Source organism: Falco peregrinus, chromosome 7 (assembly GCF_023634155.1).
Source record: "Falco peregrinus isolate bFalPer1 chromosome 7, bFalPer1.pri, whole genome shotgun sequence".
Classification (NCBI taxonomy): domain Eukaryota; kingdom Metazoa; phylum Chordata; class Aves; order Falconiformes; family Falconidae; genus Falco; species Falco peregrinus.
The window spans coordinates 13,920,376-14,064,554 of record NC_073727.1 but is presented as its reverse complement, the minus strand read 5'-3'; the positions used below and the strand labels follow the sequence as shown (position 1 = coordinate 14,064,554).

The 144,179-nt window shown below is 41.0% G+C and overlaps 2 protein-coding genes across 7 annotated transcripts; both read left to right on the top strand.

Annotated features, from left to right (window-relative positions):
- Positions 1 to 32,999: 32,999 nt before the first annotated feature.
- CD2AP (CD2 associated protein) lies at positions 33,000 to 122,623 on the top strand. The gene is made up of 18 exons (XM_055810753.1): positions 33,000 to 33,235; positions 56,274 to 56,434; positions 74,845 to 74,998; positions 78,624 to 78,724; positions 83,182 to 83,302; positions 89,556 to 89,740; positions 93,362 to 93,470; positions 97,537 to 97,628; positions 99,916 to 100,020; positions 102,462 to 102,498; positions 102,773 to 102,835; positions 106,219 to 106,378; positions 109,824 to 109,966; positions 116,181 to 116,296; positions 117,134 to 117,220; positions 117,813 to 117,997; positions 119,148 to 119,211; positions 120,299 to 122,623. Exons 1-18 carry the CDS (start codon positions 33,232 to 33,234, stop codon positions 120,338 to 120,340), a joined length of 1,929 nt encoding a protein of 642 aa, XP_055666728.1. The 5' UTR covers positions 33,000 to 33,231; the 3' UTR covers positions 120,341 to 122,623.
- A 5,367-nt stretch (positions 122,624 to 127,990) lies between these two features.
- ADGRF4 (adhesion G protein-coupled receptor F4) lies at positions 127,991 to 136,689 on the top strand. Of its 6 annotated transcripts, XM_027789193.2 has the most exons (7): positions 127,991 to 128,214; positions 129,150 to 129,186; positions 129,326 to 129,486; positions 130,123 to 130,413; positions 131,138 to 132,502; positions 133,179 to 133,220; positions 133,314 to 136,689. In XM_027789193.2, the coding sequence occupies exons 1-7, from the start codon at positions 128,137 to 128,139 to the stop codon at positions 133,416 to 133,418; spliced, it is 2,079 nt and encodes a 692-aa protein (XP_027644994.1). In that variant the 5' UTR covers positions 127,991 to 128,136; the 3' UTR covers positions 133,419 to 136,689. The 6 variants fall into 6 exon arrangements, 2 of the variants coding, with proteins under 2 accessions (XP_027644994.1, XP_027644992.1); XR_008748236.1 differs by having other exon boundaries at positions 131,138 to 133,373; positions 135,493 to 136,689; XR_008748235.1 differs by having other exon boundaries at positions 128,144 to 129,186; positions 133,179 to 133,373; positions 135,493 to 136,689.
- The last annotated feature ends 7,490 nt before the right edge of the window (positions 136,690 to 144,179 follow it).

The window sequence follows — 144,179 nt, the reverse complement described above, 5'->3', positions numbered from 1 at the left end:
TTGTGCCACCAAGATAAGCAGACAGATGACTGAGTGCCAGTGCATTCATACAGGTATGGCCTTTGTGTCCCTCTTTGGTACCAGGCACACTGTCATCAAGCATCTTCTCTGGCAGCTCAAGGGCAAGGATTTTCCTTTGTGGAAATTCAAGTGGGAAAGCTTCTTGTTTCACTTCTCCATGGCTTTTATCTTCAAAAAATGCAAGTACTCAGACATAGGGAATATAAATAGAAAAGTGTAAATAGTGGGAGGAAAGGTAACAAAATAATAATAAAAAAGCAAAATATTGATGACAGTCTTGCAGTGTCAGTTTAAAGGGAGATCCCAGCTGTGGAAATGCTCCACACAGGCAGAACAATGTGTGTCCCTTGGGAAGAGGAAGGGCTCTGAAAGTGTCAGTGTGGGAAGAGGGGGTGCTTTTCAGCCTAGATTTGATGACACGACCATGCTCCTCTCTAGAGGAATGAAGCTGGGTTAATTAGCATTGATAATATACAGCTGTGGGCTCGCTTCAGGGGGGTGGGTTGGCTGATGTAGATAAGGTGCAGCTGTGGCTGGTTCTGTTAAGGGGTTGAGAGTCAATGAAGAGAGAGCAGATAAGGGAGAAGTAGAGAGAGGAAAGAGCAAGAGCAGAGAGAGCAGGCCCTGGATGAGGTGAGGAGAAGGCAGCAGAGGGGCTGGTATGAAGAGCATGCTGGTATGAGTTGGTAAAAGACCTTGTTGCAGCTTGATAGTTTGTTTATGCTGTGACACTCATTCAGAGGCAGCCTCCTTCGAGTCAGTTCTGTATGTTTCAACTTCCTAAGAAAAAAAGTTTCTGTGCTTCTTCAGGACGTGGCAGTGTAGAAATGGTGCTACCTGCTACTGGAGCAACTTCAGGGACCTTTTTTAATTATACCCTGTGGTAAAGGAGAGGGCACAAAACACTGTTACAGGTGTAATGCTAGACTCCTGAAAGGCCAAGGGGTCCAGGAAGGCTGGGCATTCTTCGAGAAGGCATTCTTAAAGTGCAGGAGCAGGCTGGCCCCATGTGCTGCAAGGCAAGCCAGCAGGGGAGAGGACTGGCCTGGCTGAGCAGGAAGCTTTGGCTGGAACTCGGGGGTAAAAAGGAGTTTGCCACCTTTGGAAGAAGGGGCAGGCAGCTCTGGAGGACCACAAGGGTGTCATGAGGTTATGCTTGGAGAAAATTAGAAGGGTCAAAGCTCATCTAGAACTTAATCTGGAAACTGCTGTAAAGGGCAACAAAAAATGTTTCTATAAATACATTGGCGAGAATACAAGGGCTACGAAGAATCTCCATCATGTATTGGATGCAGGGGGGAAACATAGTGACAAAGGCTGGGGAGAAGGCTGAGGTGCTTAATGCCGCCTTTGCCTCAGTCTTTAATAGTAAGACCAGTTGTTCTGTGGGTACCCAACACCCTGAGCTGGAAGACAGGGATGGGGAGCAGAATGAAGCCCCCATAATCTGAGGCGAAGTGTTTGGTGACCAGCTATGTCTATGGGGCCAGATGGGATCCACGTGGGGGTACTGAAGGAGCTGGCGGAGGAGCTCACCAAGCCGCTCTCCATCTTCTATCAACTGTCCTGGCAAACTGGAGAGGTCTCAACAGACTGGAGGTTACACAATGTGACGCTCATCTACAAGAAGGGCAGGAGGGAGGATCCAGGGAACTACAGGCCTGTCAGCCTGACCTTGGTGCCAGGGAAGGTTATGGAGCAGCTCATCCTGAGCGCCATCATGTAGCACATACAGGACCATCAGGTGATCAGGCCCAGCAGCATGGGGTTATGACAGGCAGGTCCTGCATGACTGACCTGATCTTCTATGACAAGGTTAACGCACTTAGTGGATGAGGGAAAGGCTGTGGATGCTGTCTGCCTGGACCTTAGTAAAGCCTTTGACACTGTCTCCCACAGCATTGTCCTGGAGAGACTGGCTGCTCCTGGCTTGGACAGGTATACTTTTCTCTGGGTAAAAAACTGGCTGCATGGCTGAGCTCAAAGAGTGTACCAAATGGAGTTAGATCCAGTTGGCAGCCGGTCACAGGCGGTGTTCCCCAGGGCTCAGCACTGGGGCCAGTTCTGTTTAATGTCTTTATCGATGACCTGGATGAGGGGATCGAGTGCACCCTCAGTCAGTTTGCAGATGGCACTGAGTTGGAGGGGAGTGTTGACTCACTGTAGGGCAGGCAGGCTTTGCAGAGGGTCTGGGCAGGCTGGACCAATGGGCCGAGGCCAATGGCATGAGGTTCTACCAGGCTCAGTGCTGGGTCCTGCCCCTGGGTCACAGCAACCCCAGGCAGCGCTACAGGCTGGGGGCAGGGGGCTGGGAAGGTGCCTGGTGGGAAAGGGCCTGGGGGTGCTGGTCAGCAGCCGGCTGGGCATGAGCCAGCTGTGTGCCCAGGTGGCCCAGGTGGCCATCAGCATCCTGGCTGGTATCCGAAAGAGTGTGGCCATCAGGAGCAGGGCAGTGCCCGTCCCCCTGCGCTGGGCACTGGTGAGGCCGCCCCTGGACCCCTGTGTTCAGCTTTGGGCCCCTCACTGCAGGGGGATGTGGAGGGGCTGGAGCGTGTCCAGAGCCGGGCAGGGGCTGGGGCAGGGGCTGGGGCACAGGGCTGATGAGGAGCGGCTGAGGGACCTGGGGGGGTTCAGCCTGGGGAAGAGGAGGCTCAGGGGGGACCTTACCGCTCCCTACAGCTACCTGAGAGGGGGTTGTAGGCTGGTGGGGGGTCGGTCTCTTCTTCAGATATCTTCAGATATCTGAAGATATCAAGGTATATCTTCAGATAACAAGCAATAGGACAAGAGGAAATGTCCTCAAGTTGTGCCAGGGAAGGTTTAAATTGGTAATTAGGAAAAATGTCTTAACAAAAGGGTTGTCAAGCATTGGATCAGGCTGTCCAGTGATGTGGCTGAGTCACCATCCATGGAGGTATTTAGATGTGTAGATGCAGTGCTTAGGGACACGGTTTAGTGGTGGACTTGGCAGTGCTGGATTAACGGTTGGACTCTATGTTAAAGATCTTATCCAGCCTAATGGATTCTATGGTTCTAATTTTAGGGAACAAGCCCATCTTTTTGGAAATCGGGTACAGCTGCAACCCCTTTTGCCCAGCCTGGATGTTACTGTGTAGATAATGATCTGTTCACATGATTGGAACTGCCCAGGCTTTTGCCAGATCTTCCCGGTATCTCCATAGCAATATGCTGCAAAGGGCTCTGGCTGGAAAGGATGCTCCTTTTCCATGACTGTTCCAAGACTGTGCTGTTCAGACTTCTGTAAGAGTGCTTTTAAATTGGCTTGCATCCCCAACCTAAATGTATTATCTCTAAAACGCAATTTTTGACTGTGCACGGTCACAAGAAACGCCAGTAAAACTGAGTTGCCAGATAGGAAAAAAAGATGTCAATCAGATTGAACCTCTAGAGGCTTCCAGCATCGGGCATAGAAAAGGGATGATAAAACACCCTGTTCTGAGTTGCATTTTCTGCAGTATGTTAGACGGCAACTGCTGACTTAACCTGTTCGGTGCCTGACTGCACCACAGCACAGAGCTGTACCTCTGCTGCCGGCAGGGATGTGATGCAGCATGTGTGGGTGTATTGAGGTGGCTGGGAGGCTGCAGCGCTGCCTGCACAGGCCCTGCATGGCTGCAGGAGCTGTCACACTGATGTGTTCACTCAGGTAATGCCATCCGTGTTCAGCTAAAGACATCGGAGTGGAGCTGAGGGGGATGATTGAATGACTGTGCGCTCATCGTAGGCTGGACCGCCAAAGCGAACAGGATGGGACGGATGTCTGTCAGAAAAGAACAAGGTCGGGGTGGGAAAGATGTCAGAAAGAAGAAGGGTTGGACAAACCCCGAGGTCGTCCGCAGATTTTGGGGCACCTCAAATTTCTCCAGGCAGAAAGCAAGAACTGCAGAAGGGCACACAGCCAGGTTCCCAGCCATCTCCAGCCCCAGCCGTCTCCACCACGCAATGGTTAACCAGGCAACAGCATGGCTTGCAGAGCCATCTACTGACAGAGGAAAGCAGGACAAGGAATTATTTTTTTTTTTCCCTCCCAATGTAGGTAAGTTTTCCAACTTTGCTCGTGCAATTAAGAGGTTTCTTGAAATACAGCCCCTGGGCAGTACAGCCGGTATGGTCTGGCTGCTGCACACCACCCAACACGGGAATTGTTTTACTCTGCCAGTCTGATGTCTGCTTTTCTCGGTAAGAAATGCTCAGCTATTGCCTGATAGATATTTTATGTGTGTATATATATATAATATATATATAATAGCCAAGCATAGATATTCATCTATGGATCTGTGGTGCAAGATAAAGAAGGAATAAATGAAAATTATTCTGAAGTATCCTTGGAAATTAGGAGACAAACCCTTTCCTCCTCAAATAGGAGCTCTACTTGAAAATCAGTGCTGTAAAATAATACATAATGCGGACACAGGCCTGTAAATTGGTCAAGGACCCAGCAGTGTAAGAGCGAGAGGGATGAGCTGAACAGAGGTGCTGAGGCCACAGAGCTGTGCATCCTGAGTTCTGGGGAAGGCAGGGGTACGTTTGCTCTAACAAAGTTTCCTTCCATGCAGATGCTCCTTTCTCAGGGCAGTTTTTTGTCTGCTGTAGATGTGTACAAGCCCCAGCACTTTTGTTTTACATCAGAGCTCCTACAGATAGAGGGCTGGACCTCTGCCATTCTGCCTTCTCTCCGATAGCTGCAGAAACAAAACTTTTCTGCCTGACCTGAGTCTGCAAAACAGAATGCGTGTTCATCTCATGACAAAACCAACTTCTTCCATTTGTGTGCAAACAGCAGGCTTTAGAATGGGTACGATTCCTGTTTTCTAAGTGCTTAATGCCTTTGGGGTAGAAATGCACGTTTTCTTTAAAACTATAAACAGATGCAATGATTATTAGGCTTGCAGAGACGATGCTTCATGGAAAGCTGAGCTTACAGCTTTAGAAATACAAATTCTTACCACACTAAAATTCATCACACTTGATTCATTTTTGCATTCAGCAATTTGGTAGGGAAAACTGTATTTTTTCCAAAACTTTTTATTTGGTTTTCCACTTTAATGTAAGACAAAATCAGAATGAACTGCATGGCTTGATACTACATGAAAGCGTTGAAATTTTCTCTCTGCAGAAATACTGGAGATCATGGATAAGATCTAACTTTAAGATGCAAATGCATTCACAAAATGGAGTTTCTGACTGCAGATCAATTTTGTCATCATCTGTCTTGGTGAAGAGCTGCTTTTGTGGCAAAATGCGGATGCTTTCAGCAGCACATTAGCAGGACAGAGTTTGAGAGGATCATAGAATCACAGAATGATTTGGGTTGGAAGAAACCTTTAAAGATCATCTAGACCAACCTCCCTGGCCTGGGCAGAGAATTTTTTTCACTAGATCAGTTTGCTCAAAGTCCCATCCAACCTGACCTTCAACCTTAGAATGACTGTTGCTCTTGTGACTGCTCTAGCTGGCATTCATCAAGTCCCAGATGAGTATCTACAGGTGGTCCATCTCCTCTATGCTTTTGCCCTCGTCCACCCCACTGGTTTCAGTTGTCTTCTGATCCCCTTCTGGCCTACTATGTCTACCTGAATCTGAAAGCCTCCTTCCTAGCAGGATCTGGGCTTGCTTTTGCACTTTGGAGGATCCCTGGGGACTCAGCTTGTGATGCTTTGGTGGAGGTGAAATGAAATCAGAAAGAAAGATGAGAAAATAGTAACCAGATTCAAAAAGTTAATGGCCGTGATAGCCATTCCCCAAAGAAAAACAGAGTGGAAGAAAAAAGCTTTTAAAGGGAAGGTGGCTGAGAGAGCTGGATCTTTGTGCTATTTTTAGTTTGCTCAGAGTGGTGCAGGGTGGAAGAGCGCTGCTTCCTTATTAGAATATGCAGAAAAGGTGAAACAGGGTCATGATGCTCCTGACACAAAGGCTGTCCCCATGGCACAGAGCAGATATCTGACCTCTTTTCCCTGAGCCTGGCTTTCATGCTAGCATACCTACACTTGCATGGACAGAGGCTGACATATATAAAACAAAAAATATTTCAGTTCTGTGTTTGTACAGTGTAAATATGGGACATTTACTTAGTAATAATATGGGATAGGAATGTCCTGGTGCTACATGTTACACAAATAATCAATATGTTAATTCTTTCCAAAAAAGCAACCACATGTGAAATGGCAAGCTACACACTCCAAAAAAGAACCTTAACTCTGCTCATAGTATTGAGATGCACCTCCATTATGTGTACCTACATTTGCATTTCAAGACCAAAGTGTGCAAAATGCCCTTTGTGTAAGGCTTACTTGTAACTTTTTGTTTGGTTTTAGGGGTTTTTATGGTCCCATAGCAAGTCTGGGCTGAAATTCAGTATCTGTGTAGCATTTTAGTTAAGACAGCTGTGGCTGGAGTGCCTTATTTGCCTGACTGATGTGACAAATCTCTCTCTCTCTTGCACCACATTCCCTCTAAGATTTTATTGTCTTTAGTGTTACATTAAAGACGAGTTACAAGTCAGAGACATCCTTTGGTACCAGCTAACAACAGGCCCATTGTGACAGTGCTGTTCTCAGCCTGCTGCCAGTGGGAGACACCTGAAGGGACGTGATACTGCAGGTGAGAAGGTACCATCCTTTGCTGGGTGATTAGTACAGTCCATAATCCTCTTCTGGGAAGGCCTGTATGGCTAAGGAGAAGGTGGAGCTGGCAAAGAATTATGATCAGAAAAATACTGGAGCAAGTCAGACAGCAGATCACAGAATCACAGAATCATAGAATCATTTAGGTTGGAAAGGACCCTTAGATCTAGTCCAACTGTGACCCTAACACTGTGTCCCAGTTTCGGCTGGGATAGAGCTAAATTTGTTTGATTGGTATAAAGCTCTGTTTTGGATTTAGCATGAGAATAATGTTGATAACACGCTCATGCTTTTAGTTGTTGCTAACTAATGTTTAGACTAAGTCAAGGACTTCTCAGTTTCTCAGGCCCTGCCAGTGAGAGGGCTGGAGAGGCACAAGAAGCTGGGAGGGGACACAGCCAGGACAGGTGACCCCAACCAGCCAAAGGGATGTTCCATACCATAATGCATCATCCTCAGTATATAAACTGGGGGACTTGGCCAGGGCCTGCCTATCGCTGCTCGGGGACTGGCTGGGCATCGCTCAGAAGGTGGTGAGCGGCTGTACTGTGTATTACTTGGGTTTTTTTCCTTTAGGATTTTATTCCTCTCTCCTTCTCTCTCCTTTTTATTACAATTGTTGTTATTATTGTATTTAATTTTATTTTAATTATTGAATTGTTCTTGTCTTAAGTCACAAGTTTAACCTTTTTCCAGATTCTCTTCCCCATCTCACCAGGGGATGGGGGGAGTGAGTGAGCAGCTACTTAGTTGCTGGTTGGGGTTAAACCACAACACACTGCCAAATCCACCATGAAACCATGTCCCTAAGTGCTACATCTACACATCTTTTAAATACCTCCAGAGATGGTGACACAACTACTTCACTAGGAAGCATGGGAATCAGTCAGACCTGGGCCTGTCATCTTAACCTGCTTTGCATCAGGTTGATCTGAATTGCATACACAGATTTGTTTTCCATTTTCACTTGACTTCTTTCTCCCAGAACTGCTGCATGTCAAGGACATCAGGCGGCAAACACTTGGTAGGGCCAGTTTCCCTTCAGCCCTGCTGAGACCTTCCTGCATCCACAGGAAAGCAGAGAGCATTGCAAACTGGGTCACCATAGGCTCCTGTGATATTTGCTGTCTATCAGCTTGCAGCCTCCTGTCTCTTTGTCTCTCTGCCGGAATGCAGTGGAGAACACCAAGATTACAAGAATCAAGTGTTAGTCAGTGTGGGAAGCACAGGACATCTTTTCAAGCACCCACCCACGTATTTATTTGCAGCCAGCCCTATACAGCTTTCATCTTAGATCTACACAGACAGCAAGCCCCCAGTTTTCCCGGGGAAGTTCACTCAGCCTCCCCCAGTTAAGCTGTAGCACTTCAAGACAATCATCAGTAACATCAGATTCCTTTTGGCCCCCACCCACCACCCCATGTAAATCATCTGGCTACAGTCTACACGGAGCTGTGCATGCAGACCTTCACCAAACTTGACAGCTGTGTATGGTGGGATGCATCAGGTCTGCCACACCAGCCGTGAGGCAGGTGGGCTTTGATAACATGCCATGCCACACATGGGTACATCCTAAGTACCTTAGGACAGTGCCATGACAGTACTGCAGCTGTGGGATGTACCTGGTGCCTTTGGCCATGCCTCAGCAGAAGCACCGTGGGGCTAGGTACCACCTAGAAAAGATGGGCTCTCCATATCTCTGAGGATGTCTTGCATGGCCGGAGTGTTGGTGTGTAGGCAGCAAGATTTGCTTGTTGTGGTTTAACCCCAGCTGGCAACTAAGTACCGAACTGCTGCTTGCTCACTCCCCCCCTGCCCTGGTGGGATGGGGAGGAGAAAAAACCCATAGGTTGAGATAAGAACAGCTTAATAATTGAAATAATGTAAAATATAATACCAATATTAATAAATGTAATGAAAAGAGAGATAATAAACAGAGAAAGAGAAATAAAACTCAAGGGAAAAAAAAACAACAAACCAAAAACAAAAAAACAAGTGGTGGACAATGTGATTGCTCAAAACCTGCTGACTGATGCCCAGCCAGTCCCTCAGCAGTGATCCCCTCACCAGCCAGCTCCTCCCAGTTTATATACTGAGCGTGATGCATTATGGTATGGAACATCCCTTTGGCTGGTTGGGGTCACCTGTCCTGGCTGTGTCCCCTCCCAGCTTCCTGTGCCCTTCCAGCCCTCTCACTGGCAGGGCCTGAGAAACTGAGAAGTCCTTGTCTTAGTCTAAACATTAGTTAGCAACAACTAAAAGCATGAGCGTGTTATCAACTCATCCTAAGTCCAATACCTAAGTTAGTTATTCTCATACTAAGTCCAAAACACAGCACTGTACCAGTTACTAGAAAGACAATTAACTCTCCCTGACAAAACCAGGACATCACCCAACCCAAAGGGCTTGGCACCTGGCTTTGCACGCTTGGATAGAGGCTGTGGGACAGGTGGTGTGCAGAGCTCAAGGGGAAATCAGCTGTGGGGATGCTCTCCCGCTTGGTTCATCTTACTGACAGGCCTGTGGGGAACATGAAAAATGTGAATGCTTCTTGTGACTACCTACCCTCCATGCTCAACAGCTAGGGTGAACCTTGGTGTAATAAATACAACTCCTTTGATTTTTCAAAGATCTTATTCCAGGCAGCTTCTCCATCTAAAATCCTTTCCGAATGAGTGCCAAGAAACCAGGGAAAAATACAGGGGATTTTTTGCCAAATGCTTCCTTCCTTAGGGAGGAACATCTCTCTCTTGAGATCTTAAGTTTGGCCTGGTTTTGGATGTGTTTTTTGAAATAATGTTATATCACCCTGGACAATGATCAGGCTGGGCTTTGTGGACCAACCCTGCTGGGTCTGATGGATGTGCAAAAATAGCTGTCTTCTTAAAAGAGGTTGTGATCACATGGAAAGAAATTTTGGCAGAAGGCTAACTCTGTGCATCCAGTTTTGCTCAGGAGTTTTCCCAACATTTACACATAGGAAAGGATGCACAGAGAGAAACACATCTTTCTAGAGAGCCATGCTGGAAGGCAAATTATTCATGCATTTCCTTAATATAGGATCTTTTGTATATTATAGTAACTTAAACATTCCTACTAGAATCTTCCTATTCAAAACATCAGGTCCTATAAAAACCCTGTGGCTAATTAAGGGTTGTGCATGTCAGCATTAATTATACTTAGATTATAGTTAAAAAGATTTAATTTCACAAGTGATGTTCTTCATGCAATTTAGTCTTTTGTATAAGATTATTAAATCCCTCTGAATAAGAAAAGTATTTTGATCATTAAAAAAAAATTTGAGATTCACTGTCTCCAAATTTTGCTTGACTGAATTATGTCAGAACATATATATTAGAAAGATTTCAAAATGACATGAACTTGTAAAATTGACTTTCTAGAAGTGCATTTGTACATGCAAATATTTGCACTAAAAGCATGGATGATGCAAACTTTACCATCAGCTGTCAGCATAGCCCAAATCCTTCTGCACCACTAGCATATGTAGATGGTATAAATGATAGATGCCTATTTTTTGTATCATCTATCCCCAAAACAAGGATTTTACTAGTGTTATCCCTTATGACAGTAATATCAACTATATGGCTGGGGGACAATCCACCCAGAATTTTTACAAAATATAACACAGATATTTTGTTAAATATTTCAAATGAAGAATGAGTCTTGTGAAATTTCACTTGGGTGTTCAGTGGGGAAAAACAAGGCCAAGGTTTAATACAACGTATTTTTTTGAAATTAATTTCTCCCCTTTTGCAATTATGCAATAAACTCATGGTTTCAGCCATGCTGCTGAAATGAATCAGAATACACACTTGCCAACATCTCCTGCTGAAACACACAGGGCTGAAGTGAGCACAGTTCAGCAGTGGTTTAATCTGAACATCGACTAGGTTTTTTTTCCTTCTGGACATACAGAGTCGATTCAACCTTTACTAGTTCTGTCCTCTTGCACTTCATTCATTAGTTGTATAATTACCCATGAACTTTGCTCCAGTGCAGAGAGTGGCTTTCCAGGAATGTAGGCTCTAGCATGGCTCTTCATGCCTCCAAACTTTAACTTTCCATACCTGCCTAAATTAGATCAGCTTTATTCTTCTCCTCTAGCAACATTCCCATACAGGCTATTTATTTTCTTTGCTGACAATTCAGTTTACTCTGAAAGAAACATGTTCATTCATGGACTTTCCTGAAGTAAAGGAACGTGTAAGAACATTGATGTAATTATTTCAGAGTAAGATTGTATGAAGACAAATCCCAAGATTTGCTGAAAAGACTGTGCCTCGTGCCCCACAAATGTAATATACAGACATGGGGCATGTAGAAAAAGAGAGCACACCTACCTTGTATAATTTAGAAAATACCTATGTTACAGAAATGGTGATTGAATAGTTAAGAATTTAAAGACTATTCATATTGGACCTGTTGCCAAGGGACTCTACATTAGCCAGCTGAAGCTCAACAATCCTGTGAACTCCAACGGTTGTACACCCTGTTTGAGCATCATGCAGGGATATGGGTTCTGCCAGAAAGGAGAACAGTTCTTACAACACCTGTAGTGCATGTGTGCGCGTGCTTAAGAACTTGTACCTGTAAGACCAATTGCTAGCATGATGAATACAACTACTAACGCCATCAGCTAGCCACGATACAGAAAAGTAGTCACATCACAGAGCATCCCACCCCTCTGCTTAGAGACTGGACTGTGTCTGGCTGGAGATAGTTGCTTTGCGATCCTGATCCACACTGTGTAGCTGTAGTTAGAAAATAAAGCTCAGCTACTCTTATGAGCTGCCCAGGAGCATGAGTGAAGAAGGAGCTAAAGAACGAAGCAGGGGCATGGGGAGCTCAAGATTTTCCTGCTCCTGCTGCATCATTTCTCTGTCTCAGGAGGTTCTTTGTCAGGATAAGGAATTCGAGGATAGGCTGAGTGGTGGCAATGGATGGGGACTCAATGTGGTAAGCTTTGTCTGTGATTAATAGTGCTCAAGGCTTGGAAAGTGCTAAAATTTGAGTGTTCCAGGTTGTGTTTGATTCCAAAAGCACAGGGATTTATTTCCATCAAATTATGGAAATCTGGCAGTTAAAGAGTTAGCAAGGACACCTGTAAGATATTTCCTGCCAGAGCTGCCAGGCAGGTGGGAAGTGATTGCTGGCTACCAGTGAATCCTGCCACCAGAGAGAAGGAATCACTTTTCCCAGCTCAGCCCACACAGAGGTGCTACAGACTCGGGAACAGACCAGCTAACCCAGAGCACAGACAGACCATCTGCAAAGACCCAGCACGGCAAGTTATTACTAGTTACTGTTTAACAGGATTGGTTTTGTAAAATATTAGAATACTTACATTTTATCTTTTCCATATTTATTTTATAATGATGTATCCAAAAAGAAAAGGAAGTATCAGCTGGTGTTCTTTAGCTCAAACAATGTACTTCTTGTAAAACTTTATGAGCAATTCCTATTTGATTAAGGCTGGGCAAAACATCTTTTTCCCTAACTTCAACCCTGCCTTTCTATTATGCTTCCCATAAAGGAAAATGTTTCTTGTGAACAATAAAAGGAAAGTCCCACTTCCCTGTGAATAGCTGTAACATCAAACCTCAGCCTTTAATATAATGGCTTCCTAAGTGAAACTTCCCCAAGAAGAGATGGGGAAAAAAATCCCATAGAAACAATAAAAAAAATTCCCAAACAACCAAACACTCAGCCTGTCCAGTGCCAAAACTCTCTGCTTTGCTTTCTACCTGTCTGTCTGCCAAGAAATTAAGAGATTATCCAAAAGCAAGACACAGGATCCTTTCCTCTGGGCCAGAGCTTTCACAGGGAAAGAAGAGACCAAGCAAATGGAAAGAAAGAAACAGAATTTCTTTTGTAAAAAGCAAAGGGAGAAAGATGTGTAATACAGATGAGAAAACGTGAAAGAGATGGATGAGACATTGAGTGAAAGGGAAGATGGGGCCATTTTTACCATCATGTAAAGATTAATTAAATCATGTTCTGAAGGGGGGCACTGAAGGTGACTCCCTCTGTGGCTCTTCAACTCACTGTATTGCTTTGTCTCAGTTTATTGTCTGCAAAACAGGAAGGAAGAAATATGCCTGCATCGCTGAACTGTGAGAAATCAGTTAATGATTGAAGAGAATTTAAAAGATGGGAAGTACACAGCATTAAAATTGGTCATGGGTAAACACCAGGTGGCTCAAACTTTGCCCTCAGCTCACGTAGGCAGCCAAGATTCTGGGCTTTGTACATTTTTGGTCATTAGTAAACATATTTTAGAACAGGGTCATTTTGCATTTTGAATCATGCTTAGAGAAATGTTAACCGTCAAAACTCTCAATTCTGTTCAAGCAAAAACATTTTAAACAGTAGAAATGAAAAATATCAAGAGAAAAACAATATTAAGGAAACGCTTCATTAAGAACTGTCAAAATACTGTTTCCTGGTTAGTGTGGGAAACAGGCAAACATTCAGAAAATACTTGGGTTTGGGTTTATCCTACCTTAACCAGAACAACTCTTTAATCATACAGTTCAGTTTCAGGTATTCAAATAGACTAAAAATATGCTTTAAATGGTCAAAATGTTCCTCTCTCACACATTCATTAATAATCCTGGAGCAAAGTACTACATTCACCCCTGGTAATTATCCTTGAGTCTTACATTTTCTTTCAACAACTAAGTTGCCATTACACCACAGTAGGTGCGATATTCCTTCTCCTTTTACAGCACACACCTGGCATCTCCCTGCTGACTTTGCACACGTTGGAAATAGTGATTTTACTGTGCGAGAGAGAAATGTTCACATCTTATTTTACTGAGAGTCAGGATAACACCTTCACCTCCCTGGACGTAAGGAGGAGTTTCAGCAGGAGTTCAAGGGAAACAAAACTAGTAATCCCCTTGAAAAAAAAAATAGAAGTGATATCATTGCAAAAAAATCTGTGGTATTTTGCTTAAGTGGTATTTGCTTGCCATTAACAGACAAAAGCTAAGCTACTGCATTATGTGACAGATGTCTTGTATCAAACGGATTTTGGCATAATGTAGATACTGGTTGAATTCTGATAACTAGCATACTCATAGGGACAAAAATAAAGAGCAGAATAAGATACCACAAAGAAATGGAATGAAGAATAACATGAAGACATTCTCCAAAGATATGAAATATGAAAGAGTTAGTCCAACATGTGACAGGAAGGGAGAAATAAAAACAGGTGACAGGTTTAATAACTTTTTTTCCTTCAGTAGTCACTTAAGGAAAAGGAAGTTTATTTCAAATGCTTAAGTAGCTGGTGTAAGCAGGATGAGATGTTAGTGACCATCTTGAGAAGGTGGTGAGGACAGATGAGGTTCCAGGGCACTGGAGAAGAGTAAGTATGGTGAATATCCTCAAAAAAAAAGAAAAGGAGGTACACAGGAATTGTCACTAATCAGTCTGCATTTTCTGAAAAAATATCAGAACGGTGTCTGAAAAATGCAGAAAACATCTAATTAATAACAGTCAAGGCAGACTTGTAAAGAATCCATTTGTTCAAACTGTCTAGGTATGGCATGTAAGATGCTGAAATAAACTTTGCAGTTTAGATTGCATTGCTAAGGCTGCAGATGGAATAAGTATGCTTGGTTTCAGAAAAGGTGTAGACAATCAATTTCTAGAAACTTCTAGAAAAGAGAACTGATAGAGAAGATTGTAACAACCTTTATATACACAAAAACACTTCTGAAAAGAGGAAAAGAACTGCTTTTCCTGTATACTGTGAAGGGACATAAAATGATCAGTTTAAATTACAGAAATTACACTTACACTAACATTTTGAAGTCCCGAGGGACTGAACCGTTCCAGCTTCTACTCAGTGCAATAAATTCTGCCCTATTTCTCACTGCAAACTAGTCAAAGACTGCTCTACGGTAACTGATTTGTTTACACTAAATGCTCTCCTTTGCTGGAAGTTGATCTGGCAAAAATCATTATACCTCATACAGTGAGTCACTGAGCTTCCTCTTCAGGAGGACAAATGAGACAGGGTTCACAAAGAACTACAAATAATCCCCATGGATCATGAGTTCTGATTGCTGGAAATACTTGCAGACAATCATTTTAAAACTTCCTTCCTCTGTACAGAGGCTCCCTCTGAACAACAGTGGTACAGAACCAGGGTAACCATACTGTATTGCTCCTAGTAGGAGAGTATCTTCCTACAAGCACTCTGCCATCTGTGGGAAAGCTCTTTTCTCTGAACCTGCACACAGAAGGGTAGAAGATGGCAGAAACACGGGTAAGGTGGTAGTCTGAGAATCTAAAGATCTTGGCTTGCTTTCCACAGCATGTCCTCAAGACTGATCTGCAAAGGCAGGTGGTAGCAACTGATGCCTCAGAAGCAGAATTCACAATGCCCAAATTCTCCGTGTGTTAAATGAGGAAGTTTCCAGATCAATGTTGAGATGGTAACCACCAGCAGAACGGTCACGACGAGGGTAAGAGCTGCCTGAAGGTCTGTTTTTTTCTCTTTACCAAATAGTGGCTTTACAGCTTCACGTAAAAAGCCAGCAGGGAGTTCCTTAAGGCTCCCCAGTTCCAAATGAAGACTCTGCAGTCAGAAAAAGTGTTTTGGTTGCATGCAGCGTATGTTTATGTGCCCACAAAGGCCTTGCCTTAACAGAGGTGGAGGACGAGTGTCTGCTGAGGTGATCTAGTTAATTAGAGCACAGTAAGGTGGGAACTCAAAGCATTTCAGGAAAAAACTGGCAACTGTCATACGAAGTCTTCTTCCTGGGCATGAGATCTGGGCAGCAGGGTTCTTAAAAAAGGCAGGCACTGCCTTCGGCTGTGTAGGGGGGTACACGACATTGTAGTGCATATTACATAGCCAGAGAGAATCGGCCCTGACAAGGATTTGCCTAATTTCTAAATTCTAGGTAGCCCTTGGCCAAAATCTAGTTCCAGAGAGGTTTAATACAGACAGGTGTTTACTGTAAAATGTGTGAGCAATCCTGGGATTCACGTGTAGCAGATTTCCTCTGAAAATGCTAAAAACTCAGAAGCAGGCTGTGTACTTCAGATGTCATGTTCAGTGCTAGTGAGGCTCTTCACCTTTTAGACATCATAATTTTAACTGAGCTTACTATGTTATGGAGCTCCTGGTGGTTAATTTTAGATTGTGCCTCTGTGAACAGAAATGTGCCATTCCGATGCAGCAGGTGTGCAGTGTAGATATGGGGCAATTTACTGCCGTGGCCTCTTGCCATATCACAATATTATTATCCCTTGAAGGGAAACGATGTAGATTTATTACTTGCTTGAGTTCTTTGTTTTGGTTATTTTTTCCTGCTAGGTTATTTTTAGTGCAAAATTGTTCCAAATTATTGTAAGAACAGGAGAAGCTGAACTAAAACTGTGGTCAGAAATGCTGCTGTGTATGAGGGATGTTTCTGTAGACAACAAGAGCTACTGATATGTTGTATTTCATAGCCCTAAAGAAATCTCTGGAAAGCACTGTGTTACCTCTATTACCTTCAGACATTCCCCAGTCCAACCCACCCTGGTGTGAAGAAGCAGCTCCACTGGCTGTCAGTTTAAGTAGCTGCAGGATCAGATGCTTTGAAGTGAAAGAGCCACTTCCAAGAAAAAACACTGTGTGCAAGGACACAAGCTAGCTGACACAGTCCCTCCTCTTCCACTGCTTTTGAAGAATACACAGTATTCAAATCCTTAAACCACTTGCAGGCTTGTGTCCTCTGTTCGAGACATTTTACATCTCCCTGGGCTACTTGCTTTCAGAGACAGAACTGTGGTTCTGTTAAGAAATTAAGAAATTTATTAACAAATTCATGACTTCTTTTGGGTGGCTTGGGAAACAGCAGCATGGATGGCCGCTCTGCTGATCAGGTTTTAATGTTGGGCTGTCAGAGGTACAGGTACCTGACAGTTCTTGAAGCTTAATTATGGAGCATAACTTTCTCTGTTGCCATCTGCCTGCACCAAAGAGACAACAGTGTTTCCTTCCCTTTAATGAAAGAGTGCTGTAATAATAGCTTGCAAATATTTTATCTCTGGAAGCAATTATTAGTTTGCTTTAAAAGCTGAGCTAACACTGGAGACATGTTTATCCTCCAAGTAGACACTCTGTATTTGAGCTATTAAATTCTCATTACTATTTTTAAACCAGTGTTGTGCTGTTGTGAATGCAAGTTCCTTCATCTGCTACAGAAAACACGCTAATTTGTTAATAAATTAACAAAAGGGGAGTTAAGGGAGAGGTTTCAAGAGTGAAAAATTGTGTTGGGAAATCACCTCCATTTCAAATTTTTAGAAGTGTGTGATGTTGCTAGAAAGTCCCAGAGCCACAGTGAGCTGTGTAATGTTCACAGCCCCTTTGCTGCCCTCCCACTGAGTGCTCCCCACTGCCCGTCCCCATCCCCCCGTGCCTGCAGCCTCCTGCTCACTCCGCAGCCAGGATCTTTGTCTCCTGTGGGAAAATGATGGCAGCAGGCAGGGCTGGGGCTGGGACATGCTGGCCTCCACTGCCGCTTTCTAATCCTTGCTATAGCACTGTAAATCTTAATCAAAACCGACTTGTACAGAGTAGGACCAATCTCACTTAGTCTGCTTTGTGAGTGGCCTCAGCAGGATTTTGTCCTCAGTTGATTGCTACCCCAGGATCTTATGACAGTGACTGCTTATTTGGTGGAGGCTACCATTGCAAGTGGCTGCTGGCAGGAGTCTGAGGCACAGGCAGAGTCAAATTGAAGGGAAGTTTTTCTTTTCCGAACATGAGAGAGCTGAGGAACGTGCAAGCTGGACAAGGTAAGTTATTTCCATTTTTTTTCCAGGCTGCAGTTATTTTTCCTTCCTTCCCTGGGGGAAACATGCTGTCAAGTTCCTTCTCTAGCAATTACGAAACGCAGGTAGCATGTCACACATCTTGTGTTCATGGCTATCTGTATGGGAAGTAATAACACACCTCTGAGAAGAAGCAGGCAGCCCTATATCCACAATGGATGATGTTTGAATTTTGTGAAGTGATATTGCCTTCCCCCTGAAAAATATTGTGCTACAACTGTATGCTGTGACACTGTTAAACCTGTGCACCAGTCTGATTTGGGCCTGCATGGGAACCCTCTGCAGAATGACCTGGTCTCCTGACGGGAATGCAGGACCAGAGCAGGCTGCAGGCTAGCAGAGTGTGAGAAATGTTAAAGCCAACTCCACTCTGTCACCACCCCGTACATCCAAGGTCAACTTGGACAGGACTTTCAGCAACCTGATCTAATTGAAGACGTGCCTGCCCATGGCAGGGGGGTTGGACTAGATGGCCTTTAAAGGTCCCCTCCAACCCAAACCGTTCTTCGATTTTATGGTTCTACCTCAACCCAGTACAGCCCCCTCCCTCCCTCCTTTGTTTCTTCCCTGCTTGGACCCCCACTGGTCTCTTTTTGCACCATTGCTTTTGTCTGCTTTGGCATTTTGGTGAAGAGAGACAAAAGGATGCGCATGAAAAATAGGAGTACAGCTCCTCTCCTGTCCCTGGCCTGCTTGGAGCAGAAAGCCAGTGCAAGTAATACAGTCCTGGATCCATTTTTTTCCTGCACTGGGGGAGCTTAGGATCCAATCACACAGCAAAAGTACAGAACCGCTTCGTTGCTCCAAAAAGCCATGCAAGAATATAAAGTCAGTTTTTGCACAAAGTCAATGAGAGGTCTTCCTGTTAAATTCAAATGCAGCAGGATCAGGTCTGTACGAGTACAATGGGAGCGCCAACATCAAAGGCAGGCAAAGAAAGGGCACAGCACGAGCTCATGGGACTGTTTACTACGTAATGTGCTCTCCCCATTTTGTATACCTTTTGCCTGGATCTCATTTTCCTTTGGACTACAGACAACGTGAACATTTAGGCTCAAACCCATTCCCACTAAAATAAGTGGATGTTTTCTTACTAACTACAATGCAGATTAGGTCAATTCTTTAATCTCATGTTTTCCTCTTGAACACTGTAATCAACCATTTTATGCTTGGCTGGATATAAAATTAACCCAGGCAAGTTAGTTTTGTTTCAGAATGCTGTGTATTCTAAACTATCTAATTTTGCTGGGAATATGCTGGGGTCTTCTCAACCATAAAAGTGAACATAGCCCAGATCTACAGCGGAAAACTGCACAGCTACTTTACTGTGAAAATGTTGGGTGAGGTGGGAGCATACACCATTGCATAGATACAAGAGAGACTGCAGTCACAGGCGCTTCTGCCCTGAGATAAATCAACAGCACAACACAGGGTATGCTGGCGAATCTGATTAAGCTTCTTCAGAAGAAAAATCTGCTCAAGAAAACATTTTGAAGATCTGAAAAAAACCAACAACAAAATCACCCTTGGCAACATGAAGCACTCACAGTCACTGTTCCAGTTACTCTCTGCCTGTTGCTGTCTGCCTCAGTCCTCTCCTATCGGCAGTGTTTTCTTTGAGCACATGTATAGCGTATGCTAACAGTCAGAGCTCTTCTATCTTGTAAAATAAAGGTCTCAAAAGTAATGGGAAGCTTGTGAATAGGTCCTCGTGATACTGGAAGGGAGGCAGACACATTATGTAATTTACAGGAAGTGCTTTTGGCAGCTTTGTGACTACAATTTCTATAAATATCTGTTGTAGAAAAAAACACAGGGACACAAAAGAAGCTTTGTCAGAAAAACAACGATACACTGTCCTAGGGAAATAATGTTACTAGACTTTGCAAGAAGAACTACACTCCGAGGCTGTTGGTTTATATTTTGGACAAGGAACTTACAGCCTCCAGATCCTATTGGGCTAAACTCTGCTCTTCTAAAATCTGCCTGTGGCTGGATTCCTCTTGTTTCATTAAGTCCTTTGGGTTCTCTATACCTGGGCTGAATTAGCACTGGTTGCTTGTACATCTTGGAATAAAGTTTGGTCCTGGGCAGAATTGTGGCCCTGTGTTATCTTCCACAATCTGGAATCAAAGATCTTTGGGGACGGTGTTGTTTTCATAGCGCTTAGCACAGCTGCAGCCTTTTGCCAAAAGCCAAGTAAATCATAGAAGTACTATCAGCTTTTCTGCAGTACTTCTGGAAGGCCCTGGTTGGCAGCTATAGGGGCTGGCTTTGATTATCACTGAAGGTCTGTTGAGGAGACTGGTTTGAGCTGCAGCCCAGACACCCGGGAAAATTTCCTTTCCCATCACAGTAATGAATCACAGTGTTTAAAATGATAGTAGCTTATTGAAGGTGGAGAAGAAAAGGTAAACAGAATAGCATGTAATGACCGGGTGCACTTCTCCCAAAGTCAAACAATAAACAAAGTAAAACAATTTCAAGTCTTCCTCTTTAATTTCATGGCAAGCAACCTGCAGGCTGGTTTGTGTCTCCAGTACCAACACCTCCCTTGGCAGCCTGTGAGACCCGTCTCTCCTCTCAGGATAAAAAAGCTGACGTCTCAAGTCTGAACTGCCTTTCAGCCAGCTTGAGCTCCTTCTCTCTTCTGGCTCCTCTAGCAAGCTGTCCCTTTTTGGCCATTATTCCTTTTCTTCAGTGACTTCTACCTCAAGACACAGTTCTCTCAAAGGATCGTTTTAACTATGGTCCCTCCTCTTTCTTTTTTTAATGTCTGCTTTCATGCCCTAAAGCTACAAGCTATGTGAAAGATCAGAGACCAGTTACTCCAGGTCTGTTTTGGCTTGGTTAACTGGCTCTGGTTTTTCTTGTGTTACAGTAACTGTGCAATTTCCTTCACTTTCACATGCCCGGTTTTGTTTTTGTTAGTTTGGGGTTTTTTTTAACAGAGATGTTCCAAATAGGAAAAAGTTAAATGAAAATCCAACATCTTTCAGATGCCTGCCTCAAACATGACCATTAATTCATTTCCCTAGGTCCCTTTCCTACCACTATATTCTAGCTGTTTGCTCCCTCCTTCCAGGCTGCCATCCATTTAAAGCTATCTGGATGGGGTTCTCCTCCTTTAGGCCTCAGCCACCATCTGACTTAAGTCAGATCTATCTGGTACGAAGACTATGTATGAGGCAAGTTTCCTCCTGAACACTTGTGCTCCTTTCCTGGAAAAGGCACTGGCTTGCCTGGCTTGTGTTTGCTGTGTCACCTACAACTCCTTATAAGCCTTCTCCTCCCTCTGACCTCAGGCTCCTGCCTTTTCATCTCTCAGGTTTACCTCTGTGCCCAGAGCTCCTTTGCCTCCCCAGGCCACGGACTTTCGATTCTTCTGCTCTGGTATTGCCCCTTTGCTGCTTTGATCAGACTGGGCTCCTTTGTCCGGGCTATCTGAAATCAGCTCTGGAAGTCATATGAAAACCAGTCGTTTAGAAAATAACCAATTAGGCAGTCAAAAATAGAGGCAATTGAAATATATTTGTGACTGTTATACCCTCTTTGGTGAAATGACTTGAGTGGGTTTTTAAAACAACAGGTTTATAACTAGTGCTCCAAAGCCAAGTACCATCTTAAAGCCTATTAGAAAGATTAGCAGCATCCCCTACAAACAGGGAAGATACACAGAACAAGCCTGTGGATTAAATACCATCTCTTTTGCAAATGGTTTTACAGAATTAAATAAAATGGATATAGAATTTTAACAAAAATAAATAGTGTATGTAGTGGTGAGGAGCAGAAAAAGTGAGAATAAACTCTGTTTTGAAAAAAACAAACAAAAGGAGACAAAGCAGAGGAATAGGAGACTGAGGACTGCATAGGAGAATGCTGTTGTACTTACAAAAAATAAATAAATGGAAGGAATCAAGGTCTTCTGTTCTAAGACAAAAATCACCATATAAAAATGACATCATGGCTCTTGGTTTTTTTGTGTCTCCGTCCCCACAAAACAGCCTGGGAGCACAGAAGAATGAGATTACTACATCTCATGCATCATAATTTCTAATGGAAGTTACAACACTGTTGTCATATACATATTACAGTTATCCTACTACAGCTTTCCTCAAGGGCCTTGCAGAACAGAACTCCAGAGCTTCCTGCAATTAGACACATTTGGTGTCTGCTGTCTTTGGCAGAGGTGAAATTCAACCCTGTGCATATTTTATGTGCCTTATAATACCCACTCATTCATTGCAGCAGAGGCATTCTATGGCCCTCCTATGACACTTCTTTGGGATTGCAGCTGGAAGATGTGTCACTGGGACTTCCCTTTGTTTCCTCACTATGAACTAGATGCTTGTGACAGATGCTGGATTAGCGGCCTCACAGAAACAGATATTCTAGGCCACCAGCTTGCACAAGCGGCGATAGTTCAATTGTCTGGCTTCTCTATGGCACCTATCACTTTGCTGGTAGACCACACAGGTTAATCAGCAGCTGTCAAATAGCACTGTTCAAGCACTTCTCCTGGGCTTGGGTGGTAACTCACCTGGCTAACGTCATGGGAGCACAGCCAAAGCGGATACAGGATTTCAGTGCTTTATTTCAGTCTTTGGTAGTTTGGTTGGGTTTTTTTTTTCCTTTTAGAGTAGGAAAGACAGTTGCACTCCTTATTACTGCAGGTCTGCACCTCTGCCTGCCCCTTTAGGAATGCCCTTCTGACAGTCTGAAGACTACCCTTCCTGAAAAAGAGAGAAACACAGTGAAAGCAGGACCATGATAACCCATCAGAGACAGCAGAGCTACCTAGCTCGTTGTGATCTATACACTGACTACTGTCACCAGTACCCAGATTTGGTAATGCTAAGCTTGCTTTGGCATCTGTGTGCCACATTGCACCTGAATATCTAGATGTCAAAGGGAAAATGGTTAACAGTGAAGTCCATGCCATATGAAGCGTTGTATCAGCCTATAAATGTACATAGGTGCCCGTGCCCTCTGCTTCTCATGGAATGGTAAGAACTTGGCCCTTGTGCACAGAACTTCTAAAAATTTAATATATGTATATACATACAGCACATGCATGCATACACACAAACATACATTATATATATGTGTGTATATATACATGAAATAATGTAATCAAGTCCTTTTTCCCGGTAGTAAAGCAAATCAAATTAATCCATTAATAAATAATCCATTACATAAAATGAGCAAGCTTCATCCTGAGAATCGTTGATGTCCCTTCTCTCCAAACTCCTGTGTGAATGTTGTTCCGGAATACCATGGCTGTACTCTGCAGTAGTATTTCCTTTCTAATGTCCAGTCTAAGCACATCCACCGCCATACTGTGTCCATTGATTCTGACCAGTGCTGCTTGTAAGCTTTAGTAATGTCTTCTGCCTCAGATCTCCCCACGGATGTATTTACAGAGGGTGAATCCCTCTCATCTCAGTCTTCATTTTGTAAGACTGAACAACCTCTTTTAGATTGCTCACGCTCCAACATGGTTCAAATGGACCTTTTCCGTACCTATTCCAAGCTGAGTTTACTTTTCTTGAACAACTTTGCATTAATTTTTCAAAAGCAGGTCTTACTAGTTAAATGATGGCATCTACATTCACCTATATAATGGAAACACCTCTCCTGATAAGCTGAAGAACCGTATTTGTCATTTTTGTGGCTGCATCGTGTTAGTGGGTACAGCTTATTTTTCTTCTCAACATATATCCTTTCAAACAAGTAACTTCTCACCATTGGCTTCAATGCAGGACCAGTGCAGGACCTTGCACTTTGAACCACTGTCTTTCACACCAAGAGGCTTAAAAATAGTAAGAGCATAGTGGGATTAGGCCAGTATTGTATTATTTTCTTTCCACTTCCAGACTTCCTCTTTAGGCAGTTGTGTCTAGGTCTGGTCTTACTTTTGGGTATAGGAAGCAGTGTTCAGAAACATGAACCAAATTAACTCTAGATTGTCCAAAATGCACTGTTGATTTTGTTTGCAAAAAAACATTTTAACAGCCGGGTATAAAGGCAAAAATAATACAGAGATCCATGCATCTACTCTAAATGGCATTTGCTTTATCAATCTTTAGTCATCAAAGTCTAAGCTAGTTGTGTGGTTTCCTTCTACAGCCACCAGAAAGATACTGGCACCTCTCCAGGGTTTTTATCACTCATACCTTAGGCACTTATTTTAGGATCTGATGAACTGTTTCCTATCAGTGCCTGCTTCTTCCTTCCCACAGATTGTCAAACGAAGCCGCATCAGCAGAGTACTTGAACCATGCAGCTCAAATCAGGTGACCTGAGCCTCTCTTCACTGTTTATCTTAAAATTCAAAAGAATATTCCAGTCCGTGACTGAAGTGGCTGGGTACATGAAGTACACCGTGCTACACTTTTCTAAAAACTACAGGTCGACATTAGCACTTTTCTGAACATTACAAGGGTGGATTTCATGCATGTGTGTTCCTGTGTCCCGTTTGGGCAGTAGCTCTAGAATAACAAAATGTTCCATTATTACACAGGAGTAGAGCTAGTCAGCAAGAATGAAAAGTGCTGAAGCTTTGGTACTTGGATTTTTCAGGCACTGAGAAGAAATTGGATCACAGAGCCATCACCTAGAATGTCACAGAACTGTTTAAAAGAACTAAACTCCCTAAATCAGGTCATTACTGACATGACATGAGACAAATATGAACACTGAAAGAAAAACATAGGATATTTAAACCACTTTTTTCCAGAAGTGTTTTAAATGTGCACTGCAAGAACTGCTGTAATTTCAAATTGGAACAAGAATAAGTTGGAATTCTGATTTCCTATGAGAGATTTATTGAGATTCCTATGATTAATTATTGAGAAAATGACTGAGAGAGGAAATAGCCTCTGAGCAATCCTGTGTTACCATCTGTCTTTACATCAGAATGATCTTGTTTAATAAGAGCTCACTTTGGAAAAAGTATGTTCTTTTAGCAGACCTGTGTGTCTAAACAAAACTGTAGCTTCCACTCTCGTTTGTGACAAAAGGTCATGAAGACATAAAATGTCTATTGGGAGTGCCTGGGTACAGCAGGAGCTCTGGAACAATTATAAACTAGAATTTCTAAAAAGGAAAGAATTTGATGTGATGGGTCAAGTCATAAGGATTAATTAGATTCAGGAAGGGGTGCTGCCTTTCAAGCAGTCTGGGCTGGAAATAACACAGATAGAGAAGTGAAAAAGAAAATACTGTGTCTGCAAACTTTTCTGTGAGTGGATGTTTTTGGGAGGGTGCCAGCTAAAGGATTCAACTTTTGGTAGGAAAAGTATGAATTACCCAGGCCTGTATCTATAGTTAATCAAGTCACAGATCAGCTAATTTGTTAGTTAAATGTTGTTTCCTTAGAGAAACATTCAGGTTTGTGAGTATATTTGGTGATGCACTTTTGGCAACTCAGCTACTGTGGCTGGAGCACATTCCCATGTTCTGTCACACATCCCCCTCTGCACTTTCCGGTGGGCAAATGCAAGTCCAACCAATGCAACAAACTATTCCATATAATTAATATCTTTGTGGTGTTTTTCTCTGATTGCACACAAAAATCCTACAAAACTTTACACCTTAATTGGGGAAAGTGGGAATAGTCTCAGTTCACTGTCCCACCTACAATGGGAACTGAAAAACGCTTTACTTGTCAAGACAGAAACCCAACCTGTTTGCCATTGCAACCTCATTGTTTCTGAAAGCAGAATAGGAGCTGCTTTTCCTCCTTCAGGTTGAGATGTTGATAACTATTCATGCGGGAATACAGAGTCAAAATTTTGACTTGCAGCCAGTGAGCCAAACATAAAACTCATCTTCTGCTGTTTTTGTGGGAATATGCTCTGGTAAAATGAATAATGCCCAATATTCTTATAAAGTGATCAGGTGCTTCTGAAGTGCTCAGTGTGTTGTCAGGCTGAGCTTGCTGTCTCTGTAGAAAACCTGACATGCATTGTTGGCAGCAGGCATCAATGCCCGGAGGGAGAGGATATACAAGCCTGCAGGAATGTAGATAAATATCTAAGTTCTTACTCTGCATGACAACAACAACAAAAAATAATCAGTGAAAGCCTCCAAGGCTCTGCCAAGAGGCCCTTTTTCAGCCACAAGTGTCTTATGAAGATAAAAGCTAACGCTTCTAATTGAAAATATTTCATATTTATTAGATCCAATCACAGTTCTGAGGGTTTTAACAAACAAAATTGATAAGAGTTTGGTTTGCCTGGGGATGGGGAGGGAGAAAAGTGTGTCCTTCCTTGATCTGGGCAATGTTTTCTCTGTAATAATGCTAATAGTTTTGCTAATTCTAATTTGCTTCATAACTTTCAGAATGGAAAATGCAAAAAAACAACTTTTTTACCAAATTTAGTGGCTTGCTGGCAATATATACCTTACAGACGCATCTGGTGATTATAGCAACACATTCTAGAGTCCTGGAGTTCAGTTAGTGTAACTGAAGGTGAGGGTGTGTAATTGAATTGTCAGGGAAAGTAATATTTAATTACAGAATTTTCTCAAGAGTGGGTGGGTATTTTGTCAACTCTGGCAATTCCACAGATGGCCCTTGGGAATGCTATTTATAAACTCAAAAGCAGCTGAACAGCACTCACAAAAAGGCTGCCAGTTTCAAGAAAATGAATCACAATCTTACATTGTTTGAGAATGAAGAGAGAGGAGGCACTGTATTAAGCTTCAAGCATGAAGCGATAGACAAGTATGTTTGCACTCCTTCGCCTTGACCTCTCTGTTGAAAACTGTGATACTGATGAAAATGCACTATTCACTGCATTGTCAGTTTAGAAAAATCAATACAGGAAAATGTAAACATACAGGTAACTCCACATCCCTTTCCCCAAAAGGCTCCCAAGAGCCCCCTATAGCAGACCACTCGAGTGAATATTGTGTCTTCATGTCCTAGAGCTTGCAGGGTGTGGCTTTGCTGTACTTCTATTAAACAAAAAAACCCAAAAAACCAAAAACCAAAGCCACAACAAAAAATGTAACAAAACCCCAAGACAATCGTACCCAAAGCAGTTTCTTGAGCGCAAGTAATACATGCAGTTTCTGCACCTGATCAGTTTTTTTGGTGATAGACTAGTTTTATTTGGAATTTTAAAACTTCCATTTGAACACAGTTCAATTGCAAGTCAAAACTGCTCTGAAGACTTAACAGTTCCCCGTTTTAAACGTTTCATGCTGGATTTGGAAGCCGAACTGACTAAGCAAAACCATCAGATGAGTGCTAGAACTAGCACAAGAGCAAGAAAGCCAGAAAGAGATGTTCAGTGCCACGAGCGAAACTTTGCAGTTGTGGTGGCAAGCTGCTTTTGGCACCACAGCTACAGCATAAAGGGGCTGTACAGGTATCAGTGGCTGCCACTGGAACGTAAGAGCACTTTCAGTTGACACCATCATCTCACCTGTGGCACAGAAATGCACCCTGATAAATAATGGGTGTGTATTTACAGTAGTCCAAGTATTCATGATGTTGTATCACATGCTTTAATAAAACTACCTTTTAAGCAAACTTTAGATCATTGCAATTAGGGCTACATTGCTGTTACTGATGCGGCAAGGGAAAAATTACCTTGTTCATAGTGTATGTTTTGTGTGAAGATGTCTCTGCAGAGAAAAGTCTTCTTATTCCCCTCTCGGCGCACGTGTGAGAACTGTTACAACAACAAGCACTTTTCCTGCCACTTTTATTTTGGTAAGACAAAATGGCTGAAGGCCACAGCTGTTGATTTATTCAGATGCTGAAGGAAATCATTAGCCCATTGGACCCCGAAGATGAGATTTCTTTGTGCTAGATGTTAATATGAGGAAATCCCAAACAGTGGCTGCCAAAGGGACTTAATACAAATGCAAAATGCCAAATGTGCCTAAAAGGGAAGGAGGAAGGTCGTTGCTTATTAGAGAAAAAAATAAATATGCAAGTGAAAAGCACAGTTTGCTTTTTTTCTTCTGCTTCTTCTTAAGTACAGTGTGATGTACTACAACCAAACTGTGGAGGAAAAAAATTCACTTGTATTTAAATCAAACAGAATATCTTTGAAACTACATGTATAGTTACACTTATGGTTATGCCATTAATGACTACATGTGCACATGAAATGTTTTTTTATCAGCATGACACAGACCTCCCTGCTGTTTGCAGCTTTCTATTAATTTAGTATTAGCTCAGTACAAACAACTGAATCCTCAGAAGAGATGTCAAAGAAAAAATGTAATAGCTGCCATCAGGGTTGGTAACTATTCTTTCAGACTACTGTTACAATGGCCTCATGGCAGAAACACGATCAACTGTTGCCTATACTTAGCCTGAATTTCAGATACTTCTTCCTCTCCCCCAGTTCTTTTCTTTCAAGATTCAACAGTTAAAAGTACTTTATTTCACACCTGTGCAACCAAAGTGACTAATATTTCATTTCTAATACTTCCTTCAGGACTTTAGAAGTATTTAGAACTGGACAAGCTATCATCTACAATAACGTTTTAATCAACATTGGGTCCTACTTGAAGGACATATTTTTATAGAACAAAATGAGGCCACAGAACAGAAACCTGTCCTGGCTTCCTGTCTTGTGCTCAGCCCAGCAAAATGGAGCAAAGCATAGGAGTTTTTGGCATGAGGCAAAGGAATAAGACAAGGGGGAAAAAAAAAGTACTTGCTAGTCAAGGCTAGAGCTGATTACGGAGACAAGAACGGGGTTGACTAAAGAGGCTGATAATAATGGAGGAAACAGATCAGAAGTGGTTAAACTTGAAACAAAGGACAGAGGAATTTGTTTCTGCTGGCTGATATTTGTCAACCTTTTCAACCAGGAACTTAACCAATAAACAAAAAACTGTTTTTGTGGTGTTGCCACAACAATTTCCCATTAAAGACAAATAAAATTAGGATAAACTTCCAGTGTCCATAGTATTTTGCTCATTTTGGTTGCTTGCTTGTTCGATGTATGAGTATGAAAGTGTAGGTGGTTTACAAAGACATTTTCAATTATTTTGCAGACCAGCTCCTGAGTTCTCATAGATCATCATTGATCCACACTCCACGGTTTGAAAAATATGGCACTAGTGCATGACTCTTTGGATATCCCGAAAACTGGCATCCCAAATTCCTTAGTATCACCAGCTGTCTGTAGTGACAGAGTATTTCACCCTCCTTTAGCAATCAATAATCTGCAAGAAAGACTATGACCAGTTGCTTGCTCTTTAAGTGGATGAAGGAAGCTGTGGTGTGGTTGCAAAGGGTTCAGACTAAGAGTCCTGCATAGCTGTCAAGATGCCACATAATGGATTGTCTGTAGGGGGGTAGAAAGAAAGGAAAAAGTTGGGTTTCCTTCGTAAAATAATGCACACACACCCCCGCCCCATGTCAACAGTTAATAACATGATTAAATGTTAGCGTGCAAGCTTAATTTGCCCTCTTCTTGAAAATCTACATTTTGATACAGGTTTTAGTTACAAAACAACTGCTCTGTGTTTCTGTATTTTCTCACTTTTTTTTGTCTTAATGAGTCTGGCCTCACTCTGTGGAATAAGCAGATTCACTCTCCACTGAGTATGCAGTGAAGGGAAAAATACTGTGTGTGCTGAATGAGTATTTTCCCACAGTTTGTATTTTTGAAGTGAAATACATCTGCTGCTTCTTCAAACCAGCAGAGGGAGTTTTTCATCTAAACAGCTTTTAAATTTCTGAAACAAACCTCTCTTTTTCTTAGTAATACTGTGTTACCTAGTAGGAACTACTACTGAGAACGAAAGGTGAAATTTTACAATCAGTACTGTTTAGCTCCTTAGTGTTATAGGCTGTATGCTTCCAGTCAACTTTTAAAGGTATTATTGTGCAAGAAGTTGCTGTCATGAAAAATGAAATGGAGTATTAGAAGCATGAAAAATTGACTCAGTTGGAATTTTGGGAGCAAACTGTTTGGTTAAAGGGGAATGTACAATTATTGCAGTACATGTGCCACTCAAATGTGCGTGAAACCATAACTTGGTAACAGCTGACATGTGATTTTCATTTTGAAAAAAAATGTCAGTTCCTTAATTTTTTTGTGCTCTAGGGGGAAGTTTTGAAAGTTCTGGGTTTAGGTTTCTTTATTTGGAACCAATGGAGTAATTTTAAGATTACCACAGTGGCAAAAAAGTTCAAGTGAAATTTTCACTGTAGCACTACCAGAAAAAGGGTCTATCATTCTTCCTAGGTTTTTTTTTGTGAGAGAAAAAAAAAAGTCTCTCCAGTGGTGACAAATTGTATTATTCTTATTTTATACTAGAAACCTATATAGCAGGCTTTATAAAATGCTCTCTTGTAAAATAAAATGACAGCAGTTACTGATGTTATCAGTGAATGCTTTCTTGATCTGTGAACATGTCACAACTCTTCCTCTCTCAAAAGCAGGCAAGAAACTCAGATATTCCATTAAGTTCAGTCATGAAGTATTTAAAATGTTAATCCTCATTTTTAAGTTTTATTGTTATACAAATTCCACCTCAGGAGAAAATAATCACAGCTATTTTGGGGAACCTAAATAGATTTGAAAATACTTTGAAACAAATATGCACTGTTGTAATTCCATTGTCAGAATATCGATGCTTTACATTTGCCTTGAACTGAAAGAAAAGACTGAATTAAAAGGAAGATCCAGCATTCCCTGTGTATCTATCAGTACAACAGCAATACTGTATTTTCAAAGTATTGCGTAAATACCAATCATTGCATAATATCCAAGTGAAAATGACTAAGTGAGGAAGGAACTCATTGTAGGTGATTTAGAAGGTAATTATTGGTAAATAAGCATTTAGCACATATAGAAAAGAAACAAAGTAGTGATGTGGCTTAACGGTTGGGCCATAATAATTAATAGCCTAGCACAGATGTATTTTCCTTATATGAATTATAATCGCCAACTCATATACAGAATGCTAAATACAGGTCCCCAAGCTGCTTCGAGTTCCACATGAGCAGCCTCTTGCACTTTTGCAGAACTTACTGCAGCAAAGTCTTGTCAAACTCAACAATGCATGAGGCAGACACGTCTGTTCAGCACCACAGAACTCACAGACCAAAGCCCCAGAGAAGGATCAATTTAAGACATGGGCAAAACAGAAAATTGTACAGAGCTGCAGATGATGGATTCAGCAGCATCACTGCCAGTTGCAAGAAGACTTTTGGGCTTAGCAGCCACAGGGGCTCCCTCAGGAACCATCCCATTTCTGTCTCACTGGTATTGAAAAGGAGATGGAGGCTAAAGCACAGGACCGGCTGGATGGTGGTGCACTATCATGAGACCAAATGGGCTCTAAATAAAATTCAGCTTTTGTACTTGGACTGTGAAGAAGCTTTGAGCCAGCCCTGGCCACAGTTATCAAGACACATAAAAATAAAACAGAATTTCAGAAAGCCAGTGTCTTAGTCCAGAGCATAACAACTGAGAACCAGTGCTCTGCTCTCCAGCATGTTCTAGACTGAAGAGGAGGGCAAAGGTAGCTTTATGTCAGCATAAATATTCATTTAGGGCTGACCCAAAGCTAGTAATGATGCTTAAACAAACTGGAATGAGCTTTTGCCCTAGTTCAGACCAGCTTCCTGAAAGAAGGCTACATGAAGCCCTTTCAACTCTCTGTGAAGGCATACACTATGAATATTTCATTCCATACCTCTCGTTTATGCATACTTTAGCCTTATGGCAGGGTTTAAAAAGGTAAGAATTGCTACATCAGGTCCAATTTATAATTCTTCTCATCCTTTATCCTCTTTTTAGCACATAGCTCTTCAGAGGAAGTAGAAAAATACTCAAGAGAAGACAGATGAGGATAATTCATCCTCAGGGAAGTTATTTTCTGAATTTTTGTTTGGAGTGACTTCAAACTCTAAGGATGATGTTTCCTTTCTGTCCCATATCTCTCCTTGCTACTAGCTACTGTAAAACTGGTGTGTAGGTTGTATTTTTACAAAAAAAATAGATTCTCCTTTTAAGGGAATTGCCATGGGGCCATTTATCAGCATTAAATGCTATACTTGCTTCAAGGTAATTCTATCACTCGTACATGTCCAGTTCTGCTGTCAGAAGAAACAGAAGCATAATCTCCTCAAAGTAGAGTGAAGGAGATAAAATCACACAACCACTGTATGATCAGGTTGGAGGGGACCTCTGGCGATCATCTAGCCCAACCCCCTGATAAAGTAGGTTCTCCTAGAGCAGTTTGCAAATGTCATACTACAATAAGGTATAGCTTGTTTACATCCTCAGACTTCATATTTTGTCTTCAAGTACTCATTATCTGACTCATTTTCTGTTTATATTCCACGAGAAAGATGCTAAGCAAAAGCTGACTCCTGGAAATACTTGACATTCTTTTTAGGCTAATTTTGTCCTGAGCATGGCTGAAATGGCTGATTTTGAACCACTCATAAAATGATGTCTGCAGCAAGGAAGACAGAGTATTTTCATTTCAGAGAACCCTGCTGCGTTATATTCCCTTATTTTCATCAAAACCAGACCATGTTTACTTGTCCTTTTGGCCTTGTGGTCAGTGTTTTTTATTTAAATCGGTTTAGTTCTAAGTAGTCGTTTTCACTCATTCCCGAGTTTCCCACAAAAACCTAAACAGTGGCAGCCTGATATAGCTTTGAACACTTTCCTCCTTTATTAAATAAAAAAACACCCCACAACCAAACAAAAAACCCCAACAAAAAGCACCCCTACCCTGTAAACTCTTCAAAAGCAATGTGCAAGTCCACAAACATGCTCATGAAGTTAGTAGCCTTGAAGACCAAGGTGACGGCCGGTTCCCTCCCCAGGCCTCCCTGCATGCACCCCTGCCACCTTCCTCAAGCCAGAAGCAATGGCCCGGCGCCTAGAGCCAGAACCCACCCCATAGCTCAAGACTCGTCTGCCCAAAAGTGGCTCCCTGAAACCATCCCAGGGTGGGTGTTTCTGGCCAAGGGCCAGAGCCAAGAGCCTTCTGGGGAATGAAGTGGGGTACCCCCTAGATGCATGGGGCAGCCCGAGGGCCTCAGCGGGCCGAGGTTTTTACTGAGGGGCCGTGAGGCAGCTCCATCCCGCGGGGGAGCTGTGGGAGCACGGACTGACGGCAGGGTCCTCAGCCTCTGTGGGAAGGGGCGCATCGCCCCTCAGGAGGCTAGCGGCCTTCCCTCAGGAGGGCCTGAGGACAAATGACTGCGGGGCGGCCGGGAGACAGGGCAGAAAACCGAACCGGGGAGGCAGGCAGAAGGGAGGCGGCAGCGGGGCAACTCGGCACTCCCGCCGGGCGCTGAGGGGGCACGGCGGGCGCCGGGGGAGGGGCGGGTCCACGGGGCGGGGACGCGGCCGTGACGTCACCCCTCCTGGCAACGGCGCCACGGCGTGGGGGCGGTGGCGCTCGGCTCTCGCGGGATTTGGCGACCCCCGCGGCGAGCGGGGCGGGGCGGGGCGGGGCGGGGGCGGGGCCGGGGCCGCCGGTGCCGGAGCTCGCCCGAGGCGAGGCGTGGCGGGAGGGGACTGCGGCTGCTTCTGCCCCTGCCCCTGCCTCTGCCTTTGCCCCGGGCCGCCGGCGGCTCGGAGCAGCCTCTTTAACGCCGGTGCCCGTAGGGACACGGATGGAGCCGCCGTGCCCGGCTTGAGCACGTCGGCGGGATCGGGAGTCGCTCCGTCGAGCCCGGGCGGGCGGGCGCAGCATGGGTGAGCACGGCGGGGAAGCGCTGCCGCGGCGGGAGGCGGCGAGGCTGGCCCCCTCTTCCCGCTCCCCAGGGGCCGCCTCCGTCGCCCTTTGTCTGAGGGGGGGGGGGGGCGCGGACCTGCGGTGCCCGGGGAAGCGCCGCTTCAGGGCAGCCGCCGGCGTGCCCTGGGGAAGCAGCGTCGCTGGTACCCGCTGCCCTGGCGGAAGGTGGCGGCTGGCGGAGGGGCTGGAGGAGCTGCCGCGGGTGCCCGGGCCCGGCAGGCCGGAGCCGGCGGCGGCAGGTGCCCGCAGGTGCTTGGCTGAACGCCGCCTCCCCGGCGGGACGAGGGGCGGCGAGAGGCCGGGGCCGCTCCCTCCTGCCCGACCTGGCCCGGGGGGCTGCGGCGGGGGCCCGGGGCGGCCGGAGGCGGATGGCGGTGCCGGGGTGACAGGGTTTTCGGTGGGGAGAGCGAGGTTTGCAGCCGTATAGCGAGCATTGAGCCAGTGCTGGAGGGAGGGAGCTTGGTCTTGGTCGGAGGGGCTTGGTGAAAAGTTTTTCGGGTTAAATCCAGCCCTTCTGGCTTCTTTTTTGTACCCAGCTTCAGTTTGAGCTGTGCCTACTCCCATTTCTCCACCAAGGTGTTGGCTTCAAAAAAGCAAGTGTACGACGACTCGAAGTATTTCTGTTTTCATAATGTGCCAGCTCAGGTTTACACTTGAAACAATCAGTTGTGCTGGGTCTGATTTTTAATGGAAGAGCCTCTGCACAGGCAAGTGTGAAAGACCGACTTCAACATCACTCTTCAGAGCCTTCTTTCCTTATACAGGATGCCCCCACTGGGGTCCAAAGAGCTCCGTTGACCATTTTATCTGCCTCTGTTACCTCCACTCGCGTTGCATCCCTTGCTGTGCTGTCCTGTGTAACATCAGCTGCTTAATGCCCTTCTGGAGGGGTGTGTGCAGGAGTGCGTGTGGTGGGGGCTTGCCTGCCCTGTTTGAAGAGGGCTGCGTGTGTGTGCTTATGCTGCTGTGTGCAAACATGCTATGTTTAAGCGGAATTTAAGCCTTTTAGGTGGAAGGATACTTAGGTTTTGAATAGCTTTGCTTCCTCCCCCTTATGCATTAAAAAAAAAAGGGGGGGGGAGAAATGCGGTGTGTGTAGATCAAACGTGCAGTTAGTGGACCGATAAATGTTCCTCCTGACTTGTGTTCCTCCTGATAATAAAGACGTGCTCTCAGTTTTTTCATCTCGGTGAAAGTTGTATTACATGATCAAAGCACACTTAAAATGAAGTCTGAAAATATAAAGTGAAATTGGCGTTCTAGGTTCTGATACAAGCCAAACTCTAAAAAACTTTTTGATGCTTCTTTTGGTTATTCAGAATAGGCAGGAATTATTGTTTCTTTCTTTCTGGGTTGCGTTGTCTTACTTGCAAGTGAGAAGCATCTGTCCAGGTCATTGCAGTGGCCTGTGATGGTAGTTTGTAAAGCATAAAGTTGTAGTGTGCTAGTTAAACTTTTTAAACTCAGACTGTGTAATGCTGAAATGTGAAATACCTGAGGATTTATTTATGGTAGGTCTGGGTTATTAGTGTACAGTTAGGAATACTGTAAACACTGTTAATAAAGGACTGAGTCCAGCTTATGACTAAAGGTTACTGTAGTTTTATGGGTTTTTTTCCTTTCCTTTTTTTAAGTGTGGCTTGGTTCTCTGTCTCTTCTGATTACAGTAGTGAGCATGTTATTACTGCTGCAGAGGTGACTGAATTGACAATACTGTGTTAAGTATTGTTATTGCATGGGTGGTTACAGCAATTTGTGTGCAGTATAGAACTGTTTCTGCCAGAACATTGGCAAACCTCTATAAATGATTGCAGAATGATCCTAGAACCTTTTAGATAGATTTTCTATGAAGGTGTCATCCTTTATTTAGATTTTCAAGCGTTATTCTCTTGTCACCAAAAGTAGGGAGAAATGTACTGTAAAACACCTCTAAAAATAAGAGTGGAAAAAGAACTAACTGTAGTCTGCACTGCACTCACTATATTTAGTGATGGCCTCACATTTAACTTTAGAGGTCATTATTTCATTATTTTATTACTGACGTCATAGTAGACCTGGCTCTTGATAAGAGATTGTTTGTCTTTTATGTCAGCTTATGGAAGAGATTTTACATGTAAGAGGTGGCATGGAGGGGGCTGTTGGGATATCTGTTTGACAAACTCAAGGGTTTCCGAGATTTATGGAGAAGTAAGAACGGGGCGTGTGGAGGAATGACTGTGGAGGAACCAAAAGGAGAAGGGCAGAAATACAAAATGCCTTGGAATAGGTTCTTTGCATTCTTGTAGTGATTGGACATTAATGTTGCAAGAGCATGTGTCATTCAGGCACTTGAAAGATGGGGAGGAGGATGTTGTCAGAGGTGACAAACACGACACTATTAACTGGTAACTAAAGTACTAGTAATGCGGTAATGCCCTGTTAAGGGCTTAGGCTTTGTCATTGTAATTACTTGCCTTCTGTACTAGGTAAGTCAAATGGATTCAATATATGGTTCTACAAATAGAGAAATAGATTAATTAAAGGGGAAAAAGCGTTCAGATGTTCTGTGGAAAAACTTTGAATTACCTTTTTGCTGTCTTGGGTTGATAGCCACTTGGAGGTAGAATTCTGTGTATTGTAGGATCTGTCTGGTTTACTTTTATGGCCCAAAATTAGATTATTTTACTAATTGTAGTTGAGAAAGTGTTTGACTGTATAACTTACATGTTAACAAGAAGGTTGCGCTAAATTTGCAGTGTCCAACTAATTTTTATATGGCTTTACAGCTAAAGAGTGAAGTATTCCAGCAACAGTTAATAAATTGCCACAGTGGTTCACTGAAACTTACTGGACTTCTGTCAGTATCTACTTCGCTATACGCATTTCTCCCCCCTTCCCCCCCCATCCCATCCCCTTTTTATTTCCAAAAATTTGTGCAAGTTTTGATTTGTGGTGCTGAGAAGTTAGTACATTTGAATTTCCTGGATTTTAGCTTTAGAAAGTTTTATAACTTTGGAATACTTTAAGAAGCCAGACATACTTTTTCATTGCTAACAGAATGAGTATAAATATACATAAATATATTTGTTTTACAGAAACTATTTAGTAAGTTTATTGGGCATTAAACTTGCATGACACCTTTTGCTTTCTTTACCTTCATGTTGGCAACAGAAAAAAATCTAGAAGGGTTTTGTAAGCAGGCTGAGTGCTTGTAACATAGTCACATGGACAGTGACAGATTGTTGCAGTATTGACTAGTAGTATTAGAATAACCAATCAAAACATTACTTCAAGGTTTGCTCTCTCCTTTGAGGAAAAAAACCCAACAAACCAGCCAAAACTAAACACACAACCCCACCCCCCCCACCCCCCCAAAAAAAAGAAATCACTCCAAACACCCCCCAAACATATGGGATAGGATAAATGAAGAGTCCTTCCACTACTATTATTCATAGTAAAATACTGAAGAATGAGTTATTGGAAGTAAAATTTTTTGCAACCCTTTTCTACTGGGGCACTTGATGATTGTAACGTTGACAGACCCATTGTATTTGTACTGGCAATGTTGAGCAAAGTGCTGTCTTATAGTTTTCTTTATTCTAGGCAAAACTATAAGGGAAGATGATGGAAAGTTGACCTCTGGAAGAGAGGTGCCTAAGCTACTGGGAAAACAAGTTACAGTAACTGAGAAGGGGTGGTGTGTACTGGGTTTGGGTTGAGGTGGAGGAGAAATCCCATCAAAAAGTGCTAGAGATTATGTCAGCTCAGCTTTTGCCTTTTCTGTTTTTCCAAGCATGTAAGAGCTGCTATGCTAAGTCTTGTCTTTGGGGCAGGTAGGAAGGAAGAGGATATGGAAAGCAGACAGGTCCATCGTGGAATGTTGTTTGTTTTTAAGTAAGACACATGGTCTGGCAATTAGTAATTGCTCAAAAGTGTTTGTAGTTTCACTGGACTTTTTTTATAGATGGGCATAGGCTATCAGGGACTTGTACAAAGGGGGGCAAAGAGGCTCTTGCTCTCCACAGCTACCTGTGGCAGTGAGAGTCCCTGTTTAGCATGAATGGGTGTGTGTGTAGGAAAGATGTCGTTTTCGCATGAGGCTTTTTCCCTAAAGCTGCTGCTCATTCTGCCTAATTCCTTTGTATTTTTGAGAAATGGTGGGTGATTGGTGGCTTCAGACTGAGAAGTCTCCCCACGTCTGCTTTCCTTGTGTGCCAGCCATTCTGGGTGCTGGTCACCTTTACTGGATGGTTATTTTAATTTTGATAGCACTTTCATCTTGTGGAGAGTTCTTGAGACTGTGTATATGTTATTCAAGACTTAACTCCATGCAGGAGTGTAATTATTTGCTGTCCTGGCTTCTTTTATTCTCCTATCGGTTCTTAGAGGTTCTGTTTCAGCTAGGTAGGGTCTTCCCTTTGGAGTCTCTTCACTTTCACTGGCTGCCTTCGCCCCGTTGTCTGCCTGTATTAGGCTTTTTTGTCCCTTAGTGATTTTTTTGTTGCATAAACACAGGAAGTGTGTGGTCAGGCATGCTGCACTGTCTGGGACTAAGCGAGGCGGCTGCCTGGGCTGTCCCGCTCTGGCTGTCATCGCTTTGCTCTTCCCCATCCATTTTGCTTCCTTAGGGGTGCTGTCACATGTGACTGCTGCTCTAGTATTTCCCTGACCCAGCTTCATAAAAGTGCTTTGCTAGGAAAGAGCAGCAATGAAAGTGCCTAAAGTGACTTAGGTCGTCTTGACAGATGTGGGTAAGTTGATCAGGTGAAATTTGTTACTAGTAGTTCTGGAATGTAGCAATTTCTAGCAGGTAGTCCAACCTGTGATTGCCCCCTGGGCACTTAAAACTTGTCTCTGGTCCACTACAAGGGGTTAGTCCTTTTCTTCTGTTCCTTTAAAGTCTGGTGATTTGATTATTTTTTATTTTTTTTTAAGCTGGCTTCCTAGATTTTGTGATGTAGTTAAATCAAACTTTTCCTTCTGACACTCTTCCTTTCCATGAATGTTGCTTTTCTCTTCTACTCTGAATTGTGAATTTGCTAACAATGTAAAATGTGCCCTCCTCACTGTGAAGGGGATGCTTGTGTCTTTGCTGTCCCGTATCTTCTTGGACGTGCAGTGATGAGAAATAGTTTTACATAACTTTGTCACTGTGATGGTGCGAGCGTAACCCTGCTTGCACATAGCCCTTGGCTGTCCTGTCAGAGTCCTAAATCAGACTGAAGGACAAGTCACAGTATGTGTCTGTCTGCCAGATGAGTTAAATCTTTCCACTTTTGGGGGTGATGTACACTGGAGAGAATATAATATGAGGTCATTTAGAATATGGAATTAACTTTTCTTAAAGGAATATGTATTGCCTATAGCACACTTAAAGTATTATTAGGCAGGGTTGCTTTCAGTGGAATAAATTAGAATCTAATATTTTGAATTATTAAAAAAACCCACCCTTTTCCTTTAATTTCAGCAATTTGGACAGTGCTGACTTGCGATGTTACAGGAGAGGGTTGCAGCTGGAGCTCTCTGCTGAAATCTGGAGAAAGAAGCAAGGATCTGTCTGCTTGTGTGGCTTAGTGCTGTAAAGTTTTGTAATTGTAAATTTGAGTTTAAATTTGACATTGTTAAACAAACTAAAAATTAATTTTATGACCTTTATTGCTTAAACCGGATAAAGTATTATTTTAAATTATTGAAATGGCTTAAGCTTATGCTGTTTCCTTAGCAGTATCTAAATTGTCACGAACATGATACTTTTTGGCAGTACAGGAATATGTAAATGTTTTTTCTTTTTCTTTTTTTTTTTTGCTTCCTTTGAATAGATTTTTGTGGATTTGAGTTACTAATGATTTTTATTTTAGTTTTAAGGAAGGCGGTTTTGCCCAAGATCCTGGAAACTTGCCTGATTTACCATTTAAAGAAGACTCTTAAGTCATTAGTTACTACTTCTTGGATAAAATTACGAAGTGGTCAGTCTTAGTCAAATGCTTTCGACTGTATAAGTAGCATGATCTTTGTAAGCTGGTGCTGAAACAAAATCTCATCCTTCACTTGCTTCTGGCTAGTGAGTATTGTCCTCTTCCCTTCCTTGTACAAGCTGAATCTTTTGAAACTTCCCTGTTTTTCTGGATTAGTTTTCAGCCAGGTTGGCTCTCTAGAAGCTGAGACTAAGCTCATGGTTGCAAAAAGTGAATGAAAGCAGGATGAGGATGCTATTTAAGAGTGGTGTCAGCTGCAGCACATTTAGAGCAGTTGTCAGAGTTGTGCCTGGTAGAAATTACTGTCTTCCAGTTTTAGCTCTTTGGTTCAATTGTGGATTTATTTGATTTATTTACCTGTTTGCCTTAATTCTGCTTAATATTTTTTATTTTCCAAGCTACATTGTTTCTTAATTTTTCAGGAAAGATACGAAAGAAGAACAATAGCAAATTTCTTGGGATGGTTCAAGTTACTTCCACTCAATGAATCTTTGGGACTGGGGAGAGAAAAGCCTCCCACTTTCACTGCTTGAAGAAATGAAACTGCTTAATTTCATAAAGGTTTCACGCTCTAGTAAAGGAGAATCATATCACTTGACTCTGGACTTGTAGCTTTAGTTATGAAAGGATTAGTTTTAAGGTTGCTTTGTGTGTAATTTCTGTTGTCCTGGAGTCATTCTGTGTGTGCAGTTTAACTCTGTGCTTCAGCGGAGATCTCTTTAAGCTGCTGCTGAACAAGGTAGAGCTTTGTGATGCTTCCTCCTGGCTTGCTATGGCCCTGGTGGTTGTGAGTCCGCAGTGTGAGCTGACAAGCTGGCTGGTGTGGAAGAAACTCATGTGCCAGGTTTGCCATTGTGTCAGCAAGCTGAGTGGCCTTATTCTGACTGCACAGTCATTAGTGCCTGTGCAAGAAAGTGGATGGGACTGTATTTCAGGAGCCAGGGAATGGAGAGTGTAGCCTGCAGTTACTTTGCACTTGATCCAAGCTGAAATTTCGTGAGTTTCTACTGAGTGTCTGTATTAATTGCTCTCCCTAAGTGTTCATGATCCAGCAAACCGATTATTTTATAGCTTTCTTGTTCCTGATCTTTAAAATGCTTTTTAAGGCCTTGTCATCCTCCCCATCCATTTTAAGCCAGCCAAGTGTCCTTTTTAAACTGTGTCTCTAACTTGCTTTCTTTTTGAAATGGGCTTAATAATGCCTTTAAAGAGAAAATAGTTCCTAAACAGCTAGAACTTATTATTTTGGTGGCTTTTTCTATTTCTGTGGATTTTGGTTTTGGTTGTACTCGGTGGTATGTATGTTTTGAGAAGACAGCTTACCGTAGGATGTAAAAAATAATATACCTCCGTCCTTCTATATTCTGATTTTCTGCAGTTGGGCTGGATGGTAATGTTCCCATCACTTATGCTTTTATGGAGTTTGGCTTATTTAGTACTGTCATAAATCAGTAAATGCAAGATCAACTAGAATAAGTCTGCCTAAAACTTAAGGGAAATTATATTGCTGTTTGCACTCATTTTAACATCTGAATGTTTCTGTCTGGGAAGTTACTGACTACTAGAACAAATTGCCAAGGGAAGTGCTAGATCCATCATTTCTCGATACGGTCAATCCCCTGGATGATGCCCCTATCAGTGCATTCTTTAGTCTTCCCTTTTGGCAGATTTAGTGATCATGTGTCCTTGGGATGATCTAGTTCAAGACACTGGCCAGGGTTGAATCCAGCTGGAAAAGAACCAGCTGGCTGATTTGGCAGCAAACTAAAACCGGCACACCCTGGAGCAGCAGAACTGTGGAAGCACAAGGGAAGAGGCAGCAGTATGGAAATGAACAGGGAGAGAGCGTGCAGGGTCACTACTTCATCCTCAGATTGTTGAAATCACTCTAAGAAACTCTATATTCTCTGTAAATGACTAAAGCAACTGTTCCTGAAAAGCAGAACCCATCTGTTTGGTTTCCTAACTGGTTAAGTCAAGAATATTCTTTTCTCCAGAGTTTTTTAGTACAAGACTTCAAATTTAGCTAGATTTGCAAGCTGCCTGGGAGTGTTGGCAGAGTTTCAGATGTTTGAAACCTCAGTGTCCCAGATAACACTTGTTTTTGTGTTCATCTGAGTTAGTGCTATTCTGAAGCCAGGTAAGATGAGATGCGGTTCTGAAATTGGGGCAGTGGAAGTGCTGAAGGGAGTAAGTCTTTTGTAGGCATGAGAACAAAACCATATACATTAATCCCATACTATCATGGGTATGGTAGATAAGGATCTTTCAGAAAAGTTATTGTAAACTGTGCTGTTTTGCTCATGAAAGTGCTTCATTTTTGTGACTCAAGTTGTGTGTGGTACAGAAAATATACCTTGCCCTTCAGCACTGGGAATGAGAGTTTGTGGAGTGGAAGACGATAGTTAAAACATTACATTAATATTTGCACATTATGAGAAGCCTAAGTATAATAGGATCTGCTTTTCCAGCATACCAGTTTCTGTGTAAGGATGGTGGTGAAGGGAAATTGGAAACTGTCTGGGGTTAAACCCTTTGCAGTTTGAGGAGAACTTGAAGACATTTCTTGTAACTGTGTGTGCTATAGGGTTGTATGTGAATTAACAGTGTGGTGGTTCTCAAGTGAAAGCACAGTTGAGAGTGCATAAAATTGCCTCCTAATTTTCGTGTGTTCATCATCTTACTAGATGCTTATTTTGTGGAAAGAGGGTTTCCTCTTTCAGTCTTAGTACTGTGTCCTTTCTGAGAGAGAATCATAAAATATATATATGGATTGCAAGGTAAATGGCATCTAATGAATAGGTAGCAGAAGAAAACCTGCCCTGGTAGATAACTAGGACCAGGAATCCTCAGGCTTGGTGAGTAGGAGATGAAATAAAGCTGTTTATGAAATATGAGATGTGCTGTCAATAGAATAAAACACAGCCTGCTATCTCCATGCAGCAAGAAAGCTGTTTCCTATCAAGACGAGAGTTTCTGGGTCTTGCTGTACACTGCTGCATCATGCTTTTGCAGTTCTGAGCAGTGGTTGAAGTGGTAAATCCTGAACTGTGTTTTTTAACAAGCTGAGGTTATATTGTTGATTTTTCTCTCCTCCTGATTTTTTTTTTTTTTAATGTGTGTGTAGTTGGGTCACCAGGGTTGTGGTTGGTAGTGGTGAAATATGTGGGGACAGTCAAAACTATTTCCTTAGTGTTTCTGAAATCCAAACTACTACTTCAGCTGAATGTGGTGAGAGCAGTGGAGGTGAGGGTTAGCTTTCTATGAACTTGCGTTTGGGTGCTTTGTCTCCTGACTGAAGTGACTGCTATCCCTTGCCCCAGACAGCTTTTCATAACCTCCCATAAGGCATCAGATCCCTCCTCAAATTCTTCAAATACCAATCATTCTGTGTTACTATCAATTAGCTCTGCAAGACACAGCACATGCTGTAGCTGCTTCCAAGCTGCATATTTGATGATTAGCCAGCCATCAGGTTATAAGAGCAAGAGTGTTTGGGCAGTGGTTTGGGTGCCTCAGTGCTGACTCGGGGGGTGGGGGGGGGGTGGGGGGAAAGTGCAGCTCTTATTTTTGGAATGCTACTCTTTTGGCATGTTTCAACCAAATAGCTGCACAGGGAAAGAATTATCAGGAGTGAAGCAGGATAGGCTGATAGTGGCTTGTGTGAGCCTGGTTTCTTCAAGTGCTCAAGGTGATGTTCCTATACCTAAAAAAACCTCCACAGTGAATGCAGTGGGGGATAGTTGATGTGCTGCAGCAGTACTGGGGGAATGGACTGACAGGAACCTCCTGCAGTTCCAAAAGGACAAATGCATAATCCACCATCTGAGAAAGAACCACCTCACTGTCTATCAGGTGGCATTAGCAGTATAGTAGCTACTAGGTCATGGGGAGTAGTTGTTCCCCACCATCTGGCACTCACAAGGGTGTCTCTAAAATATTGTTTCCAGTTTTGCTCATCCCTCCCCGCAGATGCAAGGAGGATGCTGACAGATGGGAGAGTTGAGCATGGTTAGGAGGCCAGTGCGTACAGTGTGCAGGAAGTTGGTCTAGCCTGGAGAAGATGAAGACATATTCTCCTTGGAGGCACAGTGAAAAAATGTGTGTCAGTGGCTGCAAGTTAGGACTAATGGTAATTCCTGTTGAATATAATGGAGGAAAAATTACTGTGGAATTGAATACCAGAAAAGGTGCCCAGGGTGCCTGTTTTATCTCCATCCTTTTTGAAAACTTCCAGAATTTAGTTGGACAATGCTTTGGTGACCTGATTTGACTTTGCGGTTAGCCTTGCTCTGACCAGTTTGCCGTAAGTGGTCCAGAGGTCCTTTGAAAACTTGTTTTTCTATGATCAGAAGTATTGCAAGCTACATCTGTTTAAATCGTGGTGTTAATAAGATATACTCTAAATCTGTCTAAATTCAGGTTACAAATGGATGTTTAAAGGACTCTATCTCCTAACTTTTAGAATATAATTGAGCTGTTGAAGCAGTTTTATCTCCTTTAAAAGTATCTGATTCAGATTGTAGAGTGCCCTTGAGCATTTGCCATTTTGACTGGCTTTTGTAAAAAAACTATTGCATAAGGATTTCTCTCTGTGCTTTTCAATCAACAGTTCAGTTTTTTATATTGACTAAAATGTCCGCAGTAAAAAGTAAATTAATTTTATTAATGCCATAATTAGAATGGACTGTCCTGACAGCATGAAGTCAGATAGGAACACTTGTTCCTCTTTTAATGCTAAGCATATTTTGTGGTTTTTGCAAGATCCCAATCTGGGACCATTCAGACTATTGCATCATGTCTGTTTTTAAAGATGAAGGGAACACTTTGTGCATGCTCCGAATGATGCTTTTAAGTTTCCATAAATTTATTTCAAAGCCAGATTCTTGCCATGTTTGCAGAAATACTAATTGTCATTCTGAATTAAATATGTGCCAAATTGTAGGCCATCTATCAAAGCATTTTTTCTTTTTCTTTTTTTTTTTTTTTTTTTTTTTAGGAGTGTGAAAAGAGTTTTCTTTTGGTTTAAACCCAGAAGGCTTTCAGACAGTTTCTTGTTTCTGTAAATCATGAATTCATAACCTGGAGCTATGATCATGCTGACCTTTTTTGCTAGAAGAGTCCTGAAAAAAATCTGCAGGAGGAGCTGAAGCTTTTGTAGTAATGTGGGGTCCTGATAGTGAAGGAGGAAAACTTCTATAAAATTTAAATACATTTTTTAAAAAATTTTTTTTTGGGGGGTACAGGGATAACTTTATAAAAAGAATTCTAAGATAAGCAACAGAGTCTTCCCCTTCAAATGTATTTTTGTGAGCTAATTATCAAGTGAAAGTTTTAAGGGAAAAACCTATACCCTGTGGTACTTTTACTGCTTATTTGGTGCTTTGAATTTGAACTAAATCTGAATGAGGTACGATTTTTTTTTTTTTTTTTTTTTTGTTCTTCAGAGCTTTTTGGCATGGCTTTATTTTAGCAGCTTTTGTAATTTGGTGTTTTGTGACTTACCTTGAATGTTGTGCCAAATAAATGTTACAAAATTAACTTAAGGGAAGGAACGGAGGAAGAGGTGTAAATCTATGTATGGAACAGTGTCTGAGTCATGACTTTAAAAAAAGCACACATTTTCTGAAGTACATTCCCTTGTACCCTCTCAGGTCCCTGGTTTTCTCTGCATATTAAATTAGTAGCAGCTTTTCACCTTTGCTTATGAAGACATGTGCTACCTTTTCTGCAGGTGTCACCTCTCATTTCCAGGCTGGTTTCTTGCAATGAGCTCTGCTCAGACTGAAGGAAACAGCAAAACATCACTTTGTGCTTAATGTAACTTGCCAGGTAAAACATTTTGACCTCTCCTGTCCTTACAAGGTGGTGTCAAATACTAGTGGTTTTACTCTAATACTTCCTATTTCAGTCTTGCTGTGAAGGGAGGAGTCTGTCAAGTCCTGCTCATAGAATTGAGGGGAGTAAATTAAATCCACAATTCTATCAGTTCTTAAGTTTGTGTATATCTTAAGGTAAGTATTTCTGATAATATTGGAGAAGACATGATTGGATTCTTCTTCTAGTGTAGGTTTAATATACCTGCAGTGAGAAATATATCACTAAGATGCTTTTTTTTCCCATCTGGTTGGTAATGATGACTTACCATCTACAGGATGCAGTTGGAATTGAGGGGATGTGTGCAGTGATTTGCTTTAGGGAAGTAAAAACTGACAAATGTTTAATTTAAAGTGTGTTCTATTGTACACAGTGGTAAGCACTAGAATGCACTCTAGAAAATTAGGGGAGCCTGGAGCAGGAAAATGAGCCATGTATGGTTTGCATCTTTAATGCTTCAGGGCAGGCTGCTGGGCAGGATTTCTGCTGTGCTGTTTAATTTCCTTCACAAAGTATCTTGCTAATTGTACTGGAGCCAGCTGGAGAAGCTGGTGTTTGAGATGGTTACTGTTGGAATGCAATGAGTTTCTCATTGCTTTAAACAGTTTGGGAGTAAAAGCATACATTTTTTTAGAGTTTTCAATTGTCCATTTCCTAATTATTTTAGCCATTCTTACTGGGCTGTAAAATTAGACATAATCTTTTATTAAAAATGTGTGGTGAGTCGTTTCTTGGAGAATGCATGATGGACTTGCCCAATCTAAAAATGCTGGGCAAATCCATGGCAGCTTCCAGATAGACCAGTTCTGTGCTGACAGGACCAAGACTTCTGGCTTTAGACCCTCTCATGGGTATACTGCTATTCTTGTTTTTATTTTTCTTTTTTTTTTTTTAGGATTGTTGCTCTAAGCAGAAAATGCTTGTGCTGGAATGGAGTGATGCAGCATAGAGCAACTTAGAAAAGAAGTAAGGAAAAACAGCAGATGCTGCAGGGTGGAAAGAAAAAGAAAAAAAGAAAAAAAATGAAACTTTACTCAAATCATGTTATCACTGACTTTGAAAGTGACTGGAGCTGGCTTCGGACCGTACTGTCTGAGAGTTCATGACTTTGATGTCAGAGGCATAGCAGCGAGAAGTATTTTTGGGAGAAGTGTTCAGTGGCTGAAATGAATTTGTTTGGTCAACTTTGGCACAGAGTTGCCTGTCAGCTGTAGATATGTAAAATTGGAAGTTTGAGAAACTTAATGAGGTATCCAACAGATCGCAAGGATTCTGTGAAAGTGAGATGTCTCTGAAAGAGAACATGCTAAAACCAGTTACTGATAAATTCTTTTATTTGTATGATGTATCTAACACCTAGGTAAAATCTCATTAAAGATTTTTGTGTCTGAATTACAGAATGGTTTGGGTTGGAAGGGACCTCCAAAGATCATCTAGTCCCAACCTCTACTGCCATGGGCAGGGATACCTTCTGCTACAGCAGGTTGCTCAAAGCCCTGTCCAGCCTGGCCTTGAACACTTCTAACGATGGGACATCCACAGCTTCTCTGGGCAACCTGTCCCAGTGTCTCACCTCCCTTACCATAAAGAATTTCTTCCTTATGTCCAGTCTAAACCTACCCTTTTTCAGTTTAAAACTGTTGCCTCTTGTCCTGTCACTACAGGCCCTAGTAAAAAGTCTGTCCCCACCTCTTTTATAAGCCCCCTTTATATACTGAAATAAGTAAGGTCTCCATTATCATTAGAAAGCATAAAATGTGGTGGGACCCCATATTTCAGGAAAATAACACTGCTTTTTATTCCAGCTTGTTCATTCCCCTCTTCCAGCGGAAACCTTTTTTTTTTCCTTGAAGCTCATAGTATTTGATCAAAATAGGAAGCTGACAGTGTCTGAGCTGCTGGTGCTGAAGTCTGGGCAAGCAGATGCCCAAATGAGATACTGGATATTGTGAGACTGAAATGATATGTTTGAAAGCTGTTTTGTTTCTGCCCCACCCCATGTGTGTGTGTGTTCTGATTTGATTATTTTTTTCCTAAAACTGTCTTTTATAACAGTTGAAAATACCTTTACTGTAAGCACAGGAGAGTACTTGCTAAGTTTCTAACTGATGTTCTAAACCGTAACATATATCTAGGACCTTTTTGGTGGTAACTTGTGGTAGAAAAGATACACTCTATTCCAGAGGAATGATATGTTTTCTTGATAACCAGCACTATGGTCTTTGATTGGAAAGACTTTGATTTTTAAATTCCCTTCTAAAAATATTTTTTTAAAAATTTGTTAGAGGAAGAGGGGCTAGGGCTGGAAGACTGAGCTGCTGCAGCACAGCACTGCCTGAATGCGAACTCAGGTGGGTATGGTGCTCCATCTGATCAGCTCTTCCGCTGGGGAAGCAGAAAGGCAGCTTGTTGGAAATTTGGCCTGACTCTGTGGCATAGTGGCTGATTGACATCGCTCATCTAATGCTTCATCAAATCTGATGAGCCTTCTGAGATGTCGGGTGTGTTGGCATGAGTATGAAGGTTGTTGCTTCAAATGGAGCAAATCCTGTTGAGCTCCAAATTGAGTCCCTGCTGTGTGGCAGCAGGGTGTGTTTGGTGCTCCCAGAGTCTGGGTAGACACAGCTGAGCTGGTTTTGTGTAGAATCAGCTTGGGTCCAACAATGTGTGTTTTGTTTATATTGAAGGCGTCTTTAGTGCTTGAAAGCAGTGTGTGTTTGCCCAGCACCTGAGCTAATACATTCTACAGACTTAGGTTCTCTGTCTTTGGAATAATGAGCATATAGCAAAGTGGGAGTTAACTGCATATGCTTAAAAGAGAAAGTACATAAAATGGCGTGAAAATCTTTCAGTTTCATTGGCATTATGTTGTTTTATTCTAAACTAATGAAAGAATCTTGATGGCGCAGGGCACTTTGCTGAAAACAAGTCTTTAAGTCAATATTTGAATATATGAGATCAGCAGTATCTTAAACTGCCGAGTAAACTCCTCAGCCACATCCCTTCCTTGTGGCAACAGAAGTTCGCTTGGCTGGCATATAGGAAATAAAAGCTGCAGGAGCAGGAAGCAGTGTGGCTGCTGTGGTACAGGGGTGTTTATTAGGATTGGAGCTGGCATGACTGGTATGGCTCACATGGGAGCAGGCACAGGTAGAAAGGGCTCTGCCGTGTGTCACTGTTGTTTCTGAGGCCATGCAGGAGGTGTCTGACCTCCTTTTGAGCTACTGTGAAGGCAGAACATCTTGTGATGCTTGATGCTTTCAGAAGCCCTCGTTATGCAACTGTTTTGCAAGTCCTCCACATGGAGCATGAGTGTGATGGCTCTGCGTGGCTCAGCTTGGTTAAGTGTCTGCTGTTCTGTATAGTGTCACTTTGAAACCGTTGACTTATTGAAGGCTGTGGTGAACTCTGCTGTAAAATACTACACGTGTAGACTACATGGTCTCCATTAGTTAAATACTCTTTCCTTGTCCAGCTTCTTAATAGCTTGGAACTGCATCCCTACCAACAGTGTTGACATGAATCCAGCGGCCTCATGTTGTTTATGCGTTGTGTTAGGATGTGGTTTTGTGGCAGGTTTTGTCTATGTGCAAAGCAGCATGTAGTGAGGGGCAATGTGATTGGATCCGTAGTGGGAAACTGCTGGTGTTAGGCATCTGACATTCATACTGCATGTTTTGGATGTTTTTATATCATCATGGTCCTAGTCTCATCCCATGGATTTAATGCCTGTTAAAGATTAGCATGCATTAAGGGTGTTGTTTGGCTGTATATCTTTGATTTAGTTTCAGTGAAAAGAAATCCAGATTACTTGCTGTGAGACTGCTGGTCCACACTGAACTGAAGCACGTTAAATGAGGATGGTTTGGGGAGCTTCACCAAGAAGCATGCTCCTGATCTGGACTGTAACAATCGTGTAGATGTTGGATTTGACTCAGTCCTGCGCGTCTGGCCCTGCTGTGAGCCATCTTAGGGAGATAAACTTGAAGGTAGTTGGCACTTCATAGTTTTTTCTCAGGCTGTTTTCCTTGCCTGATTCACCAGCAGTATAAATAAACACTAGTTCCAGGTGCAGAGCAGGGAGGAGGGACCATGTGAATGCAAACAGAAGAGAAGATGGGTTCACAGCACCCTTGGGTTAAGATGTCTTGGAAGTACAGCTTTGCAGGTTTCCCAGTTTCCATTGATGATATAGCTGTGTTTGGCACCATGAGAAGGAAAGTAGGAAATCCTGTATGTTTCCATCTGTTCCCGATTCAGTCCCTAGGCTGCTTCTCATGCTGATGACTATTGGAACGTGAAAGGAAGGGAAGTATCTTTTTGCACAAGACCGGTGGTCGGATTGGTTTCCCCAGTAGTGGGAAATGTGAGATACTTCCTTACTCAGTGTGAGGAAGACCAAACCCACATCTGTACCCCAAAAGAATACTTAGATCTTTGGGGAACTGATTATTATGGTCATGGTGGTTCATTGTGTAAACAGGAGAGCGAGTCATGAGAGCAGATGCAGAGCGCAGAAGGAGTCTGGCTGCAAAGAAGTGGAGGCTCTTGACTAGGAGGGATTTGTCTTTGGTTGCCAAACCCTGATGCTCACCTTGTGTGTATGTCTTACCAGGAAAGCTTCGTAGGACAAACCTCATACAGTTTTTGAAGCAGGGGCTAGAATTTTAAGGGCAATGGGCAGTCCACCGGGTCTCTTTAGCTGAGCATATGAGTTGTCATCAGTGACTCAAGTCAGGGTAACAGGGAATTTTGTGGTGTTGAAGCAGAAAAAAGATAATTCTTATAACCACTACTTACATTTAGAACTTAGGGACGTGTTTTCATTGTTCAGCATTTAAACATCTGAACTACTTTTTCAGTGTTAAGGTCTATTTTCAGTGGCCAAAGATAAACTGTGGTATTGCTATTAAAACAGCTGGAACTCTTGTATCTAACATTGTAGGAATGTTTCTGTGGGAGAGCAATTGGGAGAAGCTTTCTACTTCAGTCTAACACCCGGTTTTGAGATAATTGTGAAGAAAAGTATCATAGCTAAAAGGATAAGATTGTGTCTTCTGTCGTCTTTTGTCTCTAGTGTAAGCTTGCTGTCTGCTATAAAAATAAATGCCTTTGTTACTCTGTGTATGTGTATTCATAAATAATAACATAAATGTTAACTTGGTTTTATAGGTGACTAAATTTTGGTGGTTTTTTTTGTGATGTACAAGTGGAAATAACTACTAGTAAAGTTTGGTTTAGGCATCTAGCAACTGTCTGTTGTTATAAATTGGAAAAGCAAAATCTCAGTTTCTAGTGTAACTGCAGTTCTGCTGGCACGATAAATCTGGAGACTACACAACTTTCCAGGGTTCCTGTTCCAATAAATGACTGAATCTGAACTGACCTAAAACCTGCCTGAAGAGACCTTTACAGGGCATGACATGCAACCCAAATTCTTCGTGCTGCTCGATGTTGGACTCTGTCCCTCCAGGTCTGCAGCAAGTTTCAGCAAGGCTTCCTGAATAGCTTGGAAGTTATATGCAAGGATTTCAGTTATCCACAAATGTGTTTGGTGGTTTTGTTTGTTTGTTTGGTGGGTTTTTTTTCATTTTATAAGCTATTACATGTGTTTTTAATGGGATTTATTTTATATCTGCTTTGTGTCTTTTCCTGGCTACTACAGAAAGGACACTGGATTCTGACAATACTGTAATGTCTTAAAGTACTAAGAATGTGGAATTTTGCTCTTTGCTGGACAAATGTCTGACACTTGGTTATTTCTGTTGAAGACAGTCATGCTAGGATTTCAGTGCGTTTTCCATTATTTTCCTTCATTTATTTTTGGATTTTGTTTGTTTTGGACGCTTTTTTTTTTATAGGGCTCCCAGAGGGCCCTAGTTACCTATAATAGCGAACCTCAGAGAGAATCTGGGTAGTTGAAGACTTCCTTTGTTTAAAATCAGTGAAGATGGATGTTATGCAGCCATGCTTATCGGGAGGCTTGCCTTCTGCTTTGGCACTGGGATGCATAAGTTTTGGAGAAGTGGAGAGTCCACCTGTGCCAGCAGTGACTGAATGCCTTGTGCAGGCAGCATTGCTATGTTGGCTAACAGCATGAGCAATTCTGTCAAAGAGGCAGTGTTAGAGAGGACACTTTCGTCTTTGATACAGGGAGCAACGTAGTCTGTAGTTGATGACGCTGACTAGCTTTGACATGTTTGGCCCGTTTCATTGTTTCATTAGTCAGATTGTCATCTTACTTGAAACCAAGAGCTGAATAGACCACTCTCATAAAGTCTGCTATAATCACCTTTCCCCCAAGGATGTCCTGTCAATATTTTTTTACTAAGCGCTTTGATTTAATTGATCCCCTGCCCCTGAAAATTGGTCATAACCTTCAAAAAGCACTGTCTAGGAAGTTGGCTATGTTGGAAGGCTGTCATGGCTGGATGACAGAAAGTGGCCACCTAAGGTATATCTTTTTGGCTCAAGTCAGTCACAGGATGGCTGAGGCTGGAAGGCACCTTTGGAGATCATCTAGTCCAGCCCGCATGCTGAGAGCAGGGTCAGCTACAGCAGGTTGCTCAGCACCGTAGAATCGTTTAGGTTGGGAAGGGTCTTCAAGATCATCTAGTCCAACTGTTAACTGAAGACAGCTCTTTGTATCTCATTACTGATGCAGAACAGAGGTATTCTTGGATTATCACTAACAAATTTCAAAAATTCAATTACGACTAAAATGGAATGGCAGTGTCCAGTTGTTTTTTGGGCATCTTTAAGGAGACTGCACAGCCACTCAGAACAAACTGTTCCATTGTTTGATCCGTCTTGCAGTGTGTGTGTATATGTACATGCATATATATATATATGTTGAAGAAGAATTTGTTCTGTTTCAGTTTGTGCCTGCTGCCTCGTGCTTTCGTTGGGCACTGCTTGATCTTCTGCATGCACGCATCAATAAGGTCTCCTCCAGCCTTCTCCCAGCTCTTTCAGCCTTTGCTCATATGAAGGTACATATGAACATACCAGTTATCTTTGTGGCCCTTGGCTGGGCTCTCCAGTATGTTCGTGTCTGTCTTGTACCGGGGAGCCCAGAACAGGGCCCAGCACTCCAGATGGGTCTCACCAGTGCTCAGCAGAGGGGGAGGATCACCTCCCTTGACCTGATGGCAGTACTCCTAATGCAGCCCAGGATGCTGTTAGCCGCCTTTTGCTGCAAGGGTACTTTGCTGGCTCTTGTGAATTTAGTGTCCACCACGTCCTACTCTGCCAAGCTGCTTTCCAACCAAGCAGGCTACAGCCTGTACTGGTACAGGGGTTTGTTCCTCCCCAGGGGCAGGGCTTGGCATTTGCCTTTGAACTTCATGAGGTTCCTGTTGGTCCATTCCCTCAGCCTGTTGAGGTCGCTCTGAATAGCAGCACATCAGTGTGGTCTGTAAGCCACTCCTCGTAGTTTTGCATCATCTGCAGATTGCTAAGGGTGCATTCAGTTCCAGGTCATTAATAAAGATATTGGAACAACTGAGCATTGATTCCTGGGGCACACCACTGGTGATTCTCCTCCAGCAGTTGTCATTGATACAACCTTTCGAGCCTGGCATTTTGGACGGTTTTCAGTCCACTTCACTTTATACTCATCTGGCCTGTACTCCATCCGTTTGTGTATGAGGATGTTATGGGAGACGGTGTACCTTAGTACTTCACGGCATGATGGGAGAGCAATTTCATTGTGAAAGGCTGTCAGGTTGGTCAGGCATAATTTCCTCTTCATACATCTTTGCTGATTCCCACTATTGTCACCCCAGTGCTCTTGGCACCGACTCATCTGCCTCTGACACTTCATTGAACAGTTTCCAGCCCCTTGACTGCTACCAGGGCAGTAAACATAGTCCTATGTTTTTAGATCTATTCTGTCAATTCTCAGTCTGTTAAAATTTATTTTCTGTAATACCCTAATCAACCTGACTGATTTGGCTTGTCATTTTTTTGTTTGTTTCCCTCTTTCCTTGGTTGGAAGCATGTGCCAGGTGCTGTCTTGTTTTGGCAAGAATTCAAATAAAACCCCTAGTTTGCTACTTATTGGTTAGAGATCTAGGATAAAGACAGCTTCTTTGCACACAGTGTAGGAGGTGGTTTGTGATGGCCCATGCTGCCTGTGAAAACTCAGAAAAAATGTTGTTTCCCTCTTGGGTGAACTTTGGTCCTGCTGGATGTGCAAGAAAAGCATAGTTAACCTCACAGTGTTTGTGCTGAAGCTCAAGAAGACTTTTTCTTCCAACACTCGGTCATTACGGATTTTTAAGCTAAAATTGATTTGAGTTGGGTTTGAAATTGAGAAAGCTGTGTAAAAAGCAGAGGGGAGGCAAGATAGATGGTTTTGATAGTTTGTGTTTTTGTGATGTTCTGATGCACCTTCTACCAGTTGGGACTAGTTTCTGACTCTTTTGACCAGCTCGTATTACTGCAGTCCAACTTAACTGCTGACTGATTTTAGTATCATATCTGTTCTTCAGTAAAGCTTTTAAGTGAGAACTTGAGAATCTTCCAGAAGCATTCAGAACTACTTCAGGCATTAAGTATAATCCATGGACTGACATGAGTCTTAATTACTGTTATTATAAGGAGTTGTGATTCCTTAAAAACATCTTCTGTCATCACTGGACACTAGTTTTGCTTGGGTAAATATACTTGAAAACCTTTCAGAGGCTTATTTAGTCTGGACTGTTCTGGTAGTAGAATAGTTTCTTGCCCATCACACTGCCATCCAGATTACCCGATTGGTTCATCTAGGCTACTTGCTAATGTTGAAAAGGAAAAGTGGTAAGTGTTCCTGTTGAGGACCACATAGTAATGAGGTGTGTAGCGTCCTCCTGTTTCTGTGTCATCACGTGACTCCTCTAGCTTTACAGGTGAGACAGCACAGTTTGGATCTGTTCTGTGTATGTATCCTTGGGAGTGAGGGTGAAATTGAATATTGCTGACAAATACAGAAGGAAATTCAGCACCTAAATGTCAAACATAAAAAGCTGATGTTCGTACATTGCTATTTGTCTTTGGAACAGAGACACATGGATGACGACTAGGAGGTTCTTGAGATCCTCCTTTTGGTTGTTGCCATGACAGAGTCCATGTTTTACAGTCTGGAAAGGTTACCAAAATGAATGTGCTGTGCTGTGCATTTCAAGCACAAATATGGAAATGTTCCCCCAAGGAAATAAAGAAGCTTTCAAAATAATTGTTATGTTGACATAATGTGAGTATGATTGCCTACTACTTCTGTGGAAAAAGGACCAGGTGTTTGGCAGTTGCAGTCATATTCTGCAATGCTGGAAGCATTTACTATGACTGATACAGTGTTCTGATCCATTTTCCATGTTTAACTTCATAAAACTGTCCTATAGTGCGTATATTGAAATATAATATCTGCTAATGTGCTTAAAAACAGAGTTTATCATGAGAGAAATATGTAACATCGATATTTCTTACATTTTTATGCATTTGTAGGTTTCCAGCATGGTTGAGTTGGGTGGAAGATGACATTTTCATTTCCAGGCTGTAGGTGATGAATGGCTGTTGTTTTTATGTTCTGTGGCTGCCAGAATTTCCTATCTGTTGGGCAATATTTCATGTCATCCACTCAAAAGACAATTCAGTGCTGAAGCAAGACAAAATTGCTATGGTGGCTGCAGGCAGTAGTCTGGAAATAGGATACTTTAAAGCAAGCTTAGAGAATACGTTTGACAAAAAATAAATGTATACAGTATGAAAAGTGTGTTAAGAGTTGTAGTGTGTGTATCATGAGCAGACAACTCTATTGATGACTTCTGTTCATAATGAAGAAAACAAATTTTCTTTCTTAAAGTAAAAAAAGCAAAACTAAATCTTCATATTTATATTCGACTGGTTCCTTTGTTAATGGGTATATTCTGAAAATCATGTAGTTCTGTTTTTTACCAAAGGTTTTCTGATTTAATCTCTAGGCAGCAGAGGGATAAAGATGCGTTACAACATGCGTGCAGCAGCACTTCTGATCAAAACTGTCCACAGATCAGAATTCTATATTGATTTAATAAGTTCATTACCAGGAAATACTTTCTTCCATTTGATTCCTTAATTTGTGAATTAATTGTTCAATATTATTACGTACTGATAGAATAAAGAATGACCTGGGGGAAAAAACCACTTTCACAGCCATTCAGGATTTCTGTCTTTTAACCCTGTTGTACTCTCGCCTTTGCATGTGTCTGTTGTGATCCGCAGAAGAGAAGGTGTGAGAGCAGTGTTACATTTGGTAGTGCCTGAGTATCCTGACTGGATTTGAGTGAGAGGGAAGATTATTTGATTGCTGCAGGTTTGTGGAAATTTCTGGCATAAACAGAATTTCCTGATGAACAAATCGGCCTTTATTGCCAAACAGGCCTTAAGCTCTCAGTAAGCAACTCTAGTGGATCTTGTGCAACAGATGGACAAGTATGTAAATACATTGCTATACTCCTCTGGGTAAACTTATTTATATCAAAATTAAAACTTGCTTGCTGCTGCTTCTTCAAGTAAACCCAGATGAATCTGAAGGATTGTGTCTTTTTCATGTCTGGGAATTTTATTTGTATGATATTGTTAATTGTACACCTTCTGGCTATATTACATTTCTTGCATGAAACCTATGAAAATATTTGTGTGCCGCAATCAATTTTTTGCAGGTAAAATAGCAGATGCAAGTATGTGAATTAGCAAAGCATTGCATGTGCATGCTGCACATGCACAATTCGAGCCTTTCTCCCTCCTTGGCCCTAAATATGTATTGAGTAAGAAACTCTTGCCCTGTGAGCACTGATTCATGGTTGGTAAATCTTCAGTTGGGACTTTGCGGGGCCAGGGGGACCCACTGCCTGCAATCCTTTCCACCACACATACACAAAAACCTACCTACCACCACCAAAATATGACCTGGTGTCATATTCCTAAATTTACTTTAATAGGTGACTGTCCAGTTTTTTCCCTCTCCCCAAGATGGTTGGGAGCACTACAGCTCACAAATGAGCATTGCTGTAAGGGAAATGCTTGTTCTTAGCATTTGTCGTTGGGTCTGCCTTTTTTGTGTGTGCATGGCTTTCAAGTTGTGTTTCCACATCTGATTTGCATTCACTGTGGTGTGTTTCTCTTTTTTTTTTTTTTTTTTTTTTAGTGGACTATATTGTGGAATATGATTATGATGCAGTACATGATGATGAGTTAACGATTCGAGTTGGGGAGATCATCAGGAATGTGAAAAAACTGGAAGAAGAAGGATGGTTAGAAGGGGAGCTAAATGGCAGAAGGGGCATGTTCCCTGACAATTTTGTGAAGGTGAGTTTTCTGCGCTGACTTTGTTTTACTGTGATTATACAGCAGGCTAGTTATTAGTGAAATGGTTATAATACGTATCAGTTGTATTTGTAACAAGATGGGTTTTTTTGAACTGGAAGACCTTTTAGATGATTACATCTTTTTTATGGTGTTCTTGAAGGCCTTTTTTGTTTAAGTTCTGCTGCCTGTTCTTACTCACTTAAGCATTTCTTTTGGTCTGTACCCTTGTGCTGTATGTGCTGTCTCCCTCCTACTGCTGGAGTGCACTAACAGTTGTCTGTAGCCATGGTTACCTGCTTTAGTTTTTTAATCAATTCACCTCACTAAAACCATAAAAAAACCCCAAACCTGCCCCTACAGAAGACATCAAGTCATGAGGGAATTGGGAAAGTGGGGCTGCAGCTCAGCTATAATGAAAAACTACATCCTTAAGCTGTGGTTGTGTGGGTGCTTCAGCCTGGATTTAAGCTGCTTTGTTTGAAGGAGCTATTCTGCTCTACCCTGGAGTTTCCACTGCTGGCTCTGCCTTTTTTTGTGACCATGCAAAGGGACAGGGCAGGGAACATGTCCAGCTGAAAGGTAACTGTGCACTCAGGTTGACTATCAGCTTGTTTGGTTTCCTGACCAGGATCTGCATTAGTCAGCAGCAAGTAACTGAAACCTTCCAGGTGTATGGTAAGTGTTCCACTGGGTGCAGTGCTGTCATGTCTTTGGGTTAGTCATCATCTTTCTATAAAATGATCCTCTTCTCTGGGATCTCTGTCTCGCTCAGTGCTGAATGACTGACTTGTGGTGGTTGTCTGTTGTTGTGAGATGCTGCTTCTCAAACCTTTTATTTAACCTTCCATGTTTATTTTGTTTGTGTCCTAATTTAAATTGAAGTTCTTGTTTGCACCTTCCACATTTTTCCTATTTTCTGACTAATATCAAGTATGAACCTATTTATTAGTTAAAATGAAGAAATCTGCAAAGCAGCTAGGTGTGCTATTCCATGTGTAACTTCTGAAATTCAGAGTCTGAGTCATCTGAGCTGCAGATACTTTATCATGTAAACTACGCAGATTTTATGGAGATGTTATGCTTTGCTGCTTTATGCTTTCTAGCCTTTTTAGTAACTTCCAGGGATTGCTTAGTGTGACTTCCGTAAATTATAATCAAAGAGAATTTATATATTCCTGTCTCTTTTCAAGCGAAATTAATCATTTGCGAAACAGAATTATCTAATGTATCTTACTGTGATATTTTCACATTGCTAAACCTACGGGGAAATTTGTCCAGTGCTATAAACACTTCTTTACACTAGCTTAATTACATTTGATAATTTTTTTGTTCGTCTTACTGAAAAAGCAAGATTACTTATTTTTGATTTACTGCGGAGGGATTTAAGTATCTACCTTTTAAAACTTATGCGAATAATCCATTTGTTCTTAGAGTATTTTACCAAGGAAAAGTTTGTACGAATGCCTCTCGCTTGTCTAATATTTTTAAGTTGTTTGTATTTTAGTTCAGAATCTGGTTTGGGTCCTGTATAAACAGCAGTTTAAGTGTTTTTTTGATGATGACTGTGTTGATGGTGGTGATGATAATTGGTGCTCAAGTGCCATATAGAAAGAAAGGTTCAGACACGGCTCATCTCTGGTTCTTGCGTCATCAAAACTGCCTTTCCTGCCTTTCTGCTGAACAGCGGAGAGGGGCCAGATGTGGCTAGTTTCTATGTTAAGTACTAAACTTGGTCAGATGTTTTCTTGCCCTTCTGCAGCTGTGGCTTTTATAAACTTTGGTTTAAATTGTTTTCATTCTGAAAAATCTTTATGCATCTCAGCTCCAGGTATTTTTAACTATACAGCTTTTCAGTATGTGTGTGGCATGGTTGGATTCCTGAATTACAGGGGACAGTCAGTTTTCTAGAAGGTGTGGGGCTTTTGAGAAGTGGAAAGGGAGTTGTGTGAAAGAAGACTACGTCTTTGGTTTCATGACAACAGGATAGCTTGCTGCCTTGGTGCTGGAGTTGAGTGTGGTTAGGAGGCTGATCTTGGGAACTTTTGCTCTTGAAGATGGCGTGCATAGACTGGAAGACTGTCATGCAGTGATGAGATGATGGGAAAACATTGTTAGGGAAGTGAAAGTCATGGTTTTCTTCATGACCGATTTGATTGTCATTTCTTAAAAGTTAGTTTACAGGTAGTGATAATTTGAGAAGCTATGTCTGGGAAAGCTGTTGCAGAGAAGTGGGGGTTTTCAGCCTCCCTCTCCAAACTGTTCTCATTTGCTGCTGCAGTAGGTTGTTAGTGCTACTATGACCGGACTGCTGCAAATACTAAGCCTCAGCAACTAAACTTACATGCTCCAGCTTGGCCTGGTGCAATGTTAACACTTGCAAGGTGTGGGTGAACTGCAGGAGGGAGGTGGGCAGAAGCTGAAGCAGGGTTATACTTTGGCCCTGTGAACAGGGCAAGTCCCTTGAGAAATGGATTTACTCATTTGCTGCCTTGTGCAGTAGCTCACCACTACCAGGTGGTGGTGGCCTCCATGTCCTCTAAGCTTTTTATAGTAATGGGCTCCTGTAAGGTGGCGTAGGGTTGAGAGTAGAGAAGTGTAGCAAGTTGATTAGGTGGGGTAATGACAAGGAGGATGCTGAAGAGGGACAAATACTGCTACTTCTCGTGACCCACACAAAAGGGAAAGGAGGCTGAAGGTCTGAAAGATGCAGTGGGGAAAAACAGTTGGAAGGATGCTAAGCTGGGAGGACTGGGTGGACCTTGGGTGTATGAGGTGGATCTCCCAGGTCAGGACAGTCGGCATGTGACCAGAGAGAGCATGTAACTGTGGGCAGGACCAAGGGTTGCACCAAGTTTTACGCATTTGGATGCAAAATTCTGGGACCAGACTTGAATATTTATTTCTTCATGAGAGGATCTTCTTATTCTTCTGTTATGAGTGTAATTCCATGCATTACATGGGGATCTGGCCTGAACTCATGTGGATAAGTTTGGTTGTTTTTCTTTCCTGATACATATGCTGGTTTGCTAAGAATTGAACTGAAGTCAGGGTATAACCTTTCCATGCAGAATTTGGATGGTAAATTATAGTCTGTGCCAAACTGAAAAAGATTAGCATTTGAAGCTGAAGGTGCATGTGTTATTCACTAAAATTGCCTAGACTCTTCGTATATGAAGTACTTAAAAGGATAATAAATGTATGACAGATTACGTGAAGACAGACGTTTTCTTTTTCAAATGTTAGATGCTTTTAGAGAAGATAATTGAGTTTTTAAAAGAAGCCTTTCATTTTCACAGGCAACTGTAGGAGAATTTTTTTGGAGGGGAGGTGAGGAGTGGAATAATGCCAGCTGCTTTGGGTTTTGCTCATTTTATTGGTTTGTCTCTTCTTCATCCTGTCTGAGGGCAGGAAAAGAGCTTGTTGCCTTGGTGGCAGCTGCAAACTGTCCTTGGCTGTCAGGCAACATGCGGCTGCTTCTTGCCTGTGTGAGGGATAACCAAAATACCAACAGGAGGATTATTACTGCATGCCGCCTGGATGTGTTGGATGCCACATATTCAGACTGTATCATCCCTGCTAAAGCAGATCAGTCCCCTTATGTGCCCTCCTCCTCCTGGGCTCCACTAATACACAGGATTTACTGACATTTTACACCACTCCTCATACTTTGACTTTTGCATGCTTTGACACATGTGTCTTTTCCGTTTGAAGTATGACCAAGTGCTATCAACTTAATTTTGAGTAGTTAAAGTTGTGCAGGAAATATAACCAAAAAGATATCTTCTTTTATTTGCCTCAAGTCTTCTAAACATTGCAAAATAGTGTTATGTAGTGGTAGTGGGTTTGTTTTGTGTAGTAGTAGCGATTGGGCCTTTGCTGTCAGAAGTGCAGCAACAGAAGCTGGCATTATGTTTTCGAATGTGTTAATTAGTTGTACAGATAATTAGGTGAGCTAAGCACTATATGACTTCGAAATACTTGCATACAGAAGGGAATGTATGGAAGCTTCCTGTGGAGTAGGGTTAGTTATAAATTAATCATATCAGTATGATGTGATGCTGATGCTTGGTACCTTATAAGATCTGCTGGTAGTTTTTTGATTGTTTTTTTTTTTGGCTTCTACCTAAACTTTTTGCTTGTTGACAGTGTGAGACTGAAGAAAGATCAGAGCTTGGTGGTACTTAGTGCCAGCTGGGACCTGGGCATTTTCTGCAAGCTCATCACTTAATGAGTTAAGTAGCAGTTTGAGATGGTCTGTCCCAAAAGGTACATTTCTTGGTGCTGACTTCTGCTTGCTTTGTTTTGCATTGAAAGAAGGAGAACAGGTGGACCTCTAAAGGGAACGCCATAGAGCCTCCCAAAATATCCTGAGATACTAGTGTGACAGTGTGACAGTGTTGGATGGAGAGCAGGAGGTGTTGTAAATGCTGGGAGGGAAGTCATGGGGTAGGATGTCCAAAGCGGTCCTGAAACCAGAGCTCAAGGGTAATGAAGCTTGCAGTGACTGTATAGTTGAAAACAAGTAAGTAAAAACACACACACACAAAAGTACAAGCAATTACAGTACCCACTTTTGAAGGTACTTTCTATTAATTCACTTTTTAATACTAGCCCTCTTTTAAGATTTTATGCCTGTATTGCAGTGCTGGATTTTGGAGTGTGTGAATTTCTAATTTTTTTAACAAAAACTGGTTTGAAATTGCTGTTTGAAACTGTGTGTGTATACACTTTTAGTGGGGGTGAAATATTTGAATTAGGAGTTCTTGTCCCTTACATAGTTGTAGCCATTTTTCTCCCTCTTCCTGTATGGGCGATTCAAAATAAACAACTTTATACATTCCTGAAAAGAATTAGCAGTGGAAATCTAGCAGACATTTGTTGTTTTCTTTGAGAGTGGCTTTTCCTTCCTAGAGTTCATCACAGTTTAAAATACGCATACAGATGTTCGTCTCCAGTATGGGTTAGAGCAGTGCAGTAACACTGTTAGACTGAACGTGTGAGGTTTGTGGAGATGTTAAGGTATGTGGGATGTGGAAGGCTTTTTGGTTTTAGGTTCAGATTTTTTTTGTTTGTTTGTATTTTGTTGTTTGTTTATTTTGAGTAGCTCTGTTCACTCTCCAACCAGTTGTGTTGATAAGCCGGAAGTGATGATTTGCTGTTCTTCCTTCTGCTCATTTTGAAGTTTGTGTATTTTTTTTGTCTGTGTGTAGCTGAGAAGGTTTTTAAGAAGTGAAGTTCCTTGTTTTATGTGATTTATTGCTATCTTAGTTTTGTGACTAGCTATACTGTGAGTAATACGGCTTTTCGTGGTAGTAAAACCAGTTCGATCATAAGCTCAAGGCAGTAACTTGAATGAGGGAGGAGCAGCAGATAGATTAATTAGTAGCTTTCATCAGTTAAGGTAGAAAGGTTTGCTGGTAGGTTTTGGGGGTATTGTGGTGAGCAAGCTGGTCACTTTTACAAGCACGTTTGGGATATGCACCACTTCAACTGTCCGCTCAGCAAAGGATGTGTCTGTGATAGAGCTGGTTTAGAGACTTTTTGCCTGCTCAGGTGTGTGCGCCTGCTCCTGCTTTGCTTTAGCGCTGAGCCTGGATCCTTTTCAGGTTAACATGAACTTTGCTCGCTGTGACATTTTTCTTCCTCCCCCTAAATAAAAAAGCCTGCAACACTGGGTGTGTTCAAACAAGTATGTCCTTGGAAGCGGTAAGCTTGCTTTGTTTTCCATATGTTCTTAACATCAGATATTGTAAACAGACTTTGTGTTTTGGAGTAATGAACATGAACAGCAGCACAAATTAAAAGTTGTGATTGTAATATAATTTTTAGTTTTGATTTAATATATAAGTGTAAATTCTTGGCCTTAGAGGTGTTTGTGTAATAAAATTACTTTGGTATGATTTAGCTTATCTGCCTTAGCTTATCTTCTGCAGTGTACAGCGAAGCTTAGGAACTGCAGACACCTATGGTGCTTGCATGAAGAATTTCTTTTTAAAAGGGTGATTTGTTTTTAGGGGTTATGTCCTTGTTCAGCTTCCTGGTCTATGTGTTTGTCCATTTAAAAAGAACAAACCCCAACCCCCTTTGCTTCACGCTTAAGCCTCCCTGAATGAAAACGTCATAGTATTGGCATAGCTGACCTGCCTTCTTAAGGCTGGGTCTTTGCTGCCTTCTTCCTGCATTCTTGCTGGTGGGATGCTATTAAGGACCGAGTGTGCTGTGAACTGGTGGGAGAAGTTTTAGCTGAAAACTCCTTCAAGCATAGCCTCTGCCACAGTTCCTTTTCAAAAACAGAGAATTGACCTCTCCCAGAACTTTAAACAGGAATCATGGAGTTGGGAAGGTTCATGAGCAAGACAGTGTTACTCTTTCCTGAGTTGTTCTTAATTCTAACCTGGGCAAGGCACAATTAAATAGTGTAGTAACATTAATTAAAAAAAAGCAGATTAACTGTAAGCTTTTAAACAATGTGTATAGGATAAGTATTGTGCATCTAAGTTGAAGTAATCGGGGTGTCTTTATGGAATGGAATAAAACACGTATCTGTTTCCCGAATTTTGAGGTTTGCTCTTCTTCAAGGTGTTCTGTCCAAATTGTTTGCATGCAAATAAGGCTTGGGGAAATTAGCTATGCAGTACTTCATCGGTCCTATCAGTCAAATGGTATTTCGATTTATATGGCTTTTTCATTTGCTTTTTTTCTTTTGAGGAAACTGTCGTCGTAGTGAGTAGTGTAGGGAGGTGAGACCGAGGGGCTTGGAGGTGGTGTTGACTTCCCAGGGAGAGGTATGCAGCCCTGTCAGTAAGGAGGAGATGCTTGTGTTGAAGCTGACAGTTCTTGTTTTTCAGAAACAAAGTTAACGTGCAAGATTGAAAGCTGTATTAAGTAATTTTGCTTTCAGTGCTGAGTATAAGACAGAAACCATGGGTGTAAGGTGGCTTTTTGCCTCCTGGCGGGGAGTGAAGCTGATCATTCAAGCTGGGGCTCTTAAGACGTGTTGATGATGTGATGGCACCATCCATTGTTTCTGCTGATTTTTTTCTTCTGGCTCATGAAGAAGGTAGTGCCACTGAACAGTGTGTTGTCAGGGGGTGCCGTGTGGGTTTGCCTGAGCTGCTCCCACCAATCCCATCCATCGGCATGTGTCTGGGGTTTGCGGAAATGGCGATAATGATTCCTGTGCTTGTGGGGTGAGAGACAGGTCTCTACTAGCCGACTGTTTTGGCTTGAATGAACAAAGAAACAGGTTTCTTCCAACTGGAATGTCAGGATAAATGGCTTGCCTGAGCCTTGCTTATGATGGGGGAACCATTGTTTCTAAAAATGATACTAAATAAACCAGTGGAAGACATAAGCAGATAAAGTCAGTGGCACTGATGTATAGATATATATTCATATAAGAGTTTTTGCTGGGATTCAGTTCTCAACATGGGTTATTCTTATTTCTGTGACTTTTGCAGTTGAATCAGTGGATTGACTACTTGGGTTTGTATCAGTTGGGCCTTGACCCCTCTGTACTCTGACTATCTGACATGAAGAGGGGAAAAGCTGAGCCTTGAGGTTGGTTTGAGTTTGAAGATGATCTTGGACTTTGCACCGTAGAGACCCTGTTGCTGACAGCAATGAGCACAGCCACTTGTGGGCATCTGTGTGCCAGCTTGTCTTTTCTTATTGTCACTATGTCCACACTGAGATTTCGTTGCCTTATCGGTGTTGCCTGGGGCTGTGTGAATTATTTCCTATTCCAAGGCAGTATAGGTATGCTGATTAGAAAGATACGGCATGAGAAAGTTATATAGCTATAGAGTTACTTATCTTGGTGGACTATTAGATCCAAAAATACCACCTGTAAAGAAGGTTTCAGTTTACATTTGAAAACTGTTGTTTCACTGTAAGAATGACAATCTGTAGCGTTGTGAATTCTTTTGTGGCCAGATGTGAACACAGAATGAAGAAAACAGTGGTGCTTCTTTTAATATTTAGCATTTGAAACATATTTTCTGTATCTTAAAATACTGTGTTGCCAAGTGCATGGGAGAAATGGAAAGAGCTCATAATTTTTGCCACAGTGGCAGTACTGGTATGGAAGGGGATTGGAGTTACTGTTCTTGAGGACAGCAGGATAAAACATGATTAATGACTTGGGTGAAACCTGCTTAACATGCTGATTATTCTCTCTGATTCAAATTATCCAAGTTTCTTGATTGTACATGTGTCTTTTGCTTTTTTAAATGGCGTGTCAGCTTGTGATGTTTCTGTGTTGGAACAGCACACTCCTGGATACTCACACTGCTGCTCAGTTTGGGTGTTTGCTGCACAAGCTATCCTGGAAGGGGCAACAGGTATATACAAGTAGTTATTCCTTTAACCACATGAAACAGTCTGCTCTTTAGTCCTTCCTTATTTAGTTTTTACACTTGATTTGTGCATAGTTTTATAACTTCCTTTCTGAGCACTGGAGAAAGGTAACCATTGTCTGGCTGGAAGCTTGTAAACGGGGTGTGTTCCATCAGATGGGTGAACTCCACAAAGTATTGCCAGTGTCTTGGGCAGCAATACCTGACTGCAGAGGTGCAGAAAACCTACTTTTAAGTTTAGACCTTCACTGTATATACAAGTCTAAAATACAGCCATAAATATGTACTCTGTAATTAGCATATGTAATAATACCCCAAAGGTCAGTTATCTGGATACTGTAATATGTAGTATTTATTGCATACTAGGAGGCTCTGGACGTGTGTTCCAGTGCTACATTTTTAGTAGTTTGCCATATGTCTAATAAATCAACATGCGTGTACACCCAACACAGTTACTACTAAATCTGTTCTTTTGCCTTATTTTTATGAGGTTGAATGAAGTAATCTACTTGTGAACTTGAAAATTAAACTAGTGTGGGGCTTACTCATCTGGCCTGTGATCTTGTAACATTTGTGCCACTTGAGAATTTTTCTTTTTGGATGGGTCATCATTTTGGAGGGGGGAAATTAGCTGTCCTGTACTGTAGTGTTTTCAGTATTAAATTTATTTTTAAATGTATGTTTTCCTTCCTTGAACTTTGGGTTCTATCTAATACGGTGAGCTGGTCTCAAAGTTAGATGTGTTAAGTGGTTTCTAGGCTTATTGAGCTTTCTGGATACTTTTCACTTCCTAAAAATATAATTTTTGTGTATGCATGTGAGCTCATTAGCTTTGGACTTGGTATAATAAGATTTCAAACTGTTAGAAACTGATGAAGATGGTCAGTTGCCCTGTCACCTACCTGCTTACAGAACAGGAGCAGAAAGCAAGATGCATTTTCAGTTAACGATAACTTGTGAATCTTTGGTAAAACTGAATCTTAAAATCTTAGTGAAGATCAAAAGAGGTTTAGAGACTTAGATTTTTAGCCCTTATTTGGCACATTTCTTAGTCATTTGATTTAGCGTCTTAGGCAAGTGTTGTGATGGGATGTAGATGTGGCAATGTTTTAACTCACTGTAACCTTTGTGCAGAGGTGGCCATGAGTGAGGCACTGGAGGTTTTAAAGGGAATAGAGATGGGTGCCCTGGAAAAGGCATGTAGGGAAGAAGGAAGCAGAGTATGACAGCAAACATGAGAAGCCAGAATGATGGGAAGAAGGAATAAGGGATGTTCTGAGTTAAACATCAGAGTGGAACTGTAGTGGTTAACAGGTCATGGATTTCTCTGGACCAGTAGTAGAGGCATTTAACTGGGAGAAATGTGTCTTTCTGACTTCTGTGTGGGGAAAACCTGATAAAACACAGTGCTGCAGGAGCTGGATCTGTCTTGTGCTCTGCTACTTGTGATTCTTGGTTTCATTGATCTAAAGCACTATTTTGTACTGGTGGTTGATAGGACATTAACTGCTAGTCTGTAAAACAATTACAAGAAAGATAATTAAATTTTCATATGTATAAGCAAGTAGAATAGAAAAGAAATGCAATTAACATTTTAAGATGTTCTTATCTGCCTGTGAATGTAGCAGCATGATAAAATATTATTTAGATATTATTTTTAGAAGTATTTTAAGACTAACCTCTTTTCTTAATTAAATGGTTGGGAAACATTGATGTAAACATCTGTGCTTCCTTTAGCTACCCCTGTTGACATAGAATGCTTTGCTCCACTCTTGGTAGGCCTGGTGATTTGACTGCTGTCCTTTTCTGCATCTGGGCTTTGGTGCTTCTTGAAAACAGATGGAAGGAGTCTTTTTAACATCAGCAAAAGCTTCTTAGGATGCCAAGACATTCAGTGTTTTTAGGTCCCTTGTATTTTTGAAATATTAACAAGACCTCAGATCAGAATCTGTTTTGACACTTGTTTGGCATAAGCTTTACAGGTATCCGGTTCTCCACAATAAAAAGCAATTATAGATATGTATGTATAATTTTGTTTACATATATTAAAATCTGTATAAAAATCTGGAATTCCAAGCCTGCTTCTACATTCCCTCTTTAGAGGTGAGTTTTCCTTATTTAGGAAAGTCTGATTGTTTGCCTGTTCTTCACCTTCAAATATTACATTTATTCAGTGGCTCAAGTTTTAGTCTGTAAGTCTGAAGTGACTCAGTATTTTTTTTTTTTTTTTTTTTTACGCTTCCCAGGGATCCTGCTTATTCCATGTGTTATGTATTGTGATAAAGTGATACCTTGCCTGACTGATTATGCCTTTCTTCCTTACAGGGAGGCAGTATGATAGTATGATTATATGATCTACATTTAGCATAATTATAACACATGGAAAAATATTGGTAACTTGTTAAACTTCATGCTGGGTAATGTGATGTGGGTGTGATTTAATAGAAGGAAACACTGGGGTTCTGTCTGCAAACGGGAGAAGTGTGAGCCTGGCTTGAGTCACTTCTGCAGCTAATTATATTTTAATCTTGAGGGGAAAAGGTTAGAAATTGTGATCTGAATCTGAAGCAGGCACAAATATTAATAATTCAATCATATGAAAATACTTACCCAACCATTTATGAAACTCTGCTATGCACAGGGAGTCTGCAGATATTTTCTGGCATCGCTTGATGGCTAAGAAGTTTATCTACCAGGGGCTCTGCATCCTTGCTTTCTGTACTCTCATGTTTGAAGCATGCAAAGACTTTAGATGTAAAATGGATAGCTCTGTGTAAAACTTATAAGAAACATTTAGGCAAATTTCCAAAGCCATGCTCAGTTGATAATGGCCTTTGAGTGAGTGTTGTGCTGTGTTGAGGAACTACAGCAGTAGTTGCTCCCATAGCAGTATGTGCCTGTAGTTTATGTGAAAATTGCTGGGGACTCATGTCAGCTGGAAACTTTTTTTAAATTTAGTCTTGAACAGAAATGCCCCTGAATGGGGTGTACAGAAGTCAGAATATGAAGCAACTTCAGTTTTGGAAGAGGAAAAGATGAGGAGTGATGCTACCCTACTGTTGGTTCAGCCTGATTGTGGATCAGCACTTAAAAAATAAACCCAGTGATTTACTGTTAAATAGTACCTACACTGGCCATAAATTAGGCCAAACCCCCCACAACTGGTGACATATGTTAAACTGCCCAGGAGGTAATTTGTCTTGCAAAACAAAGGTTATCAAGTTTGTCCATTTGTCAGATGGCAACTACTTTCATCTTTAAAGTGATTTGTTTCTGGTTTTAAGAATAACTTTCAATCCTCTTGGGTGTCAGGGGCATCTCGTGACCTCTCCCAGCTCAGATTTTTTGTCGGGAGGTGGAACCTGCTCTGACCTCCTGAATGTTCCAGAGAAAGAGCTCAGGAGCTTCTCAGCTATTTTGGTACATAAAATAGCTTTGATCTGTCTCTTTAGCTCATGGCAAAGGAATGGGGCAGATAGCAAATTATTCATTTTTATATTTCTCTCTTTGCCTTTATTAAATATTTTGCCTCTATGGGTGCCTGCATTCAGGGTGAGGAAACGTTTCCTATTCAAGGAGGAGACACTGGCAAAATGAAAGGACGTGGGAAATCTCAGATTTAAGAGGCTGGAGCTGTTAAAGCTGCCCTGTACCTGCCTGTGTTGCTGTAACTTAAGACTGTAAATGTGAGAGGTAATGGCTGCTTAAATAGTTGGCTATGTGAAGATTTTTGTTTTCCAGGAGCCGTGATGTTTCAACGCACTTAATCAACCATAATCTGTCAATCTCATTTGTATGTAGCTGTACAGATTTTTATGCGTTTATATACAGTCACACACATATGTATGTGTTATTTTTCAGTGATGGGGTTTTGCAGGCTGTGAGGGGAAAAGATAAACTTGTATAAACAAAACTATTGCCCGTAGATGTATCACAAGCTTCCAGTTCCTCCCTCTCCCCTGAAATAAATGACAAGTTCAATTCTGACTTATTTTCTGCCCAGTAAAACATGAATAATAAACTTCATTTACCAGTCCATGGGTATGTTATTGCTGCTCTGATGGGGAAGAAAAGAGATGAGATAATTCTATATGAAGGCTCAGACATTTACCTTTGTGTATTCATCTCAGCCTCTTCAGAGATCAAGACCATTTTCTGCTGCTTGAGATCTTGGTTTAAAATGTACTCAGCCAATAACAGAAACACAGATTGCTTTGGTATAAGCTGATGTTTCATAGTTTACAGTGGAAATAATGTTAAAAGTCTAATGATAATTGTTTTGGGTATGACTTAAATAGAAGGAGGTGGGCAGCTAAAGTCTTAATATTTTTATGTTTGAAGAATCTAGCTAAGGATTTAGGTTTACTGGATAATGAACTTCTCTGTGCCCTGTAATTCAGGAATAGACTTCATGTATACAATCATCTATTCCTAGTGTCCTTTTAGATGATCTGACCTGCTTTATCTCCAGCGCCTTGCTGATTTTAATGCTCTTTGCTTCTGGCAAGGGAAGCGGGGAGGATCCTGCTGTCCCCACTGGAGTGATGTGTAGGCAAGCAGCTGGTGGTGGGAAGGCTGCTTGCTTGCTTAAAAAGTAGGTCAGAACTGCCTGCTTATGTGTTTAATAGGCATCATGAGGCTATAGATTAATTTAATGTGTTAGATTTTTTTTGTCTGTGTATAGAGAAGAAGTCTTGTTTCACATGTTGCTGTACCTAAATGGTTTTGAGATGTTACATATAAATTTCCCGGAGGAATCGTTAAATTGTGACAGGTGCAATTAAAACAGTAGCCCCTTAAGATCACCCCAGTCTTTTTTTACCTGTTGAGTTAGATTTGTATGCATTTTTGCATATTAACCTGTAATGATTTTGGCAAATTTTGTGTTGTGAAATATGTGTTTAGTTGAGATTATGAAAACTTCAAACGTATATGACTAGTGCTGTTGTCTGCAACAGAAAGAGTGGGTGGTTACTTCCCAGTTGAGAGTGTTTTATGCCAAGAGACAGTCTGTATTGACCTTCTACTGCCAAGTCATAAATGCATAGAATCTGTGTTGCTAATGGGAACACTGACAAGCCTTGAACTGCAGTAGACTGGCATAATAAAAATATTAAAACAGCTGTGGTTAATGTCAGGTTTTCATTTAGTTTTTGCTGGCTGACAGCTGGTGGTGGCCTCATCTCAGAACAAGCTGAAGTGTCCTGGATGTTTGTTGTTGGTATTGTCACAGCACAGACTCTCTGACAGTTTGGATATGTGAGGCTGACTTAAAAAACAATACCTAAGAAAAACGCCTTACTTGCTGTCAAGCCAGTAAATAGGAGTCTTGGGCATGTTCATGTTGGTTATAGCGGTACCTGGGAGATGAGACCTGGGGGCAGTGTCATTTTCCATCTGCTGAAATTCAAGCTAGCTGTTTGGGCAGAGATGTAAGAATTGCAGATTCTTATTAACATTTAACATTAATTGCGGACTCTTATTAATGTTATTAACGGGGCATGCATTAATGTTTGCATTGATTAGTGGAAATTTTCAGAGATTCAAACCGATCTGTATTTTGCTTGGAAATTTGTAAAATCTTAACGCATCCAAAAGTTCAGAGAGTTGTAATGATGATGCTGAAGGTGGAATTGCCGGTGGTGGTGATGGATGCATATGTCAGAGTATCCTGATGCGTGCTTTTGAAAATGAATCTTAGAGCAGCTTCCTACTGTTAGCAGGCTGATGTGAAATACAGGTTTACAATGTAGTGGAACATATGTGGTTGTGGAGACCAGAGATTCCTGAATTTGCTTTAACTTGGTTTGGTTTTAATGTGTTTTTTAATGCCCTGAAGAAGGATAATTAATGCTGCAGTTCCTCTTTTAACAAGAAGGAAAAAATCCCCACCCACCCAATAGTGCTTGCTTTACAAGGATGTTCTAAAGGGTAGTAGGTTAAATATGGGAAAAGCAGTTGCTGGCTTATCCATGCCTCCTCCTGTAGTTTTCTGTCAAAATTTGTCAAGATTTATCTAACCCCTTCTTCTGTATTTTTTTGTCAAAATTAGATTTATCACTAGTTGCTGTAGCAGTAGACTCTTCTGTGGTTATTTTTCCTCTGCTTGTTGCAGAACAGCTTCACGTCATGCTATGGTCACAGCGTGCTTTCTGATACATGAAGTAAAATGTTGCTGTTGACTGATTTAAACACGGCTGGTATCAGTCCGTTACTCATGTCTGTTCACTGTAAATCTGATTGATTTGCACTCTCTGCTCCTGGTTTTATCCCGTAGTCACCTTGATCTTTTCTTTGCATCCTCTTTCCTTTTGTATGCCTTAGGTTAGGAAAATTTCTCTTAACTGTGAAGTGTTCAGCTTTAATATCTTAGCTGTATTAGGAAGGTCTGGTGGTACCAGTCTGTCCTAGTGTCCAGTTACTCTTCCTGGTTTCTGCTGATGAAATTCTTCATCAATAAATCTTCAGCCTTTGAATATGACTGCAAGATTTTCTTCACATAATGTTTGCTCATGGAATTATTTCAGATCTTATTTTTATAAGTCTAATTCCACTGTACTTTCTGTTAAAATTTGCTATTGCTAGTCTTGAGTTAGACTTTTTGAGTATTTCCTTACTATCACCACTTCAAGTACTGACTGAAGCCTGGCAAAGAAGTCGCTCAAGCATTCCTTGTTTCCTTTTTGGGTATTTGCTCTTTTGTGGTGGTCACTGCTTTTGTCTCGGATAATTTCCTGTTTGTAAGCTATCAATTATTTGCTGCCTTTTACATTACTGCTGGACTGAAAAGTGTATTGTCTGTTTACTTCAAATTATTGATACAGGTGATGCTTACCTTACAATGTGTTCTAGCATTTGGAAGTGGTGTGTGTGGGTTTTTTTTTTTTGTTGTTTTGTTTTTCTTCTAATAAATTAAAAAAAAAAAAACCAAAAAACAAAACACACACACCCCCCCCCCAGAAGAGGGAGGTGTTACGTTTTTGACCCAACTGCCTGTGTATGTCTTCCCCATTTCCCTTTTGCATCTCTGTGGTTTTCCCAATGTTATTGAAGCAGCTGCTTCTGAAGCCTTGTGTGAAATACAGACCTGGGGGAGGAGCCTGGAGCTGACTCCGCACCAGAAAGCATTATGATTGAGAAATAAATTAAATGGGGAAGCAATAATTCCTGGGGCAGCTGGAAGCTTTTGGAGGCTGTATAAATTGCATAGTGAAAGATAAAGAGTTTTAAAAACCCAGGGATATAACTGCTCTAGGCAAGTTTTCAAGCACCGTTGTTTTTCAACTGAGCAGAATGGCCTTATCAGTAATGCAGTCAGAAAGGTGTTTTGGAGGTGGCAAATTTTTCAACCGTAGTCAAATTTAATTCCTTATGGTTTATCAGACTTGGAAGTAATTAGCCAAAAAAACCAACCATAAGACTGACAGAGTCTTTGAAATACCTACTGAAATGGGAGATAGACATGATGCCCTGTTATTGTGGAGGTTTGGGGTTTTTGGTTGGTGTTTGGGGGTTTTTTTTGTTTTGTTTTGGTTTGGTTTTTTTTTTACTTGGAAGATGGGATCTCAGCAGCGCTAAGATCTGCAGGGCAGAAGTCCCTGAGGATGAAGACTAGTTAACAGCAGGAACTACTCACCTGTTTTCTGAAAAGCCTCTTTGCTTAATGTAGATAAGTGGGAGGAAAATTTGTGCTGTCTGTAGTCTTGTTTGTTCTACTTGCTCTGCTCCTTTTGGGAAATAGGAAGGTACTTTGGACTGTTTGACTTGAGGTTTGTAGTGTGTTTGAAAGCATCAGTAGATTACCAAACCTGCTGAATTTTCCAGCTGGACAGCTGCACTAAGGAACCTGGGGTTTAATGTTCCAGAAAGCGCTAGATAGGTCCTGGTGAAATGTTTCTTGTATTTTTGGTGTTTCATCAATGCATGGGTTTTGTTGCCTTAAAGCTCATGTTTAAGAGTTCACATGATGTTAGTAAGCGTACATGTATTCATTGCCAATCTTGTTTTCAAATATTACATACTTATTGCAGCTACAGCTGCAGTAACTAGTGGACTTGTGAACCAGTGGCTGCTGCTGGTGGATGCAAGAATTGTTCTGAAGTTGATCACAAAAAGTACTTATGCCAGGTACTTATGGGTGTTTGCATTGCTCAAGACATTGTAATGCTGCAGTGGTAGGAAAGCAGACAGCTTTGAGGGTCTTGCTAAGCTCATGCAGGTGCATGAGATTCAATGAATGTAACACACTTGGGTTTTCAGAAAGTTTTTGATGAAGTTCTCCATCAAGTTACTGCAAGAATGAAGTTGCTATGAGACTAAACGGAAAAATATTTTATGGTTTCGAAGATGCTTAAAGAATAAGAAGCTAAGGACTTAGCAGTGACTTGTCAGGGTAGAGGAGAGCTGGTGATGGGATGCCCCAGGAGCTGGTTGTGACCCTGGCTTTGTTCAGCATCTCCAGTCATCTGGAGAGGGGATTTAACAGCAGATGCTCCCATTTTGTGAGTGCTCTTAAATTCTTAGATAGTTCAATGTCATGCTGATGGCAGTGAGCTAAGCAAGGTAAGTAAATGCCAAGTAGTGTGTGTAAGAAAACTTAATCCTTATGCCTACATGGAACTGCCTGTTGCGAGCTGAGCATCAGCACATGAATATCTGGTATTGTCTCTTTCAGTTCTCCAAACTCCTCAGCTCCAGGTGCAGTAGCACCCCCAAACACTGGCAGGATGGCAGGTGTCCTCAGATCCACTGAGACCAGGATGGGGACAGGTGGCTAGAGATGGTCAGGGGGTAGAACAGCTGCCTGGTGAGATGGGGTGCTGACAAGGCTGGGACTCCTCATTTGAGAGGATAAAGCCAAGGGGAGACACAATCACAGTTTACACAGCTGTGGAGGTAGTGATAAAATAAATGCAGTGGTGGGGAGCACACACTGGGATTAATAAGGTGTCATCTGCTTTAGATGATAGAGGGGAGCTTCTTCACAGAGCAGAGAGCGATTATCTTGTGTCTATCCGCAAGGAGACTGTGGAGGCAGAGGGGACCGTGGATGCAGAAAGGGATTAGACAGCTTCATCCGCAGACCTGAAGGGAAGAGTGGAGGGGGTGTATCTCCCTGATAGGAAACCCTTACGGGTGCTCTGGGAATCTGGAGAATCTGGGTTGCAGGGTAGCTCTCTAGAGAGTGTCTGGGATTGCAGCTGCTCAGAGCTGTGTTCTGCACTAGATGGACCATTGATCTGACTTAATGGGTTTCTTCTTGTGCAAAGTGACTATTTCCTTCTTTCAGAGTGTCTGTTCTCCGGTGGAATCTCTATTAAGGAGCTGATGCAGTAGAGTGACTGCTGCACACATGGTCTCTTCTGTCAAAAGCTGATGCTTTCTTGTTTATAGGCTTTTTAGTCTTGATTGGTACATTCAATTCCAATGTTAACACCTTATTTTAGAAAGACTGGAAGGTGGGAGACAATGATCAGAAAAATGTCTTTGTTACTTTTCCTCCTACACCTTTGCCCTCACTTTTCCCACTCTTGTTTCTTGTATCTCACTTTCTTTTCCACTGGTCTTTCAGCAGTACTTTTGCGTCTTTTGCTAAACAACCTTTGGAGCTTTCAGAGGCAGAGATGATCACCTAATACAGTTTTACGTATGAAAATATTTAGTGCCCTACCCTATAGGTCTGTCATTGAAGTAATGTTTTTGGATTTAAAAATATTTTCAAATGTGAGCTGTTAATTACAAGTTGTAATATGGGACTTCTGGGCTCTAAAGCGATTTTTCTTAGGGTTGGAGTAGATGGCTAAAATACTGCTCCTGTTTCTGAATTTTCTCAGCGCATCAGCTTACCTGTTTACTAACACAATTGTATGGAAGGGTCAAGTTTATTAAGGCCTTTAGTATGTTTGGTTGTAGGATGCCATGATTTTTGAGTATAGTACGTCATTATACACCAAATGGTACGTACCTGAAATCCATTAGTCTGCATAAATCTGCCTGTGTAAAAGCACTGACCTCTTGAGTAATTCACTTGGTCTTCTAAATCTCTTGTTTCAGGAAGTTAAGAAGGATGTAGAGCCAAAGGATGATGCCGTACCAGTCAGGAGGGAGAAATCTGGCAATGTAGCCAGCCTTGTGCAGCGTATGAGCAACTATGGGCTTCCAGCAGGAGGATTTCAGCCTCACCCCCCATCCAAAAGCTTCAAGAAGAGTATGTAGTCTTTCCAATTCCTTCAATTGCATAAGCTGCTGACGTGCATTGTTTTAATGAACATGAATTATTTAATGTCTGACTTAGTTTTCAGGTTGGACCGAAAACTAGAGACATAGGAGGAAGAACTTTGATTCTCAGCCAAATTCTGTTCCTGTATGCATGGACAGAAAGCTTAAATGCAGTTCTTAACAGCAGCAATAGGGATCGATTTTCCTGGGAACAGGATTTAGCCCCCTTCCAGATTATAGAGAGTTGCTCTGTAACTTCACGTGAGCTCTGCTTGTATTGTCACATACCTGAATGTGAACCGCAGGCCTGTTCATGATGATAAAAAATCTTCCTGTGGTCACTTCTTTTAAATGTGTTTGCTACAAATTCAGGACTTTGACAAGGAAACACTCCATAGTTCAAGTTCCTCTTGTTTGGTAGGCTTGCTTCTAGTGTGAAATAAGGTAGAGCTGGTGGTGCCTAAGACAAAGTAGTGGTCTTTGGTTGTAACTGCAGCCCCCAGGATGGTCGGGAGCACAGACTTGGTGCCTCCATATCTGTGGTTTTTATGTTTTAATGCCAGCGTTTAAATCAAGCTGACTAAAACTAAAGCAGAAAACTGAGCATTGCCTGCATCTAGAAAACTGACTTGTGATTGGTATTTCGACACCTCAGTCTTGTAAGAGATGTTGCTCTAATCTGGCTGCTTCTCTCTTATAAGGGATTGCAGGCACTTATATTTATGATTTAAGCTTGCTTTTTTAAAAAGAAAGAAGTCAGAACTTACTGTTTCTAGTATGTTTATGCTTTGTGGTTTTGCCCATAAAAGAAGAGCCGCTAGTCATCTTCTAAAGCCCTGAAATGGGACCACCAGACTTAGGAATTTGTTGGAACCTTCCTCTAGGCAACTAAGGATGTTACCTTCAAAATAATTTTTTAGTGAATCTAATCTGTATTTTATATGCATATTGGCAACAGCATGTAGGTGCCTGTTGGATGTTTGCATCAGCAGGCTTTTGAAAATGTATCATTAAAAATTAATGCTGTTCCTAGATTAGAGCAGCCAGACTCTGAAAGAGAATCAGCATGATCCTTGTGGGTCCTTCCAACTTGAGATATTCTAGGATTCTGTGATTCTGTGCATATGATCTGATATCAGTTCAGGTGTTGGCTACTTACTGTGGTCTCCCTAACCCTGGAACATTCCCATATTCAGCATGCATTGTCCTCATACTGGTGGCTGTGACCAGGGTAGTAGGTACAGCTTGGTCTCTGGCTAGTCTTATCCTCCTAGTAGAAAATGGTGTTCGGGCACCTTCCTTTAAGCACACACCTGTTCATTTGGCATTTCTGCATTTCCATTTTACTTTCTGTTCCCTCTTTCCTGGAAGACTCTTTAAACATCTCCTGCAGATCCTGTTTGCTCTGTGCCTGGGCAATCGCTTACTGTCTTCAAAAGGTTTTCAGGGCTTAGTTGTCTTTCCTTTTCTAGTTCCTAACCTGGTAAAATGAGGTTTACAATGTTGAAAACAAAGTTAAGCTGCTTTAAGAGTAAGTTTCCAATGTGCAGTGAGGTAGGTTGTATCTGCCTGGGGAAGTCCCTTGTGTTATTCTCATGAGTAGCTTTCACTGTATTCAGGTATTTTATATCAGATGGGTAATAAGCTGCAGGCAGTATTCCTATCCGTTAGATGGCTGCCTTTATTCAGGAAAAGGAAAATACAGAAGGTGAGCTAAATCAAGGCAACAACGGATACATTTGTTTTACCCTGTACAAAACAAATAAAACCTGAAGCTGGACAAGCTGTTTGGAATTGCCTGGGGGCTGCAGTGAGGCTGGAGTGTTTTCTGAGTGGATTCATTAGTTTCTAGCTTAATCTAGGGATTTTCAAAACTGGCAGGCAGTACTTTCTAAATCGGGCACCACTGAAAACAGACTTCAGATGAGAGTGAGTTCTGGATGTGAAATGCATCTGCAGGTTTTTCTTCTCCCCCTCTTCCCCATTTAGATGGAATTACAATACAAAAAGGAATGCTGAGATCAGATTTATACCAAATGACCATGACTTTTAATTTGTCTTTTTTTGATATCAGTTAATCTCATACAAAGGAAGAGTGTTGAAAGTGCTGTAGGAGGTAGTAAAGGCCAGTGAACTGTTTATTCCAATTACTGTTAAGTTAACAATCCCTCTTGGCTGGTGTAGGAGTTTCAGTGGAGTTAAAAGAAGGGTATATTATGTGGGCAATTGCATGTTGTTAAAAATAACCCATAGAGCTTCATACTTTTGGCTGATATATTTCATGCCTCTTATTAAGCACAGGCCATATACCAGCAAGTAGAAAATTCTTGATTTGGTGAGCCCTCTCAGAAATTGTAGATGCTGACTATTACTCAGATGCCTGGCGTGTTTTGTACTGAGGACGCTGGGTGTGGCAGCCTTCTAAACATCTGACTTTGGACTTTCAACGTTGCTATAATACAACAAGAATCAATCTTGGAGGCAGTATCTGTGTTTCGAAATGTTTTCACCCAGTTAATCTTAATTGCTGCAGCTTGAGTGAGGAAGCATTGCACAGTACAAGAGAGTGTGGAAATTATATATACAGTTCCTACTATCTTGAGCTTTACCACTTCAAGCTTTTGATTCACATTTTCACTTAAACTGTGGCAGATTGTTTTTGAGGAGGATGGGGAACATCTGTGGGTCATAGCTCAGGATGGCAGTTGCCTTCAAAAGTGTGCTGGTGCTCTGTTGTGGAAAAAGACTGAAGACATGGCCTCTTCTTTGAAGGAGAAGTGTCTGAAGTCTCTGGGTAGAGCAGAAACATCCCTCCAGGATACGTGCAGAGTAATTGGGCAACCATAAGTTCATACCTCACTGCCTGGAGGGGCTCCCCTCTCGAGTTTGTCTTTTTAATGCCTGCAAAGCTTTAATGGTATGTGGCAAACATCTAAAGACTGCACTTTAATTTTACCTGTGTCAGACACTGAATTGAAGCTTAGGTTGAATTTCTCTACTTCATACCGGCATGGAGAAAAGGGAGTTTTCTTGAATTCACAGATAAAAAATGAGTTTGGATTTTGAAATACGAGCTGAGAAAATGTTAGCATTACCTCAGACCTGTAGTTAGTAAGGTCTTTGTTAGAGGACAGAAAGGCTATCGGCGCTTCAGTGTTGTGCAGAACAGAACATGTTACTTCTTTCAGGATTACTTAAAGACTGGAGGCTCAAACTTGCATGTTTTCTTCCAAGCAGGTGCTAACACTGCAGTTGGCAGCTGTTGTCATTCCTGCAGACTTTGGTCAGGAAATAGCCTGAAAAATCATTGTAAGGGGATTTATCTGACTTGCTTGTGTCAACGTGTTTGTTTTTTTTTAATAGGATGTTGGTAATTGGCAGTGTATGTTTGTTTGTAATTGCAGTCTGTGAAGCTTGATGGTTTTCAAGCTCTAAGATACGGCTCGTTAGCCTAAAGTGACATAAGCAAACTGAAAAACCAGCAGCAAAAGCTACATAGCTTTTTGGAATGGTTTGTGGATCTTCTAATCAGGTTTGATCATCAGGAGCTGAATTTAGGAAAAAATAGTTTTCCTTTGCAAGTGTTCTTACTTTCACCATTTCCCTTGAATCAGGGTCCAAGAAGCGGCAGTGTAAAGTGCTCTTTGAATACACCCCGCAGAATGCGGATGAGCTGGAACTCAAGCTGGGGGATGTGATCGACATCCATGAAGAGGTGAGCTGATTGTCACGCTATGTGGCCAAAAGTCAAATGTTTGGGGGGGGGGGGGGGGGGGGGGGGGTTGACTGATTACTGAGTTGCAAGGATGTTTGAAAAATAGCATGGGGAAGTAGTGTTTTTGAAGCTAAAGCAAGTAGTTTAGGAGTTCTTCTCTTAGGATCCAATCCTAAACCAATGAATGCTAGATGTTTAGGGGAAGTATTTGATCATCGCAGCTGTAAATTGTGATTTGTTACACAGATTCCTTTTTTGAAATACTTCTACAGTTCTTTGGCCCAGTCTGTGATCTGTGTTTTTAGATGCTTATACTAAAACTGTTTGACTGGTTGCCTTTAAGCACACATACTCCTAACTTGTTTAGGTGAAAAATGTTATTTGACCTGATTTTCCAGTTTCATGCTTTTTTGAAATTCATTGAAGCTTGAGCTAATAGTAACAGTATTCAGCACAGAGGCCTGTACCTGTAGTACAATACACTTCAACCCACTTGCGCAAAAATATGGAGCATAGAGATGAACTCAATGTGTTATTGCCTTCATTTCCCACTGGGTAAGAAATAGTTAAAGATATGTCTTGATGTTCAGACTTTGATGGCAATGGCCCTGTGTATTTGAGTGGGAGTTTCTTATCTTTTCCTGCCTATGTGCTTCCTTAGTGTCTGTTCCATTCAATGGCAACTTCTGTTGTGAGAGGCTTGAATATGTGGGAAGAGCTTCTCTTACAAGAGCAAAAACTGTCAGGGAGCCTGCAGAAAAGATCAGAGCCATAGTAGGAGGAACCTCGTCAGAACTAGGTGGAAAACTTCTGCATGGCATGCTCTGACCTTCACTGGTGCCATCTCTTCTTACTGTCTCCCTGAGGGTCTGAGGAAGGAAAAGACTGAACCTTTCTTTGTAGCCATGTGTCTGGTGGTGCTTTTAAGTAGTTTTACGAGATTGTGTTTTTCACATGTATGCTCTCTTCTGAAGAGAGTCCTAACTCTCCAGGATCCTGCCAGTTGCCAGGGAGGACTTGTCCAGTCTTCTAGCAAGGAAGAAGTTACTCCTTTAAATGCATTTAAACCAATGACTTCTAGAATTTGTTATCTCCTTATAAACAAGAGAAAGTGAGTTGTAAAACCTGCTCACTAAAATCATAGTTTCATAAATACCATTGTGTGTGGGTGTTTTGTAAAGGAGTGTTCCTGGAGAACCTCACCAGTTTAATTTGTGGATGGTGCCTGTACACAGCAGTCATGACTTTGAATGGTCCAAGTGAGCATTTACAAGAGATAGCAGTGCAGTAAACTGTTGCGGAAGCTGCTGTTTCAGGTTGCACGTGTCAACATCTGGAATTATTTTGGGAGGGATGTTCAGTGTGATGTATCAGAGATGACCAAGTACCCAAACAGAATAAAAAGATCAAAGCATTTCCTCATCTGGTTTCTTAAGGAAACATGGATTATTTTTTTTTTTTTCTTTCAATTTTTATTTGGTCAGTCCCCATACTTCTTCCCTTCCTAATGATTTGAAAATACGTGTTTGTAGTACACAGCCTTTGCTACTTCTGAGAAAAACTATTAATGAAATTTTTAGGCAAATGCTACCAGTAGAAAAATATTGCAGCTAACTATGCTCATAGAGCTGTTTGCACACTGTTTTTATGGTGGCATAGAGTAGACCTGACAGGTGTAGGCTTTGCTTCACTAAACTGTACTGATGGACCAGAAATGCGTGTGAAGAATGGTAGAAAATGCCATCCATTGGTTGTGCAGTATGCTGGGATAACTTTTCTTAGGTAACTTGTTACCATTATTGTGAGATGGTTCGCTTCCATTTATGTATAAAAGATGCTATTTATATATATGCAGATAGTGCATTACTGTTACGTCAACGAAATATCATTTGGTTACTTTTTTTGTGGGGAAAATAAGGTAAAATCAGCCTCACAAGGGGACTTACCTGAGAACAATTAAGTAATTTAGCCTTTGTAACTGTTTTTATTAATTGACTAGTTACAACTGACACTACTGATTGTGAAATCAAAGGTGGAGGCAGATGGTTCAGGAATTAAATGGATAATACTGAAAAGAGCAGGCTACAAGGATCAGAAGTAGCTTTTAGGGAAGAAGGCCCTTGTGCTATGTGCTGGCTGAATCTGCAAGGTTTTTTGTTTACAGAACATGTGGGTTTTGCATGCAAAATACATGCACAGAATGTATGTGATAATTGTATCACTGCTGTATAACTTCTGTTTCTTCTTTATCTTCCTTCCACTCCTGTCAGCTGCAGCACTAAATAGCAGATTTATTTTTGTAGTATTATATTTGTAGTATTTGCATGCTGTGTTATCAAGCATAATTGAAATTCATATGACTCAATTTAGTGGATTTTTTATTAAAAAAAAATCAAAAAATCGGAGTGCTTGTTTCGGACCTCCCCCCCTTTGTTTTGAAGTCTGTTTTCATCGTCTTATAGAAATAAGTTGATGGAATTCACACTCGGAAAAAGCACTGATGTGTGTAAAAGCTGTAACTCCCTCTTGTGGAAATTGTATCATGGTGTAAGATTTTGGAAATGGAAGATAAGGCTTGTGAAATTGTCCTCTGTGTTGCTAGTGCCCAGACATGCACAGACGCTATCCAACAAAGTGCGTAGAACTTTTTAAACCTTTTTTTTTTTAATGTTGATTAATGATACCATTTCTGGTAATATAGTTTGTATATAGTAATTTTTTTTTCTAAAGACCGCGTAGTGAGGAGGTTGAAGTAAGTGTGCTCAAGAATTTTGTTTAATTCCTGTCTGTCTCTGACGTGACGTGGCATCGCATTGCCTTGCAAGTCTCTAAAGCGCTTTGCTGACCTTATTTCTTGGCAGAAGAATAAATTGGATTCTCGAGTCACTTTCTGTGTCATAAACATTAAAAGTCCCTTTCTCATGGCTCTTGGGTGTTGTATGGGTGAGTCAAGTAATTTTAATTTTAGTTTTTTGTAATGCGTTGTGTAAAGCATGAGGCTGTGGAGCCTGGAGAGGACTTGTCAGTAATCTGTGCTTAAATTCAGAGGACCAGACTCTGAATTTGAACCATCCACAGCAAAGCTATATTTGAGCACCAGGATGTCTTTAAAAATAACAGTGCTCTTTTCGTTGCCTGTCTGTCTCTCTAGCTGCCAGGTTCTGCTTGCCTGAAGGTATGCTAGTGTTTAAGAACTATCCCTGTGTGTCAGGCATAGTGACCTAGAAAACAAGGCTAAAAAAAGAAAATGTAAACAACTGCTTCCCCACCCCCCTGTTGCTTTGCTTTTCATATCTAAAAACAGCTTTCCAGCCACAAAACAGAACAATTAAATTTTCAAAATATCTCATCTTAATTATATTTTTAAAATAGTGCTCATTAGGCAAATACATTTGACTTAAGACATTTTGAAAATTGTTGATAAATTTGAAGAGCACAATTCTTACTGAGTCTTCTGGTATTGTTTTACACTGTCACCTATGCATGCCCACCTTTGGCTTGTTCTGCTTTGGACCATGGGGTACCCCTGGTAAATGTTCCATTAAATTTTGGAGTATTGCAGTGTAAATAACACACCAGGGATCCAAGAACATAACATTAGAGTCATCATTGTTCCCTAATTACTGAACAGGTTTATTTCCAGTGCAAAAATGAGTTGTTTTGTGAATAGCAAAGCCAACAAAATTTGGCATCCAACAGACTTCTGTCCTTAGGACTGCTGTGTGCCACCACAAAATCCTCGTGTGTCTCGTCTACCTTTGTTGGCAGGACAGCCCTGATGGGAAAGTATCTGTACTTCTGACACATCTAGAGCTAGGCAGATGCTGTTTAGCCAGTTGTCTCCTGCCAGAAGGAATGGACAGCTTAGTTTTCTGTTACTCTGTGATATTCTTAAGGACTTTTCTGTGTTCTACCCAACATTATCTCTAAAAATTGTCTGTAGAAACTTGAGTCTTTTGACCAAAATTGTTAGAGATTGTTCAATAGATAGGAGGGCAGGGAGTAGGACTGGTGGAAAGTGGACAAGACAGAGGGAAAGACAGATGATCAGCAAGAATACATAAAAATTTCCTTCGAAAGCCAGGCTAAAAGTTGATCATTATTTCATGAACAGTGTAATTTATTTTTTTTTTTCTTCTGTAAGATATGTAACAACTGTTATACTGTCTTACCTTGAGGAAGTTGATGAACATTTTGCTGCTGTTCTGGATTAATTGGCCTGGGGCTAGTCACATGTTTCAGGATCACTACTGTAGTGACAGAAGTGGCAGTATATTATTTTTTTGCTCTTCTTTTTGCCTACTGTTTGTACATCTTTGGTAGGTTTCTTTATAGAGAAATCATGGTCTTTTGAACTTTCCCAATGTTGTTCGTAGAGTTTTATAAGTGAAGTATGGATGGAATTAATAGGAATTTCCTTTTGCTTTATTGGTAATGTGCAAAATATTTCTGTACAGGTAGAAGAAGGCTGGTGGAGTGGAATACTAAATGGCAAAGCAGGGTTGTTTCCTTCAAACTTTGTGAAAGAATTGGAATTGACGGATGATGGAGAAACACAGGACACTCTGGATGACACAGGTGGTATTCTGTTTGTTGTAAACCCTTAGCAAAGTCATTTTAGATCTTGCATGCATCTTGGAGTATTATGGTTTTAGTACAACAAAAGCTCTAAAGAATGTGAGCTATGAGCTTCCTTAGGATGGTATTTAATTTCATTTTAGAAAATACTGAGTATAGAAATACCTGTCTTGCTCCCAATACCCTTTTAGTAAGATTACAATCAAGGTCTTGATCTTACAAATGTGTGTTCTGCATTGTAGCACTAGAAATTTTATCATATACAGAGCTGAGGTTTTTAAAGTATTGGATGTAAAATTATTCTTCTGTTTTAATAGCTTTTTCATCTTATTCTCGCAGACATGCATTCCCTAATGTGGAAAACTGAAGTGTTTAACCATGTAAACTGATAAATAAAACTTTTGAATTTAACCAAAACAGTACAGAGAGCCTCAACTTAAAATGAATTCTGGGAAGGGGACCCCGGTTCTTTATTATGTTTTAATCTAGCAATAAAATTAAGGCAGTATTTACATTTAGCCATCCTTTGTGGCTATGAGTGTACAGCTTGGGCAGAAGCAGTAGCCGAGTGCCGAGTGGTGCCAGGCATGTGTGTACGTTACAGGAAATTACTTAGTTCCTTTGAAACTTTAGAATTCCTTTGCACTTTAGAGGCATTCTCTCTGTGAACGCCTGTTTGAAGGCTGAGGACTTGGATTGTGCAGGCAGAGGATTTAAGCTTAGGCAAGTGCAGGGTCCTGCCCCTGGGGAGGGACAGCCCCACACACCAGCACAGGCTGGGACTGACCTGCTGGGGGGCAGCTCCAGCTCTGCCAAGGACCTGGGAGTGCTGGTGGGCAGCAAGTTGCCCATGGGCCAGCAGTGTGCCCTGGTGGCCAGCAAGCCCATGGGATCCTGCGGGGCATGAGGAGGAGCATGGCCAGCAGGTCGAGTGAAGATGTCCCCCCATTCTACTCTGCCCTGGTGAGGCTGGGTCTGGAGTACTGTGTCCAGTGCTGGGCTCCCTGGTTCAAGAGAGAGAGGGAACTACTGGAGAGGGTCCAGTGGAGGTCTGCAGAGATGATGAGGGGACTGGAGCATCTCCCTGATGAGGAAAGGCTTACAGAGCTGGGTATGTTTAGCCTGGAGAGGAGAAGACTGGGAAGGGACTTTCTCAATGTCTACAAATACCTTAAGGGCGAGTGCCAAGAGGATGTCTCCAGGCTCTTTTCAGTGGTGCCCAGTGACAGGACAAGGGGCAACGGGCACAGACTGAAGCACAGGCAGCTCCACCTGAATGTGAGGAAGAACTTCTTTCCTCTGAGGGTGACAGAGCTCTGGGACAGGTTGCCCAGAGGGGCTGTGGAGTCCCCTCTGGAGACATTCAAAACCTGCCTGGATGCCACTCTGTGCAACCTGATCTTTGTGATCCTGCTGTAGCAGGGGGTTGGACTAGATGATCTTCAGAGGTGCCTTCCAACCCTGACCATCCTGTGTTTCTGTGATATGACAGTGTGGAATGTGAGTGTTCTTTGGGAACATCATCTTAATGCTAGTTAATTGATGGTTAAACACAGCTATGTAATGTTAAAGGGAAAAAGTGATTTTAAAATTTATTTTTCTCTTTGTAGTGATGTGCACCCTCACTTGTAAGATGTTTAGTATTGTTTCTAACAAGAGTTTGTTCAGAGGCAGGAAGTGTCTGGTTTGGATATTTTTTTTTTAATTGCAGAAATAATTACAGTAGCATAAAATGAGTTCTTTGACTTGATCAGTCGCAGATAGCACAGTGGCTGTCCTTGGAGGTAAAGTTCCCTGACTTTGGAGTCTGGTGAGATGGATTTACAGGTGTGTATGTTTGGGTGTTAACTCCTGAATACTGAGATCAGTCGGACTGAACAGTAATTTGAAGTAATTGTGTCTTCTGTCGCTAACTAACAAGTTAGGATTTTCAGCCCCTCATACCCCCAGGGGTTATATTTAATGCTCAGACCTTTCACAGTCAGTATCTCAAGTATCTGCTCACTCTCTCCTCGCTCCTGGGAGATGGTAAATGCCCCATTCGCTGAGCTGTGCTCTTTTAAACATGCAACGTGGACTTTGCTCATCAGCTAGCCCTTGTTCGTGTGGGGGACTTCAACCTACCGGATGGCCACTGGAAATACACCACGGCGAAGAGGGAACGTTCCAGGAGGTTCCCGGAGCAGGCGGAGGATAACTGCCTGACCCAGCTGGTCAGCGAGCCAGCCAGGGGAGATGCCCCACGGAGCCTGCCACGGGCAAACAGGGACGGACTGGTGGGTGATGTGGGGGTTGGAGGGCGTCTGTGGCACAGCGATCGCCGGATGACAGGAGTTTTCATTTCTCAGAGCAGTGAGGAGGGGGCTCAGCAGAACGGCTGCCTTGTGCTGCCAGGGGGCCGGCGCTGGCCTGTGCAGGGGCCGGGTGACAGAGCCCCTGGGGAGGCAGCCCTGCAGGGCCCGGGCTCCAGGCAGGCCGGGCGTTCCTCAGGGAGGAATTCTGAACGGCGAAAGGCAAAGATGAGCGGTGGGGGAGGAGGAGGCCTGGCTGAGCAGGGAGCTTGGGCTGGAACTCGGGGAAAGGGAGAGTTTCCACCGCTGGCAGAGGGGGCAGGCAGCTCTGGGGGGCCGCAGGGGTGTTGTGAGGCTGTGCAGGGTGCGGATCGGAGAGGTGAAAGCGCAGCAGAACTCGGGCTGGCCACTGCTGTAAAGGATGTAAAAAAGATGTTTTTACAAATCATTAGAAACAAAAGGAAGGCCAAGGATAACCTGTATCCTTTATTGGGTGTGGCGGGGAATGTTTCTACAAAGGCTGAGGTGCTTAATGCTTTCTTTGCCCCTATCTTTAATAATTAAAGTAAGACCAGCTTCCTTGAGGGTACTCGGCTCCCTGAGCTGGAAGACAGGGATAAGAGGAGCAGAAGCAAGTCCCCACAGTCTGGGAGGAGGTAGGTAGTGACCTGCTGCTCCACTGAGACATGCACTCAAGACAACACAATGGGGCTGGATGGGATCCACATGAGGGTGCTGAGGGAGCTGGCAGAGAAAGCTCACCAAGCCGCTCTCCATCTTCTATCAACTGTCCTGGCAAACCAGAGAGGTCCCAGCAGACTGGAGGTTACACAATGTGACGCTCATCTACAAGAAGGGCAGGAGGGGAGGATCCAGGGAACTACAGGCCTGTCAGCCTGACCTTGGTGCCAGGGAAGGTTATGGAGCAGCTCATCCTGAGCGCCATCCCGTAGGATATGCAGGACAATCGAGGGATCAGGCCCAGCCAGCATGGGGTTATGAAATGCAGGTCCTGTGTGACTGACCTGATCTCATTCTGTGGCAAGGGTTTGACATAGAACCTTTAACACCACTTACCACAGCATTGTCCTGGAGAGACTGGCTGTTCATGGCTTGGGTGGGTGCACCCTATGCTGGGTTAAAAGCTGGATGGATGGCCAAGCCCCAAAAGTGGTACCAAATGAAATTACATCCAGGTGGTGGCTGGTCACAAGTGGTGTTTTCCAGGGCTCAGTATTGGGGCCAGTGCTGTTTAATATCTTAATCAACAATCTGGACAAGGGGTTGAATGTACCCTCAGTCAGTTTGCAGATGACACCAAGCTGGGGTGGTGGAGTTGATCTGCTTGCATGTAGGAAGGCTCTGCAGAGGGATCTGGGCAGGCTGGACCAATGGGCCGAGGCCAATGGCACGAGGTTCTACCAGGCTCAGTGCCGGGTCCTGCCCCTGGGTCACAGCAACCCCAGGCAGCGCTACAGGCTGGGGGCAGGGGGCTGGGAAGGTGCCTGGTGGGAAAGGGCCTGGGGGTGCTGGTCAGCAGCCGGCTGGGCATGAGCCAGCTGTGTGCCCAGGTGGCCATCAGCATCCTGGCTGGTATCCGAAAGAGTGTGGCCATCAGGAGCAGGGCAGTGCCCGTCCCCCTGCGCTGGGCACTGGTGAGGCCGCCCCTGGACCCCTGTGTTCAGCTTTGGGCCCCTCACTGCAGGGGGACGTGGAGGGGCTGGAGCGTGTCCAGAGCCGGGCAGGGGGCTGGGGCAGGGGCTGGGGCACAGGGCTGATGAGGAGCGGCTGAGGGACCTGGGGGGGTTCAGCCTGGGGAAGAGGAGGCTCAGGGGGGACCTTGCCGCTCTCTACAGCTGCCTGACAGGAGGCTGTAGGCAGGTGGGGGTCGGTCGCGTAAGGTAGCAAGTGATAGAATGAGAGGAAATGTCCTCAAGTTGTGTCAGGGGAGGTTTAGTTTGGATATTAGTAAAAATGTCTTCACTGCAAGGGTTGTCAAGCACTGGACCAGGCTGCCCTGGGAGATGGTGGAATCACCATCCTTGAGGTATTAAAAGACATGTAGCTGTGCCGTTTAGGGACATGGTTTAGTGGTGGACTTGGCAGTGCTGGGTTAATGGTTGGACTCTATCATCTCAAAGGTGTTTTCCAACCTGAATAGTTCTATGTTTCTAAAATGTCTAGCTATCCTATTAGATATCCAAGAGGGGTGTAGCTACGTTAAGAGTAACTTGGTTGAGAAATTACAAGAAACTGAGTTTAAGAGCCATGTAACTTCACGGTATTATCAAAAATCCTTGCATTTATGGTAGAGGGAAGAGGCTTTAGATTTTATTGCAATTCCTAGGCATGCATACACTTAAAATAACTTATGTGAAAGGGTAAAAGGTGTGGAGGCTATTTTGAATTTGGTTTATAAAAGCTGTCTATTTTCATGTGACTGTCTCCTGGAATTCTGCACATGGAGATCACTTGTCTGTGAATACTACTGTGTAGCCTTTAACAGATTGACTAACTTGTAAATTGAAAAAGAAAAAAAAAAAAAAACAGAAACAAAAAAAATATCTTAATTTAGATGGTAGGAGCTTTAAAGATCTGCTCTGAACTACGTATTTTAGGGGTGTATAAATGTTGTCCCTTAAGACAAAAAGTTTAAAAGAATCTTAAATACTTGTGTGCTGGTTTTGACTGGGTAGTTACTTTTCTTCACAGTAGCTAGTATGTGGGGGTATGTTTTGGATTTATGCTGAAAACAGTGTTGATAGCACATGGATGTTTTCATTATTGCTGAGGAGTGCTGGCACAGAGTCAGGGCCTTTTCTGCTCCTCACCCCACCAGCGCAGCGAGAAGGCTGGGGGGGGGGGGGGGGCAGAAGAAGTTGGGAGGGGACATAGACAGGACAGGTGACCCCAACTGACCCAAGGGATATTCCAGACCATATGACGTTATGCTCAGCATATAAAGCTGGGGGAAGGAGAAGGAAGGGGGGGGACATTCAGAGTGATGGCGTTTGTCTTCCCAAGTCACCATTACACGGGATGGAGCCCTGCTGTCCTGGGGATGGCTGAGCACCTGCCTGCCCATGGGAAGTGGTGAATGAATTCCTTGGTTTGCTTTGCTTGTGTGCGCGGCTTTTCCTTTCCCTATTAAACTGTTTTTATCTCAATCCATGAGTTTTCTCACTTACCCTTCAGATTCTCTCTGCCATCCCACTGCGGGGGAGTGAGTAAGTGGCTGCGTGGGGCTTAGTTGCTGGCTGGGGTTAAGCCATGACAGCTTGTGTTAACTACCGGTGATTAATCTCAGAAGGCTACATACAGTTTTAGTGTGTAACTCATTTAAATTGGGTTTTAAGCGTTGTTAGGTTAAAAAGCTATTTAAATAAATTTGCAAACTCTTTTCAGGTACTTTTGATAGTGCATTTTGAGCAATAGAAAAATTTCACTTTGCTTTGAAAGACATGAGTCTACCACTGAAACATGCAGTTTTTTCCTGTGGCTGTTGAAACATAGTAGGATTCATTATGGACCTTTATTGATTATCGCTTTCAGCAGCTATAGCTGTGGAAATGACAAGCTTTTAAATGTTGGACTGAAACCACATCTTCGGAGAATGTGTAAGCAATGTTTTATAAAACTAATGGAAAACATTGATGTTAACAGACTGTGGAGCCTGAGTGGTAATGGAAATAGCCAGAAATACTAGTGGTCTAATGACTTAGTTGCTAGAGCATTCAGTACAATACTGGTATAATTTCAAATGGTCTTGTGTTAAATATACAACTAGAACAAATGTGAGGCATTACAGCTACAATAATATTCCTGGAAAAGATGTTTAGCAAGAGCAGTGCACATAACAGGTTTGCTTCCACTTTTTTCCCCAGAAGAGCAAATAACTTCAGAGATGAAAACAACTTTTTCTTTTTTTTTGTCTTACCCACCCTCCCCACCCCCACTTTCAGAGTCTGTTTTCAGTGGTTCTACCTCACCTGTGGCCTCTCCAGGAAATGGGAGTGAACCTGGATCTGGACCAGCACAGCCAAAGAAAATCCGAGGTATTGGGTTTGGAGATATCTTTAAAGAAGGCTCAGTGAAACTTAAGACAAGATTGTCCAGTAATGAATCAGAAGATAAAAAGCAAGATAAGGTTTGTAGTGGTTCATATTGTTGGTTTTGGGTTTCCTGTAAAAATAATTTAGAAGACATGGAATCTGAAGACGTAGTACCTTACAGATGCTGAATACACTGACCATTTTAAAATTTGTCAGTATTGTTCCATAATGAGATCATAATAATCTCATAAGGTTCTTGCCTATAAAACAAGACAACCCCCCTCAGAATTCTTTCATAGTACGTTATATCTGCCATTGATTCCAAAAGGTCTATTCAAATGTCTTGGTATTTAAAACATGAGCGAAAACCAAGCTGATATAAAAATTGTTTCAAAGCTGTGTGGTGTAAGACATAACTTCTCGAACACATCTGTAATATGAGGCCTTTTGTAGTTCTCTTTGTAACAGACTTTGTATATAGTCTGGACAAGACTGTTAAGTGTTCCTGTACAAGTTAAACCTGGCCTTTAAAACATGGAATATTTGGGGGTTTCTTTAGGTTTTGGCTTGGTTTTTTTCCCCCAACTTTTGGTAGATGTTGAGATTGCTCTTTTAGGTGTCAGCTGTCACTACCAATGTAAACATCCTTCAGTGTATGCTATCAAGCTTTTGGTTTTGTTGATATCTTCGGTTAAAGAGCTACATAAAATGCTGATTGTGTAAGCCTGAAAAATACTTTTCTACAATTTTGCATCCTCTTTCATGTTGGTGGTGTCCCCCCTACTTTTTTTTTTTTTTTTTTGAGTGGGAAAGGAGCACTTTTATTCTCTGTATCAGACTTAAAGCTTTAGGAGAGAGCAGGCAATGTAATGGTAGTGGAACTGCTTTAGAATTGCACCTAAGAGCACTTTTACCTCTTCGAAGCACAGCAGTGATGCTCCGTTCTTTATCTTGACTTTATACATTGTTTACACCAAAAGCTTATATATGGATTTTCAGCTTTTGATAAATTTAAAACGGCTAAGATAGCCAGTGTTTCAGTTTTTACTCTGGTGACAATTCAAGAAAGCTTTTAAAACCTTTGTCCAATTTCAATTTTTTGTCTTGTCAGTTATGGTCATTAATGCTGTTTTGCTGACAGATTTGCCTTTCTCTTCTGCCATGGGAATAATTGTAATGGTGTAGGGCAAAAGGTGGGGTGAGTCCCTGAGAAAGAGGGTAGGGACAGAGACTTCCTTGAATGTGTTTCTTCTCAGTAGCAGTGCTAAGAGCAGTGATCATCCACCTGTAGACATGGTACGTGTCCTCTTTGTTTCTGGTCCAGTCAAAACATTGGATGATTCAGAAGACAAAAGCTGTAAGTTTGTTGCCTTCTGTTTAAGGCTTGGGGAATGTTATCTGCTGAGGAGGATGTTGTTCAGCTTGGGAAAGAGAAGGCTCTGGGGACACCTAAATGTGTCATTTTGGTGTATAGATGGAGACAGACTTTTTACTGAGGTCTGTAGTGACAGGACAAAGGGCAGCAGTTTTAAACTGAAAAGGGCAGAATTAGATTGGACATAAGGTGATGTCCAATCTAATGGTGGTGTTGGAGGTGAGACACTGGAGTGGGTTGCCCAGAGAAGTTGTGGATGTCCCATTGTTGGAAATGTTCAAGGTCAGGTTGGATGGTGGCTTTGTGCAACCTGGTTTTAGTGAAAGATGTCACTGCCCATGGCAAAGGTGTCAGACTGAGTGGTCTTTGAAGGTCCCTTCTGACCCAAGCCATTCTGTGATTCTGTGAAGGCACATTGATTTTCCTTGGTTGTCACCAGGCTTTGTCCCTTGACGTAGGAGTTTGTGGGATCATTGCATCTTCATGTGAATGCTGATAGACTAGAGTTTCAGGCCTTAGCTTTTAATTTGCTGTCTTGTCATGAGATTGATTGTTCAAAAGCATGTTTCCCTACTTTCTACGTTGTAACTTGGGAGTATAAAGAGCCTATCTAAAATATGTTCAATCAAGTCTACTCAGATGTTTTTGAATTGTGTTGTTTGCCTGTCTATAAACACTAAAATATGTTGGTGCTCTGTTTTGTTGGTTGGGTTGTCTGGAAAATTGTTGTTGGCTGTTTCTCAGGAAGAAGGGAAATGAAGTGAGAAAATAGTTCTGCATAGCTTAAAGGCAATGAAATAAACAGTTGAGTTCAGCACTTAACGTTCCACTTGTGCTTGTTGCCAGTCATCCCAAAGGTGGACAGATTTGCAGAACAACGTGGAGAGCCCTAGGGAGATAATTTTCTTGAAGGTCTTGTGAAAATGGGTGGCTTCGTTGGATTTGTGCTCAACTCACTTTGGAGTTAGATGGAGGGATGCTGGAAGGCCATTCTCAGTCTTTAAGCCAGTAAGGAAAGAAGTTGTCATCAGGAAACTCTAGAATAGAGGGGACTTTTTTTCTGTTGGGGAATTCCGAGACTGTGCAGCACAGGAAGGCTGAGCACTGATGTCTCTGAAGTGCTTAAGACTATATATGTTCCTTCAGGAGATAGTTTCAGCTGGTCCTAGTATCCTGTCTGGGCTCAGGCTATTTATAGCCCTCCTGCCTAAACTTCCTTTCATACTTCTAATTGCATCTTCTTTTGGAAGGGGGAAATGTAGAGAACTATTTCCATGTTGGACTTGTTTAATCTCATAGGTGGGTTATTTTAGTGCATCCTTCATATATTATTCTGGAGTGAGTTAAATTGCATATGTACTTCAGGAACATCCCAAGTGTGGCTTTATGGTATGTCAGAGGTACCAAACACCAGCCCACAGGCATCATCTGCTTTTAGGGAGAGTAAATCTAGTTTCTTTGACGTAAGAAGCCTGCAAAGTTTAACTGTAAATGAAAATGAACAGAGTAACTAAAGGCAATGGGATTTTTCATGTCAGTAACTCTGTTAGGGCTGTTCAGGTAAGTACTGACTGTAAGTTCATGTTTTATAGCTCACCTCTGAAGAAGTGAATGCAGCTGAAGCTGTCTGAATCTTCCTGACAGCTCAGTAAATCTCCTCTGTGTGTGTGGGGGGGCTAATAATACTGGAACAATTATTTTGGTTAGATGTTAATTCTGAAATTTGTTACTAGTTGCAATGCCTCTGTGGTTGGTTTGTTTTTTGGTTTTTTTTGGTTCAGGATATATCTCTAGTGACACTTACCTGTTCTGTTCTTTACAAATTTTTAAGAGTGGAGGGAAGCTTTGACAAGTTTCCATGTGCTCTTACGTTTGTCTGAACAGTTAAAACCTGAATGCCTCTTCAGCTGAGGTGGTGTACGGCTACTGCATATTCCTGCTTTATTCCAGTGCTAAGTGTGGTCAGAGAGTTACTTTCAGCAGAGCTGTTCGGTAACTGCTGCAGTTCTGCACTGGAGGAGGCAGTTTTCAGGATAATGGAAGAGAACGCTTGAAACTGCTGAAACAAGATTATAAAAGTATGTCTGGTGATGTCCTGAGATTTGCTTCCAGTTTGAGAGCTGTGCTCTGTCTTTAATCAGTAGACAAAATTCTAATTGCAGTGGCTGTAATATAAATAGCTACAGGATTTGAAGTATTTAATGGAAAAGCTCATTGAATCTCTTGGTTATGGTCATTTGCATCATCTCAGCTAATAAAAACCTGAGTATGTTTCGTAGCGTAATAAAAAATAAAACTTATAAAGAATTTTTGTCAACAAAATTCTTTTTTGTTCATATAGCCATTACCTAACTGTCCCCCTGGAACAAAGCTAATTCATTTTCCCAGTACAACAAAACCTGAAAACTCATCAGAAGTAATAAAATCAGAAGGAGAAAATAAACCAAAAGGTAAGGATGATGAAATTTACATCTATTACTTGGTAGGCCTCCCTAGATAAGTACTTGGTTGTCTAATTTTTTTTGTGTGAAAATCTTAAACTTCTGTGTATACTGGCTTTTTCTGTAGTGTTGTGTACCTTTGAGGAGTTAGGCAAATGCGAAAGAGTCTAAAGGAGTTTTTGCTTGCGTTTCTGTGGCAAATGAGTCAAAAACGTTTGTAGCATTTTCTCCCAGAACAAAATAAGGCTGGGGTATGAAGTTTTATTGCAGCAGTCCCTTTACATTAATTTCCTACGTGCTCAAACTGACTGACGTTCTGCCTAGCTTTTGGTGTTCAGATGGGATAGTGGATATCTATTGCAATCGAACAGTTCCCGTACTTCATTTCTGAGTGGCTAGTATGTTGTCATAACTGTGTGCAAAGTTTCTTGCCTCGAAGTTGGTGCTTATGTTTTGTTGAAGTCTGTTCCCTAGATAATCCAGTTACATTGTGATTCTGTTTATAACAGCTTTTTTGTTTTTCTTTTTTTATTATCTCTTCAGAATTTCTGACTTCATTTAACTACCAAATTGCATAGTTTTATCTAGAGAGATATTTTTAACCAACCCAAGACATCTTGTGAGAGTGCCAACTCCATATAAAAAATTAACTTCAATTACGTGATATGTGGACAGCTCACTCTACCTGGTTCCAGAGCAGATGTTTTTTCTACTTCTCTATTGTAATTTCAAGTATATTTTTGTTTTATGTGGAAAAACCTTCTTTTGGTGTAAGTGGGTTTTATATGGAATGCATAATTTGCAGAAATAAGAATACTGCAGCAAACAACTGACTTCTTGTGTGTGTTCAGGAACTGTGTAATCTAGCACAACAGGGCACTTGAAGTGGCAGGTTTGTTAGTCAGAGCCCTAATTATATATATATATATGGCTTTCATGCCATTTGAGTAGTATTTTGGCTTTGTTGAATTCAGTAGCTGTAAATAGCGTGAACGTGTACAGACAGCGGATTACTGTCATGAGGTATTTGATGTTATGGCTTGAGAGCAGTTAATACTTGAGTTTTGTTATTGCAAAGCATGTATCAAAAGTTTGTGTACAATGCTTTCAGTGGAAGCTGATGCTTACTTTCAACTTTAAAATCTTTACGGAACATCAAAATTGGGATCACCTTTCGATCTTGTTAAACCATTCCAGTGCTATTTCTGTAAGAGCCAGCAAGATAATGTGCAGCTCTGAGTATTGTGAAATTTCACTTGCCTGGAACTTTGCATAAAAATTAACTCGACTCTGCCTAAAAAAATCTGAACATTTGGTACTGAATAATGAATTAAATATTTAGCTCTTTTTATAATTTCAGGTGCATCTCATGCTAAAAGCATAGAAATTGGACTAATCTAGTAGCTATGCTGAGACTCAGCTCCCCGGAGAAATGAATACATCAGAAAGGAACTGAAATATGCTAGTAATAGATGCTGTGGGAGGACATCAGTGCATAATACCTATAGAGACAAATTAAACATCTTATAACTTTTGGAAGAAAACTTGGGTTTGTTCCTTAGTGGTTTTATTTTAATATAGACAGTATTATAGTTTATGTATATCCTCCTCAATTTTGAGAGAGGAAGTTTAAAATAAACTGTGTTCAATACCTTAGCAAATAAACAGAGATCCCTAAAATGTTTAGACTAGTGTGGCTTAGTTTTTGGTGTGGCTCTGCTATTTCTGGGAAGTTTGTTTTGGACTCTGGTGCAAGTATGTAAAAATATTTTGTTTAAAAAATAAAATAAATACAGTTTGACCCCTCTTTCCCCCCTCATTATGTTAGAATACAACATCCATGTTTCCTGCTACTGTATTGTTGATCGCAAGTTTTTCAAAAAGATTAAATTTTAAACTACGAAGGATAGGTTGGATGGGGCTTTCAGCAGCCTGGTCTAGTGGAAGGTGTCCCTGCCCATGGCAGGGCGTTGGACCTACATGAAATTTAAGGTCCCTTCCAGCCCAAACCATTCTGTGATTCTATACCTTTTTATTAAAAATATTTGCTGAAGTTCAGATCGACTGTTTTACAAACACCATCTTAGATATAGAAATTCTGGAAAGTTAAACTGGGCATTTTTTTCATCTTAACTACTGGCAGAATATCAGGCTTACAAAAAAAAATGCCAGAATGGCAAATAGTACATACGCTTAATGTACGTGGCTGTGTTTCTCGGGTGGTGCTGATTGCTGGGGTTCACAGCCTGGCATATATGGGGACATTGGCAGTCTGCAGTGCTCCCTGTTTCCAGCTTTCCTGGCAGCTGGAGCAGAGCGAAAGGGCCACTTTCTGGCTCATGGTTTTCTTGCTGTTATGGAACTTGGTGTACGTGACGAGGGGAGAGGTGCTTAGAGGAGGAGAGGAGAGAAGATTAGGATTGTGTAGTGCCTGTGTGCTGGCTGAATCCCCAGGCAGTGAGAGGCAGTAAGGAAATGCATGTATTTTTGCAGAATCAGGATGTATAGAAATACATTACACTTCTGTTATACTTATTCATTACTAATGAATAAAATCCCTGAATCTGATAGATATTTGTAAGGTACCTGTAAATTTTTTTTAGTCTTTGTGGGGTTTTTTTTTTGTTTTCTTTCTTTTTTTTAACCTTGATTTAAACATTCATCTCTCTGACATGGTAGTTCTTATGTTTCTGTAATTCTTCACAAACACAATGTAGTCCATTTGTAGTTGAGCATTTTTGATCACTAGATAAGGCGGTAAAATAATGCAAGTTCTTGTACCTAGGATTACTCATGTGGTTACATAGATAAATGTATCTGTATAGAAATCCATATATATCCAACTCTTAAGCTTGGTGTACCTCTGCATTTTAACACAGTGGTTGTCACTGACCAAGGTAGATTTTTTTTTTTTTTTTTTTAGTCTAAGAATGCAATTTGTGCATTTTTTAACTTAAGATTTGTATCTCGATTAAACAAAATACAAGAACAAAAAGATTTAACTGCAAATCATTTGTTTTCTTACCATCCAGCAAAACCTGCAGAAGGTCCTGATGGTGGCTTAATGTTGTGCTGCTGCCTAACAGGGTTGATGCAGCTGCTTACCTTTGTGTGTTGTCAGTGCCAAATACCTGATGGGTTGTGGCAGCACATCAGAGTCCTTTTGTTTGCTTCCTTAATTTGTCAGATAAAGAAATCCAGTCTCTCTATTTGCCAAGTTGTTTTACATGTGCTGGGGTTAAAAAAGGTGCAAAAACTGCTTTGCAATCAAGACTTCTATAATAATGTGTTTTGGCCTTTCTCCTGTTGTTTTTGTTCTAGTGTGGGAAAGGAAAACAAATCCCCTCCTGCTTTTTCACCTGGAATTATCACAAATTTAAATGGATTAGTTATTGAACTGTACCAAATGGAAAGAAAGAAATTATTCTTTCTACTTTTGCAGAAGAGGCTGTGACTGAGTTGATCGCTCAGATGAGGTCTGGTTTCAGGTGCTTAGCCAAGAATTCCTTTGCTTCAGTGACTTGGCAAATGTGCTGCTTGAGTATTTGAAGTTTCTGTAATTGTATGTGTTGATAAAGGATGGCACCTTGAAATGATTGCATGAATTTAATTAGGATTAAAAATTTGAAATTTAGGTTATTTTTAAGAAAATACCTTATAAACTCAGTAAAAAGCTTGAAACCTTTTTTGCCTGAAGTAGCTCAAACCTGAATACATAATGCTATGGGGAGGGTTAGGCTGTTACAATTTTGAGTAGGTTCCTCATGTGCCTCTGAAGTCAGAGTACTTGAATTAAGTTGCGGTTGTGGAAAAAATATTTTGGAACTTAAACTACTGACGTAACAAAGACTTACCTCCATAGTTATGTAAATACATAATCATATTTTTCTTGTGATCAGAATGACATATTGAACATCTGTAGACCAGCCATATGAGACTGCTTTAGAAGGGAAGTATGATTGTCATGGTAATTTCCAAGATCTCCTTTCACATGGTGTTAAGTGACCTGGTACTACGTGAGTGAGTTACTACCAATGGTTTGGAAGTTTAATTTAATTGCACTGCTTTGTTTCAGCCAAGGAATATTGCAGGACAATATTTTCCTATGAAGGCTCAAATGATGAACTCAGCTTTAAAGAAGGCGAGATCATTCAAATAATCAGTAAGGTAAGATATTTCATCTGCTTTAACCATTTGTCTAGCTTTTGTGGATTTTTTTACAGGTAGGTAATGGTATAAAATGTGAAAGCAGGAGAGTCTGTTGCAGTAGGTGTTCTTGTAGGCTAATTTGTGTCATGTGAGAGTCAACTTTCTGTCTGCACTGGGTGGAGATACAGATGTCCTTAAAGATCATTCCAAGGTGGGAAGTTATCTTGGATTCCTCAAAGTCTAGTTAAATCAGTATACTCTAGTACCAGCTCCTTTTTCAGTGAGGAAATTGGAAAAGCTTTGCAAATAGCCCTTTTATCTTCAGAACTTGTACTTTTTCCTCTGGTGGTATATCAGGCTGACCTAGAGGTGGTGGTTGGAAGGTGTTATTGTGTCAAAAGGTAATAAATTAATATCTGTACTTACTGATTTTGGTCTAGGTATTATGAAAAAAACCAACCCTGAGCAACTGTTTTCAGTAGGAAAATGAAGTCCAGGTGTTAGAAGTACTTGGTATTTCAAAGTAACCGTACAGAAGCTAATGATACTGTCTGGCTATTTAGAGAGACATGATGATTTAGTTGAATGTTCTTACTTGTGTTAAATATTGAAAACACCTGTTTGAAACGTTATCTTGTTGCAGAGATGGTTGTAAACAAGAAATGAACCTACTCATATTTAACTTCCCTGCAGTACTGGCCTGTTAGGTTATATACTACTCTATTAAGGAATAACAACTTGCCTAAAAAGGTGGAATGTTTCTTTTTTTGTTTGTTTTCAGCTTTTGCACAGTTGCAGAAGAAAAGTAACACTATTTCTTTAGGAGGATTTTAAGTTTATGGAAAAGATGGCCATTTTTCTTAACAAGAGAATTGATATTGTCAGTAGTATTGACTGTAATTACAATGGAAAAGAGTAGCTATGGAAGCCACTTTTAAAAATGTGACAGCCCTTGCCCTGTCTTCACTGAATGTCTTGTCTCTCTGTCCTTTTTAAACCTATTTACTGAAAGCATAAGCTGCTCCAGACTGGAGCCAGAAGGGTTATCCGGAGCAGAGCTCTCCCTCAAAACCATCCTCTGAAGTCTGGGTATATTGATGTAACTTCCAGGTGGCTGCCTCAGTCCGGGTTTTTGATCTTGCCAAGAGTTAAGCTATTTTTCTTTACCATGCACACTTTGTGTAAAGCCTGTCCCCCGTGGCTGTTTCTTTTCTGTTTATGTACATATGATCATTGTCCATGGAGTTGTCTCTGACTTTCTAATATACCTCAGCACTGGTTAAGTGAAGTTTAGCAATAGATGCCTTATCTCTTCCACCTTCGCACACTGTTCAGATCTTGGACTCTGTAGTACTTATCTAAAAGGGTAGTGGAGGGAGAAATGAAAGAAAACTTCAGCAAACTTTTACTTTCAGCACTAATCACCTATTCAGGTCTTTTTCTTGCTGATTCCTCCTTTAGTTAAGGGGAGGGGGGGATTTCTTTTTAATATTATTTCATTTTACATTTTATTTTTACCCTACTCCTTTATCTGTTCAGTGTCTCAGCTATAGTAAGTGCTGAATTGTCCTTGTGTCTTGAACTTTGGGGTGAACTACTTGGTGCTTCTGACAGTGGCACATATCAGCAGTAATCCTCTTGGTTTTGTATGCAGGAGTGACATCTGCAGTACTTTGGATCAGAGGCACATAAGAAAGCTGTTATTTATGCTGCTAAAATATTCAAATAATGTCATACTTCTGTTATGGGCAAACTAAGGCCTCGATCCAGTAAGATCATGTAATGGATTTCTGTGCCACTGAATTAATTCTCCTTTTTTTTTTTTTATTTTTTTATGTCTTAATGTGGTTATTTTTTCCCTCAGTAGGTTATATCCTCTTGCTTCTTCACCCTTTTCAGACCAATGGACCTGATCAATCACATCAGAATCACTTTTATTCAGTAGAATTGTGTGTTACTCCAGTGACACTTTAAATGTTTACTGAAGAAGTTGCCAGTCAAGGCAGTTGAGAACATTGAATATTGTACATTGGGTCATAAGGTGATCTTATCCTTATACCCTTATCTTATATATGATGTAGTATCATTTCATCCTCCTTTTTAAAAAATAGAGTGACCAAACCTGATCTGATCTGTAGCTGTTTCCTCTTGCTAATGTGGCCAAAAGTATTCCTCTCGTAAATGTGATATTTCAGACAAACAATTATTTTATATTGTGGGTAAAAGCAAAAATGTTGTTCCTGTAACTGTATCTGTTTTGGGGAAGAAGTAAATATTGATTGAAATGTCCTGTTGTTTGTTTTAGGACACTAGAGAACCAGGCTGGTGGAAAGGAGAACTAAATGGTAAAGAAGGAGTCTTCCCAGATAATTTTGCTGTTCAAATACAAGAGTCTGATAAAGACTTCCCTGTAAGTTCTTACATGTATCATTTATTATCCCAGAAATTATTGATGGAAATGCAAAGAATAAAAGACTTCAGAGCACGTTATGCTGCTTAAAATATTATTACAATTTTGGCAATATTTATCTTGAATTAGCTATATCAAAGAAGAAAGATTTAAAGGTTAATGTTTGTTTTAAAATTTCTCAAATATTTATCTGAGGCATACTTTTTGAGATAACTGTAATTAATGAGGATGGTTAGGCCATATAGAAATGGTTCTGATAATATAGTGTGATGCGTTACTGATTACTGAGTTAAGCTCTTACTATTTTGAAAGCAGATAAGCAGTCGGTCTCTTCCATCTGTAGTAGCAAAATGCTGAATGACCCCTGTGGAACCCACTGGGAATTTTCCACGTTGAGACTTGCCAGTAGGTTGCGGTGTGTGAAGGATAATCTTTGGATGGGATCTAGAAATATTTTTTTCACCATCTTACGTGCTAACTTGTAAAAATTTGTGTTTTCATGCGGTACTCTTTGGTCCTGTAGTTTTTGTTCTTATTCTATATATTTTTATTGACATTTGTATGGTGTTTTGGTTCGGACAAGTTTGTGCGGCAAAGATGGTTGTGTTAATTGACAGATGTATGTCATCCCCAGATGGGATGGATTCAGCTCCAGATCGGGACATCTAAATGCTGAAGCCTATATCTCAGCAGAACAGCATTTGAGTTTCATAGTAATTTAGTGCTGTTTGGTCTGGAATTGGAGACATTCACAGAGGAACAGAGGATTGCTAGATAAAACCTGATAGATAGTTACTGCCTTAGCATTTAACCTGAGTTACTTAATATACACAGGAAGTGTAGTTACTCCAAGTCAGTGCTTTCTTTTCAAATTGATTCTCAGCTTTGGAAGGGTGGCATAAACGCTATAAATACAGCTCACTTGATTTCAGGGGTGGGTGGGTAGTATCACAGTTTCACAATACAGAATTGCTCCCTTGAGAGAGGGAAGGAAGAAAATTATTCTTTTACCATAGACAATGTTTCCTGTAGACAGACCTTGCTTTGATCCTTTATTCTGCTCTGTGTAGTATGTCTTGATACGGGGATTCATCTTCCACTGAGCAGCTTTGTAGTTCAAGGCATTGAATAGCTGATTGTTGTGATCAGCTATTTGATATCAACTTAATAAAAAACATAGACTGGAACTACATAACAGCAAGTTGATGCTGAACTCTGTGATATTTTTATATATACATAGGTAGCAGTGCTGCACAGCTGGATGATGTGTTTTCTTTTTTGGGAAAGAAGGAAAATCCAGTGTTGTTACTTCAGTTCACTAACTTTTGTATTCTCTGAAACTAGAGAAAGAAATTTGATATGGATTTTCATGTTTGCTTAATTGCATTTCACTTGTTGGAATAGAATCTTTGTGCCTTAAGAGCTTATTCAATAGCAGTAGAGGCACAGAAGGGAAATCCATCCATAGCAACTCTTTCAAAAATACCCACTGCAATGTACTTTTGGAGGGTCTATATTACACTGATCCCATATGGTTTCAGCAGTGTTTGTATAAAGAACAGGTGTTTTTATAGGTTTTTGTGATTGTTTTATCAGTGAGTCTTGTTCTTACTGCAACCAGAGACACCAGTATTTTTAGGATTTGGAGTCCGAGGCTTGAGATGTCTGGCTTGAGAGGTGCCATAGCTCCTTCAACAGGAGAGAGTTTCAAATTCAGTTTTACCAGTTTAAGGAAAGTGATGAGTGACTATGTTTTAAAATAGAGTTATTTTCAGTGTACAGACTTTGGCACTGTAATACTTGGTGATTTTTTTAATGACTAGAGTAGTTTGTCTACCTTTCCCACTTAAATATGCATGATAAGGGAGCTCAAAACAATGTTTTTCATGTAACTGCAGTGTTTGTTGCAAACACTGCTTATTTTTTCTTACATTATTGTAATTTAAAAGTCCATTAATTTAAATAGTTCCTCTGATACTTAATCTAGAATCTTTTTATTTTTTAATGAAAGCGATGATTTTTGGTTCAAAAATTTACCTGATCGCTCTTTTAAACTTGAATGGAAGTAAAATTAAGGTTTACATAGCGAAATTCAAATGGGTGCGATCAGAGCAATTCTTTAGACTGGAAAATATATAATTCTTAGTTTTTAGTTCTTTGTACCTCTGCTACTTATGCATGTTGCTGAATCATTGATCTGATTTAAAGAAACCAGCATTTTGTTCTTGTTTTTGCAGCTGGTTGTCTGGGAGATATCAGAGGAATTACTCCAGTTCTGTGTTTTCTGTCTGTGAATTGATTGCCTCTGTGTGAAATGCTTTAAATCGGCTAGTAAACAAGCTAGATGTTACAGTATGCAAAACAAAACACAAACAAGTCTGTCTTCAGTAGAGAAATTCTGTTTCTTTATTGTAACTTTTTTTTTTGGGTGCATTTTGCAGAAGCCAAAGAAACCTCCACCTCCAGTTAAAAGTACAGGTACGTAGTATGTGTCTGAGGAAATACAAAATGTTGGAAGCTGTGCATGACTTTTTTTTTTTTTTTACTATTTTATTTTGCCACTGCTGCATATTTCCTGAAAATATTCAAAAACTTTGGAAACATTTTAGGGCTCAGGTGACTGTTTATAAATAGTATTACACTCCTTGCAAAGGAGAAAATACACACCAGTTTGTGTTTGTCATATTTTTAGATAGTGACTAAGATAATTAAAGCTCTTTGAGAAATATCTATGGTTTGTTTTCACATTCAGCTCCAAAGCCTGAGTTGCCAGCTGGAGAGAAGAAATTCCCTTCTTTGAGGCCTGAAGAAAAAGGTCAGACCAGTTTGCTTCATAATGAATTTCAGACCATGATCTTGTAAATCAGTTACAGTTTTTAGCTTGGCTGCTCTCTGTAGTGGGTACCTGCTTGGAAGGCATCATACAGATTCTCTTAATGCCATCTACTCAATTTGTCATCTCTGTGATCTTGTGGAAATGTCTTTAGAGCAATTAGAACAGCAACTATTCTTTTAAGAAATGTTTATTTCTTGTTACTTCATTACATTCTGGAAAATGTTTATTGCACTACAATAATAACATAGTTATTGAATTCATTTAAGGATATTAAATGATAGTGTCTGCAGTTTTGAATAGTAAGTTACTAGAAATGAAAATGGTTGCTGCTACTTCTGAATGTTTTGGCTGAAATTGGTCTCTGATTGGAAGTATTTTTGAAAGAAATAACGGAACAGTTACAGCACTCCTTAGACAGATGTTATGGTCACAATGCTCAGAAACAGAGATTTCTTGTCTTGTTAATTCTTGCTATGTTTCGTATTTTCCAGTTTCACAGAGTTTGGAGATGTTTAGCACTTTATTCTTAAAATTTAAAGGACACCTTTTTTCAGAAAAAAAATAGCTACTATTATCATCCAAACATGTTTCTAAAAGGCTTCTTCTCATATTTGAAAAGTTTGCCAAGTCAAACTGTTTGATTGTGTTTAAAAGTCAGAAGCTTAAACAAACATGCTGGTTGGGTCTTAAAGAAGTAGTTCTGGTGTTACTGCAGTTTATCCGTATTAGAAAAACATGCTGTGTGCTGTGAATAGTGAACTGGCTGACTATAGCTAGACAGCATTTTGACAAGTAAACCTGCTTGATGGTTTTCTTGGCTTCCTTGGGTAGATTTTATAACCCACATCTTAAACAAAGCATGTTCTCAGGTGTTTCATATGAAGGATAGTTGTTAAATTCAGCTGTTTCCTCTGCATGTGAACAAAAAAGTTATTTTTATCTGTTGGAACAGTATCTTCAGGTGTGAATTGAGATCAGCTGTATGATTCTAGAAATTCTGGTCACTTGGCTCTTTGTAAGTTTAAGTTTGTTTAAACTGAAGTAAGTTCAATTTTACACTGCTTCTGTTTGTACGGGGTGCTAACCTTTGTGTCATTGAGTTTAGCTTTCATGGAGGAATATAGGAAAAAAGATAGTTACTGAGTGACATCGTCCCAAATGCTTAGAACATGAGAGCTTCTGAAAAATTAAGGTAGAGAACAGCCCCTTACTGTTGTACAGGAAATGGAGTAAGTGTCTCGTATTCAGTTGAAGGTCGTGTCTTAAAAGTTAGTTATTTAGATAGCAGTGGTGTTTTACTAGAAGAAATGCCTGCTTATCAGTGCCGTTTTACTTATGGAAAAATAACCATGTTGGTACTAGTGATTAATTAAGTATGAAATTGTACTCTAATTAGTTTAAAAAAAATAATTGAACAGCGCTAATCACAAGCTATCAAACCATGTAATTTTTTTATGCCTATTGGAAGAGTAATAAATCTGACTTTAATTGCAATAAAAAAAATTAAAACAATACTCCTGTAAGTATTTCTGTATTTATAGTGAAGGACACTTAGTGGTATCATGTAGAAATTTTTGTCCAGTGTAAATGCCTTCAGATTAGTATTTTTATTTCCATTACTAAAGTGCTCATTTTTAGCCAACGCTTATCTTTTCCATTGCAGAGCAAAATCCAAAAAAGAGGCATGCCATTTTGTCCAGCAGAATTGTTCAGTTTCTGTGCTCGTGGTGAATTTTGACCTTTGGTATTAACTTTTTCCACTTAGCTGTGGATGGTTTTTATATTCAGATTTTGAGTGGGAGTAATTGAAGAGAAAACTGACAGATGATAATTCAGGAATACGATTTGATGACAGGATCTTTTCTGCCCTGTTTATGAACTCACTTTTTTCTTAAAATAAAAGGCGTAATTCTCAACTTGTGTTCAGCATAGCTAAAATAAAGCTAATTGATCATCAGTTAATGCTAACTGCTATTGGGCGTTTAAAATTTAAATCTTGCATAGAGATCAGTAGGCAGAAGTGGCTAGCGCTGGTAATGGGCTGTTTTGCACAGGACAGTCAGCACCACCGTGTGGCAAAATCTTTCCAGTATTTCAGTACTCTTAACTTGTTAAACTCGGTACTGAGACTGGACGGGGATGCTAACCAGTTTAGGGTTTTGGTTCGTATCTCCTTCTAATGTTTAAACGTACCAAAAGAGGAAGAAAATTCCACCCTGGATAATGCGTTTTTGCAGAAGTATCTCTCTGCTCTGTTTACTTACTTGTATTCCAATGACAGTAAGTCAGTGTGTTCCCATTTTACAGTTGGAGGGCTGACACTCACGGGCTTCAGCACTTGTCCAAAGTCAGTCAGTCATAGACCTCACAGTTCAGGCTGTGATGAAGCTGAAGCAAATTTCCAACCTGACACCCAAATCCATAGTATATGTAAACGTTTTACATTAGACCAATACTTGGTTAAAAGCAAAGTCGTGCGAGGGGAAGATGGGGAGAATCAAAGCTGAAGGTCAGTCTCTCCATCCCAGTTTACTGATTTACTGCCTGGTAAGGGCAGTAATTGTAAAGGACCGTAACTTCTTACTATAACATAGCGATATTGTAAGTCCTCAGTACTTTATGCATGCCTGACTGAGCTGTAGCATAATTTTAAAAGGGAAAGTAGAAGGTATGCCCTGGATATCCTACAGGGTGTGATTAGGGAACATGCGTTGAGGACTATTCAACTAACATTTGTGAAGCAGCTTGAATTTGTCAGGGTCCCGTTATGTTATATGTCAGCTCCTCTGGATGGTATTCAATTGGGACATGCAGCCATTGTACAATAAATTTAACTTTGTTTGATTTTCCCATACTTAATTTGTATCTCAAATATGCAGGAAGGTTGACTTTATCTAAAATAAATTCAGTTATTCAGATAGATATTAATTTTCCCCTTTTTTCCATAGCTAAATTATGTTGCTTTTGTGTATGGAAGAAGTCTAGTTACAAAGAATAAAACCTCCAAACCCTACCTTTTAAAGAGGAGATAGGTGAATCATGGAAAAGAAAAAAGCAGTAGCAATACAGGGAGATTCTTGGTTCTTAGCTGTCACTTGCCGTATAATAATATGAATCCATAATTTCTTGCTACTCTTTTGTGTCAGTAAAAAGACGTTTTGCTTACTTCAACATGTTTTTTGAGTTAAGGTAAGTAGTTTCTGTGTTTTGATAAGGTATCGCTTAAGACACTTGCATATCTGTTTTTCACTTTGATCTTCAAAGAAAGTATTTCTGACAGAAGTTGCTTTCTAATTGATTAGTGTTGTAAGAATTCTATACAACATGGGTTTTTAAAATGTTGTGGTGACTTATTTTGTCAGATGAAAAAGGAGCTTTGGATCAGAAGCCTTTGAAGCCACAAGCTCCTCAAGTACCACCCAAGAAGCCTATTCCTCCAAGCAAGACTAACAGCTTACTGAGAGCAGGACTTTTGCACCCAAAACGTCCCGATAAACCTATTTTGCCATCATCTGTGTCCAAGTCAGTATAACCTAAATAATATACACAACTGTATTTTCTTTGGTTTGTTGATTGATCTTCCTTTATGGATGAGGTGGGAAGAAACGTATGTTTTTAGGGTTAAAAGGATGCAAGGATAAGTTTCGTCCTACATCTACCAGTGTCTTAGTTCTCAGAGTCTTTATCAATGTGAACACTAGAACTTTCTAGTCGTTTGAGATATTGAATCCTTCTCAGAGTAAGTATTAACAGCAGAACTAACCATGGAGCAGATGAAGTTACAAATCTGTGGGATGCTGTGCTTTAAGCCTGCCTGCCCCATAATGAAGAAGTTGTAGCTACAGTAGCAGTATGGTGTAAAAGAATCTATGGACATGGTACTTGAGAATTATTATGGTGTTGGAAAAAACCTGAAGATTTGGGCTGCATCAACGTTTGATGTTTCAGCATTTCTGTAGAGTAAGGTAGATGGAAAGGAAGGGTTTAGCACAGTTAGTACGTGTAGTAAAAGTACGCAGTGTTGCTCTCCTGGGGAAGAAAGCACTTGTTACAGAACTACATCCAGTCTCTGTATGCTGTCTGGAGTATTCTCAGTTGAGTTACTGGACAAATAGGGAGGGTAATAGCAAGTAATTCTCACTATTTCTTTTAGATCCACTTGAAAAAAAAATTTCTCATGAGTTTAAAAGAATTATTTATGGTGTTTCACTGAGACTAATTTTGCATCAATACAGTCACCCACACAGTTTCCCTTTCTGTCTTATCAAAGTATTTGCTAGATCCTTACCCAAAACTGTATATAAACTCCTGACGGGTAACTGTCCCTTTGGGATTTTTAGTTCACTTGAAAGAACCATGAGAAAGTAAGGTTTTGATGCACTTGGCCTTGTACCAATAAAGGAGCAGACAGCTGCTACATTAAAGAGCTTGCACCTTAAATACATGCAAAGATACAGGGTGGCAGCAAGCATTTGTTAAGGTTTATCATCTTTAGAGCAGGTCCTGTATAGCTGAACCAAAAGGAAGAATATCTAAAGGGAGAAAGCAGTGAGGAGGGGAGGGCAGTGGGGAAAGGGAGTGTGGATAAAGCACACACTTTGGATGGTTGACTCCAACAGGGATCGGCTGCCTCTGATCCCACCCTGCAGAGCCCTGGGAACATTGGACGCCTGAATGAAGAGTTAGACCATTGCCAGATTCTTCTGGTTAGGTTCTCAGTGTGCAGTTATGTTATAGAACTTCATATTTTGGAGACTTTCCCAAGTAAAGATTTTTTTTTAAAAAAAAAACACAAGTCATGTTCTCCTCAATTTTAACAAATAATTACAGCTATGGAGGGATACATATGTGTAGTTAAATAGATGTCTGTAGTAAACAGTGGTCCTTTAATAACTGAAGACTTTAATTCTTAGGGGTATTTAAATATATTTAAGTGTCTGAAAGTTTAACATTGCTTTAGGAAGATAAGGCTGCTATCTCTTTTCCTGCTACAGTAAAACGTCTAAATAAAGCATTTGGGAGGTGAGTTAATGACAGGGACACACTGAAACTGACAACTGCTCTGTTTTGTAGTATTTATATATGGCATATGCAGGATAACCAGGTGATCAGGCCCAGGCAGCATGGGGTTATGACAGGCAGGTCCTGCGTGACTGACCTTACCTCCTTCTGTAACAAGGTGACCCTCTTAGTGGATGAGGGAAAGGCTGTGGATGCTGTCTGCCTGGACCTTAGTAAAGCCTTTGACACTGTCTCCCACAGCATTGTCCTGGAGAAACTGGCTGCTCATGGCTTAGGCGTACGCTTTGCTGGGTAAAAAACTGGCTGGATGGCCAAGCCCAAGGAGTGGTGGTGGATGGAGTTCAATTCAGTTGGCAGCTGGTCACAGGCGGTGTTCCCCAGGGCTCAGCGCTGGGGCCAGTTCTGTTTAATATCTTTATCGATGACTTGGATGAGGGGATCGAGTGCACCCTCAGTCAGTTTGCAGATGACACTGAGTTGTTGGGGAGTGTTGACTCACTGTAGGGCAGGAGGCTCTGCAGAGGGTCTGGGCAGGCTGGACCGATGGGCCGAGGCCAATGGCATGAGGTTCTACCAGGCTCAGTGCCGGGTCCTGCCCCTGGGTCACAGCAACCCCAGGCAGCGCTACAGGCTGGGGGCAGGGGGCTGGGAAGGTGCCTGGTGGGAAAGGGCCTGGGGGTGCTGGTCAGCAGCCGGCTGGGCATGAGCCAGCTGTGTGCCCAGGTGGCCCAGGTGGCCATCAGCATCCTGGCTGGTATCCGAAAGAGTGTGGCCATCAGGAGCAGGGCAGTGCCCGTCCCCCTGCGCTGGGCACTGGTGAGGCCACCCCTGGACCCCTGTGTTCAGCTTTGGGCCCCTCACTGCAGGGGGACGTGGAGGGGCTGGAGCGTGTCCAGAGCCAGGCAGGGGGCTGGGGCAGGGGCTGGGGCACAGGGCTGATGAGGAGCGGCTGAGGGACCTGGGGGGGTTCAGCCTGGGGAAGAGGAGGCTCAGGGGGGACCTGATCGCTCTCTACAGCTGCCTGAGAGGGGGTTGTAGGCAGGTGGGGGGTTGATCTTTTCTCGTAAGGTAGCAAGTAATAGAATGAGAGGAAATGTCCTCAAATTGCACCAGGGGAGGTTTAGTTTGAATGTTAGTAAAAATGTTTTCACCGACACTGTTTTGAAGCACTGGACCAGGCTGCCCAGGAAGGTGGTTGAGTCACCATCGCTGGAGGTAGTAGATGTGGGACTTGAGGACATGGTTTACTGGAATTGGCAGTGTTAGGTTAATGGTTGGGCTGAATGACCTTAAAGTTCTCTTAGATGATTCTATGATTCTAGTTTTATGTTACGGCATTAAAGAAGGCAAGATTTGTAAAGGAAAATGCCATCTTTTGGGGTTTTTTTTGCTGTGTGTGTTTTGGTGGTGGTTTCTTTTTTTTTTGTCCCTGGGTGATGTGTCCAGACATGCAAAAATGCATGGTAGAATAAAAGCCGTATATACAAAGTACATTATCCTATACCCAGAACAAAATAACTTGTTCTTGGCAGCTTTTTTTTCTTTACAGGAAGATCTTGATGTCAAGGAGTCTGAGTATGTTTCTGAATTATTTCATGAGAGATTGCTGAGGGTGCTGTTCAGGTTTCTTGATTTCTGTTGCCCTGAAGTATAATATTTTAGCTTTAAATGCCAAAATGTGCCTTGTAGAGAAAGTTTTGTGTTATTTTTACAAGGAGATTGTACATGTTTGACAACTCTGCAAGAGCTGGAAAAGAAGAATTCGTTTATAGGACTAGAGTTAGTCTCCAACAGACTTGATTTTAAGGCTTTGGAAAATATTTCAGTATTTTTTTCAGGTTACTTCTAATTCTTGTTATGTTTCAGTTGTAAACTATTTATCTGCTTGACTAGATATGTGGTTCTCTCTCTTTTTTTTTTTTTTTTTTTTTTTTCCTTTCTACAGGTCTAATGGAGAACTTGTTTGTCTTCGACCGAAATCTGAAGTTGAGCCAGTAGCAAAACCAAAGTTAGACTCTGAATCATTACCACTTAGACCAAAATCAGTAGAGGTAGATTCACTTGTGGTAAAGAGCTCTAAAGAATCAGGTAAGAAAAGAATAAAACATTTTTTTGGGTCTTTCTGTTTGGATTGTAGTATTTTACAAAGTTAGAATAAGCTTTCAAAGTTATTTATTCAATGCCACAGAGTGCCATTACAGCTGTTCAGGGGAAAGTAACATTTTTTTAGAACTGCTGTAGGTAGCTGAAGGTAAGAGTCAGCAAGTGATGAGCAAATACGAGTAGGCTATTTGGTGGTAGATGATGAGCTATGTGTTTTAATAGATGACAGGAAGGGAAAAACATAAGTAATGATTTGTTCTTCTAATTTGAAAGCATGTTTTTTTGCTGGCAATTACCTTGCGTTTTTATGAAATTTTTTTCCTTACTGACTGGTTCTGTTTGTTCTGCTTTTGCATTTTGGATAACTGGCTTTTCTAGCTAACTTGCATATTTTTAGTAATGCCATTGCCTTCAGCATTCTGTGATTAAATTCATAGCTGTTCTAGATTATGACTTCATCATACCTTAAATTTGGGCCAGCATGGAGTGTTGTACATTTGAGTTTCATCCTTACGGCTTTGCTTGATGCAGCTTGAGCCAAACCTGGTATCTCTAAAAATCTAAATTTATCCAGTAAAAGCCTTGATACTGGTTAAAGTACCCACATGGATGATTAGGCTCTCTGAACTATTATATAGTTACCTGTAGTCCTTTACTGACAGCTCAACTGATATCAGTCCTCTGTGCCTCAGGCAGAAATCATCTGCTGTGGGCATATTTTTTAAACTCTAAATTATTTTTACTGTATGACTAACCACTACAGAAAAAACTGTAGCAAAATTGTACCTGCAGTGTTTGGCTTGCATATCTCAAAGGCAACCTTTCATCTCAGAAAAGGTTTCAGTAATAACACATTTTGAATTAGTATAACTTGTTGGGGTTTTTTTTAAGACCAGTTACGATATTCAGGTTATAGAATAATTGGTACTAAAGTGTAATAAATTCATCTAGAAGATAAAAATAATGCATTAAAAAACTGAAGCAGTTTATGAATAGGAAAGAGTACTTCTGATTTTTTCCATTAAGCGTTTTAAAATGGGCTTCTAAGCTTAAATGCTTTGTGTGAGGAAACATTAGTTCATGTATGTTTTTAACCCAGAAACTGCATTTTTCTGAGCCACAAAAAGCTGGATTCCAGCACGTATTAAAATATCCTGAAGTTATTACAAGTGTTATCAGTGTTGCCCTAAAGTATTTATAAGCTCTTTTTTATTATTCCCCAGTAAAATCTATGCATATGCTGTGATATGCCTTGTTTTAAAGGTGTTTAATTGGCCATTTAAGCCATTGCCTTTTTTTGAAGACTAATTTGAGTGAGGGTACGGAAGAAAAATAACTAGGCCAAAGTAAGCTGAGATATGAAATAGCGATGCACAACCTAGCCTTAAAAATATAAGCCTTGCCCTACGAATCACATGTTTATCTAGGATTGTGCTTAGATGTGTTACTGTACAGCATAATATCATTTATCCCCAGGAAGAAACTCCCCATGAAAACATATGGAATGTCTTTCCCCCACCCCCCCCTTTAGGTGCAATTATCTTGACATCTTTAATAACCACAGTGGCACCATAGTAGTTGTGATATTAGATAATCATGTATATAACCCCCCTGATTTTATATGATTTAGAAAAAAAATTAAAAATATATGAATTCTGTTTTGCTAGCATTAACTTTTACAGGCTCATGGAGCAATACAAGATTTTAGCACCTTGATAGGGCAGGAGACAGGCTGCGTAACAAGTGGGTGAGGTTTGTTCAGTGGTCCTTGCTGGGTGCAGAGCAAGCAAAGGAGGCTCAGGCAGTCTGTGTGGGGATGCAATGCTGACAGTGTCAAGGAAAGTTTCAAAAATCCTGTTATGTGAAACTGCCCTTGTTTAAAACGATCTGTGTAAGTCACTTGTAGTTTTACTTCACTTGTGAAAAGAGACTAGTTCACACTCCTGCTAGTAAAATGTAATGAATCTCATGCTTTATGCCTTTGTATGCATTCTGATGCTAAAGATACAATACTGCATGCAGCAGAAAAGGCTATATAAAACTCCAAAGATGTTTGGTCCTAATACAGAGTTAAAAAATGTTTAATCTAACAAGAACTAGAGTAGGTACTAAAACATGGGGGGAAATGTATGGCTGGGGTTGGCAACGGTTACCAGAATCTTCCCCCTGTCCCCCCCTTCTACTTTTTTCTTGGCTTTTTCCCCTCTGCTTTAGATTCAGAACCTGAATTGAATGAATTTTTAGAAATCCAATAAAGTATGGGTCTTGTTTTTCTTCTTGCAACTTAGTTTGTCCATGAAGTGTGGCGTATGTTGAGCTACTTTCAATTTAGCCTAAGGAAAAGCTGTAAGTTCTGTATCTATAGGAAAAAACAACCCACCCCATACCAAAATTAGGCCCCCAGCCATCAGATAAGGACAAATACTCAAAAAAGTTCAGAAACACTGATCATATTGAAATACCTCCTCTTGAAGCTTTATTTGAAAAATGGCATAAATGTTTCTCTGTTAGTTTAGAATTTAAGTACTGTAAAAGAATAAAGCTGTAATACTAGCATGCTGAACATGTAAAGCAATTCTGTTTCTTCTACAAATGTTTCTTTTTCCTGCTTTGTAAAATAATTTTTTTGTTCAGAATCTTTTTCTAGACATTCCTCTCCTTGACTTTTCTTTCCAGATTTTGTTTCCTATCCTGTTTGCCATGTTTCCCTTCTTACGTGTCAGGAAATTACCCTACCCTTCTCCATTTTGGTAAGATAACAATCTATAAGGAAATCCAAATGCTTTATGCCATACGCATAGCCTCTTAACGTCGTAAGCATGATTTTCAGTTGCAGCTATTGATACTAAAATTTTGGGGGTTCAATTTAAAATGTTTTTTTTTTTTTGTTGTTTGTTTGAATGCAATGCCTGTTTGCCTTAGCTGTTAAGAAGTTACTTTAAGTATACTTTTCAGTTAGGAACTTGTGGGGATTAAAAAAAAACAACAAATAAGAAAAACTTTACAGGCCAACTATTGACAAGCCAAACCTAGTGTTTGTAGTGAAATGTGTTCAATAATTTCTAACACTTCTGGTGTATGTAGATTGAATGGCTTTCTCTTTCTGTACACACAAGTTATGCAGTTATGAAGCTTTTAGGTACTGAATCCACTAGTGTTGGCTATTTAGCATCATGAGTCTTGTAAAATAGTATTCTTGAAAGTTGTGTTAGACACACCTTTAATTGTAGCAAATACCTTACTATTCCTGACTGCAAATTTAAATATTCTAAAGCTTGTATCTGTGCCCTAAATTTTTGGGGTGCAATCTCAGCAACATGAGTAATAGGAAAAAAGGCTGCCATCTTCTCTTACTCCCCTGAATAATGTGAGTCCTTATCTAAAACATGGGCTGCCTGGCAGTGCTTCACCCAGTGCGGGTCCAGTTGGATATTTTTACTTTTTCATCGTTTTTTTAAACCCTAGCCAGGTGAGATGTTGAAACTATAATTTCTTTAGACACTCCTTCATTTTTGCTTGTTTTTGTGAAGGCTTTTTAAGATAAACTGCTGTAAATACACTTGAAGCATTCACAAGTTTAACAAAACCTCTCACCTAATTATATCTGTTAAAGCTCCTAACAGTTCTGTTGTGGCTCCATTAAGCTTGCAGTAGAGACATTTCTAATAAGTCTGTCCTAAGTAACTATTTAAGCTTAGCTCATTAAACTTAGCTCATCTTTCTTTCTAGAAAGGTGCTGTTGCTCAGCCTTAAAATAATTTTCTGACTTCAATTATCCCCAGAGGTACAGTATTGCTCTTTTGGCACTATGATGGGATTTCCTTTTAACAATTACTCACAGGCTGTCTGTAAGAAAGTGAAATCACTTAATTGATTGAAATGGGTGTAAATTGTGAACTTTCTGTGTGTTTCCATTAGTATCTGTATTGGTTTCAGTGGGGCCAGGATTTCTCCTAAATTAACTAAGAATGCTGTTCAAAAAGAAAACCAAGCAAAACCACAAACCCTAATCCCCACCACCCTGTGTCTTAATTTCTTCCCTATACCAAAGCAATAAAATGGAATGGTAAACAGGAACATGCAAGTGCAGCCAGTATTCCCTCTGACTGTAATGTCCTGGTAATATTTTAATGCTGAGCAATTGTTTCAAGTGTAGCAGTTTCCTTTAGAAGCTCTTTACAAATAGGAAAAAAAGAGCCACCTGGCTTTAGTGTCATCCCACCATCTATATTTAAATCGTATACAATTCAATACATCATTCTTAATATGCCTGATGTTTACTTTGTTCATGGAGATGGGGTGGAATTACAGTAAGAGCAGCAACTCAATTTTCAATTCTTATTTAAATTTACTGCCAAATGATTTGTCAGTTCTGCAGAATGACAAAAGGAGGATCATTTAAAGGCAAAAATTACTGAAATGGGTGAGAAGGCATGTATATTTTTTTTCCTGCCTTCATGTTATCTTTTTAGTAATACCTAACTATAATGTAAATCCTGATTTACATTTTGGCATGGGTTCATGCTCTGGGATTACTGACAGTTAAGAACGTAAAGATATACACCTGGATCGCTATTGCTTGACTTCTAATAAGTTACACATTTTATTGGTACAGACTACAACAGAAATACCTTCATAGTTATTTATTTCTCCCTCATCCTGTTTTCCGTCAGCCGCTTACCATTCATCACTCTTCTGTTTCTTCCTTCTTTTTCTTCCCTGCTTTTTTTGATTACAAATATGATAACATATTTACAAAAGACTGCCTTTATATTCTCTTTACAAAAATGAAAAAAAAGTAAAACTGATTGGTAACAGGTAGTGTTATAAGTGCTTGCATTTCAACAAGGCAATAGATGATGAAGTAGATGTGTTCAGGAATGTCTGAAAGCTGTGAATGTTTTAGGGACTTCAAGGATAGTAATGTAGAGTAGAAAAATCAGTTAATACATTCAGTGGAAAACTTAGTTCCTGCAAGTGTAAATTAGCTTTGACAATGGTGTGAGTAGAAGTGGAATTAATCAGGATTTTAAGTTATCCGAACACTGAAGCTGTATGAATGGTCTTGCTCAGTGTTCTTAGTACTTTTTTTCTTATCTGACTTCTTGCTATACTGTCAATATGAATGAAAAAGTAAGGAAAGAAGTATCATAGCTTCTGTTTGATAAATCATAATGTCATGTAAAAATTGGAGGTCACCATAAACAAAACCCAGAGCCTTGAATGTTACTCTTAGTGCCCATAGTAAATTGTGTCACGTTTTAGTTAAGTTTAGTCTCTAGAAGAAATAATGGATTTGTGTGGTAAAATGATATACAACATCTATAACCTTATGTTGATGCTTAAATAAGACTATCTCATTACAAATATGTTGGCAGGTAAGTATTAATATTTTTGTGGAGAAATGGTTAAGAAGTCCAGTTGTTAACCAGGTGAAGTACTTGTGTTATTAGGTTAGATATGTTCTGTTCCTCCTATTAATAGATTTTTTTTCCTAAGATTGCCTTTTCCCATAGGATGTAAATTTCTCTTATTCTAAGAGAGAGTTTACCTAGAGCTATGAGCGTAAAGAGACTAATGGGCAGACATCTACATGATTTCATAAAATACGAGAATGGAGTTTTGAAAACTTTTATTACAGACTTCATGAAGTTCTGTATTCTCTTTGGACAAAGTACTGCATATGAAAAAACTACCCTGCAAGGAAATACTTGCAGTTAACATCTTGTTAACTTATTTTAACCAATGTGTGTGAACATGGATGTTAACATGTTGCTTTTATTTTTGTCCTAGTCACTAAACTTGGATTTTCATGCAAGTTTAATGATAACAAAATATGCTCTCCTACATAATTGAGTATGGCAATACTCAAAAATGTCTAATCTCAAAAAATATATTTTTCTGCACATACTAGTTAGGTCTGTTTTATGCTGCCATGTGACTACAGCACTAGTTCTGTTGAGAACTTGAATTTAAATGCTAATTGAATTAACTTTTTTTTTTTTAGGGGAAAATGTGGTTTCCCAGATATGCCAGTCATGTGGTTGCTTCATATAGCTAGTGTTGTATATGCTGAAATTCTTTGAAACAATAAGAGTTCTGATAATTTGTGTGTGTCTGTCTTAAGGAAGAAAGTGACAAAAGAAGAACGCAGCAAAACCTTCTGGTCATGGTGGTCTCTGTTTTCATCTCTTTCTAGATCTGTTAAGCTTTGATGATGTAATAGCTACCTCAGATAATCTATCACACCCCACTGCAAACCGACCCAAGATGCCTGGTAGGAGGCTGCCTTCACGTTTCAATAGCACTAGTCCTGTGAGTATATCGGGGGTGTTTCCTAGTAGTGAACTAAGAACTAACTTCCCAGGAAACAGGATTGCACTAGGAAAGTGTCTCATGAATCATTTTTACCTGAGAGGTAAATGCCACAGAGGTTCAGTTCCTGTAGACAAAGTCTACAGGAATTTCCATTCCCAGGAGAGAAGTGTATGTAAGAGAAACAACGTGGCTGTGTCGCAGCTGGAGGAGTCTTTCTGTTCTGTGGGTTATGGCTCCAGTGAGTACTTGGCTTTTCTAAGATCACTGATGATGAAACCATACACACAACTCACAAAGTGTCCTTAGTGTCTTACAAGCCTAACAATATATAGTCTTTGGCCACAACAAATTCGTAATTTAATGTTGCTGTAATGTGGGTTTTGTGACCTCATGTGCTGAGATGTAAGATTGTCAGAACATGAGAACCAGGTGGTGCAGAGTCCTTGAAATCAATTTGTATCATCGGATATCATATAGTTCAGTCATGCTAGTTACCATCTACAGTTACTGCCCATTAATGTTTGTTTTGTTGAAGCACTTATATGCTCCCAAAAACATCAAGGACTTGTTAAGTACTGCAGAGATGCTTGAAAATCCTGCCCAAGTTTCCTATGTTCAGTTTAAATTCATCTGAATGAGTAGTGCAGGGAAAGAAAGTTCGGAGTGGCGGGGAATGAAAACTCTGGTAATCTAGCGATTGAAGCTTGGGGGTTTTTGTTCTGTATTTTTTCTTTTTGTAGTATTACATCCTTAGAAACATCAGGCAGTTTTTATTTACTTTTTATTTTTTTTAAATTCTGAAAACCTTCTCATTTTTTATAAATCGTTTACCAGGCAAGTCAAAATGTGAGTCCGGAAAAAAATTTGAAGACTCAGAAAGAAGAAGAAAGTGCCAAACCAAAGCCATTTGAAACAAAAAAGGTATGATACCAAAGAGAGCTAGAGAAGTACCAGTTGTTCTGTTCATCTTGCTCATGTTTCAAGTTTGTATGGATGCAACAATTTATATACAAATGATTATATTTAAATGCAAGTGTACAGTGTCATTTAGTATAAAGTTCATTATACTTCAGTATAATGTGCATCAGTTCTGATGAGAACTATTACATGAGGTAGCATGAAACTGGTGGTGTTTCCCAAATAAGCTTCATGTCTGCTCAGCCTTCAGCCTCCCGACAGAACAACTCAGCAGATTAGAAAGGTGCACAGAAGATTGTTTATAATGAACCAATGGGCTCCATTAAATCAGTTTGTTTTTTAAGGTGTAGAGAACTGTACTTTTTTAAAGTGAGTACAGGAACCTCAGGGAAATGCTTAATAAAGAGCTGTATAAAATAACTTTCACATACTACAGTAGTCCATTTGAACTGGACATTATGTTTTACCTTTTGGGTAGAAAGTAAAGGAAATTTGTACACATGCAGCTGCCATACCAGTACAACGTCTATGCTGTAAGTGAGCCGTTCATAAAGATCTAATTTCTTAGCTTTCTGCTCGGTTTTTTTTTTTTCAGCCATCTGCATTCAGTCCACCAATTCCATCTTCATCTCAGAGACCAAGTTCTGTTATACTCAATTCTTTTCCTGGGGACATCCAACTTAAAGGAGAAACAGATGATGAAAAATTTTCTGTGGAAGAGCTCAGGACTCAGATGAATGAATTGATGGGTTTAGTAGACACACTGAAGAAAGAACATGGGTAAATATTTTCCTTCTCAATTTACAAAGGAATATATAAACATCTTCCAAATGTCTTGAATGCCAAATTTCTTAAAAATAAAAAGCTAGTCTATATTAATATTAATTGAGAACTTCTTTGTTTAGAACTTGATCTAACTAGATGTCCTAAATACCTATGAATTTGATGTCAGACTATTTTGGGAATTTGTACAGGTTTTTTCCTTCATATTCTGTGCTCCTGCATTCATTACAGCTTTTTGAAAACGTTTCTTAAACAGTTAGTACTCTCACTGTAAGGAAAAATAGGTAATGTTGAGGGTATAGAAGTACATGTACTGGCCTTGTGTAACACTGCGCACAAGTAGTTGCAGTATTGACAGGACTGTTGGTAGGGAAAGATATTACAGAGCTTTTGAAGTTGGTGATCGTGGTGGCCCCATCATCTCTGTGCATGTGGGTAGGGTTGTGTTTGGAGAATGATGTAGAAAAAAAATAAAATTTGTGTTTGAGTAAAAATAATAAAGACCAATCTGCAGAAAATTTACTTTTTCTGTTTTAGTTCTACAGCACAGACATTCATTTTGGTACTATTTAAATAATGACTAGTGTTAACTGAACTGGCTTTTATTGACCTCTGGAGAGGTTATAAAGCATCAGGATCAGTTGGTCTCCAGAGTAAACTAGTAAATTATGAGTTCTGGAGATCAATGAACTAGCTTTTCAGTGACTTGGTAATTCTTAGTACTTTCTTGCCTGAACATACTTATGAAATAAAACACATTTTTAGGAACTTTGTATTCTAAAGAATGACTGTTCTCTATGTAGAAATTGCCAGATTACTTGGAGAGTTGAATTCAAGTTAAAATAAAAGAACGGTACAGATTTTTAAGTAGCCTACTTAAAATTGTGATTATAAGTTAGGGATTGGTGCCTAGTGTTAGGTAAGAAGTGTTGAGGGTTGGTGGAATCTTGTGGTCCAACAGGCTTGAGTGCCAGTTCACTAGTGGGCCTGTACTTACATGTAAGTTTTATTTATAAGATGTAACATCAGACAGTTATGTGGATTGCTCTTGTAAAATTTAAACAAGGCCTGTGCTTCCTGTTCTCGGTAATATGAATTCTTTTTTCCCCCATCTGACCTGTATTTCTGGTATCTTAACCACTATTAGGAGAGAACTGGAAAAACTAAAGAAGGATTTGGAAGAAGAGAAGCTGTTGCGAAGTAATCTGGAGGTAACGTTAGCAATTTGAAGGTGACGGGGGGAGTTTACAAGTATACATAGGCAGTGTTCTGAAATCTGGCGCCACAGTAAAGTGTTAATGAACCTGCTCAAACTTTTTGTGTTGCTGTGCTAGCGTGGCGTTGAACGAATGCCTCACAAAGCGGTTGGATGTATATGAAGGATTCACAGTAGGATGTGTTGGGGTTGCGAGTTCAGTTCAGCGTTACTAGATTCTGCTCTTTGCTAGAAACATGTCCAACTGGACGTGTTCCAAGAGAGAAGAAGAATACTTTGCTTTTGTAAAGCTGAAGGAAAAATCGACTTTATGCAATCAAAAGAAAAACTGGGCAAAAGTCAACTTCCCTAAATTTTTTGATGGATTTGTTTAAATATTAAGTGGATAATTTGCCAAAAGAACAGAATGCATCTGAAAATTTTTCTTATGAATGAATGCCACTGCTCTCAATTTATTAATGAAGAAGGCTACCTGCATTACAATATGATGACATTAAGTAGTTAATAGGATGAGCTCATTGTAGAAAAATATTTGTCTGGTACAAAAGAGCATTTTATTTGTGAAATAATACCTTTTATTGACTACAAAGCTACTTTTGAACTCTTGGTGAGTTTGCTTTTTAATGCAACTCAAAAGCAATCAATGAAGTTGCCTTAAATATGCACCGGGGATGAAGAAGAGGTGACTTTACGTGTATCCTCTAAATCCATTTGAAGAAATACAAATTAATCGTGGTGCGTTTTTTTGCATGAAGGCTGCTTTAGGAAGTTAGTCTGAGGTGGTGATGCAGTGTTGCATGGGGGCATGTCAAGTGATTTCACAACCCAGCTTTGCTTTATTCAGAGTTTATCCAACAAAATGTAGCAGAACTATAGGCAAGTTTGTAATGATTTTAAATTCTTGTTTGTTTAGCGACATACTAGTATAAAGTCAGCTGTAAATACTAAACTGTCAAGTGCTTCTGTGTTGTGATTTTTACTGAAGTGTCTTTGAAATACAACAGTTATAATTTTAGTGAAAGCTCTGAAGTCTTTATCGCCACTCCAGTACTGACTCTCTTTTCAAAATGTCCATTTTCCAGCTTGAAATAGAAAAATTGAAGAAAGCAGTGATGTCTACATGAGACAGCTGTGGACTCAATGTTTTTAACTCACCAGGAATTCAAAGATGAACACAAGGAGAACTGACTCTTTATTTCATAATAGTGGATGCTGGTGTTCAACAGTCTTAAAAAAATATATAGTAAAATAAAAAAAAAGAATATAGTCTTTTATTCAGAGAGATAAGAAAACAAAAAAGAATAATGATGTAATTTTTTTGCCAATATAAAAGAGGCCTTATTTCTTACTGTGCTGGAATTGCAGACCTTATTTTTTGGTTTGCTTGAAAATACTACTGAATCTGTATAGAAAGGAGAGGGAATTCTTAACAGATTTTTATTGACTACCTGTAGCTTAATTTTTGAAGAGATCTATACTATAAATAGGGTAATCTATCTTCACAAGTAATCTGTAAAATAGTCTATTGGGAGGGATGGAATAACTGTATCGTAATTGTAGTTGCTGCTTTTCCCCTACATGCAAAAGGGAATATATGATATTTGTATAATTTTGGCAGTTTTACCCAGGGTTATGCTGTTATGCCTGTCTACAGTGAGAATATTAATAATATGCTGTTTATAAGTTGAGTAATGAGATAGGAATTTGTTAATGCCATGAAGCAGGTGGAACTCCCATGCATTGTAATTAGAACGAATGATCTGAGGAGTTTAGCAGAACATTTTGTTGCTTGCACTATTGGATTAATAAGGGATTTAGGACTGAATCATGAAATTATGACAAAAATAACTTTTAAAACCACAAAATGCAAGAAATACAGAAGACTAGAATCCAGTCTTAACTCAACCTGTTGTGCCTAAAATACTGCAGCATACAGCATGAAAAAGTAAACCTTAAGTCACAGTGTCTGTGCTTCTGTGTGTCTAAACTGAAGACAGTCTTTCTAGTGGTTAAGTATACATCTTGATCTGTTTTTAAAATAGTCTTGACCTGTTTTTAAAATAGTCAGGTTTTGTTATTGTCTCTAAATAAATCCCTTTTGAACTTTGATACTCCCAAAAGGTCTCAATATTTATATATTTATGCCATAAATTTTCTCAGTATATTGTGTACCTCTAAATTTAATAACAACTTCGTATTTTAATGAGTGGTTGGAACAGTTGCTTTGACAGCATTATGCTGGTGTCCAAGATGGTGTCTTTCACATTTTATGGAAAACAGTTGAAATCTTGTGGATGGCTTTTGTCTTTAACCCCTGAGCTCAACGCAGTGCACCAGAATAATATAAGAGGTGATATTTATTGCTGTGTTCATTTGATTGAAGAATTAAAAAACATACAGCTTCAGAAAGCCAGTCAAATGCATTACTTCTGTTAGTAATCACCTTATCTCCTATTGGTCTATTAGAATTTAAATGAAAAAAAAAATGTGCCACATAGTTTGACAACTTTACCAGTAAGAGAAGCAATGAAGTTTCTATTCATGGGAATAGTAAAAAATACAGTAATTATTTCGTGTGTCACTTGAGCAAGCGTCATGGAAGTGTTACTTCTTAGAGAGCATACTTTTTCCACAGTTGATGCGTCATAAAATACAAACAGGAAAAAGTCAATTGGAGGATGTCTGTCAGTTGTTGATTTAAATTGTTCATAAAATTTGGTTAATATACTATGCAGGTATTGGGTAATATTTGCTAGTCACATTGCTAATCAGCGGATCAAATATTAGTGCTTTTAACTTTTAATTGCCTAGGTGCATCACAAATGAAGTCTTGAGCCAGATCTTTATATTGAGGAGTAATGTGCAGCAGTAATGCCTTGTCAGACACTAAACTCTTACTTAGAATTTGTACCTCTGAGTCAGTTGAGGAAAAGCAAGAATTGAGCCTAACGGAACAGCCAGTTTTGTTATATAAGCTCCTCACTGTGATTAGAGCATGAAACAAATCTTGAAATGAATTGCTCTACAGAAGTTGTCTGCATGTAAGCTTGTAGCAGATGAACAGAACAAGACAATCAGTTAAAACCAGTAATGAAAGGTGTTTGTTATTTAATGGCCTTTGTTCACTATAGCAATAAATGACCCAAGTGCAATGACTTGATTTAATAAATCCTTCTTTTAAAAGTCGCTGCTATGAGTATTTTTAGCCATAAGGAAACTGCCCAGATACGTGTATCTTGTCTTCAGCTAGTGTTACGGACCAGAGTGGAGGGGGAGAGGGTAATGGTTTTGAAGACATTCCGCAATACAAGTTGCTGAAAGCAGTATGCTTCACTGAATTGTTTACCGGTGCTGTAAAATGATGCATGCTATCCAAACTCGGCAAATAAAATAAGTTCAAAAACCTGTTGAAATGTCTGCTCAGTTCTGTTCAGGAATGTTTGGTATGCCATTAAATTTTCTACAAGAGCAGTCCAGGGGGTGGGAGCAAAGTGTATGATTATTTGTATAGACAGTCTTGGAGACTTTCAGATTTTAATTTACTCACTGGAATGCTCTGGTTCCTGACTGTCAGGATGGCTTAGGATGGAAACAGTTGGAAAGCTTACTGTTTTTCTTTGTAAGTGTAACTGGGAATCTTAACTTCCCAGTATCTCCTTATTCCCCCCACTTTTTTTTTTTCTGTCGGTCCGTATTGAACTGACCTTACTGGCATCTTCAGAGCCTTTTCCTAAGACCCCTATTACCAGTCAACAAATAACATGGATAAATGGATGTTTGAATCATTTCTTAAGACTACAGTGAAGAACTGAAGACTGAGAGCATGGCAGGTTTTAAAAGGGGTGTGGATGAGGGAAAAGGCAAATGAAGAATAGGCAAACAGAAGGACATTTTTAAACTGCAAGGTTTTTATTGTATCTTCATAACATTCTTTAAAAAGCTTTTGTTTGCATACAGGGTACAGTTTAAAAAACAAATTAACATCAAATTACAGGTCTACTTATATATAGTTGATCATCATTAAGGTAACATCTTTCATGAATGTTGCTCCAGGGAAATGAAGTTTCTGTTGAAAACCTGTAATGTATTGCAAGGTTTGACTTTGAGTTGTGTAGAAAAAATATCAGTACCTTGTATTCGTTGAAGTCACAATTAGCAGAAGTGTGTTAACTCTTTCCGAAGAAATTGGTAAAACTAGATTTTCACAGCTGCCTTACTTTTAGCTGCTATTAAACTTATCTGAGATGTTCCCAATTGCTGGCTGCTTTCTCAGAGCAGTGTCAAAGCAGCTGGTCGTAGATCTTGGGTAATTGGATTTTGCAAGAGCTAAAAAGACAAACCACTCCCTTTTGGGTGCTGAGGCACATACCTCCCAGCTTGAAGAATGCAGCCTCGACCAGCTTGTAAAGCGTGAGACCTGATGCTGCTGGGTTCAGCGTTTGGAGTACCCCCTTTGCTTGTTGGAAGTCATGGTTTGAGTATCTTGCTAAGCCCTTGGGAGCACAGATCCACACCTCTTCCTTCCGAGCGAAGCATGTGTGTGTGTCTGTTGAAGTATGCCAGCCGTTGCATCCTTCGGAGGGCTTGCTAGATTGAGGAGGTGTTGGAGAATCGAGAGTCATGGGGTGGTTAGTCTTGCTGTTGTAGCAAAGGTTCAGGGAGTGTGTGTGACTAGGGGAAGAAGCCTTTTAAAACAGGTGTCCGTACCTTGATGCGGTCTGGTCTTGGGTCCTCTTCTTACTTAGAAGGTTGCTAAGGTGCCACCTTCAAATTTGTCTTTAACCAGTGCTATATCAAGTGTAAGTCATTTAACCTTTCCAGATGGGTTGCGTTGGCTGTGTCTGATTGCGCTTGGCTTAATTCCTACTTGATACCAATGTGAGACGCAAGTCTGGCTATAACAAAACAGAACATTAAATAATACCTGCCTTTAGGCTAAAACTGGAGACCTACCTTGCGGCAGAGGCCTGACTGAAGTTGCGGTAGCAGGCAAAATGATGTTATCCCAGGAAACCCTATAAGACCATGACAAACATTGCAGGACTGGAAAAAATTCCTGACCAAAACTCTTCCAAAGCAGCCCTGTTGAGTAGCGTGTTAGGAATTGCTCTATTGTTATGACAAACTACTTGTTGTAAATTACTGGCTACTGGAAATCTGGCTGCTGGAGGTGAGCCAATATTAAGAGAGCGAGCAGTGAATGTAGCACAAGGTTCAGCAGACAGCTCTCACCCCTTACAATGGGTGCAGCCCATAAAGAAAGGATTCTTAATTGCTCATTGAGCTTTTTACCTGTGCGAGAGACTGTCAGTAGTGTCATCTTTGATTTACGAAGGGTAATGCATTAACCTGGCAAGATTTTTTTTTTTCTTTTTCTTTCTTTTTTTTTTTTGTCTTGAGAAGATCAATACAGACAATACAGAAGATGCCTCCTCCACCAGGAGGAAGGGTACAAACCACGCAGGCATGATTCATCTGTGTGGACTCCTGGCAGAGGTGGCAATCTAGCAGTTTTGGGGGTGTGTTTGCAACTTGTTTTGTCATTTTGCAGTGCAATACCTTTATTGTTCGTCTGCAGGTTCCTCAGTGCTAATCCAGTTGGACAAGAAAAGAAGCATACTGATGCCCAAGGTTATTTCCTCATGGGAAAACTGTAAATGAGTCAGAGCACCCAAGCAACGCTGGGTAAAACCGTAAGAGTGAGACTGGGGCACGATGGCAGCAGATGAATGGTTAGACAGTCGCCTCTGATATCTTGAGGATCTCTGGCTGTGTTAATTTTGTTTACAGTAGAACCCAGATTTCTAAAAACGGTGAGTATTATCACAAAACCTTTTCCAGAACTGTTCGAAAATCATCGGTGGTCTGTGAAGCTTGTTTGTTCATAATCTAAAATGCACTTAATTGCTTAGGCTGTGTTTACTTTGCACTTCGTTCCTCAGTTTTATGTTCTCCTTATGTCTGTGCAGTGTTGATGTTTTAATAAATCTGATCTTTTTGCTTGTAGTTTTGTAATTGGTATCTAATCAAAGTGTTGCCACTTTTTAAGAAAATCAGAAATTTTCTTACAGAAAAAGTTACTGTGAAATTCACTTTCCTCTCAACTTTACTTAATACATTTGGAAAATGTAAATTTCCCTTGAAAAATACAACTGATAGCATTCTGTATAATTAAGAGCTTTAATTTTTATCCTCGGATGACCATGTTGAAGACTCTAAATAGTCTCCTGCTGCAGCCCTTTTAACTTGCCACATTATGGTGGTTTATTGAGTTTTAAACTAGCCATGTAGCCATTCAAGCCCTAAAAATAATAGAATAGGTTCATAACAATGGGTTTAATATTTTTTAGAAAATGTTAAATACACGCAGTGCGAGTTTGCAGTGTTTGGGAAAATATATTTGTGTAGCCAATTATGGCAAGACCATGTAAAACTTTATTTTGTGCAGTATGTGCGTGTCATTTTTGCGCAGGATGCCATTCCCCATAAACCTAAGGGTAGTTTGTTTCAGGAGCAGTGAGGAGGGGAAAGCTGTGACCCCAGGTAACGGAGAGCTTTTTGGCCAGAGACCTCGGTCCCACCAGTCTGGGGTTGTAGTTCCTACCGTTGTCGCTGCTTGGGCTGAGCCCTCTGGTAGCGGCAGCCACGTGGGGCCAGACTGCCTGGCAGCATCCTGCCAGAAATGAAAAGTACGAAGGAGCTTGGGGTGGAGGAAAGGAGGGATGGTTTTGTAGAGTTTTACAAAACACTTTGATTTTAAACCAACAGAAGTCACGGAGTAAGGGCTTTGAATTTAAGGCTACGATATGTTCACGAACATATGGATTACTTGCTTGACCTTTTTTTAAACTGTTTAAAGAGGTGCTGTCCTCTTGCAACCACTGTCTAGCCACTCACTCCTCACTCTTTCAGAGCTTTGCCCCCCTGGGGTGCTGTGATGAAATGAAATGAGGTGGAGAAGGAGGTTCCACAGCTGGTGACAATCTCCTGAGTTGGGTGGGAGGTACCTGAGGGTATGGAAGTACCTTGTTTCTCAAGGGTTTTGACAACTCAGTTGCTTGTGTGCCTATGTCCTGGTGGAACAGAAAGCTCTGGAAGGGAGGAGTAACCTGTTTACAGCTTCTTAAAAAGGGAGGCATTACTGGTAGTAGGTAGTTTATGATAAGATATATATGTTATTCTCTGTCTCAAGTACTATAACTGGATGTTTTGGGCGAGGAATAGGTGTATGTGCTTTCACATGGTCTTGGGTCAGTATATCCATGTTCTTTCCCTACAGTGACTTGCTGCTGTGTTCCTTGTTTTGCTCTAAGTATCTGTTGGTGCTTGGCATGTTCTTGCAGTGTGAGACTGGGTGCTTTCCAGGGTGAGTCAAGCAACGCAACTGAGCGAGAACAGTGTTTTACTGGTAACGCGGGCCGATATCTTGGTGAGCCTTAGATACCTGGACCTGTTCCAGATTTCTACCTCACTTAAAGGTAACAGCCCTAGGTGGAGTTACATCAGTGACTAAATACAAAAATATGAGTTAACGATGAAACACGATGAGCTCAAGGATTCCCTGCTGTGAAATGGAATTAGGGCTACAAGCATACAGTAAACACATAATGACCGCAGAAATCGGAAAAGAATTTGATACAGCCCTTTGCCTCAAACCTGTAGGTGTTTCCCAGCCACCTCCCATTTTTTGGCAAGGTTGATCTGAATCTTTTGGTTCACTTCTCCTTGTCCATTTTATTTCCTTAGAAGAGCTAATGGTTTCTAGCTTTTAAACCCAGAAAATCTTTGTACTCGTACCAGTTGAATTCAAGAGGCTGCCATAAGGTTCTCCTTTAGAGCTAGCTTAGAAATTCCCATGGCTCTTCCCTTTATGATCTTTTCATAAGTAATAAACCTGCGAATTTGAAAATACAGTAAGGTGAACAATTGTCACAGATGAAGGGGGTAGCCAGCTGTGCGCCTGGCCCTGTGATGCTGTCAGATGGTGAGAACTTGGAGCGGAGATGTGTTTTCCTATCCAGGAAACTCTGTCGGTGCAGGACCCCTTCTGTTTCAGCATCATCTGTGCTGCTCAGTACTATCGGGGGAGAACTGAGTGGCTGCTATCAAGGCATGGTGATCTGACGAGTGTGCATCTCCTGAAATCCAGCCATCATTCCGCTTTGCCACTTTGTGTTTGTTTTGTGTTTTAGTGCTTTAGCTCACCAATTTTATGCCTTTTTTTTTTTTTAATTAGTCCATGCCTTAATCTACCTCTGCATCCAATGACAGAAGATTAGTGTCTCAATTCTTTTGAATCCACAGCAGCTGTTGCTTTTACCTTAGACATGCATAGCATCTAGTAATCAGATTTAATGTAACATACTATTTTTCCTTAATCCCCAGATTATTTTCTGCCAGTAAAGATGCCTGTAACAAATTGCAAGCCAGGATATTAAGCTTTTACAAAGAACCATAGGAAACTTCATGGGGGCAGCAGAGGCCTGAATCCTTCTGCAAAGCAAGTAACATGTTACTTCAGTCTGGTCCTTGTTTCTCAGATTTTGATATCTGATCCCAGAGGGCCCAAGCTTGCTACCTTGCGTGGCAGAGACGAAGCCTGTCTTAAATCACTTCAAAAAGGACCCACAGGCTGAACTGCTTTAATAAGCTCTCTACCTCGCAGTTTACAATAAATTATAAATGCAGTAACTTCCAGTGTTGGACCAACTTTTTTTTTTTTTTAAGAAAAGGTTCACAAATCATTCTCAGTAAAAAATTTAAATGATAAATATCTGAAAATTACCTTGCAAGGACAGTCTTTGGGGATGGGTTTAGCTGCTTTCTTGCTAGCAACAAGACTATTCCAAAGTGAAAACAGAGGTGTCTAAGCTCCTTTAACATCTGTTCCTTCCAGGAGGAAAGCAGTAAATGCGAGGGGATGGATGTGAGGGTAGTCCACTGCCTGCTCCTTTGGACTGTGCACTTCTTCCCAGCCACGCCGCACACGGCTCTTGGGGTAAGTTTCACTAGACCAGGCTGCCCAAATCCCCATCCCACCTGACCTTGAACACTTCCAGGGATGGGGCATCCACAGCTTCTCTAGGCAACCTGTGCCAGTGTCTCACCACCCTCATCATAAAAATTTCTTCCTCATCCGATCTAAGCCTACCCTCTTCCAGTATGAAACCTTTTCCCCTTGTCCTGTCGCTGCAGGAGGAAATATTTTGAAGTATTCATTATGTTCAACATGCCAAGCAACCTCCAGCACAACTCCTGGAGTGTTAGAAACCTGCTATTCAGCCTCCTTTACCCAGCAGTAACAGTGCAGCTCCCAAGGCATTGCGTAGCCAAGCTTTCCTTCCAGGCTGGCAGGGTTTGTCTGGTTGGAGGTGATGGACCGTTTGACCAAGCGGTGACGGAAGCTGTTCTGGATTGTGCCTGGCTGCACCACACACCGTCCCAGCAAGTGGTCCTGCCTGCAGGAGTCCCGTGTGCCTACCTTGGGGTCACTGCCCAACCAGGAGAGGAATGAAGTGGCTATTGATATTCGTACAACTGTAGTTTTATCTTATGGCAAAAGTCATATAGATCGCATTGTCACCAACAAGTCACAGATTCTCACCAACACGGGAAATACTGGAGAGCTTAAGCCTAATACAGGCTTTTTGACTGAAGGACAACTGCTGGAGGCGTGTGTGATCCTGTCGGCTAACTCAGTATGTCACTGCAGTAGAAGGGTAGAACCGAAGGCTCGATATGTAGAGATACACTGTCAGTGGGGAGTTCTCAGTTGGTCTGTATGAGCAAGGGGCCATGAGCTCTGCATTCTGGACCTTGATAAGACTTCTGGACCTCAAAATGACTATTCTGCCCTTGCAGTCACCTTTCTGGTTTGTGCCACGGAGTCATCTTATTTCAGATTTAATCTGCATTCCACTTCTTATTTTTCAGGTTCTCCATAAGGAATCAAAGACTGGTAATCAGCAAGGTACAGTGAATAGCTATGTGTCTTTGTTAATTCTTTGTGAGATGTTACCAATTATCAATACTTTATACCCCTGATACCTCGTGAACCATAGTATGCTGTCTTATACCTTATAACAATATCTGCTTGATTTGTTTTACAGATGGCTGTATAAATCTTATTCCCTGCAAAGATAACGGAGCTATTTGTATTCAGCCTTGTTCTCCCTCCTTCCATGGGGAGACAAGCTTTGTTTGTGAAAACAGAAAGTGGCAAGTGTTTGCAGATGCCTGTGCAAGCCTGGATGTTCAGTCTCTTTTTCAGGTGAGGCATCTGCTTTGGCCTGTGCTCATAATTTCTTGCAAAGACAGCCCCTTCCTCCATCCGCTTTCAGACTTGAGCAAAGGGAAGGAGGTGGGATCCTAAAACACAGATAAATTTGATAACAGGCTTTGACTTCATCTTAAACCAAATGATAGGAAATAAATTTTAGAAATTATTGCATGGAAACATAATTCAGAAGTGAACTTGCCTTGTTCTTTTGGTTAACATTCCTCATGCACATCTAAACCAAGACAATGATACGCTGGGATGGACCTGAGAAAAAAGCAACACCAATACCTGTAATAATCAGATGATTCATGGTAAATTCTCCTCAACCACAAAATAAAAAACTTTATTCAGGTCACTTGAAGGATAAGGCACTACATTTAGTTCTTGCCCCTTTCTTTGTATCTGTTGTAGAAACAAGGCATTCTTCTCAGGTGGGCTGTGGTCCTGGGTTTCAGGCCATCCAGCACATTTATTGCATACCCCAGCACAGAATGACAGAATGGTCACGGTCAGAAGGGACCTGTGAAGGTCACCTAGTTGCAGCACTGTATCTCTTGCCTGGTTGTAGCTGCAGCTTCATTTTCATTCTGTTTGTTCATTTTCCCAAATTTATTTTCCTCCCTCCAGAGAATTTCTGAACGTGAGCTCCTTCCAAGCTCTGGAGGACAGGTTAGTGTTGCTGGAGAACACCTTCCTTTTGTAGGGGAAGGAAAGCCAGCACATGGGAAGCCTGGAGGTGGAGCAAAATATTTTGGTGATGACGACCATGGGAATAGTAACTGCCAAGCTGATTTTTCATGCATCATCCCAGATATCCTGTCTTCACCAGCCATTCCAGGAAACATTGCTGATATAGTGGAATTGCTGAAGAAGATTTCCCTGCTGTTATCAGAGAATGTCAATAGAGGAAAAATGCAGGTATTTACTCATATGGGCTTCAGGAGGTGTTTTTGAGCTTGCCAGAGCATCCATACAGTGTTTTGTCCTTATAGCCACTGTCCAATGAAGTGATAGTTGCAAATCGCATGGACATCACCTGGGAGAGTTTCCAGAGAGGGCCATATTTTGTTGTCAGAGAAACTCTTTGACCTATTCATGTACAATGAAAGTACTCTCTGGAATTCTTTCTTTAAAAGCAAAAATTTTCAGGAACTGGTTAGACATGGGAAAGCAGTCCAAGGAAGAAGTCATTTTTAAAGTATGACGCTGTAGGGAAGGCAGACTTGGAGATGCTGTCCTGCAGCTGTGTTTGTCATGTGTTGCACAATGGAAACTCATTTTTTTTCCTGATGAAATCAGAGAGGTGGGGGAAGAAATATATGGAGGATGATGTAAAGCAAACCTGCATAGCAGGTCAGCATCTTGAATAGAACTTAGGTGTCCTGATTTTTGCTTTATATTTGCTTCTCCAATCCCCTTTTGGGCCATGATATGAAGAGGATAGGACAATTCTGGTAGTGACCATGCCAATGAGATGTTGGGGTTTGACCATGGGAACCTGTTCATTGTCAAAGAAGAATATTCCCTTTATAGAAATCACTCTTGAATTTAAATGAGCCTTTCTGGAGACTCTGCCGGTGGAATAACAGTTGGTTTCTTTGAACATAAAAAGTAACTTTTTTTTTTTTCTTGTTTGTTTCAGGCTTACAGCAGGATAGCAAACCATATTCTTAACAGCTCCATTATTTCCAACTGGGCTTTTGTAAAGGACAGAAATGCTAGTTCAGTATTACTGGACTCGGTGAATTTATTTGCTGGGAAACTTCTCCTAAGGAATGGGTCAGAACGTATACAGGAGCGCTTCATCTCTACAAAAGGCTACAGCATACATAAAAACACTTCTGGAAAGAGCTTTGATTTTTCTATGGAGTTCAATAACACAGGCAATATCACTGGGCACGTGGTGATTCCAGAAGAAGAGCTTTCCAGGTTACCCAAGGCTTCCAAAGCCATCAGCATTGCATTTCCAACACTTGGAGCCATTATAGAAACCAGCCGGTTGGACCCAGTTTCTGTAAATGGAATGGTGTTATCCGTGTCTCTGCCAGAAGAGCTCCGGCGTATTTTGCTCACCTTTGAAAAGGTGAATAAACTGGAGAACGTCAAGGCTCAGTGTGTTGGGTGGCACTCCACGGAAAGGAGATGGGATAACAGGGCGTGCAAAATGACATCTGACAACATCAGCAGTGTTGTTTGCGTCTGCAAGTACCACCGTCGGACATTCAAATCCTTCTCCATTTTGATGTCCCCTGCCGTGCTCCGAAATGCAGTGCTGGATTACGTTACACGCGTAGGGTTAGGCCTTTCCATTTGCAGCCTGGTTCTTTGCCTTATCATTGAGGCTGTTGTCTGGCGCCACGTTACAAAAACCGAAATAACCTACATGCGCCATTTTTGTTTGGTCAACATCGCTACATCGCTTCTCATCGCCGATGTTTTGTTCATCTTGGCGGCTGTTGTTCACAACACAGCCCTAAACTATCAGTTGTGTGTAGCAGCCACGTTTTTCCTTCACTTTTTCTATCTTGCCTTGTTTTTTTGGATGTTTACCTTGGGCCTTTTGATTCTTTATGGATTATTATTAATTTTTTTTAAGATAACAAGATCTGTATTCATAGCTACAGCATTCTCTGTTGGATATGGATGTCCCTTGGTCATATCTATCCTCACTGTTGCTATTACTGAACCAAAAAACGGGTATTTAAGGAGTGGAGCCTGCTGGCTCAATTGGTATGAGACCAAAGCCCTCTTGGCCTTTGTTGTACCCGCTCTGAGCATCATTGTTGTGAATGTGGTGGTGGTGATAGTAGTTGTGGTGAAGACTGGGAGATCCTCTGTTGGAGAAGGCTGCCAGTCACAAGATTTGAGCAACATGATCCGAATTAGCAAAAATGTTGCCCTTCTGACACCTCTTCTGGGTCTCACCTGGGGGTTTGGATTAGCCACGGTTGTCGACAGTCGCTCTCTGGCGTTCCATGTTATGTTTGCACTATTGAACGCCTTTCAGGTAAACTCTGCAAGACTGGGAATGGTGTGTGATCAAACTTTGAGCCTGGGGAAAGGTAGCAGATCAAAGAGAGGCTGGCAGCATGCGTTGTGTGTGAAAAACAGGGTCTAAGCTTTCTTTTTGACTCAACGTGGTACATGCGCTAGGCATCCTGCGTTGACGTCGTAAAGGCAGATGGGTAATGGAACAAACTAGTTGGCACAAAGTGTGATGAATCAGGATGATGAATTCATGTAAAGCATAAAATACACTGGTTAATGCCCAGGAACTGAAAAAAAGGGCTCATCCATATCAATTATACACAGAAAATTCTCATTGGCCATTGAAGATGGTTTTATTTTAACACATCAGTATAAACATCTAATATTACCTGACACTGTTGTATACCCAGTCTGCCTTGGTGGCTCTTGGCTAATACTGCTGCTGAGTGGGTTGAGAAAGTCTTGGTATGTAACCCATCAGTCCAGTTCTTAATGAGAATTAGCATGGGTTATATATCCATTCTTGACATTCCTGGAGAGCCCGTGTGAACTGGGCGGATAACAGCAATGAGCAAAAGGAGTTTATCCGAGTCATAGGTGATGAGATCTATCCTTAAGGAAGTGGTGTGTAGAAGCATTTAAGAACCATCCTGTGGTCATGCTGGTTTTGTTAACTGGTTTTGCAACTTTTTTAGGGATTCTTCATCCTGTTGTTTGGGACACTTCTGGACAGAAAGGTACTTGGGTCACTTCAGTACTTATTCTGGATTGTATGAACATTTTCTACGCTCTGAGAAACTGTTCCGTTTAATATTTTCTTAAATCTACAGACAAGAGAAGCCTTAAGGATGAGCTGCCTTTCATCAAAGAGGAAGTGTAGTCTAGCAAAGGTAAAGATTTATATAGATTGCTTTTTTCCCCCCTTAGAGGCTTAATTTACTAACTTACCTTATTTGTATGAGGAAAGAATGGAACAAATCACTGAATCTTACCTGGTTTAACATTTTTCTAAGGCAAATGCTTGCTGAAGGAAATACAGTGTCCTGGTTTTGGCTGGGATGGAGTTAATTTTCCTCTTGGTGGTGCTGTGTTTTGGATTTGGTGTGGAAACAGTGTGGTCAGGGACTTTTTGGTTTCTCAGGCCTTGCTGGCGGGAGGGCTGGAGGGATGCAGAAAATTGGAAGGGAGCAGAGCCGGGACAGCTGACCCCAACTAGCCAAAGGGATATTCCATACCATGGGATGTCATGCTCAGTATATAAACTGGGCGGGTTGCCCAAGGCTGCCGATCGCTGCTCGGGGACTGTCTGGGCATCGCTCAGCAGGTGGTGAGCAACTGTACTGGGCATCACTAGTATTCTTTTCTCCCTTGCCTTTGAATTTCACTCCTCTCCCCTTCTCCCTTGTTTTCATTATAGCTTATTATTACTCTTTTGCTTTTATCTCAATTGTTACAACTGTTCTTATCTCAGCCCTCAAGTTTTACATCCCTTTCTGATTCTCCTCCCCACCTCCTTGCGTTGGGGGAAGTGAGCGAGCTGCTGCGCGGCACTTCGTTACTGTCTGGGGTTAAACCGCAACATACAGGTATCTGAAAAGGATGTTGAGGGTATTAAGCTTCTAGATATTAGAAGTGGCAATCCATAGACTTTTGACTGCTACATAACCTACTGCTGTTACAAAATTAAAAATGGTATTTTAATCTCATCTTTTCACCTGTAGATATCAAAGTCCTTTAGACAGAGATGCCAATGACCTTTTTCCCCAGCTGTAAAATACACCTAATTTAAGGTGACTAAGTAAGGAGCAGAATTAGGAGTCCAAAATCCCAATGTAATGACCTATTTGCCATCTATACGAAAATATGGATCCGTATGATGGCAGGGCTGCTTTTAGATATCAGAAGGTGGTTCTGCTTCCAGCTGGACATCAGTTCAGGATAGAAACCGCTCAGAGCCCAGCCGGTACATTTGGTGCTCATCAATGTTGGTTCTCAAAGAGCCTGAGGGTTTTTTTAAATATCAAGACAATTCATTAAAAGCCAGTGTTTAAACCTTAAGGAAACAGCTGTGTTTCAGCAGCTTCCTAGGAAAACGTAGGTGGAATTGAAGTGCTGACCTTGCTGAGTTAGTATTTCCTACCTCTGCTGGAAAAGTTTATCTGCTGTTTGTTAGATTTCCTTTGGTACCGAGGCTTTAATGCTTTCATGCTGTATTTATAAAAGGGAATCCCCTTTAGCTGTCTTGCAAGAATAGTCTGCAGTGCTCCTGCTGTCTGCCAAAAGAAACTATGTCAGTTCAGTTTGAACTTCAGGAAAATAAAGGTATTTCCTTGCTTTTCTCCAGTCTATATATCAGTCCTGATTCTAGTATTGAAAGCTATTCCTAGTTTTACAGATCCAGGATCCAAATAACAGTGAAGTTGTTGCACATCTTATCAAACTTCAGGTCAGGAGTGGAAGTTTGTAGGTTAAAATTCTCTCAAGTCACCACCAGTATAATATTCTGGAAACAATGGTAGAAATTTCACTAATCCCATGACTTGACAACACTTGCTAAAAGTATTAAGTGATCTCACTGGGCAAAATTTTACGTGGAAACCATGGCTGCCTGTGTCTACAAGCTTGGGTCAATGTGGCCACTCACCTGGGTGAAAGAGGCCACATGAGTTTGACTTACAAGAGCTGGAAAAGTTTGTCACACCTGAAATGGTTGTTAAAAAAAATAATAAAAAAAAAATTAAAACCTCTTGTTTCAGAGAGGTTTCAGAATGGGACTGTATCTGGGGGTTTAATGGCGATTGTGTAAAACACCTAGAAGGGTTATGCAGACTCTCGCTTCAGGTCCCCTGGTTGCTCCAGCCTCATAAAAACCCTTCTTCTGGATCAGATTTTAAGATGACCATCTTGTGGTGTTTCTCACAGGATTTGAAGGCACCTCCTTTTTGAAATGGAACTTCCACCTACACGGATGACATATCTAATCTGACCTGCTGATTTCTTTTCCCTTAGTCCTAGCAATGGACGGTTGTCTTCAGTGAACCTGAGCAGTGAGAGGAAAAAGGAGCACTTTTTACACAGAAATCCTGGTTTGAGATGAGCCAAAGTGGCTGACCAGCTCAGAGCATGGACAGCACTGTCCTGAAGCACGACGACGGGAAACATCATGAAAACTAGAAGAGAAAAGGCTCTGAACCTGCTGTCAGGAGCAGGAAATCATCAGGGTTGCTGCAGCCCTTGGAGGAAACACACTGATACACCTTTCTCACCTTTATGAAAACTGCTGTGAGGAGAGTTTGTCCTCGTTTGCCATTTCAGTGCTTCAGTTTCTTTTATTATTTTTTTTTTATGTCAGTGCAATGAGGAGCCGTACAGCATGTGGAGCTGTTCTACAGTTATTTAATTTTTAATGTGATGTGGAAATATTGTGTGTTATTGAGCTGGTTTTGGCTATCTTTGATCAAAAGTGATTCTGTTAGGTGGCACTGTATTCATAATTTCCATTTGTCCTCCCAGACTGAGGGAGCATGTAACACTATTTCTGCCTTGCAGCTGTTCTCTCCATCTCGGTATTTGTCCATCTCGGTGCTTGTGTGTCAGAGGAATTGTACAAAGCACTGTTTCAGTTTGCCAGGATAGAAATTTCATTCTTTTTCCACCCTGCAAGACAATGACAAAGATAAACAAGAATGAACATTCTGCAAATAATTAGTTTCCCTCTTTAGATGTGGCAAAGTAAGTTGTGAATATGCTTCAGTTTAATCATGTGGATGGAAAGCTCCCACGTCCCATGCGGTGTGCTAACGAAGGAAATGGTTTGTCCATGTGAGATGGGGTACTCGGCTTCATTAGAAAATCAGTCCTCGGTCTGAGAAATCCTTTTTTAATGCAAGCTTTGATAGAAATGTTATTCTCTCTTGTCAGGACACATCAATGTTTTCAAATGGAAATAAGGTTGAAATTTTGTCATTGTTTCTAATAAGCAGTCACTATTCTCTACCGAAAAAAGCAGATAAATGCCCTTTAATGTTAGCTGGTATTACTCAAGTCAGAAATCACTCATCCCCCTGTAGCTTCACATACGTTTGAAATACAGAAAATTTAATCAAAATAATACTGTTTAATGTCATCAACACCCCTTTACTGAAGAGGGAGAAAAATACCCTGGGAAATGAACTGAGGGGTGTGGGGCATGTGATGCGTACTATGGAAAAATCCAGAGCCAGATGACTCGGGGGGCGGGGGGGGGTGTGTGGGGGAGGGCAGGGCTCTGGAGGGGGGATCTTGAGGGCAGAGCTCTGCTGGGCCATGACAGAGTTCTTGTCCCCAGGACTTTGTTGCTTCCTCATGCCTTCCTCTCCTATTTTCTTTCCTCATAGACTGTAGTTTTGCTACAAGAGACTATCCCCACTCACTTCATACAGTGCATTTGCATGTTGGAGAGCTTTGATTAAACAGAGATAAAATTGGACTTACATGCTGCTGTAACATAAATTTAAAAAGACCATTGCCCCGAAGTCTGCTTCTTAGTGTCAAGCAGCATTTTCTGTGCTTCAGCTTCTCTCTCTCCTTGAAGCACTTAGAGGATTTTTTTTTTCCTTTCCTTCCCTTTCCCCCACTTAATAAGTTAATGTATGTTGGACTTGTCTCTTAAACCTTTTTCAGCACCAGTAGCATCTCCTCCAAGTCCCTGCCTGGCCTTTTTCAATGTAGTATCAGAGCTACGTGCCTCTTACGCTTGAGGGTTTTATTTCATTTTGGTATTGTACACCTGATTTATGAATCTACTACTATATTTTAAAGAATAGTTCAAAGACTAGCACAGGATGTGTAGTGTCAGGTGGAGGTGTTGGCCAGTGTTCAGCACGTGTCCTTTGCAGATGTGAACCGTGTAGGGGTACCTCTGTCACCTCTGTAGGAAGGGGACCACATGCAGTTTGCAGCATGGAGAAAACAGCTGCTTTGCACCTGAATTTGCTGCAGTGTATTTAAAGACCTCCATTTTCCACCATTCTTCAGGATTACATTTAATTCAACTAGTGTTTGTTTGTTTTTACTGTTAACAGTGAAATTTTATTACTGAAATGATGTGGTTTTTCCCTCCTGGAAATTCAAAACAACCCTAGCATCTTACCCTTGTCTTGTGTGTGCACACATGTGCATGTTAAACCACAGTCCATTACAACTCTGAATTTATAGACAATCTCAGATGAGGCTTCCCATGTTATACACACCCCCTCCAAAATCCCAGGAAATTCAGCAGGAGTCTTGGCCAGGCAGTGGTGCTGTGAAAGGAATCTGTTTCATCTGCACTTTGCTGATAGAAGTATCTAAGCCGTTTATCAAAGGATGTTTGAAGCATGGGGCTTATTTTCAGCAGCTGGCACACAGCAAAGTGTTTCACCCTGGTTTTATGATCATTTAGGTATTTAAAAATAACTAGGGGCTTACAGAGAACCACTTGATGGTACAGGATGAGGATGAGCACTGAAGTTTTATTTTTAATACCCCAAAATTAAACTGACCAGGAGCATTTAATGAATAAATGTTTCTGAGAGGTGAAAGCTGTAGCTGCCCTCTGTGGGTTATGAACTGGTATTTCTTTAAATGTCATGGGCTGATGACCCAGATCTAGGTGCAGCTGGTGGGGGGGAATCACTAGAGTTCAAATTCTGCCAGTTTCCCAAAGTACCAGTTTAGCACAGCTTAATAATGTCCATGTTGAGTGGATCAGGTGGGCCCCTTGACGTGCAGGAGCTTGTTTTGGAGCTGTTCCGCCCTCCCTGCCAAAGTGGTCAGATTTGAGAACCCCAAGTGCTCTTCTTCACACGGTGACACAATTAATGGGATAACCCATTTTTTTCCATCCGCTTACAGCATTGGTTGGGTGGCCAAGCACAGAGATGTCAGAACTCCTTGGCCCAGCAGATGAAATTTGAATTTTCTTGTGTTTTGATGTCAGCCTTGACAAGTTCTTGGGTAGAACATTAGTTTATCTCAAATACCTCAAGTTTTATGTTGCCTTTCCAGAGCCAGCAACATTGTCCCTTGTTTTCTATCTGTCGGAGGCATCTCCTTCAGGGCTGGTGAATTGAGAGGAAAGTGCCAAACCAGTAGAGTCTCGCAGGCTGTTAACAAGGTGGCTGGGCTGCTCCATGAAATGTGCTGCTGGTAGATGCCCACCTGCACCACGAGGCTCGGCACTGCTAGCTCCAGGTGTGCTTCCAGCCTGCTGCCCGTGGCTCCAAGAACCAGTGGGTGCTTGGCGTGGTCCTTCGCAAAGGTGTTGTGTGGCTGCTTTCTAACTAACTCTGCGCTACAAACCAGCCTTTTTTTATTTTCACTTTCCCAAGCAGGCATATTCAATATCAAATGCCATTGGAGTTATATGTAATTTGAACTTTCCTGTTTTCGATGTAATCAAATCTTTCTATGGTTTTGCTCTGAATGCTGTAGTAAGAAGTGTTTTCCTTGAACCACCTTCATCTGGGTGTAACAGAGACACCTTGCTAATGGGGTAAAGTTTGTAAACCTCCTTACATACAGTCTACGCTTCAGGTCAAATGTGGTTGGGCACTTGTGTCTCTTCAGGCCCCTCAGGTTCCCGTTGTACCTGAAACCCAGCTTGACTTAAGTTACGCACAGAGGCTGGTTCCAGCTTTGGGAGAAGGTGCGTGCCTCTTCTGATTTTACAGAAATAGTTAATCTGCCACCAGTTACTGCAGCCACGTGCTAAGGTCGTTCTTTTTCACAACTGGAAAAAGTCATCTTAGGTCAATTTATCTACTTAACTGCAGCCAGTAAATGGATTTGCACTTTTATTTGCTCAGCAGTACGAAACTTGAAAAGCCCAGTGCTCTCTTGCTTGCTTAAGCATCAGTGTTTAATTATAGCTCTGCAACCCACATGAAAGACAGAAGTTTATCCTTTGGGTACTCTTGTTTCAGGCTCAGACCAGTAATAAATCATCTGTTTGGGCTATTTGAAGGTTGTGTTGAACAACAGATTGATTAGAAAGATCATTCCGCCCCTTGGGGAGCACAAGTCGAGTTTTACGATTTACTACTTATTTATGCTGCAGGGTCTCTGGTGCAGGAGTGGGCAGACTATTACCATTACTGGGTTATTGGAAGATCGAGCTGTGTCTAACTTGAATGTGACTGGCTTTAAATACCCTTCCTTGAGAAGCATAAATGAATAGTAGAGCAAGTCTTTTGAGAAGCAATGAGTTTTCCTTTCTCTGCTGTTGCTAAACCGGGCTTTCAGTAAACACTGACTCTGGGAGCTGTACAGTGGTGTGAAGGCAATTCTCCAGCCTGTGAAACAGTCCCTTCTGGCCTTGACACGCGATAGCTATCACAGGCCTTTCTTTCCATTGCAGTATTGTTACCAGTAGCCAAATGTGAATTTCTATTACTAGAGGTGGCCATCCCCAGGCAGAGCTCTCTGTTTTGGCTGGCTCTTTGATGGAAGTTGTAAGGAAAAGGAAGGTGAAGTAATTGGATCAGTATACTTGTATCAGTGCCAACATTTTTAATAATATAAAAAAAATATACAGGGTTTTTAATAAACTCTGCTGCGTATTAGTAGTATCTTTGGTCCCCATCCTTGCTGTTACGGTGTTTTTCTTCCAGAAATACTCCATTGATGTCAGTAGTTAGTCCTGACTTCTTGTGGTATGAGAGAGCAGAACTGGATTTAGGGTACCACTCGCCTGCTTAAATTGTGTCAGATCCATCACAGTCCTCTGTGCCGTTCTGGGTGATCGCTGTTTCTACAGTAAAGGCTTCACTTTTTCTGAATAGTGACAGTTACTCATGCAGCCTTTGCTTCTGTCATGGTGTAGTTGAAAATCTCCCGTGCTGCTGAGATGGTTGGCTTGGGAGCTCTGGGGCAGCCTGGATTTCTTGCTTAGCTTCTGTGTTATTACAAAATATTATCTTAATCTCTGCTCACTACAGAGAGCTCCATGTATTAATCTTGCCAGCTGGAGAGGTACAGCAGAAATCCTCTCGTTACCTCCTGTACTGCAAGTATTGGTGCCACTGGGCATAGCAAGAATAGGGCGGTAGAACAGAGGATTTTGACCTTTTATCAATAAGCTGTAAAGCTGCTAGAGTAAATGTGTGTCAGGATCTGCCAAAAGATCTATTGAAAGCAAGATTTAAAGGCAGACTTAGGCGTGTGCTGATTCGTAGTAAAATTCCCATTGACTTTGAAACAAACTGCCAAGCCATAAGTGTCTTGAAAATGCCTGCTTTTGGGAGAAGGTTCAGACAATCTTTTTTTAAGCTTTTATTTTTTAGGCCACAAGAAACTGTTGATATTAAAAAGAGCCGCCTTCTCTTGGAGCTGTTCAAACCACCTTTCAGCCTTTTTCTGGGCAAACCAGATAGATTGAGCTGTCTTCTTCCTTTCAGAAGAGGAGTTGTAGTATTGAAATTGTATTGATTTCCATTTTTGCTAGCAGACAGAAGAATAAACGTAGTACACAGATGCACCCTTCAGGTTACAAGCTGTGTTAAACTAATAGGAAAATGGGTCTTCTTCCTGTAATGAATGTGTGTGAAAACCCACAGGAAAAAAGGAGAGTTGAGACAAAAATTTTGGTTATGGAAACTTAAGCCACAAATACAGGAGTGAAATTCATAAAAAAAAAAAAAAAAAAAAAAAAATAGCGGTTGACATCTGAAACAGGTGCAAGACAACTCAATTGCAATGTTGGCAAAGAAAAAAAGCTATAAATCTTTAGGGTTTTTGACCTAAATGGGAGGCTTTGTGCTTCAGCAACCAGCCCTGGAAACCCCATCTGGGACCTGCTGTGGTAGCCAGACTAGCTGGACACAGGGGTTTGGCCATCAGGCTGCTTCAAGAGAGCAGGTGCTGTTGTGCAGCTCGGTGTTGTGTTGTGTGGCTCCTCTTGGGCTGGCCAGCTCGAGGTTGCACCAGACCCATTTCATGGTGAGGCCCACGTAGGCTGTAATGGTGCAAAAAGAGGTGGGAGCGTGCTGTGGGGCAGAGGTGGGAAGTCCGCTAGCTGGAACTCGCATGGAGACCTTTCTGTGGGGAAGCTTTGTCCCAAGGCATTTGGGATGTCTGGGGGTTCAGCGTGTGGTGATGGGAGATGGCAGATGCCTGAAACTGAAAGCAAAGGGTGATGCAGAAGTTGACGAGATGTCCACAGATTGCTGTCTGAGGTAATGTGGAGCTCTGCAGCTGCTTAGCAGCAGCAGAATGCAGCTTCTGTGTAGGACACACTACTATGAAGAGTTTACGAGGAATAAGCATGCAAATTGGGGTGCTCCTGATGAATGCATGATGCTTTTATTTCTTTTCCTTGCCCCCCCTCCCCCACTTAAAGGAATGCTTCCCTTTTTGTTGGTCACCATCCTAAATTACTTGAATTATAGAGCTGTATAATAGCTGGCATGTGTTGCTGATCACTTGAGCTACTACAACATTCTTAAAAATAAATGCTCTTTATGGAAATGGAACTTAGAGCCAGAGGGGAGAAAAGAGATGGGCTGAGCGAGACACACTGTTGTTGCTTCCAGCTTTTCCATGAACACTAGTTTGCAGAGAGGTGAAAAAATGTGAAGAAAAGCTGTGTACGTCAGATAAGCATGACTCTCAGCTGAAACATGCCTAAAATATAATTGTTCTGATGATGGAATAATCACCCCTCTCTGGAGATCAGCTGAACTGCTGTCAGTCAGTCCTAAATTCTCCCAGTGTGTAAATTTTCTTGGGGAACCTCAAAAAGTGAGGGGGACGTATGCCTGAATCCTGATTTTCTAAAATCAGTTTGGATAATAGCATCCAAGAATAGCTTTAGGGCTGGCATCCTCTATTGAGATGATGCATGGTGAGTCTGAGTGCGTAATTTAACTCTGGGTGTACTGGAGATGGGCATCAGCCCCAAAGCAGAAATGGTCACAGGCTGAAAACTCTGTCTGCTCTTCGGGGGGTGGGGTGAGGGAATAAAAAAGTCTGCCATGGGGAAGGTCCGATCCAGGTTTGCCGGCTCAGCCCTGCTGTGTTAACACCCTGGTCAGGGTACAGCTGATCAGAAAGACACCAAAACATTTTACCGATGGTGTGTTGGTCACATCAGGCCGAGTGTAATCAGGACTGGGACAATCCACAGCTCATACTAAACACATTCAGAATCTTAATGCTTTAATTAATCTAATCACTTTGGTAGTAAGGTGTTAAAACTTTTAAATGCAGACCTACCTAAATGTTTTTTACAAGGACTTACGTATGGTTCTATTTTTACCTCTGTTAAATAGCATGTGGGTTTTTTTTTATATTAGTGAAAGTTTTCAATAACTTGATTTTCCTAAAAGTTGACCCATCCAGTCATTTATGTGGATGATTACTTATGGCATTAGGACTATAACCTTGGATTTTATTTCTTGAAGGTCTCCACACCAGCTGCTGAATCTCTGACCTTGGTTAACTTCTGCCTTGGTAAAATGGCGTGACACAAACCTGACCTAAGTACCAAACCTGAATATTGAGAACGCGACCTATTCTTTTGTGCTATAGAATAATTTAGGTTGGAAAAGACCTTTAAGATTGAGTCCAGATGTGCTATGATGCACAGAGCTCAGCATGCTGGCATCCTGGACCATGGCTCAAGATCCTACATGATGCCACAGTAGAAGTGAATAATAATAATACTGCTAGTGACAGGCTTCCTCTTGAAAAATTTTCATTTCATTCATGTGTTTATGAGAATACATTCTGAAATATGTTGGTGACAGGTAAGGGAAATACTTACCATTATTTATGTGCTAAACAAAACTTACTGCCCTGTGCTATTCTAGGTAGAAGTAACTTAGTAGCGTAAGATAATCTTCCACTGCAGGCAGAAAAACAGGTGATTAATAACCGCTTACCAAAATTCTTAATTGTTAATTTTACTAATACAAGAGGAAAAGGGTATCCTACAGGCATTATGACAGGAGTCATACGTTTATATGAAAGAAACTCTCTTAAAAATTGTATTATTTTCAACTGGTGAACTCTGGGCTTGAGCTCTAGTTAGTTGATATGTTTTGACATAACTAAATCATTGTTCCCAAGAAATAAAACCAAGCCATTTGGCTCAGAAAGAGATCTTATGACAACATAAATAAAAACAAATAGTACGAAACAAGTTCTTGCATTATTTCTTCAGGGTAAACCCATGATTTCTACAATGCTTTATTGCTGTTTTCAGACCAAAGTTATTTTATTGGTGCAGTAAAGATGAACCGTGCAAACAAAAAAAACCCCAAGCCCCACAAATGTAACTGATTTTGCTCAGCTCTGCTATACAACGGTGCCATCATCCTAATAAGTAAATGAAACCTGGAAGTTTGAAGGAACAGCTGGGGAACTTGTTGAAAAAATTCTTTACCCTGATGTAAAGAAGTCGGAAACTTCAGTTGTTTTGCCTTTGTATCAAGATCATCTTGGCACTCATTCAGGCCAGTTTCTGTACAAGTTAGGAATGAAGAAAACATCAGGACAACAAAATACCAATTTGGAAAACAGCTTTTGAGTTAAGTTCCATCTGAATTTCAACTGTCTTCTGGTGTTTTCCTAGGCTAGTCAGTGAACCTAAAGCCTTTCTTGCAGAATTATTGTTAGTGTAATAATTCTGCCTTGTTCCAGTTGTGTTGCTTCTCTGTCGAAAGGTAACTGAAAGA

Excerpts from the sequence above, each read along its gene's own strand:
- CD2AP (XM_055810753.1), top strand. Across the intron at positions 97,629-99,915 it reads TCATTCAAATAATCAGTAAG|GACACTAGAGAACCAGGCTG; the intron begins GTAAGATATTTC and ends TGTTTGTTTTAG. Across the intron at positions 116,297-117,133 it reads GTTTCAATAGCACTAGTCCT|GCAAGTCAAAATGTGAGTCC; the intron begins GTGAGTATATCG and ends ATCGTTTACCAG.
- ADGRF4 (XM_027789191.2), top strand. The coding sequence starts at position 129,012 with ATGAGCTCTGCATTCTGGACCTTGATAAGACTTCTGGACCTCAAAATG. Across the intron at positions 130,414-131,137 it reads TCAATAGAGGAAAAATGCAG|GCTTACAGCAGGATAGCAAA; the intron begins GTATTTACTCAT and ends TGTTTGTTTCAG. Across the intron at positions 132,503-133,178 it reads CACTATTGAACGCCTTTCAG|GGATTCTTCATCCTGTTGTT; the intron begins GTAAACTCTGCA and ends CAACTTTTTTAG.